General features: G+C 43.4%; 8 protein-coding genes across 13 annotated transcripts in view; 6 read left to right on the top strand and 2 right to left on the bottom strand.

Annotated features, from left to right (window-relative positions):
• The window catches only part of LOC146552864 (immunoglobulin lambda-1 light chain-like), a 2907-nt gene extending 25 nt beyond the window's left edge, over positions 1-2882 (top strand). Inside the window, exons 1-4 of the mRNA XM_085254409.1 lie at positions 1-280; positions 1594-1905; positions 2038-2112; positions 2466-2882. The exon at positions 1-280 is cut by the window's left edge and continues 25 nt beyond it. Of these exons, the coding sequence (XP_085110535.1) occupies positions 142-280; positions 1594-1905; positions 2038-2112; positions 2466-2614 (675 nt within the window). The 5' untranslated portion in view covers positions 1-141 and the 3' untranslated portion in view covers positions 2615-2882. The remainder of the gene's footprint in view (positions 281-1593; positions 1906-2037; positions 2113-2465) is intronic.
• Positions 2883-11835: 8953 nt separating this feature from the next.
• Positions 11836-14450, top strand: LOC146552863 (immunoglobulin lambda-like polypeptide 1). Its single transcript, XM_085254428.1, has 3 exons — positions 11836-12203; positions 13574-13885; positions 14025-14450. Exons 1-3 carry the CDS (start codon positions 12077-12079, stop codon positions 14180-14182), a joined length of 597 nt encoding a protein of 198 aa, XP_085110554.1. The 5' UTR covers positions 11836-12076; the 3' UTR covers positions 14183-14450.
• A 3318-nt stretch (positions 14451-17768) lies between these two features.
• LOC146552862 (uncharacterized) lies at positions 17769-21399 on the top strand. Of its 2 annotated transcripts, none has more exons than XM_085254430.1 (2): positions 17769-17948; positions 20881-21399. In XM_085254430.1, the coding sequence occupies exons 1-2, from the start codon at positions 17856-17858 to the stop codon at positions 21397-21399; spliced, it is 612 nt and encodes a 203-aa protein (XP_085110556.1). In that variant the 5' UTR covers positions 17769-17855. The 2 variants fall into 2 exon arrangements, with proteins under 2 accessions (XP_085110556.1, XP_085110557.1); XM_085254431.1 differs by lacking the exon at positions 17769-17948 and having other exon boundaries at positions 20914-21158; positions 21240-21399.
• A 1129-nt stretch (positions 21400-22528) lies between these two features.
• LOC146552861 (immunoglobulin kappa light chain-like) lies at positions 22529-30591 on the bottom strand. The gene is made up of 5 exons (XM_085254381.1): positions 30461-30591; positions 30045-30368; positions 25546-25593; positions 23731-24042; positions 22529-23622 (listed from the first exon to the last, which is right to left on the bottom strand). Exons 1-5 carry the CDS (start codon positions 30501-30503, stop codon positions 23405-23407), a joined length of 945 nt encoding a protein of 314 aa, XP_085110507.1. The 5' UTR covers positions 30504-30591; the 3' UTR covers positions 22529-23404.
• Positions 30592-55665: 25074 nt separating this feature from the next.
• On the top strand, positions 55666-61022 carry LOC146552860 (transcriptional regulator Myc-2-like). Of its 2 annotated transcripts, none has more exons than XM_085254346.1 (3): positions 55666-55787; positions 58449-59061; positions 60086-61022. In XM_085254346.1, exons 1-3 carry the CDS (start codon positions 55746-55748, stop codon positions 60586-60588), a joined length of 1158 nt encoding a protein of 385 aa, XP_085110472.1. In that variant the 5' UTR covers positions 55666-55745; the 3' UTR covers positions 60589-61022. The 2 variants fall into 2 exon arrangements, with proteins under 2 accessions (XP_085110472.1, XP_085110473.1); XM_085254347.1 differs by lacking the exon at positions 55666-55787 and adding an exon at positions 57631-57844.
• A 16477-nt stretch (positions 61023-77499) lies between these two features.
• LOC146552859 (uncharacterized) lies at positions 77500-85244 on the top strand. Of its 3 annotated transcripts, XR_014889464.1 has the most exons (4): positions 77501-77967; positions 78983-79279; positions 81593-84359; positions 84875-85244. XR_014889464.1 is itself a non-coding variant. In XM_085254219.1 (3 exons), exons 1-3 carry the CDS (start codon positions 77841-77843, stop codon positions 82894-82896), a joined length of 1728 nt encoding a protein of 575 aa, XP_085110345.1. In that variant the 5' UTR covers positions 77501-77840; the 3' UTR covers positions 82897-85244. The 3 variants fall into 3 exon arrangements, 2 of the variants coding, with proteins under 2 accessions (XP_085110346.1, XP_085110345.1); XM_085254219.1 differs by having other exon boundaries at positions 81593-85244; XM_085254220.1 differs by lacking the exon at positions 78983-79279 and having other exon boundaries at positions 77500-77967; positions 81593-85244.
• Positions 85245-87035: 1791 nt separating this feature from the next.
• On the bottom strand, positions 87036-100796 carry LOC146552858 (CYFIP-related Rac1 interactor B-like). Its single transcript, XM_085254376.1, has 11 exons — positions 100565-100796; positions 93334-93407; positions 92643-92764; positions 91157-91262; positions 90668-90804; positions 90495-90572; positions 90137-90253; positions 89536-89615; positions 89323-89449; positions 89074-89144; positions 87036-88989 (listed from the first exon to the last, which is right to left on the bottom strand). The coding sequence occupies exons 2-11, from the start codon at positions 93404-93406 to the stop codon at positions 88920-88922; spliced, it is 981 nt and encodes a 326-aa protein (XP_085110502.1). The 5' UTR covers position 93407; positions 100565-100796; the 3' UTR covers positions 87036-88919.
• A 5068-nt stretch (positions 100797-105864) lies between these two features.
• Positions 105865-117986, top strand: LOC146552857 (prohibitin-2-like). 2 transcript variants are annotated; one of them, XM_085254387.1, is made up of 10 exons: positions 105865-105947; positions 106780-106909; positions 108698-108782; positions 109301-109380; positions 109930-110114; positions 111693-111822; positions 112093-112196; positions 113509-113586; positions 116347-116423; positions 117110-117986. In XM_085254387.1, the coding sequence occupies exons 1-10, from the start codon at positions 105927-105929 to the stop codon at positions 117129-117131; spliced, it is 912 nt and encodes a 303-aa protein (XP_085110513.1). In that variant the 5' UTR covers positions 105865-105926; the 3' UTR covers positions 117132-117986. The 2 variants fall into 2 exon arrangements, with proteins under 2 accessions (XP_085110513.1, XP_085110514.1); XM_085254388.1 differs by lacking the exon at positions 105865-105947 and adding an exon at positions 106144-106165.
• The last annotated feature ends 24008 nt before the right edge of the window (positions 117987-141994 follow it).

Raw genomic sequence — 141994 nt, 5'->3', positions numbered from 1 at the left:
TTCATGTGGACTAAAGTAGTGGACTGACCAACAGACTGACATTAACATCAGAGCCGTGCTGCTAGTGTGGCTAAAAGAAAAGAGAAGAAGAGACAGTCATGTTGATATGAACATTAGAGAAACACATCATGGAGCTGAAATATGATCCTGCTTCCTCATTTGGACTCATTCACCTCAGCTGACACGTTCAACAGCAGACAGGTTTTTGTAGCAGTCTGTCTCACTGTGGGAGGATATGACTACCTATTCTTTGGCTCTGGAACTAAACTGTCTGTAACAGGTAAGAACAAACATTTATTTTCCTTCAGTTGTTTTATTGTAGAAGCTGAAAATGTGTTTAAAGTCAGTTTGTGCTGCTTCAGGCTTTACATGTTAGTTTTTCATCATTAGTAGAGAATTCATCTGCAGCCATTGTTACATAAGAAAAGCTCAATAATCTCTGAAAACATGTTGAAATCTCACTGAACAACTAAACTTATTCTTTATTTCTGCAAATATTAGTGATGTTACAAATATTTAGGATTTGATCCTCTCAGTGATTCTGCTGGTTTTTAACACGAGATCATATTTGATGTTAAAATTAATACAGTAACAGATTTGTAAATATGAATTTTGCTAAGAAGAAAATGTAGATATGTTTTTAATAGTGAACGATATAGCATGTTGGTCCAAAGAGTCTTTTTTGGAAAAACATTATTTTATTAATTGTCATAGATACTGATCATGAAATATTAAACGTCTAAAATGTGATGAAAAATACTGGATAAAATATGAAATTGTTAGTCAGGTTTTATGAGTCAAAATGACAAATAATAATGAAAGTTCAAAAATGTTATCTGTAAATACTACTTTGAAAAATATGTGAAAGTAAATAAACAATCATTCACAAAATGTAATTTTTTAATTAAAAATAATAATAAATTAAATCAAATGGCCGAAAAAAAGGATTTAATTATCTCTCAAATTTCAGCTAAGTTGCATTTAATTTTATTTAATAATTCATTTACATATGGAAGAAAATAACAATCAAACCAAATAATAAAATTAAAGCTGATCCAATTATTGCAGTAAAAGATTTAAGAATTTTAAAGTCTCTGAAAGAAGATTGTTATTTATTGTAACAAATATAAAACATGTCTTTAAAGACTATTTAAAATTTACATAATTTCAGTGCAGAATAAAGTTAAAAAAGGTTAATGGGTTTTATGGAAGAAGATCAACTCTGTTGAAATGTGTTTGGGATTGGAAATATATTTAAAAAGTTAAAGACAAATCTCTATATATACATTTAGAGTTGTGATAAATTACATTGTGAAGTAAAGCCAAGAAAATAAAAGAGAAGAAATGCATTTTATTTCATGATGTAAAATCATGCTGAGTGTTCCTCATGTGAGCCATGATGACATGAGGTGATGACTGTGTTTGATATGAAGCTGAATCCAGTGTATGTAGTGAACTTTGTGCTGATGAGTAGTTTAGTGATCAGAGTCCATGTAGTTTCCAGGATCAGACTGAATGCAGTGCAGTGCTGGAAGCTGCTGCTGACTGTGTGAATGTGTGTCTGTGCTGCTTGTTGCTGCTGTCAAACTTCAGATGAGCAGGTAGTGAAGCCCGTGGTGAGCGTGTACCCAGCAGCATCCAGAGCCCACCTGGAGGGGAACAGCTCCCTGCTGTGTGTGGCCTCAGCCATGTTTCCTCCTCTGGTCCAGTTCTCCTGGAAAAGACAGAAGAAGAACGGCGGAGAAGCGGAGGAGCTGCCCCCTGCTGAGGGAGAGCAGCTGGAGCTCAGAGAGGCGGGACGCACCATTGCCATCAGGATGCTTGATGGGAGCCATTCTGACACATATAAATACAGCTGCTGGGTGAAGCACGAGGGGGGCACAGTGGAGGCCCGAACACAACAAGGTAATGAAGGCTTGGTGACTGTGTTCAGCAGTGATTCAGCTTCATGTGGAGATGCTGTCAAAGAGAGCAGAGCAGCAGAGGACTGACATTTCTCACTGCAGCTCCAAACATTTGACTCCTTTTCTGTTTCAGAGCTTCCAGCTCCAGCAGCCTCCTGTCCTCCAGAGAGAGAGCCAGCAGACCTGCCAGCTCTGCAGCCAGCTGACTGTAAGATCACCTGCTGCCTCTCTGCATGGACAGCTCCAATGTCCAATGAGGCAGCTGGAACAAGTTTAGGCTCTTAAAGTTGCACTAATTGATCAAATCTTCATCCAACAAGCTCTGATAAAGCCACTGTACACTAGCTGCTCAGCACCAAACAGCAGACAGACCATAATATGTCAGAGATCAGTTTGTTAGCTGCTTGTGGAGTTCTTCTGCCCCCAAGTGGACACAAACACTACATCAATTCATCCACTTGAAGAAGAAGCTGTGACTGTTTCTATTTGGACTTTTTCTCCTTGATCTGAGAGGAATAACCCGACTGTCTGTCTGTCTCTTTGTGTCTGTCTGTCCTTCAGTGTCCTTCCAGTCTCAGTGCAGGGTGAAGCTGCTCTGCCTGCTGTACACAGTGCTGATAGTGAAGAGTCTGGTGTACTGCTGTGGACTCTCTCTGCTGATGATGCTCACAAACAAGGGAGCGTCCACCAACTGCACACATGCTGACTGACTGTTTCCTGCTCGCCTTTTCTCACCATCAGATTTCCTCCAGTCAGCAGTCAGAAATGTAAATTAACTTCTGGTTGCTTCAATGTTTCATTACTGAGCATTTGACCTTTTCTCATTTAATCATCTTAAACTGTGTAACATAAATTTACAGATAAACATGTTTGATGTGTTTGTAAAAGTGTAGATTCTTTATGTGAAGATTTCTTTTGTACATCTCTGCAGAAAAACTGATGCATTCAGATCCCACCATAACAAAATAACAGTGTAGTTATTTGTCTGAAGTAAAAATAAAGATTGTGATTTTAAGAATGCATTTCTCATTTCTTCTGTGATACATAACCTGTGTGACTGCAGCATTCACAGATCATAAACTTGCTCTCCTGCAGCAGACGGGCTGTGTGGGTTTCTGCTCTGCAGCCTCCACACCGTTAGCTGTGGCTTTCACTTTAATAACACAACGACAGTTACAAGCATGAACTCTGCTTCAAGTTGTTCAGGAAGCATCTGTGTTCATGTGTGTGAGAGAAACAAAGTGTGAACTCAGAGCTGTTACACAGTTGATGTTTAGTACGATCACAAAAGACAAATACAAGATGAAGTCTGAACATTAAATCCCACAGAACTCAAGTTGAACCGTTATGATTTAAATACACTGAAAAAGGGAATAAATTAAGACAAGATTTGTAAAAACAATTTCACAAAACACCATCAGTTCAGATGGATGTTGAGCATCTTTCCATCTTTTTCTAATAATCATAAATATGTAAAATGTTTAATCAAAATGTGTCATTGATTAATCAGCTTAATTATTCAGACTAGTACAATTTATACAAATAATATAATTGAAATAAAACATAATTATTATAATTAAGAGCAGCACAGAGAGACAAACTCAAACAAAGAACATTCATCAATTTGATGATTGAACCAGTGCTGAATATTTATTAAGTTCACCCAGGCTGTGCTGTAAATTCTGTTGATATGAATATTAAGATTTAACCCTCATAATGTCCCGATTTCCACACACCTGTGGTCCTCAGGGTCACAAATGTCCCCACTTCATTTCAGTGTTTTTAAAGTATAAATTGTCGATCAATTCAGTGTAAAAAATACATGAAATGATCAGTTATTGTGATCATTGTTTCACAACCAGAGTCGGTCGCTTTAACAGATGATCACAGACGGCTTTATGTCAAAGTTAATGTAGGAAGCTGTTTTTAAACGACTTCAAGTTTTTTACTGGCAGCAAATAATCAGGTTTTCCTTTGGGCTCAAAAATGACCCCGTCTGCTTTGACTGTTTATAAATGAAAGGTATAAAATATCATCCATCTCTGTGTTTCAAGGTTTGATTCAACTTTATTCCAACTCATTGCCTGACATGTTTCTGTATGTTGGCATGGTAGGAACAGCAGGGCATGGGTCTGAGTGAAGGCAAACCTTCATGAGGACAAAGGCGTGTCCATATTTGACACAAGTGCAGGAGGACAAATTAGAAATTCGCTGAACTTTAGTGATGCTTTTAAAGAATCTGTCATTTTAAAATCTTAAATGCAAATATAAAATCTGATGAGATTTATTCCACAGATTTGTGTTTTATGTCAGGGTAAATAATCTATAACAAGTTAAGTGATTTACTATGAAGTGAAAAAGAGCAAATATGAAACAGATGTTGTCATGGAGGAGTGGACTCAGGCGCAGACAGAACTCAGACGCTCGATGGCGAAGAATTAAGTGAAGTTTGTTACAGGAGGTTCGGTGTGACGACAACGAGTGATGAAAACAAACATGAACTAAAGGCGAGAGCCTAAAAATCGGCTCTGAGGTAAATGACTCATTTACAAGGTGTCACGTATCACAGCACGCTGTGAGACGCTGTCAGCAGCACTGAAGGAAACACTGTGAACAGTGTTGAGACCACACCAGCCTCTCCCATCCTTTTGTCTTATAGAGATCACAGAGATGTTTCCAAATATTCCTGCTTTTGTACTGTTGTGTAAATGTGTGTGTAAAGGTGGATGACTGCCTGCTGCAGATGAAATCTAACCATGGGTACAAATAAATGAAGCTGACGTGAAACACAGCCCTGTTTTTATTACTGTTTATAGATATTAGAATTGATGATCATCATTTTAATGATTCTTAAAACCGTCGTCGATAAAACAGGACAATTAAAAATGAGATGCTGTGAATATTATTTATTCATTTTGATTCACAAAGATAAACATATTTTAAACACACAACCGAACCACATGTAAGTAAGTAAGTAAAACTTTATTTATAGAGCACCTTTCAAGATAAAAATCTCAAAGTGCTTCACAGAAGCTAAAACCTTAAAAACAAAAAAAACAAAAAAGAATTTGACTATAAATTATGTTTCATGAGATTTTATTCTTTTAAAGTCCTTTGTTTATAATTTATGAACTTTTAAATGATTTTTACAGAATATTATTTTTTATGTTTGTATTTTTCTTTATAGTTTCGTTATATTTAGTTTGTACGTTCAGAGTTTTCATCACAGCTGTTAAACCACAGATAACAGTGTGTGTTACTAAATTCACAGCAACATGAATGTTTCTGAGTGTTTGTGCATCATGTGACCCAGATTTTTGGATCTGCTGTCAGATTGAAATGAAGACGATGAAACCACAGCAGCTTCAGCTGAGCTGTCAATCAGCAGCAGCAGTCTTATCTGTGGGCCGCAGGGGCTGATGGGAGCTTTGAGGACCTGTTAGAAACCACGTGGCCCTCGTCTGATCTCACAGCTCGTCCTTGTTTGGCCTCAGCTGCATCAGAGCGCCACTTCTCCCCAGGTTCACCAGAGGAAACACCACTGCACAAGATGCTTTTCCTCCCAGCTGCTGCTCTGTGCTGTCTGTGTTCAGGTGAGTGTTTCCAGCCAATCAGGAGCCAACAAAGTCAACCTGTAACAAACACTGTCACACTAACCTTCATCTATCTGTCTGTGTCTCTACAGCACTGGTTACCATGGCAGCAGAACAGCTGATTCAGGACGATTTAACATTGACCAGGAGAGTTGGACAAAGTGTCTCCTTCAGCTGTGGAGGAAATGAACAGTGTAGCAGCAGCTATGTGCTCTGGTACCAGAAGAAAGAAAATGAAACATTCCAATTTATTTTTATTTTTGACAAAGATAACGGCCAAGTCCTATCAGGCTATGATAAAGATGATTTCTCATCTTTGAACAAAGGGAAAGGCTGGGAGTTAGAGATTAAGAAAGTTAAACCTGATCATTCAGCCACCTACTACTGCTCCTGTTGGAAGTCTGATCCCCACAGTGAGAAATGATCCCTGCAGCCTGAACAAAAACCAACAGATGAACAGATGTCAAACAGTGTCTGTGACAGGAAGAGAGCAGTAAACCACAGCCCAGCTTCACATGTTTCACCTCCATCTCAGAGTCACAAACATACTGAGCTCCATGTTGGTTTACTGCTCTAATAATTAAGATTATTTAATTTTAGCAATTATGTTAGCATGCTTAAATGAGTATTGTTTGTTAACTTTGGCCAATAAGCTTGAAAACAAAACACAGCTTCATGTGACAGTTTTGTTTTTTAGTGTTCAAGTCCAAGTCCCATTTAATCTTTCTTGCTTCCTTAAAGTGTTTACAGTTCAACTTTAGAATTCAAAAGAGCCCTCAGCATATTTTAATATTATATTTATTATATTACTATTAATATATTTCTCCAAAGAATCATGACTGTATATGAGTCTTGTAAAACATTTGTCTTAATGTTGTCTTATGTCAGATTTCAGTCAAGTCAGTTTTTAATTCAATGAATTCAATATCACACTCTGTGTGATCAAGTCTGTGTAACTGGGAAGAAAATAGTCCGTTTAGTGACACAGGATACAAACATGGAAGCAAGATGCATAATTAGGATTATTTATAATAAATATGAATAAATTAGTGCAACTTCTTTAACCATAAAGAATAACAATCCTTCAGGACAGTGTCTCATCAATGCACTGAACTCACTATGTTATCCCTCTAACAGCCTCCACATGTTCTCACTGTAATTTCCCCTCATGAATGAATTTATGCTGCACTAATCTGAATGTTTGCAGGGAAATCAAACACATTTCACTCGCAGTACTCGAGCTGACTTACCTTTGTTTGAATGACGACTTGTACGCGCTGATTCCACAGACAAGGCACGAAAATATGTCAGGCTACGGTCTTCAGGGTTTCCACTCCACGGCTGTATTTCATACGGGTCCACATTTCCAATGCACGCTATTTTCTGCAAGTACCGCTGCTTTGCCTCTGGACGCAATCGGTCTCTATACAGTCCGTTCTCTTTTGAGCTGCTTTTAAGCATCTTTCTTGGAGTCTCCAACACTGTCATGGTCTGCGGCCCGGCGTCCGAGGTGCTGATGGGATGCCCACTCCCGTGGGCGTAGCTGCTAACTCCACACCTGCATCCCATCCCAGGCGATCATCAGGTGGACCATTTAATCCTGCCCAGCCTGCTGCTCCACGCCAGTCTGTAGTCGTCCTTCAGCGGTAACGTACACCTGCGGGAAAGCCCTTATGCAAACCTATCCGTGTGAACTAACACTAACTCTGCCCTGTGTACTCAGATCACTGCTCGGCGTGTTTTGAGGCACCAGCCTGTCCACCTGCCCGTCCGGAATTTGGATCACGATCAGCCCCAGCCGCCTCGACCTTTCTGGAGCTTCTGCCCACGGACCCTCACCCCTCCCTCCGGTTCCCTCGGCCCCGCTATCATCGTAAGACGCGTACTCTACCTCCCCTCGTATGCTGCCGTTTTCCCCGCACCCCAATAATCCTTTTTCCTTTTTCTGTTTCAGCCTCCCACAGTCCCGCTCTCGGCGTTCCAGTGCGACTCGCCTCCTGGTCCCTCGGTTTCTCTGGTTCCGTGCGTTTTTTGCCTTCTACCCTCCCGGGACACCCTCAGTTATAATAAAGTTTATTTTTGTTCTCTCGTACCGCTGTGTGTGTGTTCTGCTCCTGGGTCCAGCTTGTGCGTGGAACTTCGGTTCATGACAAACACAGTGTGTTTGTTTTGATTCGTAGACCCCGAAAATGGCGCTGCGCTCCCACAATGCATTGCGGCGTGACGTCAACTCCAAAGCCCTTATGCTCTGATGCATTGTGGGAGATGGAGTTATTCAGGAGATGCTGTTTCCTGAATAACTGAATAATCAGATCAGTAATTTCGTGACACTAATCAGTCATTTTGATTTAAAACACAGTTTAACTGAAGTGGTCAAACTGTTGTGATGATGTGGGGACTTTGCTGTGACTTATAAAGTGTCTGCTTACTTTTATTTGTTCTGTAAATATTGTAGTAGTGGCTAGTTTTAACCTTCTGATCCACACATCTGCTGCTGGTTACCAGTGAAGGAACTGATGTACTTTATTATAGTTTGTTAAAGATTTCTCTTCTGTTCTGGTCAATTTGAGCTTTAGTGTTTGTTTACAGCACAGCTGCATACAAGTGACAGCAAGTCAAAGTGAAGTTACCTGTCTGTCAGTAGCAGCCTGTATTCTGATTTATGTCTGTATTCAGTGTAAAGTTTAACTTTGGCACAAAGACTTAGAGAGGAGGACAGAGAGGGCGAGAGCAGGATGAAGACAGCAAAGAGAGCAAAAAGAAAAAGTAAGAGAGGACATGTGGTTAAATTCACCAAAAAGGCTAAAGTTTATGAAGAGTTCACATAACTAAAGAGTGTTTTGTACTGCTATCAGTTGTGGATCCCCGACCTGCTGCTCTAATAATTACTATGAGATTATATATTTGTTATTTTCTGGTTTGTAGTTGAGTGAGGAGGATGGAGAAAGAGAGGACAGAGAGGTTGTACAAAAACAGGAATAATGATAATCATTTTTATAAAGTTTTTCATGTTTTTATTGATGAATTGCTTTCCAGTAGCACATTTCTAAAAATGCCAGTGAACATTGTGAACAGAGAATATTGATATGAATGATATCAGGAATCACTCCAACCACGGCTGAACAGGATGCCTGCCACTACAAATCTATTCTCCACTCATGGAATTGTAATGTTTGTCTAATTCAGCTGAGATGTGCAAACATGAAAAGGGTTGATTGCATTCACAATCAGCATATTCCATTAATAATAATTACAAGGCACTGCATGCATGACATTATGATTGGGAGGTGAGTCGCCTAAAAGTTGGAACCAAGAGTCTCACCTGAGCAAACATGAGACAGAATTCATGCTGAGGTTTTCAGACATGAAGCATAATTTAGGTCTTATTTTTCTGCTGGTTCAGTGAATTTCTGTCAGAGGATGAAGAAGCTCTCAGTGTTGGAATCTGTGAGATGTCAGCCTTCAACAAAGGCCTTGTTTGTCTGTTTACATGCCGTCGGGTGAACAGGGGATTCTGTGCTTTGTGTTTACATCGTTTGTGGGATTTACTGACCTGCTCTTTTAATTTGTTGTTCTTACTTTTTAATTTTAGCTTTTTGGTGGTTAAAAATAGTTTCTATGAGTTGTAAGATTTATTCAGAAGTTTTTGTGGATACCACACATTTCTATATTTACGTTCAGTCTCAGTCTACATACAAACCTCATATCAGGTCAGCGAGTAGAGTGCAGCATAAGTATCATGTTTAAGAATCAGATATTAATGCTTGTAGAAAATAAATTTGGGGTAAAATTGTTTGCTGCCAACAGAAAAAAATAGAAAATCAAGAAACAAAGTTGGATGTATAAATCTATGTTATTTATTATTTATTACTGACGCTCGTTAGGGAAACACAGACCAGGCTATTAAACATCCAAAAAACAAACAAACTTTGGACCCTCCGGTTGTTTGCACACAGAGGTTCAATTATTGTTCTTTATTAGAGATGGGACTTTAATGCGTTGATTGACATTCGTTAATTGGAAAAAATAACACGTTTAAAAAAACACGCATTTAATCGCACTTTCCAAGCAAAGGGGAACTTTTGTCAATGCACACTTTTCTGGTACTGTAAACCAATTACACTGATGCACAAACTACAAAAATGGAAGATGCAAATTTCATTTCAAAAGAAATTTGATAAAAGTGCAGTTTTGTGCAAACTGGACTTTGGATGCCACCAAAGCACCTCAACCATACGGTACCATCTAAATGCAAAACACGTTGCAGCGAGCACAGAAACTGTGGGAGCTGTTAGTGGTAGCAGTCCCAGTCAGAGTACCAACAAAAAGGTGTCGGCAGCCCAAACTTGATGAAATGACTGGCTTCAGGACCAAAATTAGTAAGTCAGCATCGGACAAACTTACAAATTCTCTCACAAAATGTATTGCTCTGGACTGTAGACCACTATCAGTGGTAGGAGGTCGGGGGGTTAGAAAATGTGCTACAGATTCAGATGAGGAAGCCCTGTGTAAGTTTGTACAGAGCAGAATCCACCATCAGCGAGACAGACTGCACACCGCAGTTTGACCCGTCGAGCAGCGACACAGCTGTGTGTCCTGGCCCACAAGTATTTGATTTGTCCTGCCACTTCTGCCCCATGTGAGAGACTGTTCTCACTTACAGGTCACATAGGATCAAAACAGAGCTGCTCTGAAAATGTGAACATGTTAGTAGAGAGAGAGTAAATAAGCATGGAGGTCTTGTGAGTCCAATGTGTTTGTTAGTTGTTGCACTAAAATGCTCAATGATCACACTGTTTTAGCCTAATGTACAAAATAATGTTGGCAAAGGTTACTCAGAGTTTAAAGGTGAAGCTGGTCAAGTAACCGTTTATGTTTCTGCCTTTTTGCTTTTATACAGAAAACTGCACTTTATGCTGAAATTTGTATTATTATTACTTAAAGACAATACCATTTGAAAATGTACATAAAGTACTTAAAATAACACTTGAATTTTAAGTCTGTCCAACTTTGGCCAGGGATTTTTTTAATGCAGTTTATGTCAGGGCTCTGTGTGCGGGCAGGCAGAGATGAGGATCCAAATGCAGGACTCGAACACAGAATTGAAACTCAAAAAAAACCTCAGCTTTATTGCTGGCAGAAAAACAAACATGGAGTGAGGATGAAACACTGAGACCAAGGACACACAGGCATAATTCTGAGGGTACGACGCGACATTGAGCATGGGAAAACACAGGGCTTATATACACAGGGTAGTAACGGGGGAATCGGCAACAGGAGGGAGACACAGCTGGGAGAGATCAGGGTTAACGAGACGGGGGAGCTAAGCTGCACACACTAACATAAGACAAAGACTTTCACAATAAAACAGGAAACATGAATTACTAAACAAGCATGCAGACTTTACACTGAGAGACAGACAGAATGACACATGGAATCTGAACTAAACTAAACGTGAGATATAACTGAGAACAAATCCTTAAGCACGGATAAACAGAAACAAGAAATAATAATCATCATCATCACTACGAGAAGAAAACAATCCATGAAGCAGAAATAAACCAAAACATAATAAACTCAAAATACTGGGTCCAACGGACCCAGAACCGTGACAGTTTAAATGCTTTTTTCCCCATAAATTGAAAGAGCTTGAGTTATAATATTCATGTGCATGACTATTATTTCATTCTGTCGCCCACTAAAACCCTTATAAATAAAAAAAAAAGTGCTTTGGGGCAAATTTTCATTTGCGATTAAATGTGATTAATCAAGATTAATTAATTACAAAGCCTCTAATTAAGTTGATTCTTTTTAATTGAGTCCCACCCCTATTATTTATATAACGCCAAACCCCAACAACAGTCTGCTCAATGAAGTTTTATACCGTAAGTTAAAAACCCTACAATAATACAGAGAAAACCGTAATAAGCACACAAAACCCTACAAGCAAACACTTTGTGGGAAATGGGAAAGAAAAACTCTCTTTCAGCAGGAAGAATCGTCCAGCAAAACCAGGCTCAGGGAGGATTCATCATCTGTCACAGCTGGCTGGAGTGAAGGGAGGTAAACAAGGCTAAAGAAACGCTGTGGAAGAGAGCAAGAGATCAATAAGGATTTATTATAAAATGCAGAGTGCTGTATAAAACATAGTGAGTGAAGAAGAGATGAGAGAAGGAGAAACGTCCAGTGCATCATGGGAATCCCTCAGCAGCCTAAGCCTACTGCAGCATAACTAAGGGAGGAGTCGGGGTCACCTGATCCAGTCATAACTATATGGTTTAGCAAAAAGGATGATGTCATCCTGTATTGAGTGTAGACACAGCCAAATATTTAATGCTGACACAAAGCTGACTGACTGCCATGAGTAACTACATTTTAAGCAGACTAAACAGAAGCCTGTAAATTACAGTTGCATTATTCATGTCAGGTGTTTCAGTCCAGACCTCAAATGCTGACCTGGATCAAAAATTCAGAATCAACTGAATCAGTTAATGAAGAATCCATGTGCATTAACGAAAAGAGAAGAAGAGACAGTCATGTTGATATGAACATTAGAGAAACACATCATGGAGCTGAAATATGATCCTGCTTCCTCATTTGGACTCATTCACCTCAGCTGACACGTTCAACAGCAGACAGGTTTTTGTACCAGTCTGTCTCACTGTGGGAGACATCTTTGGCTCTGGAACTAAACTGTCTGTAACAGGTAAGAACAAACATTTCTTTTCCTTCAGTTGTTTTATTGTAGAAGCTGAAAATGTGTTTAAAGTCAGTTTGTGCTGCTTCAGGCTTTACATGTTAGTTTTTCATCATTAGTAGAGAATTCATCTGCAGCCATTGTTACATAAGAAAAGCTCAATAATCTCTGAAAACATGTTGAAATCTCACTGAACAACTAAACTTATTCTTTATTTCTGCAAATATTAGTGATGTTACAAATATTTAGGATTTGATCCTCTCAGTGATTCTGCTGGTTTTTAACACAAGATCATATTTGATGTTGTAATAAGTTGCAGCAAACTTGTAAATTAAAAATTATGCTGAAGAGAAAATTTAGATTTAGTTTTCAAAGATGTATCTTCTTCATGAAAAGAGGATTTCTTGCAATTACATTCATGTATAAATTGACATAGATATTGATCAGGGACGTGTAAAACATTTGTAATATGAAATTAAAAAAAATGAGGCTAAAATATGACATTGTTCTTACTGAGTCAGGTTTGTTTGATGTGTGAGTCTAAATTTCAAATGAAAAGAAAATCTTGAAAAACGTTACCAGTAAACGATTCTTTAAAAAGAATGAAGAAATAAATAGACATTTTCACATACTTTAAAGTTATAACATAAAGTATGACAATTATTTTATATTATGTTAAAAAAAGGTACAAAATCCTCATTCAAGTTTCTGCTTCATTGGATTTAAATGTAATTATTTATTCACACATATGAAAAGCGCATAATAAACCAAACAGTAGATGTATTGCTGTTCCAGTTACTGCAGAATAAAACCAAAGAATTATGAAATCTGAAAAAGAAGTATGGTATTAATTCAAACATTTAAAAATCACCTGTTTAAAAACTGATACAAAAATTTAAATTTCATTGTTGGAATTAAATCATGGTGAAAAATGTTGTGTTATGTTTAGTGCAGAATAATGTCAAAAATGATTAATGTATTTTTGAACAACAGTATCGAGAAAAAACACTACACACACACACACACACACACACACACACACACATATATTTATTTATATATATATGTAGTAAATATATATAAATTTTATAAATATACCAAATTACAAAAAAAAATACAAAAAATTTGAAATGCATTTTATTTCATGATGTAAAATCATGCTGAGTGTTCTTCATGTGAGCCATGATGACATGAGGTGATGACTGTGTTTGATATGAAGCTGAATCCAGTGTATGTAGTGAACTTTGTGCTGATGAGTAGTTTAGTGATCAGAGTCCATGTAGTTTCCAGGATCAGACTGAATGCAGTGCAGTGCTGGAAGCTGCTGCTGACTGTGTGAATGTGTGTCTGTGCTGCTTGTTGCTGCTGTCAAACTTCAGATGAGCAGGTAGTGAAGCCCGTGGTGAGCGTGTACCCAGCAGCATCCAGAGCCCACCTGGAGGGGAACAGCTCCCTGCTGTGTGTGGCCTCAGCCATGTTTCCTCCTCTGGTCCAGTTCTCCTGGAAAAGACAGAAGAAGAACGGCGGAGAAGCGGAGGAGCTGCCCCCTGCTGAGGGAGAGCAGCTGGAGCTCAGAGAGGCGGGACGCACCATTGCCATCAGGATGGTTGATGGGAGCCATTCTGACACATATAAATACAGCTGCTGGGTGAAGCACGAGGGGGGCACAGTGGAGGCCCGAACACAACAAGGTAATGAAGGCTTGGTGACTGTGTTCAGCAGTGATTCAGCTTCATGTGGAGATGCTGTCAAAGAGAGCAGAGCAGCAGAGGACTGACATTTCTCACTGCAGCTCCAAACATTTGACTCCTTTTCTTTATCCACCCACAGATTATCTTCCTTCTCTTCCTTCTACACACGAGGTGAAGCTGCTCTGCCTGCTGTACACAGTGCTGATAGTGAAGAGTCTGGTGTACTGCTGTGGACTCTCTCTGCTGATGATGCTCACAAACAAGGGAGCGTCCACCAACTGCACACATGCTGACTGACTGTTTCCTGCTCGCCTTTTCTCACCATCAGATTTCCTCCAGTCAGCAGTCAGAAATGTAAATTAACTTCTGGTTGCTTCAATGTTTCATTACTGAGCATTTGACCTTTTCTCATTTAATCATCTTAAACTGTGTAACATAAATTTACAGATAAACATGTTTGATGTGTTTGTAAAAGTGTAGATTCTTTATGTGAAGATTTCTTTTGTACATCTCTGCAGAAAAACTGATGCATTCAGATCCCACCATAACAAAATAACAGTGTAGTTATTTGTCTGAAGTAAAAATAAAGATTGTGATTTTAAGAATGCATTTCTCATTTCTTCTGTGATACATAACCTGTGTGACTGCAGCATTCACAGATCATAAACTTGCTCTCCTGCAGCAGACGGGCTGTGTGGGTTTCTGCTCTGCAGCCTCCACACCGTTAGCTGTGGCTTTCACTTTAATAACACAACGACAGTTACAAGCATGAACTCTGCTTCAAGTTGTTCAGGAAGCATCTGTGTTCATGTGTGTGAGAGAAACAAAGTGTGAACTCAGAGCTGTTACACAGTTGATGTTTAGTACGATCACAAAAGACAAATACAAGATGAAGTCTGAACATTAAATCCCACAGAACTCAAGTTGAACCGTTATGATTTAAAAACACTGAAAAAGGGAATAAATTAAGACAAGATTTGTAAAAACAATTTCACAAAACACCATCAGTTCAGATGGATGTTGAGCATCTTTCCATCTTTTTCTAATAATCATAAATATGTAAAATGTTTAATCAAAATGTGTCATTGATTAATCAGCTTAATTATTCAGACTAGTGCAATTTATACAAATAATATAATTGAAATAAAACATAATTATTATAATTAAGAGCAGCACAGAGAGACAAACTCAAACAAAGAACATTCATCAATTTGATGATTGAACCAGTGCTGAATATTTATTAAGTTCACCCAGGCTGTGCTGTAAATTCTGTTGATATGAATATTAAGATTTAACCCTCATAATGTCCCGATTTCCACACACCTGTGGTCCTCAGGGTCACAAATGTCCCCACTTCATTTCAGTGTTTTTAAAGTATAAATTGTCGATCAATTCAGTGTAAAAAATACATGAAATGATCAGTTATTGTGATCATTGTTTCACAACCAGAGTCGGTCGCTTTAACAGATGATCACAGACGGCTTTATGTCAAAGTTAATGTAGGAAGCTGTTTTTAAACGACTTCAAGTTTTTTACTGGCAGCAAATAATCAGGTTTTCCTTTGGGCTCAAAAATGACCCCGTCTGCTTTGACTGTTTATAAATGAAAGGTATAAAATATCATCCATCTCTGTGTTTCAAGGTTTGATTCAACTTTATTCCAACTCATTGCCTGACATGTTTCTGTATGTTGGCATGGTAGGAACAGCAGGGCATGGGTCTGAGTGAAGGCAAACCTTCATGAGGACAAAGGCGTGTCCATATTTGACACAAGTGCAGGAGGACAAATTAGAAATTCGCTGAACTTTAGTGATGCTTTTAAAGAATTAATATTTTTAAAATCTTAGATGCAAATATAAAATCTGATGAGATTTATTCCACAGATTTGTGTTTTATGTCAGGGTAAATAATCTATAACAAGTTAAGTGATTTACTATGAAGTGAAAAAGACCAAATATGAAACAGATGTTGTCATGGAGGAGTGGACTCAGGCGCAGACAGAACTCAGACGCTCGATGGCGAAGAATTAAGTGAAGTTTGTTACAGGAGGTTCGGTGTGACGACAACGAGTGATGAAAACAAACATGAACTAAAGGCGAGAGCCTAAAAATCGGCTCTGAGGTAAATGACTCATTTACAAGGTATCAGGTATCACAGCACGCTGTGAGACGCTGTCAGCAGCACTGAAGGAAACACTGTGAACAGTGTTGAGACCACACCAGCCTCTCCCATCCTTTTGTCTTATAGAGATCACAGAGATGTTTCCAAATATTCCTACTTTTGGTAATTTGCAAATTTGACAACTATTGCTGCTAAAGGTAGCAATACCACAGATTTATTCCACCAGCGGAAGAGTCATCTACTGCTAATGAAGACAATTGTAAACATTAACGTGTTCAACGTCTCCCCGCACACCAAAGGAAACATTAAATAAACGAGCTGTGATACCTGTAACTGTTCTACGTCAGTCGGTTTTATAGTCACTGTCTAGACTTCTATTTCTGTAATTTGAGGTCAGAAGAGGTTTTTTCTTTTCTTTTTTTTACAATTTTACATGTTATAAGCACAAACGAGCACCTTTGTAATTTCAGTTGTTTTCGTTTGTGTCGTCTACCTTGAGGTCCACTTTTGTTGCTATAGTTTGTGTTTGTTAGTGTCGACCACAGAGAGAGTTTACTGTCAGGTGTTGACATTGGTGAAAAACCTCAGTGAGCAACTGATGGTTAAAAGTGGTTATAATAAAAATGTTCAATTCATTCAGATATTTCTGTATTCAAAGCAAAAAATGGTTGATGTGAATGAGTGTACCAATTTTAGACACGATATGGTTGAAACTAAAACTTGTTATTGGAGCTTATTTAAACATACCGTGATATATATCGTGTATTGTGATATAGCCAAAAAATATTGTGATATTAGATTTTCCTCATATCGCCCGGCCGTACACAGGAGCCCTCAAGCTCCCAGATTAAAGACCGCCCCGGGGCAAGTGGGGAGTGCAGACTGAAGGCCTTATTTTATTCTCTAAACTATATTTACATCTCTGTGGTGAAAACATGACACAAACACACACTACAAACTTCAGTAACAACTCAAAAAACAGATATAACAAAGAGCAAAGCACTCCTCCAGGTTTTGGGGTGTTTTTTCCATATCTTTTACCGCAGGCACGCAGTAAAAGATCAAGTGCTCGGGGCCTTCAGCGGCTCTCACTTTTATTCATTTAAATTTCTAAAATGTTCCATCTTGGAAAAACAGACTTTTCAGTCTTTGTTTATCAGCATCAGTGGGTCCGACTCACTTGTATTAACACATTATCTCGTGCTACTGTCTGAATGTCATAACCTATTAAAAACCCACACAAAGCCAAAACATGTGGGCATGAAAAAAATCACTTTGTTGTCCCACACAAAATATCACAAACAATGTTCGACTCATGATGTTGATGACTTGAAATATCCACAAGATGTTTTATTTAAAGGGCAATAATGTGTCATACAGTGCAGGTCAACATCATATTCTAGTGTCTATCATTTTCCCCTGAGCTCATATTTCTATTTCAATTCAAAACACCTTAATTCCAGCTGTTTTTCAGCTAGAAGTATGTCCACAAAACACCAAACAGTATCTATAGTTTGTTTATCCCTAAAGTGCTCTGAGGAAAAAGAGAAAAAAATGAATTCAAATTAAAACTTTCATCCAAACAAAATCATTGAATCGCTGAAAATCGTCTCTTTTATTAGTGATTACAGGATATTTATGTTCTTAAATAGAATCTGTATCAAGAAAAACACTAAAAATGATTTTGTAAAACCTACTGATTACATTTTCATTTGCATGATGCAGATAACAAATGAACTATGACTGTAGTGAACTTTGTGCTGATGAGTAGTTTAGTGATCAGAGTCCATGTAGTTTCCAGGATCAGACTGAATGCAGTGCAGTGCTGGAAGCTGCTGCTGACTGTGTGAATGTGTGTCTGTGCTGCTTGTTGCTGCTGTCAAACTTCAGATGAGCAGGTAGTGAAGCCCGTGGTGAGCGTGTACCCAGCAGCATCCAGAGCCGTGTCACAAACCTGTTTTCAGCCTTTACATGTTTGTTATAGGAATCTGAAGTAAAACTGTTAAGGTACAAAATCCAGAATCAACAGTCAAACATAATCCAAGCAAAGTTGTTTGTATTTAATGAGTTGCCCATATGAATGACTACATAGTCGAGCATTATTTTACACATTTATGTAACTGAATGTATTTGATAATTGTAATAAATTGTAATTGTAAAGCAAACGTAACCCAACAACATCTGGAGTTTTGTAAATCACAGTCAGAGTGCAGAAAATGTATTTTGATGAGTCTTAAACTACACAGCGAAACCAGAGTGGCTGTAATTTAAGACTTAAGGTGAAGAATTTGTTTCTTGTTTCCTTCAGTGACACACGCTGACCTGTGTGAATCAAACTTCCTCTCTTACAGCAGACGGGCTGTGTGGGTTTCTGTTCAGCAGCCTCCACAGTCAGCTGTGGCTTTGCATTTCAACACAACAACAGCTGCAACCACCAATTCTAGATAAGAATGATTCCAGTAACGACCTGATATGTGAGAGAAACAGCTCAAGTCCTGGACTCAGAGCTGAGAAATGAACTTTAGTGGAATCAGAGGAGAGACGATGCTCAGGCTCAACACTCGACCTTCGTTCTTACCCATAATTTTCCACTGAGAAGAGCATTTACAGAAGATATTATAAAGTGTGAACGTACAGTGTGTTTGTTGTCTTCCCTAAAATAACAAAACAAAAACTGTGAACATTTGTGCATAACAACGTACAGTAGAGTCAAAATATTTATATTATATTTGTATTTATATTGGTTCCTGAAATAATAACAAACAAGTGTATATTTATTGTAAAGGTCTGTAAAAAATGTATCAACTGATATGTCTCCATGCGTGCTCAATCATCCAGGTCAGTATGAGTTGATATTAAAAAGAAAAAATGATCAGAGAAAAAATGTTTTTATTGCTAATTTCATTCAGCTGTGTGAGACACTGAAAACATAACTGTGTTTTGACATGTGGTTACTAAAATGTTTCCAGTTATTTACTGTGACGTTAAACTTAAATCAGTCAAATAGACGCTTGTTTTCTCCAAATTCATCATGTTACTAAAGACTTAACACATTTATTTTAATGCATTTTAAGCACATAAGCACCACCAGTCTTGTCTTTTGTCCAATAGGAAGTCTGAAGACTCGTTACATTTCAGCTCGTCCTTGTTTGGCCTCAGCTGCATCAGAGCGCCACTTCTCCCCAGGTTCACCAGAGGAAACACCACTGCACAAAATGCTTTTCCTCCCAGCTGCTGCTCTGTGCTGTCTGTGTTCAGGTGAGTGTTTCCAGCCAATCAGGAGACATCCAATTTTAACAAAGACCATGAAAACAACCGTGTGTGTGTGTGTGTGTGTGTGTGTGTGTGTGTGTGTGTGTCCACAGTGCTGGTTACTGTGGCAGCAGAGCTGACTCAGGGTGATTTAACATTGACCAGGAATGTTGGAGAAAATTCCTCCTTCAGCTGAGGAGGGACTGAACAGCGTGATGGAAGATTAGTATTCTGGTACCAGAAACCGGACAAATAAGTTTTTACAGCGATTCTTAACATAGATAAACTCGACAGTCAAGTTGAATCAAGTTGTAATCTTCCTCAGAAAGATGATTTCTCAATAAACAGAATGGATGTGAGCTTCAGAGAGACAAAGTTAAACCTGTTCAAGCAGCCACACACTACAGCTCCTGTTTCAAAACTGATCATCACAATAACAAATGATCCCTGCAGCCTGAACAAAAACCAACAGATGAACAGATGTCAGACAGTGTCTGTGACAGGAAGAGAGCAGTAAACCACAGCCCAGCTTCACATGTTTCACCTCCATCTCAGAGTCACAAACATACTGAGCTCACAGACTTAATTACCACAATCAGAAGTTGCTGCAGAAATGAAACTTTTTCAGATTAATATTTCAGCAGCTGTCAGCAAGAAATCACAGACACAACAAAAGAAATCATTTATTAACTTCTGCAATAAGTAACTCTTGTAAAATGATGCAATAATAAAAATGTCTTTTGATGACAAGTTTGGAAACACTTCCTGTGGCTCAATCGCAGGACAATAAAAACTGTTTTGACTGAATATAGTTGAGGTTCGGTTTTAGTAAATGTTAGTATATTAATAAATTAAGGTGTCTCTTTATAATACCAAACATCTGGATTGCAATAAACTTTGAAGCTAATGCAGCACTACTGTTATTGATCTTGGTTGGATCACATGTCTTATTTGGAGAGGAATCTCTACAGAAGTGTTTCAATATTGGAATAGAACATTGTTTAACCTGTAATGATTGTAAAGTAGAAATAAACAGCTCTGGGATGTGGTCAAACAGCAAATTCACATCGTGTGTGCAGCTAACATGTCAAACTGTGTGACGCTGTCATCATCAATGTGGACATGAACCTCTGAGGAAGGTTTGCAACGCTGTGTTCAATCTATGCCCCAAAGAATGAAAGTAAAACGAGGTTCAACCTGGTGAAAGCAAAATGAACCTTAGAAAGCAAATGAGTGAAAGTTAGTTTTTTTCTTTTGCCTATAGCAGCACGACGAACGGGGTTTAGTAACTGCTCAGATTAACTATCATTTAAATATTGATTACATATTAAACTCACATGTGCTGATTCAGTGCAGCAGCACATGTGATGTGACAGTAAAAGTGATTTGATTAAACACAACGATGAGCATTTAGACTGATTTCAGCCTCAGACATAAATGTTTGCAAAAGCTTCACGTGAAATATTTCATCTGTAAAATTATTATTGTTGTTATTGTTGTTATATTGTAACTATTGCTGTAACGAATTAACACGGATCGCCTCGTGCGTGGGGCTGCACGGTGCTAACGCGTTAATGAGCTAACCGTGCTAACGCGTTGACGCCGTGCAGCCCCACGCACGAGGCGATCCGCGTTAACTCGTTACAGCAGATTTGCCGTCTTAATGCGGTTATGGTGGCCTCAGCCATGTTTCCTCCTCTGGTCCAGTTCTCCTGGAAAAGACAGAAGAAGAACGGCGGAGAAGCGGAGGAGCTGCCCCCTGCTGAGGGAGAGCAGCTGGAGCTCAGAGAGGCGGGACGGACAACTTCTATTTTAGTAGATTATACAGATGATCTCTACACGTACAGATACAGCTGCTATGTCAAGCATGAGGGGGAACGTGGAGGGTCAACCAGAAAAAGGCCCTTAAGCCTTGGTGCCTGTTCCACTGTGAATCCCCTTAAAGACACGGACAACACACGTCTTTTGTGTTTCACTTCCAGGCTCCACAGGCCTCTCTTCCAGTCTCAGTGCAGGGTGAAGCTGCTCTGCCTGCTGTACACAGTGCTGATAGTGAAGAGTCTGGTGTACTGCTGTGGACTCTCTCTGCTGATGATGCTCACAAACAAGGGAGCGTCCACCAACTGCACACATGCTGACTGACTGTTTCCTCACACTCTCAGTAGGTGAAAATAAAAGCGATGTGTTGTGGCTCAATGTGGGGGGTTTATGGGGAGGGGGGCAAGTTTGTTTTTGGTTTTTTGTACTTACCCTGACATTCATGTTCATTTAATTCTTTACTTGGACTCAACAGTTTTCTAGTAGATGGACTCCTTTTCATTTAATATTCTAAAAGTTTGAGAATATAAATAATAAAAATCAGCATCTGCTTCATGTTTTGTCAGTTTTAATTCACTGCAGTTCATCAGAAAATCAATAAGAGTTTTAATCAAAATTTTATTCTGCATATTTTGTCTTAGAGCTTCGGTCTCTCACATGAACGTACAAGAAGAAACAGAAGTTTCTCAAATGTAACATTTACCAGGGTCAGACTAAATAATTTAATAGTTTTTACAATTAGCAGAGTCAGGCGCAGAAATGTTTAAATGTGATAACTGATTATATGTTCAGAGTTGCATTTAATACTGATCCTCAACTACAACAGACTTTATTTTTTCAGTTACTATTTAATTTTTAAATTAATAAAAAGTCTGAATAATTAACCAGATCAAAGACACAATGTACTACTGACTGTTGGCTTCTGTAACTGTTTTTACAAGTGTCATTGTCTTGATTTATCCACTTCTTCAGTTAAAACTCCAGCAATGATTCTGTGAGATAATATTTAGACATTTTGTATTTTTCTTTTGTGATGAAACCAAATTAAAAGTGCATTTCATCACCCTGTATTTACACATGTATAATGATAAAGTTCAAATAAGTTCATTTGTCAGCTGTGAGTTGAGGATTTGAGCTGTTTCTCTCACAGGTGAAGAACACAGATCCTTCCTGGAATCATTCTTGAAGCAGAGTTCCTGCTTGTAACTGTCATTGTGTTATTAAAGTGAAAGCCACAGCTAACGGTGTGGAGGCTGCAGAGCAGAAACCCACACAGCCCGTCTGCTGCAGGAGAGCAAGTTTGATATGTGAATGCCACATTCATATACGTCGTTATGCATCAAAGACTGAAACGAGAAACACGTTCATCGGAATCAAGTCTTTATTTTTACATAAAATAACTACACTGTTACACTAGGTTTCAAGCATCAACCCACATGAATGGCACAGCTGCATGATCCTGGAGTGAAGCCAAGAGGCACCATTACTTTTTCTGTAACGTTTAAAGAGGAAAAGATTTTGAATGTTTGAAGCCCGAAACTGAATAACTGGTTCAAACACAGATGTGCTGGACTGCTCTGCTCACTGAAAATGTCATTATTTTCTCCAAGCGCTAGATGATGTTTTTTTAAACCTGTGCTGAATCTGTACAGAACGAGTTTGTGATTGTAAGAATAAAACTCACATATTCACTATACAAGGACCCAGAACTGAGAAAGAATATATCTTTGCATTTGGATTGGTGGAAAAGGGAACAAGCCACCTTCTTCTTATATACAAAGTGCAACAAATGTCATGTAAAGAAAAAAAACCTTTCCTCTTGTGTTATCAGTCAAGAAGAAAAATATACATTCCTTAAAAAAAAACCAAGCAGCTCTTTACTATAATGATCATAGCACACGTATGTTCCCCGTCTTTGTGCAGGGTTTTGATAGTTTGCATACCTGACTGAGAAAAAAAACAAAACCTTATACAAAAGAAAGAAGACTCCATATGAAACATTTACACTTTAAAACAACGACTGTTTTAATATTTGCATATCTATTTTATAGTTTCAGGTGGTTATATTTGAGAAGGGTATAAATGATAAACATTTCTCCAAACCACCAGGCATGTCCCAGCGGGAGGTGGTCCCGGGGCAGACCCAGGATACGTTGGAGAGATTATCTCTTTCGGCTGGCCTGGGAACGCCTTGGTGTTCCTCCGGACAAGCTGGAGGAGGTGACTGGAGAGAGGGAGGTCTGGGCTTCTCTGCTTAAGCTGCTGCCCCTGCGACTCGGCCCCGAATAGGAGGAAGAAGATGGATGGATTTTACCAGCCACAACTTAATTTATATGTCTGCCTGCTCATGTGGGGAAATCTGAGTGTGAAAGATGCCAATCAGAAAGCAGTCAGCATGTGTGCAGTTGGTGGACGCTCCCTTGTTTGTGAGCATCATCAGCAGAGAGAGTCCACAGCAGTACACCAGACTCTTCACTATCAGCACTGTGTACAGCAGGCAGAGCAGCTTCACCCTGCACTGAGACTGGAGAACATAAGAGAGGAGCTCTGAAACAGAAAAGCAATAAAATGCTTTAAGAAATATCAGCCCTCAGATTTGAAAATGTCAAATTTACAAAGCTACATCAATGACGTCCTGTCGCCAAATCTTTTTACCTTGTTGTGTTTGGGCCTCCACTGTGCCCCCCTGATGTCTCACATGACAGCTGTATATGTATGTGAAGGGATCATCCCGATTAACCACTAAAATGGAGGTACTGCGTCCCGCCTCTCTGAGCTCCAGCTGCTCTCCCTCAGCAGGGGGCAGCTCCTCCGCTTCTCCGCCGTTCTTCTTCTGTCTTTTCCAGGAGAACTGGACCAGAGGAGGAAACATGGCTGAGGCCACACACAGCAGGGAGCTGTTCCCCTCCAGGTGGGCTCTGGATGCTGCTGGGTACACGCTCACCACGGGCTTCACTACCTGCTCATCTGAAGTTTGACAGCAGCAACAAGCAGCACAGACACACATTCACACAGTCAGCAGCAGCTTCCAGCACTGCACTGCATTCAGTCTGATCCTGGAAACTACATGGACTCTGATCACTAAACTACTCATCAGCACAAAGTTCACTACATACACTGGATTCAGTCTGATCTGGAAACTACATGGAAAAACATCACATGGAAACTGAAAAACACTTTTAAAAACAGAAATACAGTTAAATGGCAACTGTGTTTGCTCGCTTATTTTTTATTTATTTTTTTGAGATTTCTATAAAGTACCAGTTTGCGGAAAAACATAATTACAATTAAATTGAATGAATTCAATAAGATTTTTACATATTTAAATAACATATTTATCTTCACATAAAATTACAGGATTATGCTCAGCACTGTACTTATCTAACGATATAAAGACAAGAATGTCTTGTAATGCTTCAGCCTTCATTCAAGTTTCATTTTGCCTCTTACCTGTATTTATTTTATTTAATTTTAATAACTGTACACTCTGTTTTTGGTAACTATTGTCCATGATGTAAATAAGTTTAAAAAAAAAAGTGCTGTTTGTTTGTATTTGTGTTTTTCTGGCTGCTGTTACAACCAAATTTCCCCTTGTGGGACAAATAAAGGATTATTCTATTCTATTGACATTATACTATGTTAGTATATAGCCTTAACTTTATCCCCCGTTTATGTTTTGCTTTCAGAGGAAAAATAAACACAAAGAAAACATTTTCATAAAAGAACACAGCACACGTGCATCTGTATTATCTGCATCACGGGTTATATAAATGTTCTTTACAGCAATGTATCCTACTAGAAAATGTTTATTATAGTTTACAACAGACATTTTGATCAATATATATTTTAGTCTCATTCCAAGAAAAAAGTGTAAATAACTATTTTAAACATTTTGTTTCAACTTTAAAAGTTAAACACTTTATTCCATGTTTGGGAAATTCTTTGTTATAGCAGCCGACATGAAATAATCCACTATGGTCACATGATTAACAATAAACAATCTGAAGAGGAAGTTTTAAATTGTGCGCTATGTCACTCTCATTAAACCCGTTTGCGTATTCTACAAAAGCTTTTCATTATTAGATTAACTTTTCTCATGTACTTTTCATTTACTATACATCCAACATGCGTGCCAATATGAATTACTTTGTGCCAATCCAATTTTCTATCAAATGTATAAAATTATAGTAATTAGCATATGCAAATTACTTTTAACATTCTTTAAAATTTTGAGACTATATATGCACAATTATATTTAACCTTTAAAAAATGCTCTTAAGAACAAAGACGCTGTGGAGATTCTGAGTAAATAAGCTGAATTTTATAGATCAGGATATTCACTGTGTAGCTAAGATTGGACTTTTAGGACTCAATTTCCTGCAACACTGAATTAATTTTATTTTCTTCTTAATTCTCGATTACTTACGGAAGAACAGAAAGTATTTGAGGAAAATAAATGTTTGATCTTACCTGTTACATACAGTTTAGTTCCAGAGCCGAAGATGTCGTAATCATAGCCTCCTTCCACAGTGAGAAACACTCATACAAAAACCTGCCTGCTGTTCAATGATCAGCTGAGATGGAAGAGTTCAGATGATGCCAGAATGCCATTTTTCCATCCATCCACTTTCTTGTTTTTCATGACAGCTAGGATAGGTAAATTTTTTCAATCTAATATTTATATCAACACGTCTCTTCTCCTGTTTTTAGCCATAACCAGGGATGCACTGGTTGTAAGTAAGTCCTCCTACTAGGATTAAAAACCTGGCACTATTGATCATGTGCCTTATCACATGAGCCAAGGTTTCATGTGAAACTACCTTGCCATGCGATCAAGTGATGCAAGATTTGAGTGGATGTTAAGGTGCCTGGGACAGGATCTCAAAACTGTACTGTAGGTGGCAGACTGTTGATGTTGTTGGCCACCGCCTGTGTTCAAGGATGGTCATTCACAATGGACATAGATGGTTTATTTCACTCTTTCTGCCTTCTGTGTCCAAAATGTGAACATTGGTATCCTTGAAATGCGACCTTTGTCCTTTAGATGCAGATGGACTGCTGAGTCTTGTCCTGTAGGGGTGGCTCTTCTATCGTCGTCAAAGTAAACTTTATTGTCTCTCTGCTATATACAGTACAGTATATAGAGAGACAAGACGATGAGGCTCCAGTTACAGCAGTGCAAAAGAACAACAATAAATATAGGAAGAGTAAGAATAAATATACACTTTACACTGAACACCGGTAGAGAGTTCAGGAGTCTGATGGCTGGCGGGAAAAAGCTGTCTCACAGACTGGAGGATCTGGCCCCGATGCTGGGGTAGCATCTGCCGGACGGGAGGAGGGAGAAAAGCCCATGTGAGGGGTGTGAGGGGTCAAGCACGATGCTGAAGGCCTTGCTGATGCAGCGCTTATGGAAGGTGTAGTCGAGAGAGAGATGTTCTGATGATCATAGCAGCTGATGTGACGATCTGATGTAGCTGGCTGAGGTTGCCAACTTTTCAGTTTCTAAACCACACGGGGATCCAGGTGGTCAGAACACTCTCTATGGTGCCCCTGTAGAACATGGTGAGCGTGGGACAAGGATGGTTGGCCCGCCTTAGGCATCTCAGGAAGGGGAGGCACTACTGGGCCTTTTTGGTGATGGAGGCGGTGTTGATGGTCCAGGTAAGGTCGTCTGAGATGTGAACTCACAGGAACTTGGTGCTATTAACAGTCTCTACCGTGGAACCGTGGATGCTGAGTGGTGTATGGGTGGAGCCAGTCTTCCTGAAGTCGACAGTCATCTCCTTGGTTTTGTCCACATTCAGTGACAGGTTGCTCTCACTGCACCAGAACTCCAGCTGCTGAACCTCATCTCTGTACGCTGACTCGTCGTTGCTGCTGATGAGTCCAACCATGTTTGTGTCGTCAGCGAACTTGATGATGTGGTTAGAGCTGTGCAGGGCAGGGAAGTCGTGTTTCAGGAGGGTGAACAACAGTGGGCTGAGAACACGGCCCTGAGGAGCTCCTGGGCTCAGCCTGATGATGCGGGAGATGTTGCAAACAATTCGGACGGACTGAGGCCTCTCTGACATGAAATCCATGTGCCATCCGTTCATGAAGTGGCTGTTTGGTTTCTCCAATGTAGAGGTCTGAGCATTCCTCGCTACACTGTACAGCAAACACCACGTTGTTAAGTTTGTGTTTGGGAGTTTTGTCTTTGGGATGAACCAGTTTCTGTCTGAGTGTATGGCTGGGTCGGCAGTAAACTGGGATGTCATGCTGGGAGAAGACTCTCCTGAGTTTCGCTGATAAACCGTTTCCATAAGGACTGAAAAACTCAGGAGTCTTCTACGAGTACGACGTCCCAGTGCACTTCAAACTTAAAGAAGTCCAGTCACTTTTCTTCCCAAGCTCCCTAGATAAATTACTATAAAGGCCCCCAAATAATGAATATTTCTGAAAATGTGATTTTTCAGCTTTGGCTAAAACAACATGTTCAGTACTATATTAAGGTTTGCATTATATTTATTTGGGCGATCGTGGCTCAAAAGTTGGGAGTTCGCCTTGTAATCGGAAGGATGCCGATTTGAGCCCCGGCTCGGACAGTCTCGGTCGTTGTGTCCTTGGGCAAGACACTTCACCCGTTGCCTACTGGTGGTGGTCAGAGGGTGACGCCAGCGTTCAGCAGCCTCGCCTCTGTCAGTGCGCCCCAGGGCTCCCCACAATGTAGCTTGTTCCATCACACCAGTGTGTGAATGGGTGGATGACTCAATGTGTAAAGCGCTTTGGGGTCCTTAGGGACTAGTAAAGCGCTATACAAATACAGGCCATTTACTGTTTATTATATTGAGTTACTGTATGACTTCAGAGGCACAACTTAGAAAATAAGAATGTTAATTTAAGAGAAATCCAAGAATTTACTTACGAATCAAAAATGTGAACAAATCTACTTTAGGCGATAACACTTAACACTTCGTGTCAGACACGCTGGGAGGGAGTGAACGCTGGTGCGTTTTAGCTGCCGCTGCTCTCTTTCTATACTTATTGCTTAGTATAGTTGCACAAGTTTGTTTTACTCTATGAACCTGTATTGTCTGCCAGGTAAAGTGTTTCTCTGCGTTACCTGTTCGGCCATATTTACTGTCAGCTATTAGCTTCAGCTGTTAGCCGCTGGGCTGTTTTTGGACAGCTGGCTTTCAGACATTATAACATCATGACTGTTAAGGTCCTCCAGATCTCCAGACTTCAAACTCTTGCTCTACTTTTAAATCATGTCTTAAAACCCATCTATTCAGAATTGCATATTCTTCATCATGACTGTCTTAGTCTATTTTTACCTTTTTTAGCCTTTATGCTTTTTTTTTTAATTTTTTGTTTACCTTATGTTTTTATTTTGTTGCACTGATGTAAGGTGACCTTGAGGACCTTTAAAGATGCCGATAAATAAAGTGTAAGCAATGAGCTCAATTCTGTCAGATCCACAGAACATCTACCATCACTTCAATATGACAAGCAATCATGGGGAAGCAAAAGCTTCATTACCAAGTGCTGCCTGTGATGTGTTTTTAAACTTGTCTTTGATCTCCCCTGAGTATCTCTTTTTATCCTACTTCAGACAATCTCACTTTTAGTACTGCCGGACAGTAGCACAGTTCTATTCTCAGTCTTTTTTCTAGATCCTTCTCCACAGCTCACACATTCTCCATTTCTTGTCTACATCCTTGTTCTTTTCTTGCAGTTTATCCACAGACTGCATTGCAGTCAAGGAACCTAGTAGAAGAAAACAGAAGACCTGAAATTATTCATCGTATCAGCTTTGCTCATTAAAAGCAGAAGTCCCTACATGGGCCACTACTACTATCTCTAAACATTTCTGCCCTATCAGTAATCTCTACATCAGTTTTCAGGCTGAATTTAATCAAATTTAGTTAAATCTTTATGGTTCGTGTTTGTCTTAGGTAAAAAGTGCATAATGGTGTATGATAACCCATGTTTTTGCTCCAAAAACGTGTGGTGTAAAACCTAAAAGTACAAAAAGAAGTTCTCCCAGCTCCACGGCCCATTGGTTGCCGCTTTGTAATATTCTAGGAGTTCAGTATTTGTTGAAGACATCTGAGAGGGAATCTTGGGCCTCAGTCAATACAGGCCCCCACCATACTAAGAAAATTGAATATGAAAAGTACCTAAGGGTTAAGATGCAAACACACATTCATCCATCCGTTTATTTTCCTCTGCTTTAACCGGGGCCGGGTTGTGGGGGCAGCAGCCCAAGCAGAGAAGCCCAGACCTTCCTCTCCCCAGCCACCTCCTCCAGCTTATCCAGGGGAACACCCAGGCGTTCCCAGTCCAGCTGAGAGATATAATCTTTCCAACATGTCCTGGGTCTGCCCCAGGACCTCCTCCCGGTGGGACAGGCCCAGAACACCTCACCCAAGAGGAGCCCAGGAGGCATCCTTGTCAGATGCCCGAAACACCTCAGCTGGCTCCTTTCGATGTGGAAGAGCAGCGGCTTTACTCTGAGCCCCACCCAAATGGCTGAACCTCTCGCCCTATCTCTAAGGGAGATGCCATTCAACCTTCGGAGGAAGCTAATTTCCACCGCTTGTATCCGCGATCTCCTTCTTTTAGCCACTACCCACAGCTCGTAACCATAGGTGAGGGCAGGGATGTAGATCGGCCAGTAAATTGAGAGCTTTGCTCTCAATCAATCAGTTTTGCCAACACACATTCCTTTCCCTATTTAGTAACACAACCAACTTGTAGCTCTAATTGAAAAAGATACGTAAGATTGTAATAGCTGCTTGAAACAACAGCAACAACAAAGAAACGGCTTTCCATTTCTGGAGCAGGACAGCCTCAGTATGGTTGTGATTGTGAAGAAATACATACACCTGGGCTGTGGTTTACTGCTCTCTTCCTGTCACAAACTCTGATTGACATCTCTGTATGCTTTGGTTTTTGCTCAGGCTGCAGGCATCATTTCTCACTGTGGGGTGCGTCCTTCCAACAGGCACAGTAATAAGTGGCCGAATGCTCAAGTTTAACTTTCTCTATCTTCAACTGGTATCTGTTCTGTTTAATCTCAACTGAAAAATCATCTTTCTGGGAATGATTAGAACTTGACTCAACTCTACCATCATCAGTATCCACGACAAGAACTAGCCTAAATGGTTCAGTATCTTTCTTCTGGTACCAGATCAAACCAGTATAGTCACATTCATCATCTCCACAGCTGAAGGAGACACTTTCTCCAACTCTCCTGGTCAATGTTAAATCCTCCTGAATCATCTGTGCTGCCATGGTAACCAGTGCTGTAGAGACACAGACAGATAGATGAAGGTTAGTGTGACAGTGTTTGTTACAGGTTGACTTTGTTGGCTCCTGATTGGCTGGAAACACTCACCTGAACACAGACAGCACAGAGCAGCAGCTGGGAGGAAAAGCATTTTGTGCAGTGGTGTTTCCTCTGGTGAACCTGGGGAGAAGTGGCGCTCTGATGCAGCTGAGGCCAAACAAGGACGAGCTGTGAGATCAGACGGGTCTTCCCCCTCCGCTGATATGCAGCAGTTCTTCAAAGCTCCCATCAGCCCCTGCAGTCCACAGAGGAACGTACCGCTCCTGACTGACAGCTCAGCCAAAGCTGCTGTGGTTTGATCATCTTGTGTTGAATACCACAGCATGTAAACACCATCTGGGTGGCATAATTTACAAACATTTAGGTATTTACTAAAACACGAACTTGATTTTTTTTTTAATTATTACAGACCTAAAATGCTCTACTGCATCTTTTTTAATTGCGCTCAAAACTCTGTAACCAAATAAAATTCTGCTCCTCTCCACATTCCTGATTAAGCTCGATTTTTGTCTAACAACTCTCTGTAATTCCCGTGTTATACCACAGGATGATATTTCTTTGTGTTTGCTAATTTATTTAAACCACGCTTCAATTACTTGTATAACTCTACACTCATGACACCCAAAAAAGAAATAAAATCTGAATAAAGACACGATTTATCATCAAGAACTTCACATTTATGTTTATATCCACATTTACATGTTCACACATACATGCCTCACTCCTCTGACTTTAAAATCTTATTAGAAAAAGACTTCCATCCTCTGCACACTCTGTATCAACGAAGTGTTGCAGTTCAGTGAAGGCGAACAGCTGATTAAAGTCAGGAATAAGAATCCTTTTTATTGTGCTGTGGTGCATCATCAGCCTTTAACGGACACACAGCGTATAGTTGGGGATTTTAACATTCACATAGCCGATGACTCTGACCACTTTGGTTTTATCAACATCATAGATTGTTTTCATTTAACCAGCCATGTGTCACATACCAAAGGAGACACTGGCACCTGATTTTACATTGGGTTTAAGTGCAGTTAATGCCACTTGGCAACACATGTGTTACAGAATTGTGAATTAATATGATTGTCATTGTGCAAGATGATTAGATCTTTAACAAGACCTAACAACAAGAACCCACAAACATAGAATTAAAAAATTAAAAATAAATAAATAAAAAGCTCACTTACCGTTTGTAGATATAGAGCCCAAAACGGTGGTAGCTGTAGCTGTTGGTAGACCGAGAAATATACCAATCGGAAGGTTCATGGTTCAATCACTGGCTGTTCCAGGATATTTGTCATGCCCAATATCCTCGATATCTGAGCTCTCCAATGCGTATATCTGAATATAATTATGTGTGATTTTAGATAGAAAGCTCTTAAGTAGAAAAAAGTGCTTGGGTGAATGAAGCATGTTGTATAAAGAGCTTTGAGTGCTCAGGTCGAGTAGAACCGGGCTATAAGGGAACCAGTCAATTTACCAAAAATCATATTTGAATGAAAGGTGGACAAACAAAAACAAATATGAACAGTAATGCTGAATAAAATAATCAAACTTTACACGGCAGCTACATTTTCAAAAAAAACAGCAGTTGGCATGGCAACAAAATGAAGGCAGACTCACAGCTTGGCTCAGAAAGCTCAACATTAAACAAATTAAACAAGCACTTTTTAAAGCTTAAATTACACCAAACAATTGACGGACAACACACATCTGCATTAATCATTTCCGAAACCCTGGAGAACAGCAAGAAGAATTTATATGCTCTCCAGGAATACAGTGACTGGTGTTTCAACACTAGTCATTAAGAAGGCCTGAGTTCCTCTTCCCCAGCCAAGAACAAGATGCTGTCTTCTAGGAGAAGTCACCCAGCATCTCCCCCAGAACAACACCACCGACTAAGGAATTTGCCAACATCCAGAGGCTCACTCACTAAGGGACTTTGTCAAGTCTCTAACTGAGAATGTGACCCAGCTCACTGAAGGGAGCCGAAAGAAACAGACTTTAGTGTACACGACTGTTATGGCCCGTCTAGGCGCGGCCAGACCACAACATAAAGGGTGATCCATCCCCGTCCAACCCCAAGCAGCACGTCACACACTTACTATTTTGTGACAGTGATTTATTTACAATAGGTGCGGTTAAACAAAGGAAGGGAGCATATCATAGCTTCAGGGTGAACCCAAGGCCAAAACAACAAACAAAAGCAGCCTATCTCAGGAATAAACGAAACTTACCTACTCAAAGGAACTAAACAAAACGACAATCACTTTCCTCCCTACCTAACAAAAACAGGAGAAAACTGATCAACCAAAAAGGCGGTCCACCCCTACATGCTCTTACATTACATAATACGTCGATACAGTGACCGGTCTGCCGGCTGGGTTGGGCCGAGGATGAATGACTGGGCAGTCCCTGGCGGGCTCTTCTTATCCGCTGTCTCCCAGTCCTCAGCCAATCGGTGTGAGCCATCCACCCTGGATGCACCAATCCCGGAGGAGCACCTAGACACTCAAATCCACACACAATTACGGTCACAGTCGTAACACCCCCTTACCCAAGAATTAACATTAACCCCAAAATGTTTAATTCAAGGAGACAGTGCTCTAGACAGGGTGTCAGCCAATACGTTATCCTTCCCGTTCTTGTAACTGATCTCCAAGTTATAATCTTGCAACAACAAGGACCAGCGCATAAGTCTTTGATTGGAGTTGCACATTTGGGAAAGGAACACCAGTGGGTTGTGATCGGTAAACACCTGCACAGGCAGCACACTTGACCCAGCATAGACCTCAAAATGCTGTAACGCAAGGAGTAAAGCAAGGGCCTCTTTTTCAATGGTGCTATAATGGGTCTGGTGTCTGTTAAACTTTCTTGAAAAGTAGCAGACGGGATGATCTACGCCGTGATCATCTTCCTGTAACAGAACAGCGCCTGCGCCACACGAGCTGGCGTCAACGTCTAGTTTAAAAGGGCGCTCAAAATTCGGCGCAGCTAGCACTGGTGCACTGCACAACAATGCTTTGGCAGATTCGAATGCCACCTGACATGCTGGAGACCAAATAAAAGGTTTTAAGGGGCTAACAAGATCAGTTAGGGGACTAACCACATCAGAAAAATTTCTGCAAAACCCTCGCTTCTTTTCTTTTTAATACTGGACACGCAGCAATCAGATGCCCTGAATCGTGACAATAAAAACATTCCCGACCGTTTGATTTAGCACTAAACTGTGGTACGTTTTTACGCACTGCACTTGGTGACCATTTTCGTTCAGATAAATTTTCCTGAAACGAATTCTGTGCACGGAACACACTTTTGTGTGTTAAAACAAACTCGTCAGCCAGGAGAGCCGCGTTAGTGAGAGACGACACCTTCTGTTCATTTAAATAAGTCACGATGCGTTCCGGCAGACACTTTTTAAACTCCTCCAGCAAAATAAGAGTTTTCAACTCTTCCACGGTTTTAACTTTACATGAACAACACCATTTCTCAAACAACACATTCTTTTCTCGCGCAAACTCAACAAAAGTCTGGTTAGCAGCTTTATTAAGAATCCTAAATTTCTGGCGATATGCTTCAGGGACAAGTTCATACGCCTGCAGCACAGTTTTCTTAAGAGTTTCATAGTCTAAACTCTGCTCCATAGACAGGCTCGAACACACCCTCCCTACCTAACAAAAACAGGAGAAAACTGATCAACCAAAAAGGCGGTCCACCCCTACATGCTCTTACATTACATAATACGTCGATACAGTGACCGGTCTGCCGGCTGGGTTGGGCCGAGGATGAATGACTGGGCAGTCCCTGGCGGGCTCTTCTTATCCGCTGTCTCCCAGTCCTCAGCCAATCGGTGTGAGCCATCCACCCTGGATGCACCAATCCCGGAGGAGCACCTAGACACTCAAATCCACACACAATTACGGTCACAGTCGTAACACGACCAGTTCCCCAAAGAGGTCCTGGAGCGATGCAAGCTCCTGTTCCCAGTCCAACACAGCTTCGTGCTGTTAACCCCATAGACCAGCTCTACAGACAAATTACAGTAGATAACATGGACGACGCGACAGCTCCCCAAAAATGAAGCCAAAACGTCTCTATCGCCCCCTGGTGTCTGGCTGCAGTATAGGTCATAAACCCCGCCTCCTCCATGTTAGCGGATGGGACTGGGGTCAGACTAAAATTAATTAATTCTCCTCAGATAAATTTTTCCAAAGTTTCTTTCTTTTGTTTTCAATAGTTCTCATCACGCTGATTGATGTCCGAGGGGTCTCCTCTCCCATGAGTTTGATTCTACTTCCTACTGCCATTGTGTTAAATTGGGGTGAAACGTCATCATGACAGCTTTGACTGGCAGCTGCAGTCACGGAGAAACTTGCGTATCTCTGTTCGGGAATAGCAGATAGAGCGTAGGCTCTGCGAGGAGGGCCAGCGTTTACGCTACGAAAACACGACCGAGTGTTTTAACCTGACAGCCTGAGGTGTTCTTCAGTAAACTGGACAGAAGGACCCGAGGCCCCGGTAGTGATGTGCGATACGACTGATTTTCTTTCCGATCCGATACCAAGTAATATTCAGGGTGGTATCGACGATACTGATCCGATACTGATACTTTGTACAAAAACTTATTTTATTTATTGTATCTCAAATTATAGCGTCATTATGATTACAGGACATCAGACTACTTGTTCTTATCACTTAGTAATGCAGAGTTCATCATATAGAAAAAAAAACTGAAGTTGTGCCTATTTGAACACCTTGCCCGCCTGCAGCACTAAAGGACTCTGTGAGAGCACCTGTCCCTGTCCTCCTCTTCAGTTCGTCTCAACATAGGCTCATCATATTCTGTGATATGATTTACTCTGAGGTGTTTGACATGGTTAGTGATGTTGCCACAACCATACATGTCAACCCTCCTGATTTTTCCAGGAGAATACCGAATTTCAGTGCCCCTCCTGAAAATCTCCCGGAGCCACCATTCTCCCGAATTTCTCCCGATTGTCCACCCGGACAACAAAATAGAAAAACCATATCGCAGAATTCATAGCGCGGCCAGGCCAATTCTGGTTTCCAACAACGGCGGCAGCGACTTAGTTTTAATATTACTCTTATTTCTCTTTCTGGGTCGCAAAAAACCTTTTAACATATTTTCAGGTGAGAATGTAGCTGTGTAAACTTCAAACATCTGAGCCGACACATCGTCTTCAAACCCCCGCGGGCTTTCACTACTCAGGTTAAACATGATATATAAGTCACTCTGATAACTTAAGAATGTTATTGTTTGGCTTTTTCAGTGTTTTATTTGTTGTGAGAATCGATTCTAGAACATAAATTTATTTATGAGTGACTCATGTATGTATATATATGTATATATTGTACTATTCTTAGTTAGCGTATTGTCTGTCTTGTCTTAATGTTGGTTTATAATGGAGCACTGTGACAAAAAATAACAAAAAATAATTCCCCCAGGGATCAATAAAGTATTCTGATTCTGATTAAATGATTGGTATCAGAGGAATCGATATTTCAGGATCGAGCCGCACATTACTATTTTTCGGTAAGTTAAATGTGTTTGTAAACTAATTCGTAACTACCTAAGCTAAGTCCTGAGACCTAGCTAGCTAAGATGAGCACTCGGCTGTCGGGGAAACTTGTTTTGTAAAGTTAGTTTAGCTAATCTGTGCAGGCGAATGGATTTACCCTGACAAAAGTGCTCAGTCACTAATTATCATTACTGTACTTTTATCACAAGTATTATACTGTAAATGCAACAGGCTGCATCCTGCTTCAGCTCATGTGCAGAGCTGAATATTAAACATGTGCAAACAACAGCATGTTTTCAGTCTCCACATGATTTAAGAGATAAACTTTATATTTGAGTTTGTGATGGTTCTGTTCTCTTTGTGATTACAGGAGCTGCCCTCAGATTCAGACCTCAGCACCACCCAGTGACAGCAGACAGATCATCTAACATGTTCACATGTTAACTGCAAAATGAACTGATGGAAACAGTACAAAGGTTAAAGTACCACACGTGCTGTAGTGAAAGCTGCAGCTGTTTTATTGATAAAGTTAAAGACAAAAAAACAAAAGGATTACTCACCCCTGTAACTGTGTCACTGTATATCAGCATTAACAGGACCTCAGTTTGGTGTTTCAGAGAGCTGCTGATCTCAGACCTGCACAGCTTCTGTTTTAAACACTTGATGTACTCAGCTGCATGAAGAGCACGTTTGAGTTTCTCTGACACAATTAAATAAAACCTGGTGAAGGTCAAAGGTCGTCACTTGTATGGTGAACTACAAACTTGTCATCTGGAATTCTTTCAGTGTTTTGCAGATAGTGTTATTTACCATGAAGTGATTCAGAGTTATTCATACCAGAGTAACCAGAGAGGTTTTTAAATATATAACTTTCTTATAACAGCTTATTCTGCTGTTGACTTTGTCGTTTATTGGACTGGATGAAGTCTGACAAGACAAAACACGTTTGCCTTTGGCAAATAAACAGCATTTTTGGCAAGTCAGCCAACAACTACATTGGCTACCATCCCATGGCAGGTTTGACCAAGCTGGTGACCAGAATGATTACCCTGTGTTGATCTGTAACGAGCAATAACCACAGTATTGTCCCAAAGTGTTTGTTTTTTTTAAGTTTTGCTCATGAGCTCACAGCTTACAGCTCAGACACTGAATCACAGTTAAATTCTTACTTAAACTGGTGCATAAAAAGATTAACTTTCCACGACGTCACTGTTGTCAGGAAATCTAATATTTATCTTACTAATAAACAAAAATCCTCACATAATCACAAAAAGTTGTTCTAAGAATAACACTCACTATATATTGAACATCACTGTTAAATGGGAACTCCATGTGTGTTCCACCATTTCATAATTAGTGAGTGATTCTGGACTCAGCCTTCATCGGCCTGCTTTGTCAGCAAATATGTTACTGTTTACTCTGCTGCCACCTGCTGCTCACAACCGCACACTGCCTCAATCTGAATTTGAATTGAAACTTCAGTACAACTCCTCTGGTCCCTGTTTATTAATTAATCTGTCATGATTGATTGTGTCGAATGCTTTCTTGAGATCCAGAAATAGTGCAGCTGCATACCGTTTCTGATCTGTAGCATTTGTAATCTCCTCGATTGATTCGATTGATGCCAGTGATGTTGATCTTTTTGATCAGAGACTAATTTATATTTATCTAAGAATTTGTCTAGTCGTTTATTAAACAGTTTTTCTAGGATTTTGGAGAATTTTGGTAGTAAAGAAACAGGCCTGTAATTTGTGAAGTGGTGTCTATCCTCAGTTTTATACAGCGGCACAACTTTAGCCATTTTAATTTTGTTTGAAACTTTTCCAGTCGGAAATGATAAGTTGCAGATGCATGTTAGTGGTTCCTTCTATGACCTTCTTGATGATTTTCATGTCAATATCATTACAATCAGTTGATGTTTTATATTTACACACATTTACATTGTCAGTTATTTCTTTTTCCTCCACTGCTGTGACGAACATCGAGTTAGGGTTCGTATCACTCAGGCTACAGATGGCAGAATTTGTTCTGCCAGATTTGGTCCAATATTTACAAATTAATGATTAAAGCTGTTGATCACATCAGCAGTGTTTTTCATTATATTGCCACTGTCAATAAAATAATGAGGATAACTTTGTTATCAGAATTATTTTTAATGATACTGTTTAAAACATCCTATATTCCCTTCATATTATGTTTATTATTTATCAGTGTTTTACTATAATACTCCTTTCTACATATGCGTATAATATTGGTCAACTTAGTTTTGTATTTTTTATATTTATTTTCATATCGTTTATTATCGTTCTTGGGTGCATTCAGTTTCTTCTGTCCTTACACGTCTGTATCTCAGTTGTTCTTCATGCTGATTTCTCTTGTAATTAGTGTCATAAACTGCAAAAACTGGTAGGTGATCATTGATATCATTAGCTAATAATCCGCTGACAATGTTGTTTTCTATATTATTAGTGAAAATATTGTCATTTTAAAGTGACACAATGAGGTGTAAGTCTGCTAGGCCTGGTCATTTTAGGACGTAAACTCAAATTGTACGTAGAGTTTAGAAATTCTGCAGTCATTTTATGCTTTTTTTGGATTCAACAAGTCAATGTTAGAATCACCACAGACAAACATAAGTTTTTGATTTGTTTTAGAGAATACATCTTCTATGAAGTCATTAAATACTTAAATACTAGATCCAGGTGTTTTTTTCTCTTTTTCCTTAGAAATTTCAATTGCTATACATTCTAAGTTCACATCATATCCCTCCAGTGCAAAGTCCAGTCCTTTCTCAGCATTTTCAAACAATAATTCCAAATGGATTTGTCAACCGATTTAAGTATTCTTTTATATTGTTGAAGCTGGCATACAGACTTGTACGGGGCGACCGTGGTTCAGGAGGTTGGGAAGCGCATCTGTAACCGGAAGGTCGCCGGTTCGATCCCTGGGCTCTCTGTCCTGGTCGTTGTGTCCTTGGGCAAGACACTTTACCCTACTTGCCTGCTGGTGTTGGCCAGAGGGGCCGATGGCGCGATATGGCAGCCTCGCTTCTGTCAGTCTGCCCCAGGGCAGCTGTGGCTACAACTGTAGCTGCCTCCACCAGTGTGTGAATGAATAGTGGAATTGTAAAGCACTTTGGGTGCCTTGAAAAGCGCTATATAAATCCACTCCATTATTATTATGCTATTAAAATGGATTATTGATCATTTGTTTTCCGTGTTGATGGTGTGTTTAAACTGTTCATCATTGAAGTAGCAGCAGTTATTGCTGATGTTGTAGAAGAAATTATTTTCTGGGTTTAAATCTTTTTCTAAGTCGTGAACATTATTGAAATGTTGTCCGTTCCAGATGATCAGAAACAGAATTCCAAGGAGTTATATTGATATTGTTGCTGGATGCAGATGAAGTTCTTTTAGACTGAGCCATGTGTTGTGTTGTGTGTCACATCACATGAATACTCATACCTCCAGTGTCAGTTGAACCTCAGTATTTGTCCAGCTCCTCCATGTTTCTGAAGTAACGTGCTTTCCTGGCCTCATTTCATTTTGTCAGATGTTCACTCATGAAGACATCATATCCGTTCAGTTTCTTTCCTTGTTTCATCAGTGCTGTTTTGTGTTTTCTGTTAGCAGATCTCATAATGACAGCCGATTTGTCACTGTCATTTGTTCAGGGTAGAGGGTGGCAAGCCTCAATGTTGTTGTGGTCCACTTCCACACCTATGGACCGAAGAAAGGTTCTGAAGGTTATTTTTTTTAACTTTGTACTTGACATTTTTCCAGTTTTTAACATTTTCTTCATTCTTCTTTATATGATTCTACCTGTTTTAGGTAACACGTGGCTGATGGATGTAGGTGAATACAGTAAATCATGTGATTTGTGTGAAAACTAGTGAGGGAGCCCATCAAGGCCAAGCTGGGTTTCTTGGATCCAGAGAGTTGGAGAAACTTCCTTTCTCTCTTTTATCACAGCTGCCCTGTGGCAGTTGTTCTATTGACCCAGTGAGAGAGACATTGTTTGGATCGCTCATCTTAGGGTTTCTGTCTTTCGCTGTTATTGTAGATGAAAAAGAAAAAAACACGAGTTTTTTGCATGCGGCACACAAAGAGTCGCCACTGCTAACCCTAACGTTTCCATTTGTTCAGAGAAATTGCAAGTATCCACTGTCGCTGGGACACTGGACCACTCACTTCAGATATAAATGTATCAATTGCATGCAGTGTTGTAACTGCAGTCAAGCATGTGATAGCACTAGTGTGTACATGGAAACAGAAGGATGTTGATAAAGTATATGTAGAGGGGTTACTCACTTCTATAGCTAAGACAGGACAGTGACAGTAAACAGAAGTTGTCTAAGCTGACTGAACAGCACACTGTTAGGGTAAAACTGGAAAGCAGAGATAGGCCAACCAGTTTACAGATTTTGGGCTATTGGATGATGACGCTGTGTTGGACGAAAAGCTGCAGGAACATATGTTGAGGGATGGATTGTGTTTGTTGGATCGTGATGCATCTGAGCTTGTGACCTCAAAAGCATCATTGCAGTAAAGTAAAATTTGTCATGGTCAAAGATTTGCAAAAAAAAAAGATTGCTGCAAAATATAGTAAGATTTTGAGAATAGAGTATTTGTGAGTGGCAGAGCACATTTAGAAAACTAGAATGCGAAATGAAACTTCTGAGCTACAGAAGTTCAAATCCAAGCAACTGCAAATTATTTGGGAGTTAATTAATTTACATTTTATGTTGGCAGCTGGCTAATGTTCAGCTGTAGGGATGAGCTTTTTTTCCTGAAGAAAGGATCCATTTAGAAAATTGCCATGAAACAGCTGTTATGAAACAGTGGTTTCACTTCATGAGCCTGAACTGCAGACATGTTATGGCTACAGCAAAACCAGAGCACCTGCTATTAAAGGGTAGAATACTAGGCCTGAGAGGAGGGACAATACAAAAGTAGAAAACAGACAAGATCACACGTTGGCAGATGCATAGCATTAGATACAAAAGCTTATGAGCTGGTTTTGAATGATACCGTGAAGTTAAACTTGGAGCATAAAGTTTGTTATTGTGTCTCTCAAAATAAGCCTTGAACACAGTGCACATGATGTATGGGTGTCAAGATTGTCAAGGCCCAGAGAATCAGCAGGGCGCTGATCAGTAGTTTTTGCCTTTCGCTCTCTCTTTCTTTCTCTCTTGGCCCGCGCTCTGAAGAACAAACACCTGGGCCTCATTAGTGCAGCCAGCATTTAAGCCAGGGAGTGACTGCTATTCATCGCTGGATCGTTGTGTGTGTGACTCACGTTAGCGAAGTCAAGTTCTCAGCAAAGTTACTCTCGTGTCTCACATTTTTGTACTAATGTGCACTTGCTCTGTTTATTGATTCCCTGGACCAATTCCCGTGTTTCCCGAGTGGTGAGTGTTGGAAAGACAGACCGGTCACGAGGGTGGATTAAAAGAACAGGAGCAAGTGTTTTTTTTCCCAGCTGGATTCCCTGGAGCCCCGTCCCCCATCACAACTTGTATGTAGCACTACCCCAGCACTCTTTGTATATACACCTGGTGAAGATTGTAAATAAATTCCCCTGTGTCCATCTGAGTTTTGGAGTCCTGTGCGTCAGTCTTCAAAAGTGAACTGTAACAGTAACAATCCAGCCATACCATGGACTCAGCAGACTCCGCCCAGCAGCCTGTCTTTTCTCCGGAAGTAATATTGGAACGCCGCTAGCCACGTTTACCCAAGCCCTCGCTCAGGACGTGGCAAGCCCACCCACATCACCTCCGTCTAGCTATCCAAAATTACCGGTTCCAGAACCTCCGGCATGAGAGAGGTTATATGTGGAAAACTCTGACATTAAACTGACCTGTTCCTTTTTTTTTTTTTTTTTTTTTTTTGCCTGTCCCGTTTGGCTCTTTTGCCATCAGAATTGTTGTCTAAAGGCAAAGAAAGATGCCCAACGGATTTACTTTACCAAACTGACCATCCCAGCCTTGCCGTAATGGTCCATTTGATTCACCTTTTATGGGGACAGGAAGAGACTGAACAGGGTGATCCGAAGGGCCAGCTCTGTTCTAGGATGCCCTCTGGACCCAGTGGAGGTGGTGAGTGACAGGAGAACGGCGGCTAAGCTGTCATCCCTGTTGGACAACATCTCCCACCCCATGCAGCAGACTGTGACAGCACTGAGCAGCTCCTTCAGTGGGAGACTGCGGCACCCACGGTGTGGGACGGAGAGATTTCGCAGGTCTTTCCTCCCCACTGCTGTCAGACTCCACAATAAAGACTTTAACTGATCAAGCACACACATCCATACATATGCAATAATACTAAGTGCAATAATCCTTTCTGTCATCGTTGTATTTTTACTCAGTTGTATATAGTATTTGTATTCTATTTTTATCTTATTGTATATTTATTTTATTCTACTGTATATAGTATTTTATTTTATTCTATTCTGTACAGCTGTGTAATGTATTTATTCTTATTGTATTCAAATTTTTGCCTCATAACTTTTGCACTGTCCACTTCCTGCTGTGACAAAACAAATTTCCCACGTGTGGGACTAATAAAGGTTATCTTATCTTATCTTATCTTATCTTATTGTTTATTTTATTTACACTTACTGAATACGGGACAGACTTGACTGGGGGAAAGAAGGGGAGAAAGAAAGAGGGAAAGAGAAACAGCTGAGAAGAGGGACGGGGGAGAAGGGCAAAAGACAAAAACCAACAGAACGGGCAGAAAAAAAAAAAGAAAAAAAAATGCATATATCGATCACCTGGATCACCTGCTGAGAAAGAAAAAAGAAAGCAAGCAGAAGAGAACAAGAGTAATAGAATAAACAACATCACAATGATATATGGGAATATGACAGTAAATACTAAATATTAAACATTATTGTGCAGCACATAAGATCAACAGAACACAGTGTGCTTTGAGGTAGGAGCCAAAAAGGGTGTAGTTTGTGGGTGTGATCACCCGTGTGTACACCTGTGAGCATGGACGCGCTTGTTTTTAAAAGGTTCCTTCATGTAATGATCTGCTAGAGGGTGTGGGGGGGCCACAGCCCCGTCCTCCAGGGCATGAAGCAGGTATGGAGGAGATCAAAACTCCAGACATCCAGAGGCCCCCAGAACACAAGAGACCGAGGAAGACCAACCCCCTCGTTCCTTCCACACCTGCTTCCTCGGAGCAACAATCTCTGCCTGCACCGGAAACTTTTTCGGGTGAGTTCCATAAACGTGCAGAGTTTCTGACTCAAATAACGTCACGGTTTAGACAGTTGCGGAGGACTTATGAGAGTAATGGGGCTACGATTGCCTTTTTTGGGGGGGGGGGGTTGACATAAAAAAAAAAAAACAACAACAACATCACACTAAGCAATCTGAGCCAAGTAAAAGAAAAATAGCAACAGTACAGTAAATAATTGTGTCTACCACCCGTTTACACATTTGACTTGACAAACCTAACCTGCCATTCGAGTAGGCTTGCCCTTCTCACTGTAGTTTGCCTCAGATCATCAGGTAAGTATTCCATTAGAGAGGGCGCCGTATATCATGGCACTTTTCATTCCAGGTGTAAAGTGCCGATTATTTATAAAAGCTGTTACTTAACTCATTATAGGGTTACTTTCAGTGTATTTGTTAACATCACGCCATGATTTTATATAAGTATCAATCATTACGTTATGTTTTTTTTCATATATTTGCTCACTAGTAGAGCAGCAATATGACCAAAAATATTTATCACAATATACATTTGAAAATTTGCAATAACGATATAACTGACGATATAATTGACACGAGACAAAATACTTTACAACTCCTCAACTTTATTAGTGCAAAGAAAAACCATCAATGTATTTTCACTTAAAGAAGCAGCTGTTTTTTATGTGCATTAAAGTTATATAAAAATGTAACAGTGCAAATGCAAATTCCTCGCTGACAGTTTAACGAAAAGGCATTTTCAGTGGAAATTACACGACATATCCTCAGCATAACCATGTATAATATCCACAAAACTTAAAAGAGGTCATACACACACAATACGGTAACATTATGTTGAAGCGCAGTACGTATCACTCCGCGAGGCTCCTGCCTGCACTTGCCTTCATAGAGCAAAAGGAAGAAAACGTTCCCACTTTCAAATTCAAACAAATGCACAGATTTAAGTAGGAACTAAAGGCCGGCAGTGGTGGACATTAAACTGGTTTAGATAAAGCACACATAGCAGAGCAGCAACACAAAAATATACCTCAAAAAAAAGAAAAACACATATCTTTTATAGATGCCAAAATGCTCCAAAATGAAATTCAACAGACAGAAGATAAGATAAAACTTTATTAATCCCTCGGGTGGGTTCCTCTGGGAAACGCAGCCATGTTTGAAGCACAGGTATGCAAATATATGCGTCAGTGTCAGAAACACTATCTTAAAAAATAAATAAATGGATGCTGTGCAGCATATAAACATTTCTTTTTTCTTTTTCTTTTAATACGTCAATTGTAGATTTCATACAAGAACAAAAGTTTGCACAGTGTTCCTGTAGCTGTTTGTGGCACAGAAGCCGTGATGAACACAGTGATCAGTGCAGCTGCCAAGAAGAAAGTGGAAATACAATTGTACAAAATGTACACAATAAAAACGTGTACATTAAATGCGTCTGCACCAAAACAGACAGGGACGGTCATGACACAGCGGTGGTCGATCAGACAAAGAGTGAGGGAAAGCACACTTGGCACAACAGACAAAGAAAGGTATACTTATGTCTCAGCAGTCATGTAAATGAATGCAAAATAATAATTCTTAAAAATGCACTTACCATTCGTAGCTCTACCTGAAAAAAATAAATGCACCAAAACAACAGAAATGTACTTGTTTTGGGCGGTGGCTGAGCAACACTCGCTCGTGCTTCGAATTTGGCATTTTGGTGCCACACATGGTCCACGGGTGAAAATAACCCTCAGAACAGCATTCATTCAATGGTGATAACAGCTAAATACCTAAAGCTCTCACTGTGGGTTGAAAGCCAAACACTAAAAGTGAGTTTTAAGGCAAACTTTAAAAATGTGCATGTGCAATAGCAGCAATTCATTAAGTGATTTAAAAACATACAATAAAATCTTTAAAATCATTCCTGAAACACACAGGAAGCCAGTTTTTATTTATGTTTATTCAAGTTTATTTCCTGAAATCTGTTTGAGGTACAGTGGAACCCCGACTTACCAATACCCCTTTTAACGAAAAATTCAAGTTACGAAGGCGCTTAACAGCAATATTCATTCTGTCCTTAACACGGATCAGTCGTCCTGTCCCCTTGGCAGAAAAACAGCCCCATAGCATGATGTTTCCACCCCCATGCTTCACAGTAGGTATGGTGTTCTTGGGATGCAACTCCGTATTCTTCGTCCTCCAAACACGACGAGTTGAGTTTATACCAAAAAGTTCTACTTTGGTTTCATCTGACCACATGACATTCTCCCAATCCTCTGCTGTATCATCCATGTGCTCTCTGGCAAACTTCAGACGGGCCTGGACATGCACTGGCTTCAGCAGCGGAACACGTCTGGCACTGCGGGATTTGATTCCCTGCCGTTGTAGTGTGTTACTGATGGTGACCTTTGTTACTTTGGTCCCAGCTCTCTGCAGGTCATTCACCAGGTCCCCCCGTGTGGTTCTGGGATCTTTGCTCACCGTTCTCATCATCATTTTGACCCCACGGGATGAGATCTTGCGTGGAGCCCCAGATCGAGGGAGATTATCAGTGGTCTTGTATGTCTTCCATTTTCTGATGATTGCTCCCACAGTTGATTTTTTCACACCAAGCTGCTTGCCTATTGTAGATTCACTCTTCCCAGTCTGGTGCAGGTCTACAATACTTTTCCTGGTGTCCTTCGAAAGCTCTTTGGTCTTGGCCATGGCGGAGTTTGGAGTCTGACTGTTTGAGGCTGTGGACAGGTGTCTTTTATACAGATGATGAGTTCAAACAGGTGCCATTCATACAGGTAACGAGTGGGGGACAGAAAAGCTTCTTACAGAAGACGTTACAGGTCTGTGAGAGCCAGAGATTTTCCTTGTTTGAGGTGACCAAATACTTATTTTCCACCCTGATTTACGAATAAATTCTTTACAAATCCTACCATGTGGATTCATGGATTTTTTTTTCACATTCTGTCTCTCACAGTTGAAGTGTACCTCTGGTGCAAATTACTGACCTCTGTCATCATTTTAGGTGGGGGAACTTGCACAATCGGTGGCTGACTAAATACTTTTTTGCCCCACTGTACAAATGTATGCATGCGTGCGTATGCTTCCTTGAGCCTCCGCCACCTCCTCCTCCACCAAGAACTTCGTCTCCAGCCAGCATCGCCTCACTCAAGAGGCGCGATGGGTGCTTCGATTTACGAAAATTTTTGTCTTACAAAAGACCCTCGGGAACGAATTCATTTCGTAATAAATTAAAATATTTCACTTAAATCACTTAATTAGTACCGGTAAGCTTAGCTACTCAAAATAGAAGTAATTCATTAAAATGGGCCCAAAATGTAGACCAATAGCACATTAAAGCTTTAAATTACAGGCAGCTAGCAAGCTCGCCCAGCCTTACTGAGGGTTTATAACAGGAAGTCTCCAACATTCTCCAAAATACCTCTTTTTAGAATTTCCACTACATCGGTACAGTGCAAACAAAGTCTCTTTGACAGTCACGTTGGTGGATGTTAGCAGCTACTTAAGCTAGTCATGGTTAGCCACCATGTTAACGAGCCAAGCTAGCCAAAAACACGTGCTAGCCCTCTGATGCTAACTCTGAGCTTAGAAAGCTAATTTAGCTCTGCTGGTTAATGACTCACCTTTCTGTTCTCGCCGGACACGCAACTAACACACCTGAGGTACACTACTGATGCATTCAACAACAGCAGGGAATTTCCAAACACGTCACTTTTCCTCCAGTGTTTTTTGTTTTTTTTTAATTGTCATCAGTTCTTTTTTCTTTGAAGACATTTTTGAAAACACATTTGCTGCATTGGTACCTGTGCCTCTCTGGTTTGAAGCAAGTTCCACATATATAGTTTTATATATTTCCATAACACTCCAACGTAGCTGGACTGGGACAAAAAAATCGGCCCGGGCATTTGGACTAGAGACCGGCCCACCAGGTATTGTCGGAAAAGCCATAAAGCTTTTGAATGAAAACAAATGCTGTTGTGACAGTGATGTACGCTGAATTGTTGGTATATATGTATCAATCTAAAGAACTTAAACCTACAGCATCCTGCCTATTCTGGTGTTCTAAACAGTACTTAGCAGAAAAGAAAAGACCGCTTGGTCAAGTTAACTTACCGAACTATCTACAACACATGTTGGAAATTAAGACAGAGACGTCTAGAGGTGAGACATGGTCATTATTGAATATTAAAATCAATAAATGACAGATTTAGTTATATTTTCATAAAGTCTTTTTTTACCACATCAATAAACAACATAGCAGCACAATTTTTTTTAATACCAACCTTTAAAAAGTGAAAGGAGACAGAAAGAAAGGTGAGGAGAAAAATAACATTTAATTGACTTTTTGATGGCAGTGTACACACAGTACAGGTAAAAGAAAGTGAAAGGACAGAGAAGGGTGACAAAGAATGGCACTTTATGGACTTGCTCGAGTGATCACAGTACTGTTATCTTTATTCCACAAAAATAGCTGAATCACATACAGCAGTATTTACGTTAGGGTGACCATATTTTCATTTCCAAAAATGAGGACACTGGGCCCAGTCACGAAAAACTTTAATACTGCTTGCTTAAAGAAAACGTTAACATATTTAAATGATGCCTTCTCTGTGGGGTTAATGAATGGCAAAAAAAATTGTCATACAGGCTTTTACAAGTCAACACGTGAAAAAATAAAATAAAATACTATAGGATGGTTGGTCAACCAAACTTATGTTGAGGAACTTAAAAAGTTGTTTGGTCTAAAGAACCTCTTAAACAAACAAACAATGTATGATTAGACCCTGAAAACAGGACAAAGGAACAAAGATTAGATGAATATTAAAATCTATTAAGGACAGATTGTGATTGAATTGTATCAGAAACTATTAACTCACTGCATCAATAAAAAGTCACCTACAGCACTTCCACAGCAGCAACACTGAACATATGTTATCACATGGAAACTTTTAAGAAGTGAAAGGACAGCAAAGGGTGACAAAGAATGGCACGTGACGATGACAGGACGCTTATGTTTACTGTAGAAAAATGGTTGAGTCATTTTGTATGTAGTACTTAGTTAAAATGAACAGACTTCCAAAAATCACTGACAGCATCTGAAACGAAACAATGACAGATTAAGGCTGTAAGAAAACATCTTTATAAATGCCTAATACTCCGATCCCATATTTATTCTATCTGCTGTCTTATGCATTAAAAACAGGTTCAGATGGAAACATTGTGAGCATTTTCTGAATACTTGACTTGTTTGAAGTAAAGGTAGATACAAACCTATTCATTTGACTGTACTTTAGGTAATAAAGTTGAATTTAATCTTAACTGATACATAATTAGGAATGTTTTGATCTTTTTTATTTCACCTAACCAGGTTACAAAAGCAGCTTTCTCAGCAGGTCACTCTTCTCAGCTACCCTGTCAACGACCATGTCGGGAGTCCAACGACCATGTCCAATGTCCTTTTGCCATCAGCATAAAGATCTCCAGCCTGTTTGCAGACAGACCCCTTCTGAATCTGCTTTTAATGAACTTGAGTGCAGAGAAAGTTCTTTCACAGGCAGCCTGAGTGAGGGAGAGGGTCAACAGGTACTTGTGTGCCAGCCCACGGAGACGACAGGCATCAGACAGCATGTTGAGTATTTGATAGCATCACAGTGGGCAGTTTTTGCAAAAATCACATCTTTTGGTCACCATTTCACCTTCTTCGTCCCGTTCTTCAGATCTTTCCTGCTCCGGTCCTGTACATGTGATGTCTTAAGCCTTTCCCACTGTCCAGCAAAACTTTTCAGTTCTCACTGAAAGTTATTTACTGAAGCCCTGCTGTCAAATTTGAGGAGACATGTGCTCAGGTTTTGAAGAGCATTACTAGGAAGAGAAACTGTTCTGCCCTGGCTAAACTTCCTGGGGTCCAACCATGCCAAATCTGCGAGAAGAGCTGTGACAAATCGTTTGTGCATTGTTTCTATAACTGTGTCCAGGATGGTGTCGTGCACTTTCACCATATGATTTCTCAGCATTGATTTGCTTCAGTCATCTCTCCGGCCTTTTCTCTTCTTGGCCCTCTTTTCAGGTAGTTCAGCCTCCACTTCCATGTCTGCGTTGTCCTCACTCTCCTCGAGTTTCCGATTTGTCTGTTTCACAAATGTGTCTGCAGCTGACTTCACAGTTGGGAAGTCCCGGGCGATGCTTTTGAGGCTATCTTGTGTGGCAGTGTGGGGTAGCATAACGTAAGCAGCAAGAAAGGTGATAAGTAAACAGCATCAGCAGACTATAAAGGTTCTTTTAAGTATACTTCTACAAAAAAATCAACCTGGTAGGCAAAAAAAATCCCACCTGCTTTATACAGGACTTTACCCACACCTGACCTCGTTAGTCAGACCAAACAATACAATTCCAAACAAAGAACAGGAACAAGATTATGCATGAAATTGACAAACTCACTTACTCAGCTAAATGGTTTGAGAAGTAAAACACTGCATACAATACAACTCAATGACCTCATGACCCTATATAAACAGGAAGTACTGGGGCTTCCCATATACAGTGGGGCAAAAAAGTATTTAGTCAGCCACCGATTGTGCAAGTTCCCCCACCTAAAATGATGACAGAGGTCAGTAATTTGCACCAGAGGTACACTTCAACTGTGAGAGACAGAATGTGAAAAAAAAATCCATGAATCCACATGGTAGGATTTGTAAAGAATTTATTGGTAAATTAGGGTGGAAAATAAGTATTTGGTCACCTCAAACAAGGAAAATCTCTGGCTCTCACAGACCTGTAACGTCTCCTGTAAGATGCTTTTCTGTCCCCCACTCGTTACCTGTATGAATGGCACCTGTTTGAACTCATCATCTGTATAAAAGACACCTGTCCACAGCCTCAAACAGTCAGACTCCAAACTCCGCCATGGCCAAGACCAAAGAGCTTTCGAAGGACACCAGGAAAAGTATTGTAGACCTGCACCAGACTGGGAAGAGTGAATCTACAATAGGCAAGCAGCTTGGTGTGAAAAAATCAACTGTGGGAGCAACCATCAGAAAATGGAAGACATACAAGACCACTGATAATCTCCCTCGATCTGGGGCTCCACGCAAGATCTCATCCCGTGGGGTCAAAATGATGATGAGAACGGTGAGCAAAGATCCCAGAACCACACGGGGGGACCTGGTGAATGACCTGCAGAGAGCTGGGACCAAAGTAACAAAGGTCACCATCAGTAACACACTACAACGGCAGGGAATCAAATCCCGCAGTGCCAGACGTGTTCCGCTGCTGAAGCCAGTGCATGTCCAGGCCCGTCTGAAGTTTGCCAGAGAGCACATGGATGATACAGCAGAGGATTGGGAGAATGTCATGTGGTCAGATGAAACCAAAGTAGAACTTTTTGGTATAAACTCAACTCGTCGTGTTTGGAGGAAGAAGAATACTGAGTTGCATCCCAAGAACACCATACCTACTGTGAAGCATGGGGGTGGAAACATCATGCTATGGGGCTGTTTTTCTGCCAAGGGGACAGGACGACTGATCCGTGTTAAGGACAGAATGAATGGGGCCATGTATCGTGAGATTTTGAGCCAAAACCACCTTCCATCAGTGAGAACTTTGAAGATGAAACGAGGCTGGGTCTTCCAACATGACAATGATCCAAAACACACCGCCCGGGCAACAAAGGAGTGGCTCCGTAAGAAGCATTTGAAAGTCCTGGAGTGGCCTAGCCAGTCTCCAGACCTCAACCCCATAGAAAATCTGTGGCGGGAGTTGAAAGTCCGTGTTGCTCGGCGACAGCCCCAAAACATCACTGCTCTCGAGAAGATCTGCATGGAGGAATGGGCCAAAATACCAGCTACTGTGTGTGCAAACCTGGTAAAGACCTATAGTAAACGTTTGACCTCTGTTATTGCCAACAAAGGTTATGTTACAAAGTATTGAGTTGTATTTTTGTTATTGACCAAATACTTATTTTCCACCCTGATTTACGAATAAATTCTTTACAAATCCTACCATGTGGATTCATGGATTTTCTTTCACATTCTGTCTCTCACAGTTGAAGTGTACCTCTGGTGCAAATTACTGACCTCTGTCATCATTTTAGGTGGGGGAACTTGCACAATCGGTGGCTGACTAAATACTTTTTTGCCCCACTGTACCTGTCTTAAATATATGACCTGAATAAATGGACAAACATGGTAAGCATAACCAAAGCAACATAAAGAAACATAATTTACCAGACATTTGCCTGTAAACAGAAGAAAATTCAAATGACCTGATGGTCAGTAGTGTTTTCTTTAAAAAACATGCATGGATGTGATGAATGTAACTACTGCTACCACAAACAAACCCGGGAGAGTGTGTTAAGCAAAGTTACACCAGCAATGTCTAAATTAAAGTATTATGGCTGACTGTAAGTGGTAAATGAGTTCATGCCAAACCACTTTGTCACAGGCAGTCACCATGTGATGGGCAGAGAATGTCCTTCGCTCAAACACTAAGAAATGTCTGTGTGTTAACACAGTTTCGTGCTTCTTTAAAACCCCGTGCTCTGGCACAAACAGCTAGGTTTTCTTTTTCAATCTTTTCAGCGTGAGCACTGCATCAGTGAAGAGGCATCACCTGGTTTTCCAAAGTGTCCAAAGATATTTTGCAGGACATCATACTGGATGTCCATCATAATGGACCGAGGCGTCTGTGTCTCGTCTCTTCTTGGGTTTGTTTCTCCCACAGATTAACCCTGTGATAAGACTCCTTCATGAACACAGCTATGTCATTAAGTAAATTAAAGAGTGATCCACTTTCAACAACACTTTGTGTTGTGTCAGCAAGCACAAGATTAAGTTTGTCTGCATAGCACAACAGAGGTGTGGCGTGTACTGGCCTCTGGTGGTGGTGAGGCCGGTCTGGTGAGCACGGCGATCTCAAGCGTGGCGCACGCCTCGCTCGCCAGTTCCACTCGAGCAGGCTCCCCTGGCACGGGGACCTCCAGCTCCTTGCGCGGCCCATCCGTCACCGCCGTCGCTCCCCGCTGGAGCAGCCCATCGCGCGACTCCTCCCTCGCTACTACTTCCTCCGTCGCTACTACTCCCTCTGTTGCTACTACTCCCTCCGCCGCCACTCCCGGCTCGAGCAGCCCCTCACACAGCTCCTCCTCCTCCTCCAGCCGGCGCAGACCCTCGCGCGCCTCGTCTGCTGCCTCCTCCACCGCTTCACTGTCCTCGGGACACACCTGTGGGGGTGGCGCCCAGGCCCAGAGCAGCGCCGCCAGCTCCCCAATCCTTTCCAGGTGGCGCTCGGACTGGTCCTGCAGCTCTTCCTGCTGGCGATGCACCTCCGCCGCCTGCTCCCGCTGGGCGGCCGCCATTTCGACCACCATTTGGGCCAGCTCCTCCATTCCCTGGCTCCGATACGGACCCGCCGTGCTGTCTCCTGGGTTTCGGCACCAATGTGGCGAGAATAAGGCACGGTGGGACCACGGAGTATCATTCGGAGCCATCTTTATTTACATCTCACCACAACAATCACCAAACCCCTGAGTCCCCGTGTTTTTAACTAGGCGGGCGTGATTAAGGACGCCGTGCAGGTGCGTCCGCCCTCCCTGCATGGCACCGCAGACCACGCCCCACCACAGCAAGTTTACAAAGTGCTGCCTGTGGATGCATCGCACCTCGCTATGGAGACAAGCCTCTCCTGCACGGCCTCAGTAACATACCTGATGATTACTGAACACGGATCATAACCTGTGATGTTTTGGGTTGTGTCTGGCTGAGCAGAGAACCTGCCAGCTTTCTGGACGTCACTGTTGATGCTCTCTTGAATGAGATGGCCGAGTGCATCAGTCACTGAGTTGACAGTCATTGTGGAAAGTAGGGTGATGAGACACCTTCTACCTCTTCATCCACTGGACTCATGCAACTTCTTGCTTTTCTCATTGCAGTCATTCAAATGTTCTCCAAGGCACTTATCATACTTGCCTAATAACACAATCAGAACGTTACCATGATCGATGGTGTTCTCACCCCACGTGTGCAGCCTCGTTCTCCACATGCCCATAGCTGAGTCCCCTCTTCCCAAGTACTTGGACCACATCCACTATACGCTCCAAAACTCGCCGTCTCGAGTCACTCGTGCTCTGTGAGCTGACAACTGACTGCCAGCAAACAAGCTGCTGATGTTACACTTTGAGCACCTTAAGAAAGAAGCTTCAGCGCAGGTCTGGTGTGTAGTGCTCTTTTCATGTCAGTCCGCCCTGCAAATCCCCGACGCACAAAGCAGAAGAATAAACGTCAATAAAAAGTCAGCACAATGAAAATAAACTTGGTTTATAACTGACCCGGATAGACTGCAGGTCATAACTTCTGACCTGAAGTTCCTCCGCCCCTGGAACCGCCCCGGGTCTCTCCTCCTCCTGCCTCCCCTTTCTCTCATCCACCTGCTGGCCTCCACCACTTGCTAATGTTACTGAATCTGTGGAAGCTCCACCACAGACACCACCAAACAGTTGAGTTATCTTTACATATTTGGCAGCGTCTGCCTGAAGGGCTTGTTTCCTTTTGGCACTCGTTTTTTTCTGCACCTTCTTTCTGTTTTTTCTTCTCCGTTTTCTTTGGTTTGTCTCTGATGAGATTGCTTTCAGAGCCGTTGCCCAAACGAGAGGGGGGGGTGCATCCGACCTCCTCGGCTGTAATTGGTCCAGCTCAGAGTCGATCATGAACAACTGGCCAATCCACCACCTTTCATCGTTTATGCCGTTACAAAAACGCGGCCTGTCCAGCTGTGCACTCCAACACACTCTTACTGCCTCTGCAAGTTCAGTTATCAGTTACCACAATAATTAAAAACAGTTCAAGTTGGACTGTTTGTTAAAAGTAACTATAATGTTTTAATACATTAATGTTATCGGTTCAGTTTTTCCATCTGCATCCAGGTCGCTGAATGAAAGATTTTAACCTCCTGAGTAAGTCAGTGAATCATTAAGACAGTTTTTGAGATTCTTCACTCAGTGTGTTTAAAATCTTTCTTGGTCTCACATTATAATTTCTTTATTTTGACTTTTTTTATTTTCTTTCTAAATTATCAGCTTTTTTCCAAACGTGTTAAATTGTTTTGTTAATTTAAACATGTTGCTAACACCACTGCAGCTTTTTGTTACTTCCACACGCAGCTTCCTCCTGTCTTCCACAATTCTCTTTTTGTACTTCCAGTGATTCACCACAGGATGGCGCTCCATCTCTTTGCTTCTCTCTTTCAAACCGAGGCAGACGTTTTTATTTGTGTGAGAAGTTGTCAGATTTATAGTAAACAGGAAATACTTTGTTGCCATGGATTCAGTGAGTCAAACTGGTGCAGCGGTGTGACGTATACCTTGGAGTGTGATACAGCCTGACACTGTATCACTGTCTGAAAAAGTATCTTAATCCTTGATTAAGGTTGTTATTTATGAAAACAGGCTCATCTTTTAAAATGTAAGGCTCGCCTATCATCGGCTCTTCTATTCAGGTCTTTAAGTTAGAAATTCCAGTTAGTCGGATGTTTTTGAAGCTGTCCTTGGTTATATGTGGACAACTCTGACATTAACTGGCCTGTTCCTCCAGCTGGAGTCTTTCCTGGGTTCATGTTGTGTTTTGTCTAATGCCATATTCATGCAGCCTTGCTGGAAGTCAGTTATGTACGTCAGAAAGCCCAGATTACATCTGATTACAAACACTGGGAACACAAATCTTAAACACTTGTTTGGTTTAAATAAATGTGTAGTTTGAATATTTCAGCTAAATCTTCTGCTTTGTTATGTTATGAAATTAAATTTAGGAAAAATTAATATAACTTCTATTAAATGTCTTGTCTTAATGTTGGTTTAAAATGGAGCACTGTAACAAAAAATAATTTCCCCCAGGGATCAATAAAGTATTCTGATTCTGATTCTGATTAAAATGGCACATACTCTATCCACTTACCTCCATCCCTCCATCCACAGACAACAATAAGAATTTATGGTTATGGTTGGTAATGCAGTGTGTTGTTACAGCCACAAGAGGGCAGCAACCTTACGGTTTTATCTTTAGCAGCAACATTTATATAGATGATATTTTATTAAAGGTAAATGTTATTCATGTTATATTGACGGTATTGTAAAAAGCAGGCAGAATTATAAAGAATAATAAATTAAATCTAACAAAAAACTAGACGTGGAAAATGCAAAGATAAACAAGAATCCTGCAGTTTGAGGCAGTGTGAGGTTTTGACCAGCAGGGGGCAGCAGAGTAAAAGGCAGGAGGAGCTGCTGTTAAACAAAGGTTGGCTCAAATCATGAAATAGTGTTGCATGCGGTGGGTTGTGTATTTTATAGTGATATCCGGTGCACAGTGAGTGTTTCTGTAGCACTTTGAAGTCCTCAGCGTATCCCAGAGTATCTGCACCTGTGTGTTTTCCTCACCTGTGTCCACTTGCCTTAATTAGACCCGTGCTTATTTATGGTGCTGCCTCCACTTTGTTTCTTGGCGTGTCTGTGAGCCTCTTCTGTGGTCTTTGTGTGTCATGGATTTAGTAAACAGGTTTGCGGTTTTTATTCTGGGTCTTCTCTAAGATGCTGTTAAAAAGCTCACCACCCTCCAAAACACCTTCACAGGTAGGTCTTCTGGGCCAGTGGCTTTTCCCCACCTCTCACTCGATCCTCTGCGCTTCCTGATTTTCTAACTGTCATCCTCTCATTTCTACATTCATCACATCCCCAGAGTACTCCTTCCATCTTCACACTCCTTTCACTTGTTAGCACATTATCATCTCCATCCTTAATCACTTCTGTCCTTTCCTGCTTAGTCGATCATTACAAGTCATTTTCTCCTCCTTTGGTATCAGCCTGAAATACAGCTTACTGGGCTTTTTGCTTTGTCACCTCTTTGTCGTACACTTAAGCTCCCAGTACTTCCACTTTCTTCAGCTTCCTGAATATCCCACTTTTTTTGCTGACCCAAATACCTTCCTGCACTGCCTCATTCCACCACCAAGTCTCCTTGTATTTCCCGATACACCAAACACTTTCTTGTCCGTTTCCTCAGCACTTCCAGTCATCTGCTAAGTCCTTCCTACCACCCAGAGCCTGTCTCAGCTCCTCCCAAACTGTGTGCGGCATTCTTGGCTCTGCATTCACTCACTTCCTCCCACAGACTTCCATCTGATGCCCCCTAGCTGCATTCTCGTTAAATCTAACACTCTTGGCCATCATCCAGTGTTCCTCCCTCCTCTTGAAGTACAGGTTCACCAACAACCTTTTCACCTGCTCATCACCTGTGTCCCCTTCCCTGACACGTCCACTGAAGTCTGCTTCAAAAAGCTGGTTTAAATGTACCTCTGAGGACATCAAATACAGCAACAGGCTGTAATGAAGCAATAAACAGCCGATGCAGCTGTTCCTCGTGACATCTTTAACAGCTAAACATCTGGCGCGCCTGTTGCCTCAGTTTCTGTGTTTCTGCTTCTTTCACCTCATTTTTGATGGGAGGGTCTAAGATATGAGGAGAGAAATAAAGGATGTACACCCGGGAAATGAGACCTGGAGATGGTTGAAGCACATTCTTTCATTTTGTGAATTTAAAAAGAAATAAATAAATAGTTTCTTCATAGGTCTTGACCATGGAGCCCATAATCTGTTCTTTATATTTCAGTTTCATAGATGTTATTTTGATGTTGTCTTTCCCAGAATTAATTTAGATGACATCAAAACAGAGAAAATAAAAAATCACATCAAAGTAAAATGAATAAATATAATAACAGTATATTTGCTGTGCTAAATTCTTGTTTCTCATTTTAGTGGCTTTGTTTATAATTTTTCAAAATAGTTGTTTAAATATGTTTTGTTTTTGTTTAAAATTCCTTCTCTTAGGTTAGTTTTCCTTTAAAATTTTATTTAATTCTTTAATGATATTGTAATTGTTTTTATTTTATCAAACTTGATTCATTTAATACATTTTCTATTAGCAGATTACTTTTTTTTTTTTTTTTTTTAGTCTTTTAATCTAGTTTTAAATCTTTCTATTACATGTCGTGTTTTTCTTTTGCATTCGGAGCTCGTGATCGTTTTCTTCGTTCTGTTGTTTGTTTGTTTATTCAATCCAGGTTTTCTTTCGATAAACATTGTTTTTCTTGTTTGTTTTCATGACTTCATCACGGGATAAGAGCGGGTTTCCCGGAACTTTGTTCCTTTACATCACTTACAGTCACGACCACCCTCTTACCATTCACAAAAAGTACACGTCCGCTGAGTAAAATAGTTCCCATATTTTGCACATCTTCTTGCTGAATTTAAAGTAAAACTAATACTACAATCAAGCTTTTATGGCAGAAATGCACTAAAGGTTATTTTCTAAAGGGTCAGCAGCACATCGATAGGTCCCGTTTGTTTACTACGTAGTTCGCATTTGGCGGGAAGATTGTAGTGCCGGCGGATGAAGATATAAAAGCCGGAGTATTTAATGTGTGTGAAGCAGCTGATGGCTGAGTTTCACGCTGAGACGGCAGAGCAGCTGGGCGACACTGAGGGACCGTTATAGCGTCTGTTCTCGAGAAACTGAGGATTATTTAAGACTGACAGGCTCTGCTGGACAAAGCCCGCTATAAGTTTACGCGTTACTCGCTTGAACATTTGGACCTTTTTCACGTTTTCACCTTAACTGTTGGAGAAAAACGGTAAGTTTATGTCTGAAGCTTTCTGGATGCTTTTCTTTGCTGTCGTTTAACTTTTCGCTTAGTCAGTTTAAAATGTGTGCCGAATTTATCGCTGATGTTCGTTCTTCGCATTTTGACCGTTTTTCCTTTGATGCGTGACTCTGAATAAATGATTCAATGTTATTAAACTAGCGTCGCGCATTTTGACAGCTGAGTTTCGCATATCTGCAGAAGTTCTCGCCTGTCTGGAGACTTTACTCATACTGAAGCTCTGTGTTTAACTCTGCTCTGCAACCTTTACTTATGTCTTTTAACCGCATATTCTGTTCTTATTTTTTGATAAAATTACTACTTTTAAAACTGTTACGCATGTTAAATCCCGAGTTTTAATACATTTGAGTGAGTGTATCTGCACTGCAGATGTGTGTAGTGCTGTTTACTGATGAAGGATCTTTGCTTTCTATTATGTAAACTCGGACTTTAATCCAAAGAAAGCTAAACTAGCTGTTTTTTGAATGGAGTCTGGCATGCTTAACTGATTCTCCTGCACTGTTGTAATATCAGATGGTTTTTGATGTTGTGGTCATGTGCTTGGCTCAGGCTGACCTCCTGTTGTGTTTCTCAGGCCGCCGTCATGCCGCCGGTGTTGAACAGCACAAACTACGATTATGACTACGACGTGGTCCAGCCCTACTTCTTCCTGAATGGTGAAGAGGAAGACTTCTACCCTCCTCCACGCAGCCAGCTCCTGCCGGCTCCCAGCGAAGACATCTGGAAGAAGTTCGAGCTGCTGCCTACACCTCCGTTGTCCCCCAGCCGGAGACCCTCCCTGTCTGTCGCCGACCACTTGGAGGCGGTGTCTGACCTCTTGGACGATGACCACAGCTCCTCTGCAGCATTTCTGCAGTCCTTCATCATCCAGGATTGCATGTGGAGCAGCAGCTTCGCCGCCGCCACAGAGCTGGAGAAGGTGGTGTCAGAGAGGCTGGCCTCGCTGCGGGCCCGCCGGGACTCCTGCAACACTAAGACCATCACAGACAGAACAGCTGACGAGCAGGTGGGCGGGTCTCAGGTGAGCGCTGGGTACCTGCAGGACTTCCACACCTCGGTGACAGACTGCATTGACCCCTCTGTGGTGTTCCTGGGTGAGAAGCAGATGGATGATGGTGTGGCGATGGAGGTGGGGTCTGAGCTGAGACTGGACTCGCCACCACCCAGCAGCAGTGACAGCGAATCAGGTGAGTTTTATTTTGAAAAGCCAGCTCTTTAATCCTGAGTATCAGAGTCACTGAACTCTGAATTCTGCTTTTCTCCGACCTTTCCTTCACTTCTCATTTACCCTCTGAGACCAGTGGTTAGAAACAAAGAAGCATCAGGTAGGATCCACTTGCATTTTGGGAAATGTAGTAACCCAGTGATTTTCAGAGCATCTCAAAATACTGCATCTATTGATATCCAACACTACTGTGGTGTGGCCATCCTTTAATTACAGCGTCTGGGAACAGCCTATCACCAAGCAGGCAAATATCCTGCAGGCTGTGTGAGGATTTTCATAACAGAAGTAGAAACGACAGACTTTTCCTAAAGTAGTGAAATTATTTTTAATTTATTAGACTTACAAATATTAGATGCTGCAAACATTGTGACATCCTGCGCGCGCACACACACACACAGGTCAGATCTCTGAGTCAGGGAGCCTAAACAAGGCGGGGCTCAACAGGCTCAGGTGCGTTGGGGTCCAATCAGCTGACATAAGTGAACTCCTTAAAATCAGTAGCTGGTTTTCTTCTTGCGGTCAGTACTTTTACATCACAGGAAGTGCAGAGGACAGTCAAATGATGTGGGGGCTCTCAGTGAAGCCGTGCCTGTCATCCCAGATCAGACCAGCTGTTCAGAAAGCTTCACCACAGGGCTCTTTCTGTTCCTCATACGTCACCATTATTTTGACGCTATAGTTACTGTGGATAGTAGTACACTAAAACGTAACCTTTGTCTGAATTAAGCTGTGGATTAAAATATCCACCAGTACTGTCAGTGTCAGCAGACATCTGAGAAATGTTTTCATTGGCCGGTAAATGTCTGAAAACTATGGAAAATATGGAAGCGAGGAGTTCAAGGAGGGCACGTTTTCTGTCTCGCTCTGCTGCTTTCACTCGTTTTCTGTCCCTGTTCAGTCACTCGTCCATCAGCAGGACGGTGGTTTTGGCTCAGACCGCGATCACTTTTATTTACACCAGAATGTTTTTCCTTGTTTTTTCTCAGAAGAGGAAGATGATGAAGAGGAAGAGGAAGAGATCGATGTGGTGACAGTGGACAGGAGAAAGTCATCTCGACGGTCCCACACCTCCCCTCTGGTCCTGAAACGCTCTCATGTCAACATCCACCAACACAACTACGCTGCCCAGCAACCCCCTGAGAAACGTGTGAAGGCGGAGAGCAGCAGCGCGGCACCGAGGCAGAGCGGCGGGCGCCGGTGCTGGAGCCCGAAATCGGAGGGCGAGGACAACGACAAGCGCAGGACTCACAACGTGCTGGAGAGGCAGCGGAGAAACGAGCTGAAGATGAGCTTCATGGTTCTGAGGGACGAGGTCCCAGCGGTGGCCAACAATGAAAAAGCTGCGAAGGTGGTGATCCTGAAGAAGGCGGCGGAGTTCATCATGGAGGTCAGAGAGCAGGAGAGGAAGCTGTTGGCAAAGAAAGATGAACTGAGGAAGAGGAGCAGAGAGCTGAAGCAGAGGCTGCAGCAGCTCAGGACTTCACATTAACATCTGCTCAGTCGTTCTAGTTTCTTCACTTCAGGTTTTAAAGCTAAAATAATGACCGACGTCACCTGAATGCAGCACGCTGCCCGTGGGGCTCGCTGCTCGTCTGTAATCAGGTTTTCTGTTTTTTATTTATTTTTGTTTTTATTGACTATTTTAATTTAAAGTAGTTTTTCAAACATTCCAGTTTATGAGGCGACAATGTGAATAAATATGTGTCATAACTTTAATTTACAGCTGATGATGAACAATAATTTAATTCACTATTTAATCCGTTCACTCCCTAAAGCATTTGTGATTGTGTATTTTTAATTTCAGAGTTCATTTTTATATATATATATTGTTTTTGTTCAAAAGCTTTTTTGCACTAAAAGTACATCAGAAGTGTTTTCATCCCTTCAGAATAAAAGCCCTTCACATGTTGGAGCTTCTCTTGATCTCAAAGTGTCTGCTTTGTTTCTGCAAACCTCCCTGTTTGTTTGTAAGTCCCAGAATTCATGTGGTGGTGTGAAACATGCCTCAGGCAGCCGCTGGATCCCCCTAGAAGGATCAGCTTAAACCCACAGTGACGTTACCCCACAGTCACTGATAAACTTCCAAGTTTCAGTGGAAGTGTTTTCAGCTTCTTGTAACATCTGAGGGTGGAATCGCCAAGTTGGTTCCTTAGAGACAAATTCAGCCTCTTGAAAATGATCCAGCGCATATTCCTGTGGGTCATTTTCATGGCATTTCCTCTGTATTCTGGCCTGAGCTGTTTCTTTTCAGTCATTACTCAACATTTCGGCTGCGTCATCGGAGAACATCCGGCCCAGCGGAGCAGCGCGCTGAGGCTGTCGTGGTGCTGCGCGATTTCCACACTGAACACGGGGTGAAAGTTCAAACCAAATCAGCTGCTCTGCATTTACCAGCCGCATCACTTTAAGAGGGTCAAAGGTCAACCGGCATGGCTTTGACTGAACAGTATCTATATACACATAACTCCCTACTCTAGTAGTTAAATAATCTTTTGACTGAATAGCTGTCAAAGTTAATTTAACTCAGGACCACAGAACGTAACAATCAAACACACCCGAGTTAGTCACATAATTCAGTGTAAGTTCAGGCCAATCACGTTCACACAAAGCTGTCAAACATACAGCTGATCTCAGAAAGCAGCAGGCTGTACACTTACGTAATCAAATATATCCTGATCATGTGTCATACAGCCTGGACTCAGCAAAAAAACTATTGATTGAACACAGAGGTGGTAAATGTGTCCATATGCTGAGTCACGAATGTTCCCACCTGGAAGTGTTCGTTCTTCACTCCACAGAGAATTTACAGGGAACTGTAGGGAACGCAACACGATATGAAATTCAGTTTGTGACTTATGCTCAGATCAGTCAGGCAGGGTTTGTGTTCGGCTCGCTCGTCAGATCTGGTTTTAAAGGATTGAAGTTGTTACAATGAAACAAGCTGGAGGCGACAAACAAGCTTCACTGAAACAGGCTGGTGTCACAGTCATTTATTTTTACTGTTGAATGTGATATAAATGAGTGATGTAAGTAAAACAACCTAAAATCTGAGGTTTCTGAGGCAGAACAGGATAAAGTGTGTTTTTGAAATATACGCTCAAAATGAATGAGACCAATAAAGCAAATATTTTTTTAATCAATAATCAGAATCAGCATATTTAATCCCTGAGGAAATGATGTGGGTTACAGTTGCTCAGTATAAATAACAGAAACACAGACATTTAAGACATTTAAGTAATAGCACAATATATACAAATCGCTCAACAATAAAATAAAATTAGGATTAACAGGTGATTATAAATAAATATCAAGAAAGCTGACAGGATAATCGCAGAGTAGAAAGAGTGTGTGCAAAAGGGTGTAACTACTGCAGTGTTTGCGCTGTGTTAGAGGGAGATGGCGTCGGGCAGGAATGGTTTCCTGTGTCGTGGTGATATTTGGTCACCTGAGTTTCTCGCTGAACGAGCCAGCGTGTCATGGAGTGGGTGGGAGGTGTTATCCAACATTGTCTTTATGACACCACCTTGAGGGAGTCCAGCTCCATTCCCACAACACTACAGGCCTTACGGATCAGTTTATCGAGTCTGTTGGCATCTGCGACCCTCAGCCTGCTCCCCCAGCATGCAACAGCGTAGAGGATCGCACTGGCCACAACAGACTCATAGAAAATCCTCAGCATTGTCCGGCAGATGTTGAAGGACCTCAGCTGCCTCAGAAAATAGAGACGACTCTGGCCCTTCCTGTAAAGTGCTGTGGTGTTTTTAGCCCAGTCCAGTTTATTGTCTGTGTGTACTCCAAGGTATTTATATTAATCCACAACGTCCACACTGACCCCCTGGATTGAAACGGGTCAAGTGTTTCCTGGTCTTCCTGAAGTCCACGATCAGTTCCTTGGTCTTTGCCACGTTGAGCTGCAGATGATTCTGCTCACACCACGTGACAAAGGAGTCGACCACAGCCCGGTACTCTGTCTCATCATCCCTGCTGATGCATCCAACCACCGCAGAGTCATCAGAAAACTTCTGAAGATGGAGGTCTCTGTGCAGTGGCTGAAGTCTGTGGTGTAGAGGGTGAAGAGGAAGGGGGAGAGGCGGTCCCTTGTGCCTCTGTGTTGCTGATCACCTTGTCAGACACATAACATTGAAGACGCATGTATTGTGGTCTTCCTGTCAGGTAATCAACGATCTAGGACCCCAGAGAAGCATCCACCTGCATCGCTGTTAGCTTATCACCCAGGAGGGTCGGCCTGATGCGGTTGAAAGCACTGGAAAAGTAAAAACCATGACCCTCACAGTGCTCGCTGGTCCAGGTGGGTGTAGACACGATTGAGCAGAGAGATGATGACGTCCTCACTTCCCAGACGGGGCTGGTAATCAAACTGAAGCAGATCCTGATGTGGCAACAGTGCTATATGGAGAGGGAGGGAGCGACAGTGGTGTGGCTCAGGCTGACAGGTGAGGTTGTGGGTGTGTGAGCATTCACTGAAAAACAAATTCAACTCGTCGGCTCTATCCTCACCTGAATCCAGTGGTGGTCTTCATGCCACTCAATAAAGGCACATGAGTCAAATTCAGCCTTCATATGGTTGGACTCATCAGCAGCAACGACGTGGGAGTTCACATCTCAGACAACCTCACCTGGACCACCAACACCGCCTGCATCACCAAAAAGGCCCAGCAGCACCTCCACTTCCTGGGACACCTGAAGCAGCCAACCCTCCTCCCATCCTCACCATGTTCTACAGGAGCACCATGGAGAGCGTTCTGACCAGCTGCATCTCCGTGTGGTTCAGAAACTGCAATGTTGGTGATCTCAGCAAACTACAACGAATTGTTAAAGCAGCTGCCAAGATCACTGGAACATCTCTCCCTCTGCTGCAGGACATCTTCCACAACTGCTGCATCAGTAAGGCCTCCGGCGTCATGCTTGACCCCTCACACCCCTCACATGGACTCTGTTCCCTCTGGCAGACCCTACCGCAGCATCGGGGCTAGATCCTCCAGACTGCGGTTTAGCTTTTTCCCCCAAGCCATCAGACTCCTGAACTCACTGCCGCCCCCTCGCAAACATGGGTTCTCTGAAAAGACGTTCTGAATATGACTTTTGCAGGGAAAATAAAGATATCTTTTGATATTCTTCTGACTTTTATTTCACTCATCTGTTTCTGATATTTAATCACTGATAAAGAGTCTGGGCGCCGGCCGTGAACTTTCCTTGTTGCGTCTAGAGTTCAGGCATGCAAGAAACAAAAGAAAAGAACCACTTTGATAACAGCATCAGGACAGGATCCTCTCTCATTCTTTCCATGAATAAAAAACTAATTTCTGAGTCGCAGTGACTCAGGCTGATTCACGGGAACAGTCCAGACTGCTGAGTCATGCTGAAAACCTGCAGATCGTCCAGGACGGTCAGCAGTGACTGAGGGGTGACGAGTTTCCGGTTTCTGCTGCTCCAGAGCTTTGTTTCCCACTTTTTCCACGTTTCTATTACCTCAGCGCTCATGTTTCTGATTAATTCTCAGTTTGAATTTGAAATCTGCATTAAGAATATTTTAGAAGAAGGCACAAACAAGCAGCCGCTAAGGGACAAGGAGCTTTGAGAGATGGAAAGGACTTTGAAGACGTCTCAGCGACACTAAGACGATTCTTGTTCGTCCACACAGAGAGACATATGAGACTCTTTGTGAACCTCCAGGTGTCCAAACCACCGTGGACAGCTGAGTGTTGCTCTGAGGTTCCAAACAGAGAAGCCTGTGGACCCACAGCCTCTGAGTGACTGACTGTAAGGTGCCAGGAAGAAAATCCACATGAAGATAAAGAATGGGCTCTCGGGTGTCCACTGGGCTTTTAAATGCCTCCCACAGCAACCATAAATGAGTCCAGTGTGTCCTTGAATAAATCATGAGGTGTTTCATGGACTCCTAAATCTCCTCATAAAAACATATAGTGGGCTCTTAGGTCTGTGGTAGTCAAGCGTGCAGTGGGTAATCAGATGTCCCCATGCAGACTTGTTGGGATTGTCATGTTTCCATTTATGTCTTTTAAGGATCTTTCAGGAGGTGACAATAGACCCTCTGCTGTCAAACGAGCCATTTGAAAAGCACATACAGGGAATATCATGTGTCCACCTAAAGACATTAGAGGCTCCGAGGTACCCACACAGGCAAAATGCCAAGAGGAAGTGGGGACGTGTACTCAAGGGAATTTCTGCATATTCTTGTTTGTACAGGGCATCCAGGTGCTCTCATTTTCCTCTTGAGGGGAATTTGGGAACGAATAAACACTATAAAAGCTCCATAAAAGACTGAGACAAATTCCTGTGACCACTGAGGCGATGGCAGGACTCCCACCTGCTGCTCATAAATCAGGAGCTGCACTTTCCTTGCGATAAACACAGTTGGAGGTCTCCCTGAAAAGCAGAGAGACTCCTTTGGCGTATCTTTTCCTCTGAAAACACACAGTGTTGAAATACTCCTGCTGAGCAGCTTCATCCAGACTGTTTGACACCAAATGATGTTTTAATTTCTGCTGAGTTACAGTCGGGACAAAGCTGGAAGCTGTGAATCTCATCAGGCAGGCAGAAGGCACGGATCAGGTGGCAAATCTGCCAGACTGGTGTTTGTTCGCGCTCTCTGACAGGAAGCTCGCAGTCACATGATCTGAGCTCTCAGGGTGACAAACAGCAGATCAAAGAGAATTCACAAACCATCGGGGGTGTGGTACATGTTGCTGTTACTTTGGCCATGTTGTCAGCAGAGTGGGATCTAGTTTGTGGTGATTACATGTTGGTACAAAAAGCCCCTTAAAAACATATTTGTGTGTAACTCTGTTGTTGTGTTAAAGTGCTGCACTGTACCAAAGACAAACACGTGAGCTCAGTGAACCTTCCTGCATGGATGCAGGTTCAGTGACTGCCGGTGCTGTTCCCACTTCCTGCTGCAGAAACTGCAGTTGAACTGCATAATTTGAGATATTCAAATAAAAGCAGAAAACAGTTTCCTGGGACTCCCCTTGGAGAGATTTGCATAGACTTACCAGAAATTTCCATTTTTAATAATTGGTTTAAGTTCCATCCTTTGCATTTTATCCTGATTTTCTGGAGTCCAAAGCTCATAACTCATAACAGGCAGGAGTTTCTACACGTTCAGGGTTTTTGTACATTTAATAACTGAAAACTGTAGAAAAATCTTAGACAGGTGTTTGCTGGATACAGTAACTCGAAGTGTGCACAAAGAGACAGTTTAACTGTCATTGAAAGAGAATAAAACTATGACACACCTGTTACAATCATCCAGCGTCAGTCATTATTTGTCAGAGGTTCCACCGTGTGGACGCGTCTTTGAAACGCTAAGCTGCTGCTGCTGCTTTGGATTCAAACACAAACACTCAAAGAAGGATTAAATAGGGATGCTTGCATGTGATGTAAGGAAAATGTAAGGAATTCATTTTTGAGTTTGATTACTTAAAAACAAACGAACAAAAAAGTATCAAGTAATGTGTGACACAGATGTTTACAGATGCTTGCTTAGAGCTTTGCACTGATATAAGAGTTAAAGTTCTGTTTTAAACATCTTTATTTATGTTTTCCCTTTTTTTTCCTGTTAACTTTGAAATGTATTGTTTGCTACAAGATTTAAATGTAGATTTTAGGATTCGTTGTCATTTGCGCTGAAGCACTGCCGAGTATGAGGCTTTGTTTTTGGAGCAGATGGTAAAAAGAGACGCAGAGAAACGCAGAGTTTTCATTTATTCAGCATTTATTGTTGCAGGCTGTAGAGGATCGTGCAGCTGAGTTTTCTCACTTTTTCCAGGTGAAGCAAACAGCAGCTTCCCCTGAAGCTGTTCAACTGCTCACAACATTAACATGCAAATGAGCTCACGTGTAATTTCCACAGAAAACACAGCAGCTTTACGTCCGGTCAGAGCTGGTTTACCAGCCTGCAGGGCAGAATTAACCAGCAGGTCTTTATTAACATTTCTGTGCAAAACCTGAGAAAGCAGGGGTAAAATCTTCTGTTCTCCAGGGCAAATGAGGCCAAACCTAAGAAACAACACCATCTTACAGATGATGATGATGATGAAAAAAGAGAGGGTTTCCTTTAAACCTCATACCTGTCTTACCCGTCATTAGACATTTAAATGTTTGCTGCAGTATAAACTGTAAAAGCCTTTACAGCCACCTTCTTATTTCACGTCTTCATCCACCATCAGTGTCAGTTCTCCACTAGTTTGGTTTATGAGTGACTCTGATGACTCAAGCAGAACTTGTTCTCATCCTGAAAAAGTCCAAATCTGTTGACTTGTCGTATTATGCACAAATTGTCCTTTGACATTGGAGCATTTATGGATCTGCTTTAGCAACACAGGATGCTCAGAGATAGCTTTCCACTTTGAAAACCAACAAGTTCTGGATTAGACTGGAGGGCTGGCAGTGGAGTGTACTTACCAGTGTTTGCTTTGTGTTGGCAGCTCTGTATTTGATTACTTTGTTACTTTGTAATGCATTACAAAGCAACAAAGTAACGTGTTAATGTAATTACTTTACATTTTTAGCAACACAGTAATGTGATGCGTTACTGTAATAATTGAGTAATTACATTACAGTTACAATCCACTTTCATTACAAAGGTCCACATGGGCTACAATCAGCTGATTTCAGCTCAGGTGCAGGAGGAGGAATATGGTGGAAACAGCTGTTAGTCAGTGGAGAGTTGACTTTTATTTTATTGCATGAAAGGTAAGGAGCACGATGGTAAAATGCAAAATGCACCCAGAAGAGTTGCAAACAGCTGCATCTGCTGCTAACACAACTTCAGCTCTTTGTGTTCACAAACAGCATGCTAATGCTAAGCTAGCCAAGCTCCCAGAGTGATGTTAAAGCTGAGTGCATGCTGAGCCCACCCAGCAGCCAGAGCCTGGACTTCAGCAGGTAACAAACTGATGAGCGGTCAGTTTATAGACAGCGTGGTGATGGCTTTAAAGTCTCTTTGTGCTGGATTTCATGTTTGCTTTGTGTTCATACCTAAATACTAGGGGTGCAACGATACTCGTAACGATATTGAACCGTTCGATACATCTTTTGGTTCGGTACGCATATGTATCGAACAATACAACATTTTTAATTTATTTTATCAACTTTTCTTCTGACGATGCCGTCTGTGTTGAACCGTGTGTATTGTTGCACGTGTGTCCTCACAGGATAGGGATTTGTGTTGGCGTGTGTAGCCTCAGGTTTATATTGTTAAATGGTAATTTTGTTACAATGCATTTCTGGTCATTTTACTGAGCAAAGAGTTATGTAACAAGTAGTGTAATTAATTACTTTCTTTGAGTAATTAAGTAACATACTGCATTACTTTTAAGAAAAGTAACAAGTAATGTATACTACATTACTTTTCTTGAGCAACAACCCAACACTGATGCTTACATATGTGGAGCTCTGTGGTTTGATCTTTGGCTTTCACTTACTGTTTGGTTACGTTTAGTCACTAAAAGTTTTGGTTTAGAAAAGGTCATAGGTCAGGATGATCTTCTCGTTCCCTTCGTAGCAGTAAGCCCGCTCGCTGACTAATGTCGGACTTAGAAGTGACAGTTTTGTCTTTCTGTTATCATAATGCTATGTGTCATAACCTGATGTGTCAGGTTCAGTTTTGACAAATCACATGAGAGCAGGTGGCCAAAGGATGTTTTGTGTGTAAAATGTTTGACAAACTGAACAAAAATGGGCTGAAAGCACACCGAAGCTGAAACACTGACGTGCCCCCTGAGCTCCCCCTCTTTCTGTAGCTCAAAAACCAGTCAGGTGACCTTACAGCACACCTCCACAGGTGTTCATCTCTCTTTGTCAGGACTGTGAGTGACTGACGTCTTCTCCTCAGTAAGTTGTCTTGCACCTGCTGCTTACGGCTATATCATTTTATTTTTGTGCAAACTGTGGTGACCTGATAACTGCACCTTTATTGAGCAGATCTAATCAACCGTATCAGCAGCTCGAGTTTCAGTCTTGTGGTTTAGGCACATCTGAAGCTTTTTTCTGGGTTTTTCTCTATAAATAAACAAAAAGTTCAGCTTTGAAAAGCACCTGTAGTGATGACACTGAGCTTTCACACCCTTCAACCTTCCCACCCATCCTGCTGAGCTCCCATGGGACACCGAGATGGCCTCCCCCCAAACACCCCCCTGCGCCCCCTCTCAGTGCGTCTGCAGCAGGGTTTTCCCTTGCGCAGAGCTGCTCCCCACGCTGAGCGGAAAAACTGTCTGTCTGCAGACCACCACAGAAAAACCTGCCGACCACAGCGCGGCGTGCTCACTGTTGGGTTTCCACAGACGTACAATTGTTTTAATGACACAAAGGATTTTCTGTTGTGGTGGGTTCGTTACTACGGGAAGAAAAGCATCCAGAGTTCAGCTGGTTCAGTCATTAATTTAAAATCAAGTGAAAAATAGAAACTAAGTTCACTTCTTGCAAAGACAATTTAAGACTGTAAGACTGTCTGAGGTTTGAAGGGAAACAAACTGCCGTGTGACGTCTCTGCAGATGATTTATAGTCATTTTTACAACAAGAAATTATTCTTAGCACAAAAATTCAACTCAGCAACTCTAGAAATGTGAGAAAAGCTCCATGCAGACAAAGATGCAAGCATGCAGACTGAAATAAATGCTTGATTTTTGGGGCGATGATGTTTTTGGAATGAAAGTTGTACCGTAAAATTAAGTTAAAATATAAGAAACCATTAGAAAAGGATCATATTTTACACACGTCAACAAAAAGTGACGCCCGTCAGGCTCAACAACACCCCAAGCTCCTAAAACAGAGGGAAACAGCACCACGAGCACCTCCTGACGAGGCCCGATTACTTTTTGTGGCCTCAAAGAAAAAGAAACTGAGGATGATGCAGGAAAAAATAAAACAAGAGAAGAACCAGAAATTATAAATGAAACCATGTGAGTGACACAACCTGCAGTACCTCTAATGACCACCGGTGGCAGGTAAGCAAGACAGTCGCTACCAGCTCGCAGGTTCAAGCTTTTGTACTTAAACTTCATCCATATTTCTATAAACCATTCATATTTATTTATGGTCATTAAATCATGAACATATTTTATATATATATAGTAAGTAGTTAAACATCTCTCATTTATTCAAGTATCTTTGCAACATAAATATATTATATGCATATATGGTTATACTGCTGTGTAGCAGCTGTGCGACATTGTCAGTATTGTGTGTTGTTGTTATTCTGTTGCATGAACTACGGTGGCCCTGAGAGGCCAAACAGACTGCAACAAACACCAGCAATAAGAAAAACACTGCAAAAGCACACAAAACACAACGGAAATAGAAAAAACTGATTTCCAAAAGCACAGGGGAAGTGTTTCTGGGGAGACAATAACCCGACGGACCAGTTGCAGGGACCCAAAACATGGTAGGCGTGTTTTATCATCATTCATATAATACTGATGACGGATTGTTAGGCTAATAGTTAGGCTAACACACTTACCTCTCATCTTTTCTTTCCTCACAAAACCACTTCTGTTCAGCGTCTCCCAGCACAGTTCTTAGCATATTTTGCTTCCTGCAACTGGTCTGCAACTTTTTTCTATTCCCGTTGTGTTTTGTGTGTTTTTGCAGCGTTTTTCTTTTTGCTGGTGTTTTCTTAAGTTGCAGTGCGTTTGGCCTCTCAGGGCCACCGTAATGAACACACTGAAAGCAAAGAAATAACTGCAGCCCAGTTCCTTGTATGTGTGAACATAACTGGTCAATAAAGCTGATTCTGACAAAACTGTCACATTAAATCAAACAAGAAGCACAATCAGAAGAAACAATTTTAACAACAGCACTGGGAGAGTTTCCTGCTTCATGTCCTGCATCACATCATCACACAGCATGGACACGAGAAAAAACAAAGTGTCAAAATTCTTCCAAAACAAAGAAGAAAATATCTGAGGGGAAATTTCCCTTCAAAGCAACAATCATAATGGAAACAAAATCTGGGGCCAAAGAAAGACACGGGTGAGTAAATCTGGAAGGTAAATGTGTCAGAAATCAGCATGTGAGTAAAAGCGTGAGTCATCGGTGTCTCCCCTTCACCTCCCTCAGCTCTTCACGCTTCATCGTTCAGACTGAGCAACTTTCCACAAGAACACTTCTGCAAAATCAGCTGAAGGAGCAGCCCTCTGTGTTTCTGTTAAACTGCCTTTCACCACAGGCCAGCTCGCTTTGAAGGACTCGCGCTGTGTATTTATGAAAGCAAAAACAAGACTTTCACTGCACTCGGAGTGGGAAGATGGTCTCAGAATTGCTTTTGTCTGGAAGTTCCCACTTTCAGAACCATTAGACAAAAAGGCGTAAAAACGAGTGCGGTTAAAAGGTTTGCGCAAATAAACATCAGAGAGGCGTGAGCGCGCAGGCCGGGTTACTCTGACCGACGCCACAACATCTGTTTATGAGCATTTCAAATCTGCGCGTTAAAAATAAACCGAGCGGAATCCCCGAACATTCAAAGAAAGTATTTTCATAAAATTGTGCTGAAGAACTTTTTTACTTAGCGGGAATGTTCGTGCATGCAGCAGAGCAGCAACGCCGCAGTGATGCTGCATGTGAGGCGTGTTCAGCATCCACGCTCCCTGAGCTCTGACTGATCCTGTGGGCTTCACAGCATTTCTGTCGTATTAATAGTGCCCACTGATACAGTGAAGAAGAGTTTCCATTGATGTTCATCATGTTTTGTGTCGTCATATGCAGCTATATGATCAACAGAGATGATTTTGCTGGATTAGCAGAGACGGGAGCTTCATGATCCGGGCTTTCCCTTCTGGAATCATAACAGGAATAATAAACTGATGCCACAGTGAACATGGACAGCTCTGGACTCGCTCGCTCACTACAAACCAGAGCAGTCTGCAGATGTGCTTTAGTAATGCTTCCAGGATCGCTGGGGCTAATGGCCGAATGAAGTTCAAGGACTCACAATGAGGCAGGAGGGAAAGGAGGGAGTCCTAAACTTCTTTGGAGCATCCATACACAGTTTTGTGTCTGTGCCACTCCTGAGTTCAGAGCCGGTCCAGTTCTTGTTTTTCTTTGGGAGGAGCAGCCATAAGCAGCAGGACTGGAGTCTGTCCCAAAGCTCAGTGACCATCATTCACACTCTCCAAGGTCCATCTTCAGAATAATTTATCATCACTTCTGCAGCTGCCTGATGGAGCAGCCAGGCTCTCAGCTGCACATCAGGATGTTTTCAGTCCAGCTGAAGGTCTTTCAGAAAACACTGTGAGAGGGAACTTTTGGACTATGTTACCGAAACCTTAATCTGGAGTTTCAGCTGTATTTCCATGCACTGTGCACAGTAGATGGAATGATCCACTTTACTCTGGTGTGAAAAGTGAAAAAGAAACTGAAAGGCACATTTCAGTAAACAGCAGCAGCTCAGTTATCTGGAAGGCAGTAACCTAAAAATACACCCTTGTTTCCTGAGCTTCAAACACACCACCTTGTGTTTTTCTGAGAAGCTTCACCTGCTGTGGTTTCTTACATCAGCTCAGGTTATTTATTGACTTCTAGTCTCTCTTGAGACGACTGACAGCAGCCATTCGTCTTCAAGCTGACAGAGATGGTGACACTGTGCACGGCCACGTCTCGTACAGCCGTCCCTTCATCCCAGAACCAGAGAAAACACAGATCCCAGAACAATAAATGTTAATGGGCTCCAACAATGCACCTGCTGATATACATGTAAAGAGGACCATTAAACTAATGAGTCAGAACAGTCGGCTTGGAGCTGACGGCCACAATAGGGAAGTCGGAGACGGCCCAGTCTGGCTGCTAAATGTGGAACAGCTTCACTGCTGCACAAAATGCAGTATTTTTACATTAATGTGTCACTGTGACTAAACTACATGTTTATTCTTGGGGCAGGATTTGCTGACCTAGCAAAGTGGGAAAAAAACTCGAGCGATTCAGCCCAAACCAAACTCCGTGATAATGAAGACGGAAAAATAACTAAATATAAGGACACTGACTGAAACTCGGAGTAAAAATAACAGCACCACAGAACATGAGCCCCAGCCTCCAGCTCCAACTTCTGAGGTGGACATTTTTTGTTTTGTGGCTGCAAAGGCAAATAAAGACAAAGAACCTTGAAGCTTCAACGCCACAAAACCAAACAGTTTAACCAACGCAGGCGGCTGTAGCTGCTAACTGCACCCCTGAACTGGACACGCGTTTGTGCTGTTGGAGATTTTAATGAGTCATGTGACCAATAATATGGCTGCTGTGAGTTTAATGGGAATAACAGGCCGGCCAAGACGTCTGAGCTCCAGCTTCTCTGAGTGAAATTCAATTTTTTATTAATTTAATTACCGTCTTTATAGTCAGTGCTAACAATGCTAATGAGCGTTAGCATGCTTTCAGCTCAGTTGGCCAAAATGTTCAGGTTGAGGCCCAAAATCAATGAGTGATGCCGCAGTAATCACGTCCATCTTTTGTATACAGTACGTGCAAAAACGATTTTATTATTGCGATCTTTTCCTGTGAAGCTCATCGGTTTTGTAGACCTCGCTGCTCTGGACCCACAAAAGTACAGGAACAAAGGAGGGATGCAGGTGTTTGGGAGATTTAATGAAAACCACTTCATGCAGCAGAGCTTTGAATCCTGTTCACAGTGTTACTGGTGTGTTTTGCAGGAGGCACTGGTGAACTGTGGGCCAGTAACAGTTAGCTGTAAATTGTGAGTCAGGACGTTAAGATGAAAAGAAAACAGTCGTGTTAGTGTTTGCAGTATCTTATCACACAGCTGCCGTCTGGTTAACCCACAAAACTAAAAGTAACACTCCCCACCTGACAGATCGAACTGCTGAGCTGATAAGCCTTCACGTGTCCCCTGTTTACCCACGATGCCGTGCGGTTTTATCACTCAAACGATGGAGCGGTTTCCTTTTTCACTCCAACATCAATCCCACCGACCTGCAGGAAGGAACTCCTAACACGGGCAGCAGGTGTGCTGTGTCACAGTGAAGTTTAATGAATGCACACGAGCGGTTTCAGGGACAGAGATGGTTGTTGAATAAAATAAGTTCCTCGAGTAGAAAGCTCACGTTCCTCATGTTGTTGGAAATAGATTGTTCGAGTTCTCTTACATGGAAAAACCAGAACATCACTTCCTTATTTCCTCACTTCAGCCCTTCCTTAATAACTAGAAGGATGCACATCGGGATCCAAAAATAATTTGTTCATAGAAATGAATCAAATCAGAATCCAGCGATAGTGACACCTCACAAGAACAACGTCCTGGGTTTGGATCGTTCAGCCTGTTTGCAGGTTCTCTCCAGGTTCTCTCTGGGTTCTCTCTGGGTTCTCCGGCCTCTATAGTCCAAAGATAAGTATGATTGGTTAACAGGTGTTTCCAATCTGGCTGCAGGTGTGAATCATTTTGCCTTTGGTTTTAACCCTGCAACCACCGGTCCAGGTGTACGTTACCTTTTATTAACAGACAAATACAGGTTACATGTTACAAAGGAGCCAAATCAACAGTAAGTGTTTGCATCCTGTTAAAGCAGAGTGCTAGCGTGGCTCCTTCACAGCTCCACGCTGTATAAAATCATTCACACACAGTGTTTTGAAGCAGGTGATCACCATTTGCCTGTTTTGTCCAGTACAACTTCTGGCCCAGGTGTTATGAAGTATCTGACTAGATTTTTCCACTTCACTCATTTAAAACACTAAATTTCCGCCGCTTATCATTTTTATTTTTCACGCCTCCACTGACATTACAAGCGTGCCTTACCTTTTCTGTGTTGCTTTCGTGTGGTTTGGCTCTTCCCACGGTTCGTGCGGATCCTGATATTGATGCTGTTTTGCATGTTTTTTGCAAAAATGGAGATTTTCCAACAAAAGAGCAAAAAACCGAAGCGTGAAGAGTCTGAAGTTGCTTCTTTAATTTTTTATTTTTATTGATTATGCGGATCATGAGAGCTAAAAAGAAAAGGTTGGATATGATTATTGATGATGTATCTGGTTTCTTAGATTCTACACGTTTTTAAAATGCCTAAAATCATCACATTCCTGTAATAAAGATGAAGAGCAGCGCTGATGGAGACTGCAGCGACTCCACAGCAGTGGGAGCTGCTCCACCTGCGTGAGCGTTTTATTATCTGTGAGGCTGATACTACAAACCACTCTCGGGCTTATTTTTAACTGCCACAGCTGAAGGAAATCGTGCCTGATGTGATAATAATAGTTGACCTAAAAGGAGTCAGGAAAGGGAAATATCCCCGAGGTTTGACTTTATCTCAGTGGAAAGTGAGTTACAGCCTCCATCTGCCCCTGCAGGCCGCCGTGAACTGATCAGAGATTTCTTTTTCCATTTTAACTGTCATGAAGTTATTTTACAGGAAGTGACCACGATCTTCTGTCCCTGCACGGGGAACCGGTCTGCAGCGTCGGGTCCAGGTTCTGTCGCCCCTGAATGCACAGATCAGTCATCTGGTTTACTGCAGTACACGTGCTGCATTGTTTCTATAGCTTGATGTTGTCATCTTTAAATTAAGCAGTAGTGGGTGTCTCCCACCTGACTCCCTCAGAGTCAGCTGACTGGTTGACGTGTGTCCCGTGGTTCTGGCGGTTAGAGGCCACACAGAAACATTAACGAGAGTTTGGTTGTTTCATGTGTCAGAGCACTTGTTGATCCCTTCAGCAGGACATGGGCGTGCTCTCTCCTCCTTCTACAAACGCTTCATAAAAAGTGTCTTTGATCTGCGATGAGACACGTCAAACACGCAGGAAGTCTTTCTTTCTGAAACACACACACGCTCACAACCCACGCACTTTATCTAATCTTTACACTCTCACTATAAAGATAAGATTTCATTCAAATATCTCAGTCAAGATAACATGCATTCCTCTCCCGCCCACGTCCCTCTCTGAACACATTAGCAGCAGTCTGAAATCCAGTGAGGCGTGGAAGTGCCCCCTACAGGCTGCACTGCTCATTACTGTAGCTGTAAACGACTCGTGATTAAACAGAATCAGGTCGAGCGGTTTGGAGACAAAGTTAGAGACACACTGAGACGGTTTGACATGTGCAGAGCAGGGACCGAGGATACACCGGACACAGGATGATGAAAATGGAGCTGCCAGCAGATACAGGCGCAAATATCAATAGTAGCAGTCCAGATACTGGTATCAGATCAATACCAGCACAAGAAGTTTCTTTCTTCTCAGTTCAGTATGGAGCCCACTGATTTATGTTAAACCTTTTTTCTTTTTAATGACACAAAAACCTCAAACAAGCACTGTGGAAAACATCTGACCCTTTTTGTGTCGACTGTCACGTCTGTTTTATTTAAAGCCTATGTCACATTCAGACTACAGCAGCTGATCCAAAGTGCTTTACAGACACATTTGCATAAAAAACACATTTCCCAAAAATCCAGCCTCAATATCAGAAATTACAAATTGGTCATGATTCAGCCCAGACATCCCGACACGCTGCTCTCCCACATACGCCGCCTTCATAGGGTCAAAGTATTGGTTTGGTCCCTGTGTTACTTGGTATCAGCAGTCAAACAGCTGGAGAAGACAAAGACCTCAGAGGAGGGTCACAGAGGGGTGGTGCAGCAGAGGAGGAGGAGGAGGAGGAGTGTGTGTGTGTGTGTGTGTGTGTGTGTGTGTGTGTGTGTGTGTGTGTGTGTGTGTGTGTGTGTACAGAATGTTTACAAACCACGTCATCATTTTGTGGTCATTGTGGTTTGATATGACAAAAACATGTGGCTGGTTTGTTTTCTTGTGTGATTAAAATGTGTCAGTGTTGTTATGTTGCTCTACAAAACAGGTGTGTTGTGCTGACGGAGTTCTTCACCTCCTTTTAGCTGATCCTGTGCTCCTGCTCGCTCCCAGTGAAGAGCCTCTGCCATCTCCAGCTCGGCCGCCTCCAAACCGTCAGAGCAGGTCTCACTAACGTCATATAAACCTTCTCTTTTACTCTTGTTGCTGTCCTACTGCCACACGTCCCCCTTACACTCATCTCCACCTGCTCCACCCTGCCTGCACCCTCTTCTTCACCTCTCTGTCCATTGCTTTGAATATTTGACCCCAGGAATTTAAACTCATCCACCTTTACTAGCTCTGATCCTTACAGCTTCACCGTTGCACTCGTCTCCCTCTCATTGACACACATCTTACGTCTGCTGTCTGTAAAAGAAAGGAAGAGAGCTCCTTTTCCATCAGGAGACCAGCTATCAAACAGATGGACAGACACCAGAGGAGGACACAGAGACTGGGGAACCAGCTGAGAAGTTTTAATCTATGAAACCAGCCTGAGAATTCTAAAAAACCAAAGTCATGTAATAACTATACGGCGCCAACTGGCAGTCCACAGTATAACTCCTCCTAACTCCTCCTCAACATCCCACACCAGTTCCATAAACGGAGCTTTTATATTTGGTTTGAAATCATAACATTTGAACACATATATACATACAGATATAACATCTGTGTTTAGTGTAAAGCTGCTGCTGGGATTTTATTTCTAACACCGAGCAGTTGGGACTTCTGCACCCTGCGGGGAAAAGAGCGGAACCAAAGTCCGACAGTATCACCGTCGGAACCTCAGAGTGTGACATCTGCCGGATGTAAACAATGAAAGCGTTAGCATCTAGCGTTAGCTCGAAGACCTGAGAACTAAAAACAGGAAAATGTTTCCGTGTTTGTATCTCTGATGGAATATTTCAGCTGTTGAAGTAGAAATGTCCTCTCCTGAGTGTGCGACAGAGTTTAAGAAGGAGAGGATAACGGAAACCGCAGAGGGAGAGCTGGATGAGCGCAGACTGCTGGACATCACCTGGAAACCCGACATAAAGCCGCACAGCACAGGTGAGTCTCACATGAAGCTGACTCATTCTCATCACAGCTCTGCGTTGGATTAAAGTCCAGGAAAACAGATACAAAAGCCATGAGCTCATCTCACAGAGGTGACGACACTGTCAGGGGAAAGTGATGTCAGCTGGACAAAGACAGCCGTGACAGCATGAATGTTTTTAGCAGTCTGTCTGATGTCATTCATTGTTGTTTGTCTGTGTGACGCGTGTTTATGTTTGCTTCAGTCAGGATCTGTTCAGTCAGAGAAACAGTCCCTGTGAGCCGGAACTTAAATTTCAGCTCTGCGGCTTTATTCGTTTATTATTGTCCACGACTGTCCGCGTACACATGCGCAGTCAGAGGTCGATGGAGCGGAACAGGAACACGTGATGTTTTCATACAGCATGGAAATGTTATTGGAAGGAGGAGGCGGGTTACAAAGCAGCTTGCAGAGAAAGCAGCAAACCTTTACCATTGAAAGGCTTCAGTTCTGGCTCGTTGCAGCTGAAGTCATCACATGTTTAGAACAGTTTCTGCTCAACCATCTCGCTGCCTTAAAAACGTTTGATACGAAGTTTGAACACCGAAAATAATTACTGGAAAATCTTTATTTTTGGTTTTGTTTTGTTTTTCCACCCACTGTCAGGCCCTTTGTCCACACAAACATGAATATTCCGCTCACACTGGTGTGGTTCACAGCCAAGTGTGAAGCCACGTCGCTCAGGTCGCGGCTCTCGGCGTGCAGCGCCCTCTCCTGGTCAGGGAGCCACAGCATTTTCTCAATCGAGACCTGCTCTATTTTATTTTGCTTCTTTGTTTTTTCTGTGTAACTGAAATCTGTTCTTTTGTCTAATTTTGAGACATTTAGCTTTGTCGTATTTTTTCCAGTTATTACTGTTACTCGTTGCCTTCTACAACAAAGACATTTTCCATCGTTTATTCGAAGTGTTAGTACATAAAATAAGAAATTGCTTTTATAATTATTTTAGATTAATTTATTACATTTTTAAAAATATTGTTGTGCCTCCAGACGTCTCACAGCAGCATGTCTGTAAGGAGGAGGAGGAGGTTCTCCCTGAGCAGCAGCTCTGTGACCAGGAGAGGAGCTCCAGTGTGGGCCAGGAGGAACCAGAAGCTCCACAGATTAAAGAGGAACAGGAGGAACTGTGCAGCAGTCAGCAGGGAGAGCAGCTGGGATTGGAGGAGGAGACGGATACCTTCACACTGGTTTTGGAAAAAAATACCATGCAGTGTGAGGGAGACATCAGACATCAGTGCAGACCGTTGGATGTCATCTGGAAACCTGAAATCAAGTTACACAGAATAGGTGTGTGAAGCTGAGGTGGTCCTAATGAAGCGAGTGTGTCTTACATGTGTAGGAGCACAGGGTGAGGAGTACGAACTAAGGCTACGTCCACACTGCAGGTCTTAATGCTCAATTCCGATTTTTAAATCAAATCTGATTTTTCTGTCTGCTTGTTCAAACTACAAATAAAATGCGACAGCAAACGCGCTCTAGTGTGAACGCTCAAAGCAGCCGCATGCGCAAAAGAAGACGTCACACACAACGCGCTCTGTTTACACCCAGAGTAAACAGTATTGTTTGACTGATGGCCTTTAATATTACGTTTCCCAATTTTGCTTTAAGTCATAAAGTTGTTGTGTTATTTACATTTGGCCTAATAATGATCCTTATTGCTGTTTCAGAGGAGCGCTGCTTCAAAGGATAGCTGCAGATTTCTGTCACAATCTGCAGATTATACAGAACAAAGAAAATGTTCACGTTTCTCCAACGTTGTCTTCAACAGTTTCACTGGATGGACAGGAAGTGTTCACGATGTCTTCTCCGGCGCTGATAATCGGCGTCTGTCTTGTGTCAGTGACGTAAAAAAGACGGATTTAATGCGACGTGACCATCAAACAGCAGTCGCTTTCTAAAACATCAGATATGTCTCGGCTTCAGTAGCACATACGAAAGTGACCCAGATCGGATTTGAAAATATCGGATTTGCGCCGTTCACGCTGTCAAAGCGTGATCAGATATGGGTCGCACAGGGTCAGAAAAGTCGGAATTGATGCGCTTTCACCTGCAGTGTGAACGTAGCCTTAGAGTAGACCCTCCTAGCACATATAAGACACACGGCTACAAGCAGAGAGTGGACAAGATTTTAGCTTTTTTAAATCCAATATCAGTTTTGCTTAGTCAATCAAAAAAGTCTTGTTTCAAATCTCTAGAAAACTTTATTCAGGAAAAATTAAAAGTTTAAATATAATATTTTTACTTTAACAATTTCCTTTTGATTTGATTTTGATTTGATTTTGATTTACGTTCATTTGCACAGTAATCTGACTTTAGCACACATCACAGCTCCACATCCTGAAAGCTGCTTCACTTATTTCTCCACAAATGAACATTTTACTGTGAAAGTCTGCCTGCTGACGGGGATCTGATGTTATCAGTTTGTGGTTTGGTCCCTTTGGCTCTGACAGAGCCGCGTTACTGTGAGATGCTTCTTCTGCCTCATAAACAACAGATTCTATCACGACAGTGAAAAAAATGTGTGATGATGATTTTATGACAACATAGAAAATTCATTTCTATCCTTACTGATGATCTGAGTCAAAGCAGGAATCAACTGTCACAAAGTGCCAGCAGCATCATTACAGTGTAATAATGGTGACACAGCTTTATCTGCAGTGATGCAGCACAATATCAGCAGAGGCTGTTTTCAATGGAAATATTTAAGTAAAAGTATAAAATAAGTGCATAAAGCTTCAGTTTCACAGTAACTAAAGTACCTTAACCTTTGTGACTCCACAGAGCTTCACTGTTGTCACACAATCAAACTGAAACTGATTTTCCAAGCAGATGTTGGGTCGAGCGAGCGCTCCAGCGACGCTCGGTGGAGCCGCTTCTTGCTGCTCTCTGCGGCATGTCTGCGCTTGTGGCCGATGTTGGGAAGGGAAGACAGGGAATGTAAATACAGGATGATATGTCTGTGTCACTGATATGGTGACAGTTATCACACCAAAACCTGTACCGATATTATTTAATGGTGCAGGCAAAGCTGCGTCGGCCTGTTCTAATAACAGACCTCAGTGTGAGGAGCTGAAACAGGACAAAGTAACCAGACTGTAAATAACAGGAAACACTTTCACATTAAAAATAAATAAGCCAGTGATGGAAACACGCGTTCTATGTTTTTAGCCTAATGTTTGGGTCTCTGTACACTGAGGTGTCCAGTTTATCAGTACGTGCATCAGCAGACAGCTGAAGCCAGCGTCTCACTGCGCTAACAGCTGGCTCAAGTTAGCGCGTCTCTGATTTTAACGTTTATGAAGAGATAAATGTTTTTATGATGTTACAAAACTCCTCAGGAAGTTGCAAGGAAGAATGATTCAAGGAGGTTAAATTAGGGCAAAACAAAATATTTTTATTAATACCTGGAAAAAAGACCCTAAACTACTCCATGTACAAAAGGGCTCTCCTCACCCTGAGCTGAAGGACTCTGTCAGCCTTCAGCAGCTGTTTCTCAGGTGCATCCAAATAATCTGACATTTCATCTCTAATCACAATTAGATTCTAGAATATTTTTACTTTTCCTGTAATCACACTACAAACCTTTCTGTGTCCCTCCAGACGTCCCACAGCAGCACGTCTGTAAAGAGGAGGAGGAGGAGGTTCTCCCTGAGCAGCAGCTCTGTGACCAGGAGAGGAGCTCCAGTGTGGAGCAGGAGGAACCAGAACCTCCACAGATTAAAGAGGAGCAGGAGGAACTGTGCAGCAGTCAGCAGGGAGAGCAGCTGGGACTGAAGGAGGAGACGGATACCTTCATGGTGACTCTTACTTACGGTGAAAGCGACCACAGTGAATCAGAACCAATCAGTGAGCAGCTCCTCTCTCACAGCTCTCAAGAAACTGAGAGCCGAGATCGGGAAGGGAGCGGGAATGTTGAGTCAGGAAAGAGTATCAAGCTAAGAGGGAAGAAACAGTTCAGAAACAGAGGTCACAGTGATGTGGATAACTGCAACACTGTTGCAGGTAAAAAGCCGGTAAAATGCGCTTTCTGCGGAAAGGTTTTCAAACACAAGTCGCAGATGGAGCGACATCACAGGATCCACACGGGCGAGAGGCCGTACTCCTGCACAACGTGTGGGAAAGGGTTCAGCCAAAGCAGCAATCTGACCGTCCACATGAGAACGCACACCGGCGAGAAGCCGTACTCCTGCGAAACCTGCGGGAAACATTTCACCTGCAGCTACAGTTTGTTGGTCCACATGAGAATCCACACAGGTGAGAAGCCGTATTCCTGCGAGGCGTGCGGGAAGCATTTCAACAGTAGCTTCAACCTCAAAGTCCACACGAACACCCACGCGGGCGAGAGGCCGTATTCCTGCAAACTGTGCGAGAAAACCTTCAGTCAGCCGAGTAACCTGAACGTCCACATGAGAACTCACACAGGTGAGAAGCCGTGCCTTTGCAACACCTGTGGGAAAAGATTCACAGACTTATCGGCGCTGAAAAACCACATGACCGTCCACACAGGGGAGAAACTTTATAGCTGCCAAACCTGTGGGAAAAGTCTCAGCTCTAGGAAAGGCCTGATGGTCCACATAAGAACCCACACAGGTGAGAGGCCGTACGTCTGCAACACCTGCGGGAAAAGGTTTACCGAACTGACGGCGCTGAAGAAGCACGTGATGATCCACACGGGCGAGAAGCCGTACATCTGTAACACCTGTGGAAAAGGTTTCATCCAGAACATCCATTTGCTGTATCACATGCGGACACACACAGGTGAGAAGCCTTACTCCTGCAGCACCTGCGAGAAACGATTTAAAGACCCATCCAAGCTGAAAATTCACACAAGGACTCACAGAGGTCGGAAACAAAGCCCGGAAGCACCTGTGGGGGAGAATTACCCGGCAGACCAGGCCCGATAAACGTCTGGATTTAAACATCTGTTTGTGATGTGTGAGCTCGCCGTCACACAGAGAGCATCGGAAACTGTACAGTAGGCGTGTGTGAGATATCCCACAGTAAGGCTGCTGTGAGCCTCTGTTATTCTTTTACCTGTGTTTATTCCACTGTTTAGGTTATTTTGCTGTGTACTGTAGCTTTGCCTGTTAGGAGTCACCACATTTCAGTCTCCGTCACCTGCATGTTCTTGGCTCCTCCCACCTGACAGGCCCACCTTTAACATTGTTGGGGTCGTTACTCCAAAAATCCAGTATGCTGTCTGCACGTCCTCGCTTATTTAAAAGTCCCTGAAGAAAGTCGCACTTTACATCATTGCTGCATTACTTCGAGACACCTGTGGTGCAAGCAGCGCTGTATCTGTATGTGATACCACACCTCCAGTTTCTCCACAGAGACACATTTCAGCTCCTGTCTCCGTCCATCAGCGCGCTCGGAGCAAACGGCCCACCTGCTGCTGACGTGACACCGCTGCTGCTCACTAATCTTCACTCTTCTTTCCCAGAACTTCTTCTGTGGTCACCTTTATTCCTTGGTGCTTCCTGCGGCTCTGCTCCATGTCATCAATATGCTTTATAAGTTTATTAGATCTCACCACAGCGTGCGGCCTGCAGTGAACGCTCAGCGCTTAGAAGCCATGGCATTCATGCAGGACGTCTTCATGTTTCCTGGGAACGTTTAAAATTTGAAGGTTTTTATAAGAGACTTGTTTCAGTGTTTGAGATCAGTGCATGACTTTAGCTGCGAGGAGTAAATGTCTGAATGTTTAATTCAAATATACAATTTAAACATTTTATTAAACTGTTTGGTGCAAGTGAAGTAATGTTTGTCGCTATAGTTACAGCATTCTCCTCCCTCCACACGGAGCAAAATTAACGAGTTGTGTTTGAGAAAAAAAACTTTTAATCAGGAGCAGGTTCGACCATGACTGTAGAAAACATGGACGACGCGACAGCTCCCCAGAAATGAAGCCAAAACGTCTCTATCGCCCCCTGGTGTCTGGCTGCAGTATAGGTCATAAACCCCGCCTCCTCCATGTTAGCGGATGGGACTGGGGTCAGACTAAAATAGATTAATTCCCCTTAGATAATTTTTTTTCCAAAGATTCTTTCTTTTGTTTTCAATAGTTCTCATCACGCTGATTGATGTCCGAGGGGTCTCCTTTCCCATGAGTTTGATTCTACTTCCTACCGCCATTGTGTTAAATTGGGGTGAAACATCATCATAACAGCTTTGACTGACAGCTGCAGTCACGGAGAAACTTGCGTATCTCTGTTCGCGAATAGCAGATAGAGCGTAGGCTCTGCGAGGAGGGCCAGAGTTTACGCTACGAAAACACGACCCAGTGTTTTAACCTGACAGCCTGAGGTGTTCTTCAGTAAACTGGACTACCCGACAGAAGGACCCGAGGCCCTGCTGCACCTTTTCGGTAAGTTAAACGTGTTTGTAAGCTAATGCGTAACTACTGTCCTTAGCTCGGTCCTGAGACCTAGCTAAGATGAGCACTCGGCTGTCAGGGTTCGTTTAGCTAATCTGTGCAGGTGAATGAATTTACCCTGACTAAAGAAATCAAGCTGCTCAGTCACTAATTATCATTACTATACTTTTATTACAAGTATTATACTGTAAAAGCAACAGGCTGCATCCTGCTACAGCTCCTGTGCAGAGCTGAATATTAAATATGTGCAAACAACAGCATGTTTTCAGTCTCTTGCCACATCTGTAAAGACAGTAACAATTTTTTAAAAGCTTGTACTTCAGTAGCTCCTCATTACTCAGGAACTATGGATTAAAGTACTGTAGTGTACTGTAATACTGAAAAAATGTAAGAGAAGAGCTTCAGATCCTGAGTGTGTGAGGACAGAAGAATCAGCTTTATTTCAATTTTGAGAGATAAACTTTATATTTGAGTTTGTGATGGTTCTGTTGTCTTTGTGATTACAGGAGCTTCCCTCAGATTCAGACCTCAGCACCACCAGTGACAGCAGACAGATCATCCAACATGTTCACGTGTTAACTGCAAAATGAACTGATGGAAACAGTGCAAAGGTTAAAGTACCACACTGTTTTATTGATAAAGTTAAAGACAAAAAAACAAAAGGATTACTCACCCCTGTAACTGTGTCACTGTATATCAGCATTAACAGGACCTCAGTTTGGTGTTTCAGAGAGCTGCTGATCTCAGACCTGCACAGCTTCTGTTTTAAACACTTCATGTACTCAGCTGCATGAAGAGCACGTTTGAATTTCTCTGACACAATTAAATAAAACCTGATGAAGGTCAAAGGTCGTCACTTGTATGTTGAACTACAAACTTGTGATCTGGAATTCTTTCAGTGTTTTGCAGATAGTGTTATTTACCATAAAGTGATTCAGAGAGGATCATGTGTTTTTAAATATACAACTTTCCACAGGACTGAATATAATATCTTTATGTAAAAGTCCGGAGCCTCTGGGGAGTATCTGAGTATTTATAACATTACACAAACCAAAGGTCCCCATCACAGTGTTCATGAATCTATGAATCATGTATCTATGAAGCGCCTTGAGGCGACTTATGTTGTGATTTGGCGCTATATGAATAAAATTGAATTGAATTGAATGAAATGCTGGGTTTATCCATCTCGTGGGGCGGGCCTACGGAGGAGTGCTGAAGATTTCCCTGTGAGGGAGCTGCTGGTGAAGATCAGCAGCAGCCGTTCTTCTCTGCGTGAGTAGCTTAATGTTGTTCGTGTGTAATTTACGTTGAGTAGGCTAACCACGTTATTACATTAATGCATGTAAGGTGAACTAGCAAACACCGTGGTAGTTACATGCAGCTGTCTTCTTGTTTGATGGCAGATACTCCCTTCACCCTGCCCAAAAAGGCTAAAATGACCAAAGAAGAAGAGGGAAACAGCTGAACATGAGAGCTCTCATGTTTAACACACACTTTATCCATAAACAGAGGTTTTTGGATAAAGTGTGTGGTTTTTTTTCCATTGTTTAAGCACTGCTTCCAGCCAAGAGTGATGCCATATATGCCCTATAGCTGCAGAAAAGGCTAACATTGTTATCTTTTTACAAAAAAACCAGCTGAACATGAGAGGTTTTTGGACCAATTTTGTGTTCTCCATTCTTTAAGCACCGGTTTGAGCACCGTTTAAGCACCGGCACCGTTTCAAAAGTACCGGTTTGGTACTGGTATCGGATAAAACCTAAACGATACCCATCCCTAGTAAAAACCAAGGAGGAACCTACCCGGGGGATTAATAAAGTTTTATTTTATCTAATTTACTCTAATAACTTTAATCTCAGCCAAACCGGTTTACTCACGAATAAATAAAACACTGAAAAAAGCCCAACAATAACATTTTTAGGTTGTCTAAGTGACTTATATATTACGTTTAACCTGAGTAGCGAAAGTCCACGGTGATCTGAAAATGATGTGCCGGGAGTTGTGCCGTTCTCGAGCTCTCGGCTTGCTATCGAGCTGGTGGGTAGCAGACGTCTCCGAAAACGTCGAAGCACTTATGCAAATATGCGAAATCTTGATAAACCGAGCAGATATTTCAAGTTTACACGCCCACGTTCTCGCCTGAAAATATGTTAAAAGTTTATTTTGTTACCCAGAAAGATTAGTATGAGTAATTTTAAAACTTAGTAGAGGCCGCCATTGTTGGAAACTGGAGTTTGGCTGGGCCGCGCTATGAATTCTGGGATATGGTGGGCCACGAAGGACACACCCGACCCATCCTTCAAATTTGGGGAAAAGGAGGACGCATTTGTCGGCTGCATTCGGAGGAATGCAGCCTTCGGCACGTCGCTGTGACGTAATCTGTCTACAAATGCGTCCTCAGGAGGACGCAGCCCATGAATTTGGACACGAGCTTTTGGCTTCATTTTTGCACAATGGGAGGAGGCGGTGTCGCGTCGTCCATCTTTTATACAGTCATTGGTCCCGACTTTAGAAGGACGTCGTCATCCAGCGAACACAAAGGTCAAACCTGCTGCTTAGTGCGCCCCCCTGTGGTCTGATGAGTGACGCTGAAACCTTTGATTAGTTAACTGCTGTGTGGACGCTCCCACTCAGGACTTGATGATGACATGAGAGACAGATGCATCATTCTTAAAAATGTAAAAAGTTTATTTTGCCAACACAGACATCATTTCAAACACTTAATGCCATACAGTCCCTGAAACGGCAGCGCTAACATACAAAGCAAAACAAGAAGCTCAAAGTTTCCAGTCAGCCGGCCCAAAGTAAAGTCCTCCTCGGTTTCCCTCGTACCTCATCCTCCTCATCATCATCATCACAGTGGTTCTTTGGTTGGCCGATACCCGCTCTCAGCCCCTCCCCTCCCCCCGACAGTTTTGTGTTAGAGGATTTCAAACCTCAACAATGTTTCAGTCTAAGCTTAACAAATGAAAGATAAATTGAGCTGAGTGTAAAGAACATACATGAAACCACAGAGAACTATTTGAAACGGTGTGTTTGGTTAAACCAGGGGACCAAATGAGGAATTAAAGCTTTTCCACCAAAGAAACTTCAACGTACCATCAAATAATTAGAACAACTCAGCACAGTCATAAAACAAGAAAACGAGAACACCGAAAAGGCCTCAGATTTACCATCAGGCTGAAACATCTCAGCTCGATGAAACTCTTCTGTAATGTTTGAGATGGCTAAACCAGTTTTGGCTGTGACGTTTTGCACCGCTGACCTCACCTCACTGCAGACATCAACAAACTACATTTCATTAAAGTTAAGAAATAAAAGTGTGAGTTGTGCAGAGCAGGACTCCACACACGGCCGTGGTGACGGGTTGGTTTTCCTGCCTGTTGGTTTGGTTTGATAAAGATTTTGGAAACAACAGCAGCAGCGGTTCAAGACCCTAAAAACATACTAATGCTCATTTTATAAATGTGAGGGGGAAAAACATTCTCAGAAGAGGACAATAAAATCTGCCTCTCCAGGAGTTTCAGATGGTTTCCATAATGTTTGGATCTTGTTCCGCTGGTGTGAGAGGACTGGTGGAGAAAATAGATCCTCAAAATAACCACAGAGGGTTTTTTTTTTCCTTGAGGAACGACAGCCGAGGAGTTCGATCAGATAAAAGCTGTCTTGGGTTCTTAAAAAAAATTGTGATGGAAAAGAGGCCAAAGTGGTGATTGAACCACCAAAACACTTAAACAGATGGACGCTGACTGATCTGTGCTGCTTTGAAGGCGACCGACTCGCATTCACGTCACTGAGCGTTACAGACGACCTGCTGAGCGCTCGCTCCGCAGGCTTGGAGATTTTAGTCGTGTGGTCGACTTTTTTAAGCCCTCTGACATCAAACTGCTGCGACCTCATTTTTGATTGTTTCTGTTTTATGAATGAGACCCAATCAGCTGCAGGCAGACCTCCAGGTTTTCCATGCGTCTGAAATTTTACCCACATGGCTGTCCATCATCATCATCATCGCCACTGGTGAACTTTCCTGTTTACTTCTGTTTCCTGCATTTACAACGTGAAGTCTAAAAGGCCAGAGTGACACTCTGTTCACTGGCTTTTCTTACTTTCCTAGCTTCTTTGTAAACTTTGCTAATGACAGAGGTGTGGATGCGACATCATCATCAGGATGCTTTTAGGCTGGAACAAACACCTCCACCAGAGGGCGCCGATATGTTTTCTGCATGTGTGACTTTCTGTAAATTTGCAATAACCAGCAAAAGAGATTTAAGACATTAAGTCAGCTGTACTACTGCTAATGCCCACCAGGTGGCCTGTAAACCACACATGACGTGAATGCGAGTCGAGTTCATATTTAACCAATTGTTCTTGGTTTATGTCCTTTTTTCCCTTTTTTTAAAAAAAATTCTTAACAACAAAAACAGCTTTTTTTCAAAATGACAGTTTAAAACAATAATCACAGAAATATTAGATAAAGGTTTGTTCAGTAGTTCTTTTGAAATTCGGACCAAACACTGTGACCTCCCTGCAGCCTTCCAGTTTCATGTCGGGTTAATTTTGCTGCAGCATGTTTTTGATCTGCTTGGAGGTAGTCTCATCGTTCAGATGTTTGGTCGTGTACCTGCAGGGGTGAAAGGGTGGAGCTCGTTTAAAGCCTGTTTGGCTGTGCTGGTGGTTTTGATGTGTTTGTGCGGCGAGTACACACCTGAGAGCGTTCAGTAAACCCTCCACGCTGCTGGGCGGCTGCTCCTTCAGCACTCGGATGCACCCTTTCATCTGAAAAGCACCAAAAACCAAACGTTGATTGATCCCTGCAGACACAGGCTGAGGTTTCATGCTCAGCAGATTCGTGGGAAACGACAACGGGGGTGATTTTCTTAAACTGTGAGGAGATCATTGCAGAAGTGTGCAGGGTTATTTGTAAAATTTTAAAAAGTTATGTGTGCTAACTTACATCTATATTGGAGGTCTTAACGAAGGCTCCAGCTGGGTGAACGTGGTCGTACAGGATGATGACGCCGACCATCACGCGGAGGCAGAATAACACGGTCTCCTCGCTCGCAAAGCGACTGCGATACTCCCTGCGCACAAACACACACAGTCATGAATCTGCTTCATGACAGAGAAACGGTGATCGTGGTGTGTTCAGGGACACGTCAGGACTTACGGTGTGTCCAGCATCACTTTACACACGCTGGCCATCGTGCTCAGGCAGTCTGTCGTGTTTTCGATCGGCACCTCCGGATGCTGAGCAACAAAAATCAGAATCAGTTTATCAAACTGTGTTTTCACAGTCGGTGCTGAGGCTGCCCTCTGCTGGTGGGTTATAAAAACAAAAACCAGCATACAGTTCTGTGTATTAAAAAAACTGCAAATAAAATAGTCCTGAAGTACACAGACTGAATCTCATACTGAGCCTCTGCAGCTTTATTCTTCTGTTTTAGCTCCTCAGCCTTTAAGCCAGCTTTCACCTGATTGGCCGGCTGTTTGAACTGTTGTAGGTGGGTGGAGGCCTCAGTATGCACTCTCACCATATGACATCATGCAGATGAACTGTGTTGGGAGCAGTTTGCAGCTCGTACACAGACCTCGTTATTAGAGACTGAGATCATGTGTAATGTGAGCATCCAGGAACAGGAGACTCAGACAGGAAGTAAAGAAAAGTTCCCTCAGGTAACATTTCAGGGCGGTACTGAAGGATGTAAAAAACCTCCAGCAGTGAAGACATAGAAACCCTGAATCAGAAGTGAAAGTGTGCAGGAACTTACATCTGAGACAAACTTCGACGTGGCGTCGCTTAGCGTCTTCAGCATCGGCGTGGCGCTGGCGTAAAACAGAGACATCCGATTGGCCAGCTCGTTGTTGACTTCACTGCCTGCTTCAGACTGAAAAAGTGGCAGTTTGTAAGTTTATAAAGTGAATTTAAATCAATGTAGACGTGAGATTTGTAAGTTTGCAGAGACCTGTGAGGTGAAGCTTCTGTTCTCTGAGACATTTACAGCCTGGGCTGCAGCCATCTTTTATATACAGGCCGTCATTTTACAGCATTCATGTGGTTTTTTATTCTCGTTCAATCATTGCGACATATTTTAGATTTTCAGATGCATTTTGGAGCTGTTTGCTTACAGACAGGTTGTTGATTCGCATGCGGCTGATGGTGCGACGGTAGTAGCTGAAGTCATTCTGAATGGCGGGGTTGGTCATCTGGAGCAATCAGAAAAGGAGATGAAGAACATGAAGAGGAGGATGAGCAGTGAATAACAGAGACGAAGAGCAGAGGAGGAGGAGGGGGAGCGGACCTTGAGCTCGTCGAAGCGTAGCGTGAAGTGCAGGATGTGGGCGAACTGCCGGGCCAGAGCCTGCTTCTGCTCCAGGTGCTGAGTGGGAGTGGAGCTGGAGCTGGTGAGGACGTCCAGGAGACACTGCAGGCTGGTCTCTGTGGGACGCGGTAGAAAGCACCTCTTTGATCAGGCCGAACAGTGTGAACGTTAGCTGCTAACATCCCTGAAACGTTTCTGCATCTGTGTGTGTGTGTGTGTGTGTGTGTGTGTGTGTGTGTGTGCGTGTGTGTGTGTGTGTGTGTGTGCGTGAGTGTGTGTGTGCGTGAGTGTGTGTGTGTGTGTGGTTATGAAACCAAATACATACAGAGGAGCAGCACAAACAGAAAAAGGTTATTAAAGAAGGTTATGCTTCTTCCTGCTCCTTTTGAACATTGTTATTTATTTATGTTTGTTTTGTTTCTAATATTCAAACGTGCTGAAGCTGAAGCAGCCGTCTGTGGTTCTTACCGAGCTTCTGGGAGAACTCATAGAAGGTTTTGAGTTTTATAACCAGAGGAACGACAGCAGACCAGGCCTTCTCCTGCACGCCCTCCACACTGGGATTCTGGATCGCCTGCACACACACACACACACACACACACACACACACACACACACTGTTGTTATTGTTCTTTCCTGCACGTTTCTCTGCTTTTTCACGTTGGCTGTGACCCAATCAGCTGCTTCCTGTGTCACTGTTTGACAGGGAGCGGCTGTTTGCTGCAGTGATCGCCCTCTGGTGGACGGCTCTCGCCACTTCCTGCTGACGGCGTTTACATTTACGGCTCAGCGAGTGAAAAGCACGCTCGCACTGAAACATTTGTTCCTGTTTTCTCTCGGATCGCTGACAGCACAGTCTGGCTCATGAACGCAGAAACATTTTTCTTAATCATTACCTGAAATTACTCCGCGGCTTCCTTTGTGTGGTTTTCATTCCTTTTACTTTTTAAACTTTCACTCTCATACTACAGACAGTTTTACAAAGATGTAAACAATAAAAACTGAACCTCCTGAAGCGGCGTCTTCTCATTGCTTTGTTTATGACTGTTTCCTGAATCTGATCAAATTACGTTGATGTTTGTGGTCGCTTTCATCATGTGACCTGTACAGATCAATCTGCTTTATCAGAGGAAAGTCGAACTCAGAGTAGAGACCTCATCTTCCTCATAATCATCATATTTATAACTTGTATTCTCATAATTCAAATATCACAGATTCTCGGGCAGATCTGTGTCTGCCATCATCAAAGTTTGCTTTTATTGATCCTCCTCACACTGAAACATCTTTACACAGATCTGCATTTATCGACCTCTGTGACTCGTCACTGCATCCACCCTGTAAACAGTCGACTATCAAGGATGAAAATACCAAACTAAGACTGTTCACGATCTTTTTCCTGCTGGAAAGTCAAAGAGCTCCAGCAGAGGGTGCGTTTACGTCCCGACGTCAGCAACTTTTATTTTGGAACTTTGTTCATGGAAGACTGGATCTGATAAAAATCTCAAACCCAGACTGCAGCCCGAGTTTGTTTTTCCTCCTCTGTTGAAGCTTCGGTGACGAGAAACAAAAAGCTGGCGTGTCCACGGTGGCGTGAGGAACCGGAGCGCTCAAAGAGCGACCCGTACAGGCCAGCGGCGAAGCCGTAAACGCTTCATGGAGTCTGCACGCAGATTATTTTGGATGCATGTGAGATCACGGCGATATCCACAGGAAGTGGAAATCACACCAAATCTAAAAAGAGGTTTTGATGCCTGTGTGCTCCGAGCTCTCGCTCTTTCACCTGATATGCTTTTGCATCACGTTTCTTCTCACTGCTGGAAGTGAGAAATCTTTTTTCCTGCACGATAACAGGAAGAACACTGACGCCGTTTCCTGTGACATCACTCTCACGCACAGCGCTGTAATCATAACGGCCCGCGCACACGCATGTCTTCGTCTGTGTGCTCAGTCTCACCTGTCGTATCTCCTCTCCTGCCCCTTTGTACGACTGCAGGTCCTCCAGGATGACCTGAGCCTCCGTCAGTACCTGGTTCACCTTCTCCCACACGTCCGTCTCCGACTGTGAGGGCTGAGCGTCTGAAACACAAGATCAGGGTCAAAGGTCGAACTGTCTCAGGTGGACAGCTTATTTGAATGTTTCCTGACGTCACAGATCTGCACATGTGCGTCAGACTGTGGCGTTTAACCCGTTTACTAACCCAACCCGTTAACAAGAACTCGTTAATAAGATTTTTATGTGTAAAAACATGTAATAGGAACATTTTTGTTGAACTTTGGCCTGAAAACAAAAAGCAGCACGTTGTTAATGTTGGTGACCACAAACCCAGACGGGGCAGTGAAACGCTGCATCAGCAACAACGAGCTTTGATTCTGAAACACAGTCACACAAATCACTGAGCTTTTCTACACAGTCTGAATCCTTTCACTGAAGCCCCCCCACACCCACACCCACCCACCCGGTGACATAAAGAAACTCGAAAGCTTCATGTTGACAAAGACTTTCTGTATTTACTGTTTACTAAGTGAAAGGTGAGCTTAAAGAAAAGGTCTGAACAGCCTGACGTGAACACAGGTCTGTGTGTGTGTGTGTGTGTGTGTGTGTGTGTGTGTGTGTGTGTGTGTGTGTGTGTGTGTGTGTGTCTCACTCTCAAAGTCCAGGAAGAAGTTTCCACCGTTGTTGTCGATGTCTCTGGTTAATACCTTGATCAGGTTCCCCATGCTGTAAAAACAATCACGGCGTCAGCGAACAGATTCGGAGCTGCACACGTGCGATTCACAGAGATGCAGCCGTGCTGCAGCATGATGAAACATTCAAACCGACACACTGAAGTATTCAAACACAACGACACAGGTATCGATGCATCACTGAGATTCTTTTCAAACCAGCGCACAGCTCAGTCTGTAACATGCTGGTAAGATCTTTAGCTTCATTTTCCATTTGGTGGCAAAGGAAGAAGAAGAGGTCAAAGCTACTGGATGCTGTGCTTCAAAAGTAAGTTTAAGAGTCCTACACCCTTTAACGTGAAACACTGACGATACCTGATCCAAGCCAGGATATTGGTTCATGTTTCACATTTCCACCTGTGGTTTTTCTGTGTTTGCAGGCCTGCGTTTCCTCAGTGCGTCGAGAGTTTCACGTTCTGTCTCTCAGACTCGGAGAGGAGCCCTCCGAACTCTGTCACACCCAATCTGGGATGAATCAGAGCTTCCATTATGAAACTGCTGGAGTTCTGGTGCAGCGTGTCCCTACCAGCTTGGCTTTATTTCACAGTTTTGTAATTTATGGGGTGTTCCACAATATCTGTCAGAGCTTATGAAACCTCCAGTGTGGGGTAAGTAGAAAACTTAAGCACTGTTCAGCGGCTTTACCTGGAAACATAAACAGAAACCCTCCCGGCGTCTGAGAACTGACCCTTTAAATGGATCAGAGCTGCCTGAGTCACCAGATCAACACCAAACACAGAATGTGAGCACAGATTTAACAGTGTGAGATCAGGATTTCTTCACGTCTCTTAGATGTAGTGAGACTTTTAATTGCTTGGAAGAAACACCGGCAGAGAGCAGTGGGTGCATCTTCACCTGTTATCAGAGCTATCAGCTGGATGCTGCTACAGCCGCAGCCTTTACATGCAGCACTGAATAAGAAGACAGAACAGGATACACGCGTTTCACGGTCAGAATAAAGACACGATGTGTTCGCACAATCGAAACCACTCACTGTGCGCACACTCACTGTAACAGAGGTGAAAACACTGATTTCACAGTGAAAATTCAGCCTCACACATTAAACACTGATGTTCAGCAGACAGAGACGAGTCACAGAGGAAAACATGGCCGAACAAAAAGACGGTTAAATAAAGAAATGCAATTAAACCAGGAAACTGGTGAACCACTTCAGGTTGGGGTTAGCTAGAATTTTAGCCACATGCTAACCCTAAACCAAGAAAATAGAGCTGGTTATTCTTCAGATGAAGAGTCAAACAGACACTTTGGCCTCTGATGTCAGATTCCCACTTGGTAGTATGGAGGGGTGAATGTGAACGTAGCCATAAACCTATACCTGGTGGATGCTAACAGGTCTGTGCTAAAAGGAGCAGCTATGAAGATTAGCATCGATGCAAACATTCAGCAAAAGATCACTCTGGATGTTTGAGTCCACCAGGACTGAAGTCTGAGTCCGGAACAACGATCTTTATCCAGAAGAAGAAGAACACATGGCCCGACCTCAGTTCAATTCAGCTTTATTTATACAAATACCAAATCACAACAACAGTCGCATCAAGGAGAGGAGCTTTATACTGTAAGCTAGACCCTACACTAATAACTACAGAGAAAAACCCAACAGTCATATGACCCCCTATGAGCAGCACTTTGGCGACAGTGGGAAGGAAAAACTCCCTTTTAACAGGAAGAAACCTCCGGCAGAACCAGGCTCAGGGAGGGGCGGGGCCATCTGCTGTGACCAGTTGGGGCAGGGCCGGTGTCCTGCAGGTTTTAGATCTCACCTTGGGTCAACACACCTGAATCACATGATTAGTTCGTTACCAGGCCTCTGGAGAACTTCAGGACATGGTGAGGAGCTAATTTAGCCATTTAAATCAGCTGTGTTGGATCAAGGACATCTAAAACCTGCAGGGACACCGGCCCTCGAGGCCTGGAGTTGCCCACTCCTGGGTTGGGCTGAGAGAAGGAAGACAGGATAAAGACCTCAACATCACGGAGCCAGTCTGGATTACTTAAAGCACAGGTGTCGAACTCCAGGCCTCGAGGGCCGGTGTCCTGCAGGTTTTAGATGTGGCCTTGATCCAACACAGCTGATTTAAATGCCTCCTCAACATGTCTTGAAGTTCTCCAGAGGCCTGGTAATGAACTAATCATTTGATTCAGGTGTGTTGACCCAGGATGAGCTCTAAACCCTGCAGGACACCGGCCCTCGAGGCCTGGAGTTCGACACCCCTGACTTAAAGAGACACAAGGTCAGCCATAAACTGTATATAAAAGATGCCCATGCCCACTGTGATTGACTGATTTCAGAGTCCATGACATTAACAGTAATCAGCAGGTATCTGTGCGATGCACACGTGCAGTCTATGGATGCAGCCTGCTAACCAAGCTAGTTCACCTTAGCTTGACCCTCTCGTCCAAATATGGATACTCGGGGCTTCATTAAAACCACAGCAGCAGACAAAACATCACCGCTAAGGCTTCAAAATGTGAACTCCAACCAACAATGTGTAACGCCGGCCACATCCATCCTTTATTTACAGTCTCTCACTGAGACACAAGCTAACGTGGAGTGAAATCAGTTTTTACTCCACTGCTGCTGTTTAAAAAGAAGGACGTCACTTTGTTTGTTCACTATACATCAGTCAGAGACTCTGGGACACATTTTCTGTAATTTCAGTGTTTTTAACCGTCTCACATGTCTGACAGGCCCAGCTGACAGGCAGCATTCATGCTGAGCATTCAGATTTACTGCTGCTGATGTCACACCACATGTGAAACAAGCTGCAGGTTTTGGTTCTCTGTTCAGATGAACGACATCTGATGTTCTTGTCCAGGAGCGACAGCCTCACTGGCTGCTGGAGTTTTTAGTTTGAGTATCTGCAGAGCTGCTGCACGATTTCACTGCTGTTCCTAATAAAGTGTCTGGTGAGTGCATGTCTCCATTAGGTGGAAGTGGAACCTAAATTCTACCTGAGAGGAAACACAACAAACGGACAGTGAGTGACACAGAGTGGGTTTTACTGGAGAAACGGTGCGTTTGTGTGAAATCTGCTGCAGAGGAAACTGAAGCTTTCTGTCAGACTTTAAGTTTCAGCTGCAAACCAATTCAAACTGAAAGAAAACGTTTGCTTGCGTTGCGTTTGCGGGCTGCAAGCTGAACTGGAAGCAGCGCCTGCTTGTTGAAAACAGTCAAAAGAGGAAGTGATGAAGTCTCTGAAAGTTTGGCCTAAATTTAAAAACAGAGGAAGTAACGCAGACCGAGCAGCTCGGGTCAGGTAAGAAAGACACTGGGTGAAAATAAGAAGTCCAAGCTGCACCGATAACACATACCCAAACCAAAACATCTATTCTGAGTTCGTCTTCTTCTGACAACGACAGAAAACCTCTTAATGTTTCATCAAGCTCACATTTAGCTGCAGAGGAAGTTTCCACAGCGCTCACATGAAACTCTGAGCATTTACGTGAACTGCTCCTCTAATCCTTGGCGATTTCCTCTTTATCTGCGGCACAGCTTCAGTCGCTTAAAGCCTGCCCGTGTGCAAAGTTCAAGTTCATTTCAGCACATTCTTGTAAACTTTCTCTGCAATCACCTCTTATTATAACACCTTTGAAGCCGTCTCCTGATCTACAAGTGTGACGGAGCACAAAGCAGCCGACACAGGAGAAAAACCTCACCTACACTGATGTGCTAAACCTCACATTCTCACTGAAGTCTTTCTGCAGAGTCCCAGCTGGTAAATGTACTGATCTGCTGACAGATAGACCAGAATAATACACGTGATACATTTATAAAAGTCTTTTCTTTATTTATCCTCAATCTGAGTCTGCTGCTCTGTTAATCTCTGAGAATATTCACAAGCTGTAAAGATATCCTCGATCATGTGTCGTGCTGTGCAGAAATAAATGAGATGTCAGAGTGTGAAGCTGCTTCTCTCTGCTTGGTGTCAAACTAAAGTTCCTCTTATGCTGAATGAACTGCGGCGGGTATCAGTGATTAAGTTGAATATAAAAACCAGTCAGACGTCCTGTTTTACTTCTTTAAAGTGCTAATAACGGAGTTTTCTGTTCGGTGTTTGGTCAGTTGGGAGCTAAGTGGGTGTTTAAAGCAGCTGAGCTAAAATTAACAAATCTTCCCCTCCATTAATAACTAACCCGCTGAAATGTGATGTTGTTTTAAGGAACATGTGGTTTGCAGAAAATTCTTTATGAGGAACCGTTCATCCCGACAGTTTGAAGCAGATTCGTTAGAAATGAGTGTGCGCTTCATTTTCCCCGCCAGGTCTTTACTTCAGACTCAGAGCAGGAAACTGAGCCTGTGATGTGGGGGAAACATCACTTTCTTTCAACCAACCACCAGCGCAGACGAGTCGCCGCCCAAACAAGCTGGACAGGGCGTGCCTACTGCAAGTACTGTATATAAAAGATGGAGGGCGGCGTTCTGAGTGTTGCATCCAACCAAATCTGATTAAGATCCTACACTCAGCAACACCGAAGCTCAGACTTGGTATTCTCTCAGTGCATTAACCTCACTGCAGTTACATTAGTGGTCAGATAATCTCACTAAAGCCTCCCACAACACAAACACAGTCCAGCAGTGAAGTTCAGGAACTCGGGTCAGCTGAGGTGAAGCTAAGTTTTGGTATCAGGCGGAAAAGTTTTAACATGAGAGTCTCACTGCTGGAGCCTCCAGTGGGCATTAGAGGAATTGCGGCACGTGGCACAGAAGAACCAGTCAACAAAAACAAAACTTGACATTAAGACGTTCCAAACTGACACGTTTCACAAAATTAGCAGCTTGACCCTGATGTAGACTTTGGTAATCCTGCACAGGTTTCAGGCTCCAAGTCTGTTTGGAGCAGGTGAATAAAGCTAACACGGGGCCAAAACAGCTCAAACTCTGAGAGAAACCTTTTCAGAGCATGTGGATGTGAACCACAAACAGCGAGACTGCTGGATGTTAGAGGATGGAGGAGTTATACAAGGATGGAGGCACAGAGGCTGTTTGTGCTGGTGTGAGGACAGTCTGAGGCTCTGGTTTGGCCTGAGGTACCAAAAACACTCTTTTACAGATTTTACACATTTACCATCAGAGAAAAGCATCAAACCCTTGAATCCTGACATTCAACGAGTTAAACTGAGAAAATGTTTTTCTCCTGAAAGCTTCACGACTAATTTACACTGTGCTGATAGTACCACTGTACTCGAGTATATCACTGCCTGCATTTATCTGTCAGTTACTGTTTGCCAGCACGAAGCTCTGCCACCATCAGTCCGTGCAGCAGCCACACCGAGCTGTGATCACCTGTCGGTGACTCTCAGCTGACATGAAACACAGGAGAGCAGAAATATTCAGGCAGAAGAGAACGAAATGACGACGACTCAAATGTCGAAGCATTTGCAATAAAACGCATCTGAGGTCTCAAAGTTCAGCGTCGCTGTGCACCAACTTATTTTTGCTTGGTGGTGATTCTAATTATACTTAAGTGAAACAGCTCGAACTTCCTCCAAACTCTGCTGATGTGCACATAAACCAGATTGTTCTGGTTAAAAATGTAGTTGTTTGTGTTTGCTGCGTGAGATGTTCCTCCCTGCTGGAGATTTGATCCAACATTCACTGTGAGATGGCTTCATTTAAAACGACTCAGAAAACATCATCTTACCCGCTTAAAGCAGCCGAGTTACACCAGCTGGTTTATTCAGTGTGCAGAACTGAAGTGACGTTAAAAGATATCCCAAAATAAAAGAGCTCGGCTTCAGACTACTCACAGGTCGGCACATTTTGAAATAAAATGTGCCGACCTGTGAGTTACGTCGACTTAATGTAGAGAACAACGGCTAAAGAGCTCTGAGTTAAAGACTTTACACTAAATAAAGGCCGAGTTTGTGTCTCCTCCCAGGATCGAGCGGGACATCAGTCCGTGAGGTGAAGGTGTTAACCGCTGGACCGCAGAGGCACGACAAGTCATACAAATCATGTCTAAATATTAGACACTGGTATCAACTAATGCACTTCACATCACCTAAAACCAAACACTGAGAAGTTGGCTTTACTTAAAACATCAGTAATGTCAGCGTCATTGAGTCATAGTTACTTATATTTACTTAAGTACTTAAGGGTCGAAAGTTACATCTGCTTAATATAGAATCAGTTAATATGACTTTCGTTTTTACAGCTAACGAAGAAACTCAAACACTGAATACAAGTAAACCTCAAACGTTTGTATATTTTAAGTTTAAAGCAGTTTATTAAACTTTATTTCAGGACATTTTCTAATAAAATAAACTCACTGCCTGAAAAACTGACTTAAGCTCACTTTTAGAGGTGCGAGTTAAACTAGCAGGTTAGTAAATTTAGGAGAACATAAGTTGAAGCTCATCAGCTGGGACACTTTACACAGATAAGAGAGTTTATATCGTTTCATAATCTGCAGCTGGTGTTTTGGTGAAGATCAGTGGATTGAACGTGTCTGCTGTTTGATGGTTGTCAGGTTTTACGCCCGTGTTTGATAAATGAAGCTCAAACACAGCTTTAAACAGTAAGAGTTTAACTGGATTCCATCAGGATCCATAAACAGTGATGTGCAGCTGACACGGAGCTGCTGTGCAGTAAACACGGAGTCGGCCATGATGATGCTGACAGTTTCACTCATCAGTGCGCGCTTCTCCTTTCTCCTCCGCACTTTCAGCGGAGACTCTGCTCCTCTTTCAGGGAGTCTCAGAGCTGTGAGCCCGCTTCAGGAGCTTCGTCTGCTGCGTCAAACTGTGATCACAGAGCTCCTCGCGCCGCCCGACAGTCGGGCTGACCGGAAGCAGCGCGTGCCAGCGGCTCCGGCTCTGTCTGCGTAAAAACGCGTAACCGAGCGGCTCGTTCCCCGCGGCACACACACGCCGCTTCGCCCGGAGCGCCACGGAGCTCCAGATTGGCGCTGAGGCGCATTTGAGCCGTGATCCGCGGACAGAGGCGCTGCGGCTGCAGGAAGAGGAACTTTTTACCCTGCGGAGTTTTTCTCGGAGTCTGCAGATTGCAGGACCTGACATGTCTGATCTGAGACCAGGATCCACCCAGAGCACTGGTCGCCCCCCTCCTCCCTGCAAATCCACCACCACCCTCCCTCTCCCCACAACACGGCCCCCCTCTGCCCTCCTCACCTTCACTGATAGCTGATCGATAGCTGCGGATCGATGCCGTGCGTCCGGGCTCCGGTGTGTCCGCGGTGGTCCAGGTGTCTCCCGGCGGTCCGCCTTCTCTACATGCTGCGCGAGTGTGAACCCGGAAAACAACCGCGCGGCACTCCGTTAACTATAAAAGGAGTGATTTCCTCAGGAGGAACTGAGCGAGCAGCCAATCAGCGAGCCGTGACGGCAGCAACTGCAGCTGCAACCTCACGGTCGACCGACGGAGGCAACCCGAGCTCCGGTGCAACTAAAACACAAAAGCAGAGCCTCGAGGCACGAGTCTGCGCACTGCTGCAGTCTCACAAACACCAGGCATCACCAGAAAGTAGCTCCACGGGTTTTATATCACAACCATCGTCACGGAGACGTCACAGCAGAGTTATAACAACTCCAGGCTGTCCGAAGAAATCATAAAAACATCGTTTCCGTCAGTCAGCCGCGTGTTTGTGTCTCTGCTGCGCACACGAAACACTCTGCATCCATCACTCCACAAAACTTATAAAACACACAGTAACTACAGACTCGTTTATGGCATCATGTGTTTTAATCTCTGTGCTCTGATTGGTAAATTCTTGGTCAGTATTTTATTATTTTATTCTATTTTATCTTATTTTATTCTATTGTTTTTCTTCATCTTTGCTGCTCTCAACTTTGAAATGTCCACTTCCCACGCGTGGGACTAATAAAGGTTTATCTTGTCTCAATAAGAAGTCTCATTTACAATATCACAGCTGTCCTGAATATAAGCAGGCAGCAAGACGCTGATGCTGAAATCTGTCCACAAATTTCGACTGACTGTTCGGTGTGTTTGAATCTTTAATGTGTGTTCATAGCCTGACCACGGATCCACCAATCAGAGCATAAACAGATGAAACGTAAGAAAGAACACGTTACAGAAAGTCTAGAGGAACTATATAAGCTATAAGTTCACAGCGTGGAGGTCTTGGTTGGTGGTGTCTGTGTGGCCTGTTCCCCTCCCACACTGCAGAGACGTGCTTGTTAGCTCAGCTGGTGAGCTGTGCAGGGTGTAGCTCGCCTTCTGCCTGTGACAGCTGGGATGGACTGATGGACGCTACATGTCAAAAAGCTCCACAAGAATCTAAGTTCATCTTTAAATAGCACAACAAGGCACCGTGGGCGGTGTGGTGAAGCAACTTTTTCATAATATTCCATAAACTGTATTTGAAAACTATTCACTTGGTATGTTTTTGCAAATCAAAAGTTTGCAATTTTAATCATTTTCAACTGTAACGTCCGTTTTCTTTTCTTAACCACGATTCCAGTTCCAGGGTCACGATTAGCTGGAGCCTCATAGGCTGACAGCTGGGTAACACCTGGATGCTCATTTTCACCTAAATATCATATAACCACATGCTGTGTCACATGATCCACTTTAAATGACTCTCTTTGCTTTGTGTCTCATTTAGTTTTATCCTAATTTAAACCTCATCCTCCTCTCAGTCGTCTGTAGCCTCTGCAGGACTTTACACTCATTCTCCTTAAACAGCAGACATTTTGCACTGTAATGCATAACAGTGACCACAGCTGACGGGCGATAAAGTGTCAGCACAGATGCCTTTTCTTTCAGTTTCACACAGTGACACAGAAATGTTCACACTTGTTGCCTTTTTAAAGTTTGGGGTGAGCTGGTGGACCCAGACTGAGAGGCAGAGGAGGAAGTTGCAAGCAAGAGGTGGCAGACGAGGAGGAAGAAGAGGAGCAGGATGAAGAAAAACACTGTTCAAACATGTTCTTGTTGATTAATGAGACTGAGTAGGGCAAAGAGTTCAACCCACTCAGATCCTCTGTGGTCACGATAATGAAGAAGAAAAATAGCTCATGAAAAGCAGAAAAAGCCGGAAGACTCAAGAGTGTCAATTCAGTTCTGTTCAGTTTAATTCAGCTTGATTGAATTTTATTTGTGTAACACCAAATCACAGCAGCAATTGCTTCAATGCACTTTATATTGTAAGTTAAGACCTTATAATAATAGAGAACAAGCCCCAGAGATCACATGACATCATATGAGCAAGAGTTTGGCAACAGTGGGAAGGAAAAAACCCTTTTAAAAGGAAGTAATCCCCAGCACAACACGGCTCAGGGAGGGGCGGTCATCTGCCATGACAGACATAATTCAGTACTTTGTATGTGAGGAGCAGGATTTTAAATTCTGGATTTAACAGGAAGCCAAAACAGGAGAAATCTGCTCTCTCTTTCTAGTCCCTGTCAGGACTCTTGCTGCAGCATTTTGGATCAGCTGAAGGCTTTTCAGGGAGTTTTTAGGACATCCTGATAATAATGAATTACAGTCGTCCAGCCTGGAAGTAATAAATGCATGAACTAGTTTTTCAGCGTCACTCTGAGACAGGATATTTCTAACTTTAGAGATGTTGCACAAATGGAAGAAAGCAGTCTTACATATTTGTTTAATATGTGCGTTGAAGGACATGTCCTGGTCAAAAATGACTCCAAGGTTCCTCACCGCGTTACTGGAGGCCAAGGTAATGCCATCCAGAGTAAGAATCTGATTAGATACCATATTTCTTTTTCTTTTTTTTTTTCTTTTTTTTTTTTTTTTCTAAATGACATCAGAAACAGCAGTATGCGACATTACGTGATGGCAGAGCTTCAGTTCATCCTTTGTCATTTTTTTTTTTTTTTTTTTTTTTTTTAATAAATAGGACAGGGGGAATGAATGAGAGAAAGAGGGGGAGAGAAAGAAAGAAAACCAAAGGGGAGAAGAGACGGTGAGAAGGGGGGGGGAAGAGAGAGAGGAAAAAAAAAAGAACTCCTGGGTCACCTGTATGGAGAAAAAAAAAAAAAAAAAAAAAAAAACAAACAGAGGAGACAGCAAACAACAAAGAGCAACATAATAATAGAGAAAACAAAGCACCATCACAATAAACTAGCTAGTCATAGATATCAATATTTACTAAATAATAAACGATATTGTGCAGCACGCAAGATAGACAGCGCACAGTGTGCTTTGAGGCAGCAGCCAAGAAAGCTTTAGTCCGCGTCTGTGAATACCCATGTGTGCATACCTGTGTGGATCAGCATGCTTGCATTCCAAAGGTTTCTCCATGTAATGATCTGCTAGGGAGTGTGGGGGGGCCACAGCCCCGTCCTCCAGGGTGTGAAGCGGGTATGGAGGAGATCAAAACTCCAGACATCCAGAGGCCCCCAGAACACAAGAGACCATGGAAGACCAACAGAGGGGCAGCCGCGCCACTCTCCCAGTAAGAGCTGAGGAGAGTCCCAGATGAGGGCTCGCCCAGCAGCCGCGGAGCAGAAGTCAGGGGGAGTTGCAGTGACGCGCCCGTGAGCTCCGCCGGCCCCCAGCTGTGCCTGAGTGACCGAGCCCTAGGCCGAGAGGCCGGGGGCATTTAGAGATGTTGCGCAAATGGAAGAACGCAGTCTTACATATTTGTTTAATATGTGCGTTGAAGGACATGTCCTGGTCAAAAATGACTCCAAGGTTCCTCACAGTGTTACTGGAGGCCAAGGTCCAGAGTAAGAATCTGGTTAGATACCATATTTCTAAGATTTTCAGGGCCGAGTACAATAACCTCAGTTTGATCTGAATTAAGAAGCAGAAAGTTAGCGGCCATCCAGGTCTTTATGTCTTTAAGACATTCCTGCAGTTTAACTCATTGGTGTGTGTTATCTGGCTTCATGGACAGATAGAGCTGGGTGTCATCAGCATAGCAGTGAAAATGTATGCTATGTCTTCTAATGATACTGCCTAAGGGAATCATGTATAATGTAAACAGAATTGGTCCTAGCATTGAACCCTGTGGAACTCCATAATTAACCTCAGTGTGTGAAGAGGACTCTCCATTTACATGCACAAACTGGAGTCTATTAGATAGATATGATACAAACCACTGCAGTGCAGTACCTGTAATACCTACAGCATGCTCTCAGTCTGTTCTCTGCTGAGTGAGTCTTCTCAGCAGTGACCCTCAGAGGCTGAAAAATAAAACACCAACACCAGCGGCTCCAGCAGGGACTTCCATGTTCAAATTTTACAGCAGAAATAAGCGTGTTCACAGCCTGATACTTTTCTTTGTCTTTATAGATCATTTTCTCCTTCATAACATCTACACAAGTGTCATAATTTTTATAACACAACTGTTTAAATTGCATTAAGGCTTAAAGTTTGTGCTTTTAGGGGTGTGTCTGTTTCCTTTTTATGATCTGAATTCTTTGCTTGATTTTAGTTGTTTGAGATTTGAGCTTGTTTCAAAGTCTGAAGAGAGCAGGTGTGAGCTTCCTCCTCACTTTTCAAATAAAAAGCTACGTTTTTCTGTTTCTAAAGATGTAAGAGTTTCAGATTCTTCTTTTATTAACTCCCAATTTTAATTGTTTAATGATTTTTCTAAATATGTCCAGTTTATTTATCCTCTATACGTCGCTTCATTAGCTTGATTTGCGAAGTCATAGTTTTACCTCAGCTCATAATTGTGCCTTCATTTTTGGAAGGAAGTAAAAAATACAGATGCAGGGCAGAGATAAGAAAAGTCAGCAGTGCCATTTTTATTGATGTGTGTTGACCCGTAGTGATAACAGTGTAATAGAATAAAGCTTAAACATGACAGTGTAATATATTAGTGAAGGTCACATTTTTATTTGAGTGTCAGCCTTTATTTTCTGATTGCTTTTTAAATACTTTTATATGATTGTTATTAGTCATTATTCTGACTAGTATTGGTTTAAAATGTGGAACTAACTTTTTCTCATCCTTTAGAGGAAGGTGAGTGAACATGTCCAGTTTGTGTGCACAGCAGCAGGATTTTGATGTTAATTCCTTGAACTCTGTCGCAAAATTTCTTCTTGAAAGCACAACGGAAACATTTCAGTGGCTGACTTCACTGTGTTCAAACCACGGAAACAAAGACTTGAGTGAACTTCAGTGTGAAAATAACCGTTTTATGTGCAGCAGGTGCTCCTGCGGTTTGAGGAGCCGCCGACACCCCGGAGCTCTGCTGCCCTCTGTTGCCCCCTGCTGCTCAGGACCGGCATCACTGCATCCGTGAGATCAGACGCTGTAGTCTGTCTTTACCTCTTATAACTTTGTACTTTATAGCTCACAATCCTTCTTGCTTTTATTTTGTAGATTATGGCAAAAATGAAAAGCGAATCCTTAATTTCCATCCTCAGAACTTTGGGTGGGTTTAAAACATTTTATTATCTTTAAATATATATACATAGAGACTATGCCCCAATACTCTTAAAAACTACATTTCCCAAGTTACCCCCAATCCCGGAAACGCGTCATCACTTGCGACCTTGTCTTCTTCACTTGGTTTTCTAACAGGCGGAGAGGACGAGCATGGCGAATAAAGATCCCGGGGTGAGTGTTTGTGAGTCTCCCGTTTAAACTCGGCTTTAAAGGGAAGTTTTCTGCCTTCAGCTCAGGTTCAACCGCTCCGGGTTTCCCGCGCTTTGCACGCACCTGGGTGACATTTTAAAAGCTTTTAGGTCTGACACGTGAGTCTGATGTAAGCAGGTTTACACTCGAAACCATGTCAGCCAGGTTCCATCCAGCCTGACGGCACTAATGAGGCACAGGTGAGGCCGTGAGAGCCACTCGATGCCGGTTAGCTAGCTTTACACTCAGGTAGAGAGTGGGAGTCGAACATGACGCCGGGGTCCCTTTAAAACTCTCTCAATTATGAAATAATTGACTTAACACATGTATACGCATTAGAAGTAAATTCACTGAAAATATTGCAAGTTTCTAGAAGCAGTTACTTAATTCTGCGCATGCGTAACACACTCAGGTGCATCAGGCGTGCAGGCAGGTGAGTCTGCAGTCCCTGATGTTACACAGGCTAATTAACCCGCAGCTAGCGCATCAAACCAAAGAAGCTGCTTCTCTTTAAGTCGAGTTATGTTTTGTGCTTTTTGCATGAGCCGAGTTTAAACTTAGTCCTTAAAGTTCAGACAGGTGATCAGACGTGTCCAGCCTTGTGTTATTAGCATCCTTGTTGCTTTTTTAAAACAGTTTATTTTTAGAGAGAATCTGAGCGTCCTCTAACGAGGTTTCTGTGGCGGGTACATGCAGGCCTTGTAGATATACAGGGAGGGGGGTTGTCCACTCGGAGTCAAGGTCACTGAGTTTTAACCATGAGTGTCCTGCGTGAGCGAGCACGGGGAGATTTACTGAAATCCTTGTGTTTCAGGGTTTTCTGCAGCAGCTGCGGCAGATCGCAGGCAGGATGTCTTCAGGACCTCGGGGCGCAGGACTCGGCTTGAAGCTGCTGATTGGTGCTGGAGCTCTGGCTTACACAGTGAAGGAAGCCACATACACAGGTAACCCCCAGTCACTGTGAAAGCATGAATATTCAGCACAGCTGGGGCTCTGATCCCTGACACTCTCACTCTCCTGGAGTAATCTGTCATATTTAGTGTGACAGTTCTTTAGAGACCTTTTATCAAAGCGTGTCTGTGGTACAGGCTCGAAGCTCGATTCTGTCCTTCATTGATACAAAACACGGGATTGCCTGCAGCTGCTCTGCAAGTTTCCAGCTTTGATTAAGGAAAAGTGGAGTTGGGCTGCAGTTGTTACCCAGCCAGACACAGACGGAGGATGATGTAAATTCTGCGTCTAAAGGTGGTCGGCTCAGGCTTGTGAAACAAGAAGTGATTAAATACGTACAAAGTATTTACTCACTAAATGGTTTTTAGCAGGCAGCCACACAGTCTGCTCCACCTGCAAGCACTGGTGCTAACAGCCTGTTTTTTATTATATGAAAAACGTTTAATGTTTAAAGCTCAGCAGGATGGAAATGGGCCTTTCCTGTATCTGTGGAACCTTCAGGCTGATGGTGGTAAAAGAGAAAATCCACAGCTTTGTGCTTGTATTAGTTTTCATCTTGTTTCACGAACTACAATCTAAAACATCTTCACTGTTTAATTAAAGTCTTTCATGTTCAGATCCATGTTTTATATTTTTATTAGAGCAGCTTAGCTGGAGTCCCAGTTCGCAGGCCTCGGTGCTCCTCAGCTGTCTGTAAGAAGCTGTTTTACCTTCACTTAAAGCCAACTTCTGTGCGTGAGCTGACCACGTTTACAGTAAGGTCTCTCTATGACATCATCAAGGTCCAAGAGCAGGAAAAAACTGCGTGAAACTGAGTATTTAGAGCAGTCTGAGCTTTAGACTCAGGTAGGGCTGTGCGATATGACCAAAGTCTCATATCCCGATAAAAGACATTTATCGTCCTGACAACGATATAAATCACAAAAATGTAACATTTTCTGTCAATTCTGTGAATCTCGGGCAGCTCGACTTGTGTGAAGTGTTTCCAGCTGGGCGTCGTGTAGCTGGAGTCGAGTGTTTTAACCGGTGCATGAAACATTTTTAGACATAAGTCGTAACGGCCGCCGTTTTCTTTCAAAGTTTGAGTCTAAGGTTTATTCTTTAGCACCTGGCGGCTCTTTGTTGCTTCTCCTCCGTAAACACTCTGCATCTTTCACGTGATTCAGTTTATTCTGAAAAGTCTCAACAGGATCTTGAGCTTTATTGTGAAAGGTTTACGTGGAAAACAAGCAAGCGGACAGCGGAGCCACTTGATGGTGTTACCGTCGTCGTTGCTAACGACAACGCATAAAAACAGGCGCTTGTCCGTCTGTAGTGTGGTTATTTTAAATATAAGAGAAAGAGAGAACTTTAAGAAATGAATGTAGCCACTGCAGTGACGTAGTTTATTTTACGACACCACGAAACAAAAGAGCGTGATAAGAAACGACGTTTTTATATCGTCATCTGATATATATGGTTATATCCAACAGCCCTACTCTCAGGTGTTACTGACCACATGTTAAACTTTGGTCACGTTAACGTGAACGTCCACCTCTGGACCAGGTGAAGGTATCAGAAGTTTGTTTTAATCTCGGTGTAACAGGCTGAAGTGTCAGCAGCGATGTCATTCGCATCGTTGCTGTGACGTTCACACAGCAGAGAGGTCTGTGCTGACAGATCTGTTTGTGGTTCATGTTCCTGAGTGGGAGCTTCAGGCCGGTGGAAACGGCTCCGTCAGTTTAGCAGAAACTGAAGAACAGAGCTCAGGGTTCAGTCTGAGGTTGGTCTCCTGTGTGCAGTGGAAGGAGGTCAGAGGGCCATCGTCTTCAACCGGATCGGAGGGATGCAGATGGACACGGTGCTCGCCGAGGGACTCCACTTCAGGTACGAGTCCACACCCACACTGTTACCATAGCAACCAGCTCGTACTGACTGACAGGTGACTGATGCTGCGTGTTGGCTCATATTAATGGGCATGGCTGTTTGGAGGTGTGGGCGGGACTGTAAAACAGTCAGAAAGTGTTTTAATTCTCTGTTTCACTGCTCCGTGTGCTCTGTTTCTAAATCTTTATCAGCGGCTCCTCGATACATCTCAGGCTCTCTAATCTCATTTTCTAAATTTGACCTTTTCTGAGTTGATTTATGAAAATAGTTTTTTCCTTTTTGAGTTTAACGGATCAGTGTTGGTTAGGCAGCAGGCTTTTCAGGGCCAAACAGTCGTCCGACTTTCTTCCTTTCCATGAAACGGCACTAAAAGAAGTCCTGCAGAGTAGATGGACATGAACATGAAGGTGCAGCCCCCAACACCTGAGGATTCCAGCATTAGTTTAATAAAAACGATTTACGGATGCAGAAAAAACAGATCAGCAAACTAACTGATGTGATTCTGTGTCTGTCTTCAGGATGCCCTGGTTTCAGTATCCCATCATCTATGACATCAGAGCCAGACCCAGAAAGATCTCCTCTCTCACTGGAAGCAAAGGTCAGACGCCTCCGTCGTATAACTGAAGACCGTCTGTGGACGTGTTTGGTTTTAGAGGAAAACGAGTCCAGTTTTGAGTCCTGCAGCCTCGAGGACACATCAGGTTGTCCTCCAAGTCTTAGATTAAGCTTTTAATCATTAAGTGTCAGTAAAGCTGCTTCTCAGCATTGTTGGAAACTCCACAGGTGCAGCTTCATGTTTTCATGTGTTTACAGACACTTCACTGTTTTCATATAACAGCTGGTTGGTTTCAGATAATCAATGAAACAGTAGATCGATATGTTCAGTCAACAGTTTGGAGACTTGGAATAAGCCTATAAACTATAAGAACATACCCACAGATGGCCCCAGTACGTTACTGGGGCCATCTGTGGGTTATTTCACATAAAAACAAAGCTGGTTTAGCTCGCTGACGAATCCGAGGTGTGAATGGAGCCTGTGCAAAATCATGAGCTTCAAACAAGTGCAGTCGTGTGAAGCTCAGCAGAGATACGGCTGGTTAGTCAGCAGCTGTCACAGATGTTCAGCTTCTGACTGGTTCTGTCTCAGACCTGCAGATGGTCAACGTCTCCCTGCGAGTTCTGTCCCGGCCGCTGGCGTCCAACCTGCCCGTCCTCTACCAGCACCTGGGACAGGACTACGACGAGCGCGTGCTGCCCTCCATCGTCAACGAGGTGCTGAAGAGCGTGGTGGCCAAGTTCAACGCATCGCAGCTCATCACGCAGAGAGCGCAGGTACGAACACGCCCCCAGAGCAGCGCGCTTAGTTTGAATCTGTTTAGCCCTTTAAGACCTGCCATAGAACCAAGTCAGTCATCTTTATATTCTTACATGCTGTGGAGCCATTTGTGGGAGCATTTCAAGTTGCTTTACATCAATACAACCGTTACAGCCCAAATTTTAATAATATGTCTGCATTAAGTCCACAGTAACTACAAAAAGTGCAAAAAAGTGCAATAAACTACAAAAAACTTGAAAATCATTTGTTCTTTTAACATATATTTCTAGTTAGAGAAATTTAAGAGGCTTATCCCTCAAAACTGTAAATACAAAAAAGTTTCCAACCACAGAAAGTTTATTTTGAGTGTCTGCATAGTTTTATTTTTGAAATACACCAAGTTTTACATACTGCAGGAAAAACAAATAATTATTATAATTATAAACCAGCACGTGCATCAAAAGAAACTATTTCCAGCTCTGCGTCACAGAAACGACACAGAAAAGCATGAAGTCAAACACCAGTTTTAAAAACACCAGTTTTAAAAACACCAGTTTAGGCTCAGAAGACCCGGAAGGTAAAAAACTACATTTTCCGCGAAATGACGTCACTTCGGGTTTCGGGCAGGTCATGGCGGACGTGCGATCGTTCCAACGTAGGAAGTGTTTTGAACAGCTGATCGGCAAAGTGTGTTTCTGGAATATTCTGTTTTTGTTGCTGCAAGTGCTTTTTATGCTGTTTTTGCAAAGCTTTATGTGGAAGGAAACTGTGACCGAGCACAAGCTGATGGCGTAAGATGTAAGTACAACTCGTCCAGTTTCATGTGCAAAAACAATTATTGCGCTAGCTCACGTGGTTCCGGTTCTACAGGGATTTAAAAATAGTTACGCAAAACGGAGCGTGCTGCTCTGCCCGGCTTTAAAGGGTTAATCACGTGTGGTGATGTGGGGTCACACACAGACGCACCTGAGGAGGATCTCAGTCCAAAAAACAAAATTATATTATGGAAGCTGTTACATCACATTATTTCTCTGCGGGTCGCCTGTGCCTCTTCGTCTGATAACCCAAAGCTGGGCTGCAGTTCAGTGCGGTGGTTGTTCCAGAGGTCCTTAGACCTCCGAGGTGAGGCACCCCGACTGTTCCCCGATCAGATACCTGAACCAGCTCAGCTCGTGGAGGTGCAGCTCCACTCTGAGCTCCCCTGGGTGTAAGCTCCTTAGAGTGTCTGAGAGCTCAGCTCAGACGCCCTGTGGAGGAAGCTTATTTTGGCTGTTTGTGTCTGCGACCTCGGCCTTTCAGCCGGGGTCATGACCTCAGGGGAGGCTTGGATCCTGGTGCCACTGGTAACCTGAAAGCTTCACTGTCTGGTTCAAGCTCTGTGCACCATTACGCTCTGGTGCTACACTGTGACACTGACCATGAGCAACACTGTGGGAACGACTCACCCTATCCACAGCTGTGGAGTGTTCCTGCAGGGGACCAGTCAGAAGTCCTGACTGGTCCCTGCAGCTCGACATAAATTGAATATTTCAGAGTTCTTGATGATCACTGTTAGTGATCTGACACTGAGGTCTGTCTGACTCCGTCTCCTGCAGGTTTCCATGCTGATCCGCAGGGAGCTGTTTGAGCGGGCCAAAGACTTCAACATCATCCTGGACGACGTGGCCATCACCGAGCTCAGCTTCAGCCGCGAGTACACGGCCGCCGTGGAGGCCAAACAAGTCGGTGAGTGAAGAGTTGCTCAGTCTTTGTCCTGCAGCCACATCGGGCTGAATTTCTGACCCCGGGGACTCGATGATTACTGCGTCCACCTGACGGCTGGTTTATCATCAGCGTGTGGAGAATGAAATGATTTCAGTTTATTGGAGACTCACTGTGACCTAAAGCTAAATATGTACATTACCCAGATTAAACCAGAGTGGTGAGCTTATAAAAACAGTCACGTAAAAGGTCGTTGGCCTGCTGGGTGAACGATTGTTGTTTGTTCCTCTTCAGCCCAGCAGGAGGCGCAGCGAGCTCAGTTCTATGTGGAGAAGGCCAAACAGGACCAGAGGCAGAAGATCATCCAGGCCGAAGGAGAAGCTCAGGCCGCCAAGATGGTGAGCTCCGCTTTGGAGGGACATGTCTTTAAGATGAATCACTTTTTTAGATCAAAAAAACAAATGAAATCCACAGAGTCACAGTGTGTGCCACAGCAGCCCCTCCAGACCGCCATCTGAGACTCAAACGTTTGGTTCGTTATAACATTCAGAGCTGAAAAACCTTTCAGATAAAATTATTGAGCCTAATGCTGTCGTTATAATTACCGGATGAAAATAAACACGTTTCTAGCAGAGAGGAGCTGCAGGAGTCGCTTTTTCAAGAAGCTCGTTCATTAAACGTCAGCAGGTGACGTGTTCGTAGAGGAGGCCTCCGGCTGTGGCAGGTTCAACAAAACCTCAAACCCAAGTCAGAGATTACAGCTTCTCCCTGGTAACTCAGACTGACAGATCTGACCAATCAGCGGGCAATTAGAGATATCTGAGGAATATTAACAGGACACGAGAGCAGCAATCAGCACCTCTGAGCTCAGAAGTTCACGTTAATCACTCGTTTGTAGGTTTATCACAGAGAAACTTCAGTACATGTAACGTCTGTCACGTCACTGAAAGCAGCATAAAACACATCAGGGACTGAGCATGCTCACTGTAACCTCATTTATGACAACGCATCACACTTATTAGCTCATCAGGTAATGTGGCTCTTCCAGCCCGGGCTGTGGGTCCGGCAGCGTCACCCACACGTTCGTGTTTCCTCGTTTCAGCCTCTGATCAGAGACGTGAATCTTTGTGCTGGTGGTGCTTTCAGCTGCTTCTTATCCCAGTCAGGTCCCCACAGTGGGCAGCTCCTCCGGAGTTTGCCTTCCTGACACAGCCCCAGTGGGGTGCGTCTCCTCCTGGGATCAAACCAGGAATCTTAGACTTGCAGATCTCAGGCGTGAGGAAGCTGAGACTGAGTCCACGTAAAGCCTCAGACGACCTCTGAGCAGCAGTTTGGATGGCAGTGTGAGAGCAGCTGTTTCCAGCTGTTGTTTTTGTTAAACATCTGCAGTCATTCAGCGCTTTCAAGGATTTTTACGAGTTGGTATCCAAAAACAAAGCGAGTGTGCTTCAGTAAAATCCAGCGCTTGTTGCTGTGTGAACTCGCTCACCTCAGCCTGTGAGAACCAGAAACACCTCAAACAAACACTTCATCCAAAAATGTGCTAATTGTTTTCTCTGCACGTCAACGTGCGTGCGAAGCCGAGCGGCGACACGCCCGCAGCGTCGATCCCGCTCGTCGTTGGAGCGCTGGGAGTGGCTCGCTCGGCCCGCCGCTCGCTCTCCTGCAGGTGCGTAGCGCTCACTAACAGCCTGTTTCTGTCTGCCGCAGCTGGGCGAGGCCGTGACCAAGAATCCAGGTTACCTGAAACTCAGGAAGATCCGGGCGGCGCAGAACATCGCCAAGACGGTAGGAAACACGACCCGCACCATGTTCGTCTGTTTGACACGTCTTAACCCTCAAAGCCTGAAACAGAATCCCACAAATAAACACAGTCGCAGTTCTCCTCTGCGTACTGTCCCTTTAAAAACGCACAAACAAGCACAAACCCCTGTCCCAGACTCCACCCTGCTGACACTGAAGCAGGGGAGAGGAGCACCAATGCTTTTTGTTTGAGTCGAACGAAACCTCAGCAGAGCCGAGAGTCGTGCGCCGCCGATGAACTCGTCACATCACGATTCTCTTTAAACCAACAGGTTTAAATGTAAACTCGTCAGGTTTCTCAGTCGGACCCTCCTGTGACTCCTCGTGGTGGAGAATAAACAAAGTGAGCGGAGGTGAAAGGCGAGAGGAAATGTTTGACGCAGTGATGCTGCTGTGCTGCATCGTGCATTTACCATCAGCTGTAAAAGAGGGGAGGTGTTGTCACCCGCTGGGGGGTGGGAGCAGGTGGGTTGGCGTGGAAACATAAGTTTCTCGAGCACGAGGTGACGTAGGATTTTGAAATTCACACCAAAGGTGGAGCTGACATCAAGGTCAAAGGTCAAGTCAAACCTTGTGTGTGTCTCCTAGGAGACTGCAGGGTCGCTGATAGGATGATTAAAACGATTGTTTCAAGACATTTCCTGTGACACTCGAGCGTCACTTCTACTGTGGACACCACAGAGGAAGAGCTGGCCTCCTCTAAAGGGTGGATGCACGGGTGGTGTCTCTCACAAACCGAACACACCTGTTTCCTTTCTTTTTCTCGGTTGTTTGTTTTGTGAATCTTTTGTGTGTTCGGTCCTTTCAGGGTCACTTTGTGCTCGTCTTTCAGTCTTCGATAGTTTGAAACGCTCAGCAGTCATTGGTTGTCAGCTGTGGAGCTCGTCGTGCTCGGCGAGAACAGTCACAGATATTTGTTCTATTCATTAACCACCGGACGTTTGGTTTGAGTTCGACCGTGTTGAGCTGCCATGTGTGATCCAGACCACCAGGTGGCGCCAAGAGAGCAGGAATGTAACAGAAAGCAGGACTGAAACAAAAGGCTCAGACTGTAAACTGTCCTTTTTGTCCTCAGCTCTGACCTTTGACCTCCACTCACGCATCAGCCCACAGCAGGAAATGTCGAGCATTAATTCTGGATTTAAATTAAATGTTTGAACGTTTTAAAAGAACGCAGATGAGGTGGAAGAGGCCGAAACGATGATGAGCAGCAACAGAAGAGAAACGTGGCTTCATCGAGGCTTTAAAGTTGACTTTGCATCAAAATCACGGGGAAAACGTCGGGTACTTAAAGTGACGAGCAGGAAAAACAAACCCTCGTGAAGCAGAGTGATGCACTCACACAAAATACAGTCAAATCGTTGATGAAGCAAACATGTTAAACAGGTCGCTCAGAGGAATGAAAGCACAAAGATGTTTCAAAGAGTTTGAGACATAAAATCCTGAGAACCTGACGAGGGAGGAAGCCGTGAACAGACCTCATCGCGAGCTGTGACTCATACATGGAAACTGTGGAAGGCAAGCAGAGAGGAGATGGAGCCGCTCCGCCCCCCTTCAGACACAGGTGAACCTCAGCAGCCAATCAGAGCAGAGAGCAGGTTGATGAGGATGATGAAAACACAGATATGTTTGAGTTTTTATTCCGATGTCAGCCGCAAACGTCTACCCAGCGTCCCACCTGCACCGGCCTCATCCATCAGCTCTCTGCTCAGCAGATGCTGCTGCTTGTCTCACAGTGCAGCTAAAAATGGAGCCGTACACTGCAGCAGCCACTTGAAACCTTTTTCTTCCTGTTTTACTTTCACACATTTTGACCAAGATCTGCAAGTTTTACTTACATGTATAAATGTTAAGGAGCTTTACAATTTGGAAAAGCTAAACAAACTGAACAGCAGTTGGTGACGGTGGGATGGAAGAACCTTTTAACAGGAAGAGACTCGCAGCAGAGTCAGGTGATGTGTACAGACCCACAGCAGCATAACTAAGGGAGGATTCAGGGTCACCTGGTCCAGCCCTAACTATATGCTTTAGCAAAGAGGAAAGTTTGAAGCCTAATCTTGAAAGTAGAGATAGTGTCTGTCTCCTGAATCCAAACTGGAAGCTGGTTCCACAGAAGAGGGGCCTGAAAACTGAAGGCTCTGCCTCCCATTCTACTTTTAAATACTCTAGGAACAACAAGTAGGCCTGCAGAGCGAGAGCGAAGTGCTCTAATAGGGTGATATGGTACTACAAGGTCATTAAGATAAGATGGGGCCTGATTATTTGAGATTTTGTGACGAGGAGGATTTAAAATTGCGGTGAAGAGAAGTTGATGTGGGTGAAATCTCTCTGGCTCTGCTCCGTGTCGGTGCGCTCGCCGTCGCTGTGGCGTTTGCAGCTTCATTCAGACTGACTGCCCAAATCTATCAGAGCTAATGTGATGGTGATAATTAGCAGTGACTGAGACACCGTGCGAGTGTTTGTCTCCACCAGAGGATCACTGATGACGCTCATTCATCAGCAGCTCTGAGCGCCTTTTCCATGGCGGCGTGATCGCTCTCACGCGGCAGGAACGTCATCGGGCCCGGGCGTTCGGCTGGCGTCATGCGCCTCCTACATGGATGGCGAGCGTGCTCGGCAGCTCTCGCTCTGCTGTGAATCAGCTCAGTGTTGAGACTCGGACAGTGCTCCCATTGTGCTCGGTCAGGCCCGCAGGCTGCCTCCCACCTGTGTTTTCTCTCTGCTCACTCTGTGTTTGACCTGCAGGTGGCGCAGTCCCAAAACAAAGTGTACCTGAACGCCGACAGCCTGGTGCTCAACCTGCAGGACAGCAAAAGCTTCAAGTAAGTTCACCTTTTTCACTGGACCAATGAGGTCAAAGCTCTCGGTTACTCAGTGCCGTCTGAACACAGACGGTCCGATGAAGCATGACCCAGTCACAGAGACGCCAGCTGAGTGTGGCCACGTTTGAAACCTTTAAGTTTAACTTGTAGTCCTGCGTCGAAGCCCCGACGCAGTCTGCGCTGTTTTCTGCGGTCGCATGTTGACCTGACAGGAGTCGATGCTGGAAGAGTCTAAACTCTGGAGTTGCTACAATAATGAGGAAGCTGCATAAACAACTGCACATTAATATTTACAGCATCAGTAAAGAGTGTCTGACTCGCACGTGTATATACTTTTTTTTGTACTTGATTTAGTTTTAGTGTTTGATGTCTCAGCCTGTGGTGTTTTAATGAGTAATTGTGAGGTCAACATTGTGAGCTTTTTATGTAAACCTGCTGACAGTCTGGCACCAGTGCCCAGCCCCTAGTTTACACAGATGGGATCTCAAAGTCCGATTAAAACCCACAAACGTGACATTGTTTTTGTTTCGTGCACGTTGTGGGGTCTGCCGCGCTTCAGGCCTGGATTTACGGGTCTTTACGAGGTCAATCGGAGGTGTTTTTGGAGTGCACACCTGCACAATAACCACGATGTTGGCGTGCTGTCCACGGAGTGTTTGTAACGTTTGACTCTTTGTGTCTTCCAGTTTGTCGGTCTTGAAGAAGTAAGAAGCTGCTTCTCATCATTCCTTCAGTTCTGCTTCTGCAGAAAGAAAACCCCTCCGGTCTTCTCCCGTCTTCTCCCCGCCGGCCCTGTTTACCTCCCACAGCAGGTTTATCGGTGATCCGCTTCATTTCCACGACACCGAGCCTGACTTTCATATCTGATCATGTAACATTTACAGACGTTTTTCTCCTTTTTGTAGAATCAGGAAAAGCTTTTTATTTGTGTGAAGTAGTTCCTCTCTGATGCAGCCTTCTGCTTTTCGGAGTTTTCGAACTTCCTCTCATGAACACTTTTCATTAGCACAGCTTAATTTATGCGTGACCTGTCGCACAGCGCAGTGCTCAAAGTAACAGTTTGACGTGTCGCTCTGAACTTTTCAAACACTATCAGAACGTTTTTCTGTTACTTTGTCAGAAAACTCAAACAAACAAACTCTGGTCTCCGGCGTTAAAGCCGCCCTTTGCGTCTGACGTGTGATCGTAAATGCAGGCGTGTTGCCGTCAGACTGCAGGAGGACGATAGAAAGAGTCCACCTGTCCGTGCTGACGCAGTCCGACAGGGAGCAGGTGAGCGCTTCGGCCTGGCGCCGCCTCGCGTGAAGACTCGGAGTCCAGAGGCTTCCTGGACGCCGTCGGCAGGTCAGCTGCGGTGAGTCGGCGCTCGCAGCAGCTTTTGTTTTGTAACACTTCAATAAGCGTCTCATTCAACATAAAACCTCAAACCCTGCTGAGTCACCGTCGTTAATGCCAGCCAGTATTTGTCAGTGCGCCTCTAACACACCGCAGTTTGTTTGTATGAACGGATCCATGTTTGAGCACTTACACAATTTATACTGAATAAATATGAAGTTCTTTGGAGACTTGCTGCATTCACATGTTTTTATTCACTCTCCTTCTGCTCCACTGGTGGATGTTACACACAGTGAGGTGACCACAGGCCCAGTGTGACAGGAACACTGGTTATTTTGAACTGTGACTCATGCAGAGCTAAAAGACGGAGCTCTTGATGCTCCTTAGTGCTGACGGTCTTATTCAAAGGACTTTGCCCCACTTAGCACAGCGAGCCATGAACGTCTGTGTAATCTGTAATCTTAGAGAAATTCCTTCTCAGGTGTTTAAGATTTGGAGAATCGAGGACCAATGAGAGCAAAGCTGCAGCAACACAGTTGATTTCACAGGTTTGATTAAAGTACTTGGAGGCGTTTACAGTGATGTGACCAAACTAAGCACTGCTTCCTCACCCTCCTCCTGAGAGGGTGAGGAAGCAGCCGAAAGTCAAACATGTTAACTGAACATCAGAAAGTGTGAACGCCTATAAAAGCAAAGGTTTGGGCAGGTTGCAGATGTGGAACGTTGGGCTGTTTGGTAACACAGTGACACAATACATCAGGAGTGGATTTCCCAACGAGTTCACCCCAGGGTCAGACCCACAGTCCTCAGAGAAACCACTACAAACCCAAGAGCGCCAGACTCACAGGCCTCTGTCAGCATGTCAAAGGTTAAAGTTCATGGAAAAGACTGAAAGCACAGCTTAGGTTTGAAAGCTGCATCTGAGCCAACCACAAGACTTCTGGAACGATGTCCTTTAGACAGACGAGACCAAAGTGGACGATGCACAAACACCTCAGTGAGCACGGTGGAGGAGGGTTTGGGCTTGTTTTGCAGTCCCTGAGTGGACAAATGAGATCGTGAGGCCGTCTGTCCCTCAGCTGAAGCTGGGACCACAACAGGACGATGATCCGAGCACAGCAGCAGATCTCCACCAGCGAAAGAAAAGAAGCTGCTGCTGCAATAGTTCAGAGTTCACCGTGCACAAACACACACCTGCAAACCTCAATGAGCTGAATCAGAGCGGGAAAACCATCACTGCTGCACAGCGTGAAAAACATGACTGTACATGTTATCATGTCAACATGAAGTCTGAGAAAATATGAAAGATATGCAAAGAGACGAGAACGAGGAACCGCAGGGCCGAGACGCATGCAAGTGAAAATGACCTCGTGACGCAGATCGAAGTGTTTCCGTATCAGTCGGCTCGTGAAAACGTGGCACCATCGATTGATACGACATCAAACTGATGTGAGACGTTTGGAGGGGAGCTGAATCGGACCTGCTGACGGCTCAAAGACGACCCAGACGTGATGCTTGGGGTCGGGAGCTGCTGGGTAAAATCCCATTTTGATAACTGAATTGTGTAAAATATGATAAACCTGCTGTGTGTCACTGCAGATTGCGAGGTCACCTTGAGTCTGATTTCTTGCATGTAAATGCGACTTTAAAGCCAGTTTCCTGCGTCTGAATCAACACGTTTGACAGCTCGTTAATATTCATGCAGACACGCCGTCGTCTGACTTACAAACAGCTACGCCTTCAATATCTGATGCTAGTTTCTCTAAAAGTACTCCGTCTAGTTTCATTTGAACAGTTTAATGTCAGAGGCTGCGTGGAGGGCGTTCCAACACTTTCATTTAAAATGGCATTAGAGACAAACGTAGGGTTCATCGATAAAACAGAAAACTGAAGCAGTTAAGCTCAGCAGGCACCGTACAGCTGATCTTTCACTGGGCACAAACAGGAGCCTATAAAACGATGCTAATAGACTCGTCAGTGTGACAGCTGTGCCATGATTACAGCTGTGACTTGAGTTAAATTAATGAAAGCGAGCTGATGTTGCTGATGCTCGTGTGGCTGCAGCCCTGCAGGGTTCAACCTGCACAGCAGTCAGCAGGCTTACCTGTGACCAGGTGCCCCGATCACGGATCGTATGACAGCTCATGGAGCATAAATATCACATCAGGAGGGCAAAATAAAGAAGTTGTTCCTGAAGACAAAGACCTCAAACACAAGCCCGGGGGCACAGGAGGCCGGGGGGGCTCATGTTTAGGACTGTACTGCCTGCACTTGGATCAGTTTTACAGTCTTACTGTCACACAGCACCAGAGCAGCTCCAACCTTTGAAGGAAGTTTATGAATAAAGGAGGTGTTGGTTTGTTTTTTATTGTTCATATTCATTTAAAAACAGAACATTTCCTGTTTTTTGTTGTTTTTCTTTTCATTTTCTTGTAAATTTTTTTTATTTTTGATGAATTAACAGAGAAAGTGTTTCAGAGCCCAGAGAGCCACACTCCCGGCTTTATTATTTACTAAAGCAGAATTTCTTTATGATGAAGGAAAACGATGCGTCAGATTGTTGGGTTGTTCAATGTAGGAAACAAAGAGACGACAGCAGTGTGGCTCAGCTCTGCTGCTCTGGCTCGCTGCAGATAGAACTGGGTTTTGTGTGATGCTCTACAGTCTTTACAGTCCACAGCGCCACAGTGATCCACTCGATCCTCCAGAGATTTGATTGGTCAGTATGTAACCACCTTTGCAACCTTTAAGCTGTAACCTGAAGTTAGCTCGCTAAGCCCCCAATCCTGCTGGGGAGCAGACAGAAGGTCACCATTAGGAGAGAGGTGGGCTTTTCCAGAGGAGCTGGGAGAGCGACAGCTGCTGTTCATTGTGAACGAGCCCACTGAGCTCCAAGGACTAAATAAGAGACCATCTGCACCGCGGGGGGGGGGCGTCTCAGAAAGACTCAAAGTGATGCAAATGTCCTCTGACACGCCGCGAGTGACGGGACCTCTTCCAGCACAGACACGGGCTCCAAACAACAGCCTGGAGGTTAATTATTTACCCACAAACAGGAGAACACCTCCAACCACCAACTGCTCCTCCCGCCTCACAGCAGCGCTGCTGCGAGAGGCAAAGTCTTCCTGACCTTTTGACCTTTAAATGTTAACAGACTGCAAAACGAGCAGAAATGCGGCTGCAGCTCAGTAATCAACACTTATTCTCTTTAGCAGCTCATAATGCTGACGCTTCGAGGCCTTCGGCTAATTTCGTCATCACATTTGTCCCTGGAGCCCCCCCTCCCCTTCCTCTGTTCCACGGGGGCCACAGCACAAAAAACAAAGCAGAGGAGCAGAGATAAGATGGCTGCCGAGTTATTTATAGCTGCGAGCGAAGAGAGGCTGCAGCGCAGGCCGAGCTGCTGCAATGCAACCTGAAATCTGCAAGCAGGGAGGACGGGGGAGGGAGGAGAGCCGGGGGAGGGAGGTGGTGGTGGAGTCTATTGTGTGAGTGACACAAAGCGAGCTGCCTCCCTCCATGTTGTGTGAGGCTGCTGTTCTTCTACATGAGGAGGAGGAGGAGGAGGAAGGGGGCAGATTTAAATCTCAGAGGGGATTTTTTTTCCACTCAGGGAGGGAGGAGGGGCGAGGAGGGGGAGGGATTGGGGAGGGTGAATATTCATGGAGGGTTTGGAAGAAGAAAAAAAAGGGGGCCGGGAGATGGAGGGAGCACGTGATTGGCTGCCACTCCCCGCCCCCTCACAACTCACAGCAAGCCTTTCAGCCAGCCAATCAGGAGCTGCTGCTGTGTTTGAAAGATGCCAGAGAGAAGAAGAGGAGGAGGAGGAGTTTAAAAAAAAAAAGATAAATGTGCTGCCGGAGTGGATGTGCAGCGGCTGCAGTTTGTAAAAACAGAAACCTGTTTTCTAAATTTGGTGTTTTTCCACTCAGGAAGCGCGCTGCGAGTTTACCCTGCCGCGGGCTCTTGGCTCATGCGCCTTCACCATATGGTCGCCTCTCTTCCACACATGGGAGGCACTGCTCCAGATTCATCAGAACATCTCCCCGTCCTCTTTGAACTGCTTAATAAAGTTTATTCTGCTGTGAATGTCTGCACAGAGCGTGGAGTGTCGGAACGAGGCGATTTATCCCCCTGTGAGCCGTGGGTTCTCGTTAATCATGTGATCAATTAAAGGTGGTGTCAGGGAAATAAGTCTTTATTAGCCCCTGGTGGCAGCTGTGGGGAACTGCAGCCTCATCTTTTTATACCCGTCTTTGATCTGAAGCACTGATTTAAATCTCACTGCGTGTACTTTAAAGTGTATCAGTGTATACTGTTCACGCGTGAATTCCAAAATAAAAGCATACAAGGATCAAATAAAAGCACGGACTGTTTCGTGCAGAGCCGAGACCTGAGGCTGTGTCAGTGTGTCTGTCCTTCGCCGTCCTTCCCGTCGTGTCCTGTCTGCTCAGCTTCCTGCAGCAGTGAAACGCAGCTCGCTCGCCCTGACCTCGTTTCTTTGCTCCAGATCATCAGCGCGTTTTAATCTTCCGCTCCTGCTTGATCTGCCGTGCATGATTGCAAATTCGCTATTAAGACTGAAGGGAGGAGGAGGGGTGAGGAAAGGACTGGAGGGTGAGGATTTAGGGGAGGGGGGTGAGGGTGCAGCTTTGGTGAGAGAGTGATATCACACACATGCTAACATGCTCACGACTCCACCTCCTCCACCCTTCCTGCGTCTCTGCCTCCACCCACACGTCCTGTTTCCACGGCGCAAAAACAAGGACGGATTACCGTTCATCTGCTCCATTGCCATGGAAACACTGACCTCACACCGTGGTGACCAGCAATCTGGGCTGGTCGCCATGGCGATTTGCCGCCCGGTGCTGTGCCGTTGCCGGAGCGAGTGGACAGGCGGCGTCTGCAGCTCTCTGCAGTGTCCAGATAGATGATTTACTGTGATGTGACCAGCAGAGGGAGCTCAAGATGAAGACAAATAAACTACAGTCAGAGGCAGAAAAGCGATGACATTTCTGACTGGTGTTCATGGACGGTCTCTTTGACTGTTTATTGTCCCTGAAGACGTCAAATATGTAACTGTCATCACTGTGTTAGCCGCGTCCTCCTGGCTGCAAGTTATAAGTTAGCAATGCTTTGCTTCCCTCAGCAAAATGTCCCTGCTGGGACTTAAAAAAGTACGTAATCTTGACAGATTTAGGCAGTTTTTACGAGCTCTGAAGCCACTGCAGAAGTAAAAGGCTAACATCAGGCTTTAAAAACAGAGTCGTACGACCGCGGCTCTCAGGTGAACATTCGGCAGTATACTGATATACACCACTGATGCCTGCTGTAGGACAAAGAGTGAGGAAGAGTTTTGTGCTCTGGGTACTCGTAGTGTACCACATATAGTACACTATATGTGTATATTAACTTTATACACTCAGAATAACAAATCAAGTACAGAAACGACTACATCCTCAGGAAAAACCTGTCCTGAGACACGTGGAGGCTAATCGTGTTAAGCTAACTCTTCGTTCACACAGTGCACGATTCTCTGGAATGACACTTTTTATGCTGCACCTCAGAAATCCTAGTTTGCACTTTGCTACGTCTTATTAGTTTTAAAAATAGTGCAAAATGACATGTTGTATATGCTAATGTTTGATTTGTAATAAAATTGTAATTCAAAGGAAAGTCAGCTAAACTAGCGTAGCTAAACGCTAACTGTGCCAATGTGAAGGGTTCCCCGTCTTTCTGAATTAGCATCACTGATGTCTGTCTGTGGTTCGTGTCCGAGTTTGGATTCTGTTAGTTACCTGTTACTTGTTACATACAACAGGTTAGCTTTAAAATGTTTTTGTAAGAAGCTGTCATACCTCATTGTTCCAAAAACAATAATAAAATGAGTTAACTGAACTAACCCTAGATGGATGATATGAGGTCAAACTTGTAAAGGAGCACAGGTTTATCTTATCCATACCACTGCACTTGTCACTCTGTTTGGTGAGTGTATGAGTGCACATTCATCTGAGTGATCAGATACTTCTTGCAGAAAAAGCTCTGTGGGAGTTGTGCACATTTTTTCTACCTTCAGGTTTTATGAAAGATTTTGTTGCTCAGTGATGATTGAACCAACAGGGTTTGGTGCCAATTAAAGCCACTGAAGAGCTCCAAGCTTGAGTCATAAAACAAATGAATGAAACCTTGACTCAGTAAATCATAACTCTGCTGCAAAAGGCTAAAAATACTTTTTTCAAAGATGTTTTATGAGATTCATTAAAAAATGAATTCTGGCATCACTACCCAAAGCTGTAACTACGAGCAATCTCTTCTCATAACTCTGTTATCAGCTGGAAGTCTTCACCGTTTCCTTTTCTGAGTCGAATGTTCTCTGTCTTTACTCTAAATGGATCACTGAGTCACTTACGTCCTAATCCACCCCAAACTATAAGATTTTATTAGCAATGCCCAATACATTATTTCACCAGAATTCTCTGAAGTTTATGGAGAATAAAAAGCAAAAGTTTGGACCTCCTGGCATCTTCAGTGGACTTAAATAGCTCCCGTTGCTGTGCCATCCTCGGCACTGCAGTCGTGTAGCTGCTGTTATGGAGGAGAGGCGTCTTTATGTGCCACACGACAACAATACGGCAGCGATATCAGAGTGAGCTGCAGGGACGTGTTGCGGCAATGACGACGGTGTTTGCTGAGCATGAAGGAGAGTCAGTTTCCCAGAGGCCTCTGCTGTTGCTACCAACTGATTTTACACACAAACCCTCCTCCAGAGAGACCGCTAACGACTGAGTTATTGTTTTTACACTTCTTATATACGGATGGATAACCTTCTCTGAACTCTGAGTTACTACGGGGAATTATTCCGAAAACACCAGAAATGGAAGAATGGGTAACTTCCTCCAAAACGTCGGAAACCTTTTTGTCCTGGTGTCATCTGATGCCATCACATGGCGTCTGCAGTACTGGCTTTTCAGCGACCTTCCACCAGGACATTGGAGGGACACCATGAGATCATTTTGGAAGATTTAAAGATGGCAGTGAGGCCTGCTGTGATCTTTGGTCTGGAGACGATTACACTGACAGAGAGACAGGAGGCCTGAAAACTATTTGCTTAAGTTTCGTCTATCTGTCTTTTCCAATCCTCAATCTTTGGTTTTCATTCTTCTTCAGACTTCATTATTTTTCAACCCTTTTCGTGAGTCTGAAGCACCAAAAACCAAAACCGGCGTTTTCATTAATCTTTTCCATCTGATTATAAGGAAGCTGAAGGAGGTCAAAGGTCACACACCCTGAGAATACCCTAAGCCTCTCCCCTGCTGAGAGCTGGGCTTCATCGGGATCAGGCCCCGTCAGCCGCCCTTCTGCCGGTGTTAATGTGCCGTCCTCCTGTTGAATCCGAGCTCTGCTGTAATTTGCTGATCTGATTGAGCTAATTAACCTGCTTCTCTTTCCTGCTCCCTGATGCCGGGGAAATCCGCGGGGACGATCAGGAGCCGATGTCCCAGTTCAGAGACGCCGGCTCCCCCGTCACGCATGTCTGCTCCCTTTTTGTTCCGCAGCTCCTGAATTATGTGTGTTTGACACGTAAACGAGCCCTGTGATTGCTTTTACTCACGCAGCGCCTTCCCCGTCACGGCTCGGAGTGTAACTCAAACGCTGGTTTTCTCCTGTCAGACTAATGACTGCAGGCTGCTGCTTTAACTGCTGCTTTGATGCTTCCTCTTTGTGCCTCAGCTTCAGTCTGCACTTCAACTGATCGATGTCTTTTATATGCCTAATACTCTAATGACCATATAATTTGACTTGGTTTGCTGTGGATTGATGACACTCGATCCCTTTCTGCTTTGTCCTGTTTCTGGCTGTGCCTTTATCGTGTTGTTGTTACGCTTTCCTGTCATTATCAAAGTGTTGGTTTCCCTTAAAGTTCTCAGAACTAGAACAGGTCAAGTTGTTCTCTGTAAGAGCAAAAGATTACTGAGCCGACAGGATGAAGAAGCCCTACTGCAGAGCCTCAGAACAATCATCTGAAAATTAGCCAGCAGCTGAAGGAGATGCTCCTCTAACTACAGGACGCCACCACTACTTCTTTATTATATATAAATCATAGAATTTAAACGAGTCCCTAACGGCTTACAAGGTTCATGATGATCGAAGACACAGGAAATGCTGATGAAAACAGACATTCTTGTATAAACGTCCTCTTAAGAGATACTCAAAACGACCAAAAACAGTGAACTGTTTCTGTTAAGAAAGTCGTGTCGTGAGAAAGAAAGTAGACTCCCTCAGCGTGAAAGCAAATCCTCAGGTCCTCACGAGGTTCTAAACTCATTTAAACCCAGCCTGAAAGGAACAATCCACCCAGCTTCAGCTGACCATCGTGGTGTGCATCATCTTTCACCATCCATCGGTTTTCTTCCAGTTATCCAGCTCAGAGTTGTGGTGCAGCTGAACCCTCGCCAGCTTTCATGCAGAAAGAGTTGGGGACGTGTTTCCATGTTGGAGCTGTGACGTTTGTGTTTCACTGGTAGTTGTAAAAAAAAAAAAGTAGGTAGACATGGCCATTCATATACAGGGAGTCACAACACAACAGCTACAGTACAGAGTCCAAGTTTTACTGATCTGCACTGCTGCCATCTTGTTTTATGAAGTCGGAGTTGGTGGTTTTTCTCTGGCTTGAAGCTTCTTCCAGCTGAATATTCAAACCCAACGTTTATCCATCCATCCGTCTTCTTCTGCTTTATCCAAAGCTGGGTCGCGGGGGCAGCAGCCCAAGCAGAGAGGCCCAGACCTCCCTCTCCCCAGCCACCTCCTCCAGCTTATCCGGGGAAGCACCAAGCCGTTCCCAGGCCAGCCGAGAGATATAATCTCTCCAGTGTGTCCTGGGTCTGCCCCGGGCCTCCTCCCGGTGGAAGGTGCCCAGAACACCTCACCCAGGAAGCATCCTTGTCAGATGCCCGAACCACCTCAGCCGGATCCTTTCGATGTGGAGGAGCAGCAGCTCTACTCTGAGCCCCTCCCAGACTTCTCACCCTGTCTCCCTAAGAGACAAAGTACACAAGCACACGCAGTCCAGTCCCAACTTTTATTTTTATTTATTTATTTAACCTTTAAGATTAACGTCTCTTTTTCGAGAGAGACATGGCCACGAGTGTGCGCCGTTACAAAGTTTCAACAAAACACATAAAACAAATATAAGTCCAGCTGAATAATAGTCAGACTCTGCAGTTACAGAAGTTTTCATCAGAGCTCTGACAAAAGCATTCAGCTTTAATTTGCTCTGAAGGTGACGCCGTGAAACAACCTCGCTGTTCTACAAAGCGCTGAAATTTCCTGGGTACTCTAAAGACGACCAGCGAGAGGGCCTCACATCACTGCAGCTGTTTGAAGGTATTAAGAGTTTACAAAGATGAGAAGGAAGTTTACCCAACATGGCTTTGCACAGCCAAGAAACCAGATTATAAAGTACACATTAACACGTACGGGACAACAAGTTTGATATGAAGTGTAAAGAGCAGAGTCCAGACAGCGAGAGGAGGACGCAGCGCAAACAAACAATGAAACAGGAACATTTAAGAACAAATTCTTTCATTAAAAATCACAAAAATCAGTTTTAATTAGTAAAATAAACAAATTAACCTTCAGTGTTTTCACAAAGTGCTGAACAAAATGGAACCAACACAGTCACTCACACTGCAGCTAGTTTACAATCATGTGTTTGGACTGTGGAGGAGCTCACGGAGAGAACCCACACATGCTCGGGAGAACACGGAGAACATGCAGACTACACACCGACAGGCCTCAGCTGGTGGAACTGATCCCTGTCGCTCAGCCTTTACTGTTTCTTTGTATTTATTTTCCAACACTGAAACATAAAATGCCTGAACATCAAATTCCCTCAGTCCTGTCAGAGCAGCGCTTTGTTTACTGCAGCTGTTTTTATCTTGTTTGAAACGCAGAGAGATGCTTTGAGTGGCTTATTTTGCTCATGAAACTCAATCACACGAGACAGGAAACGAGGACATCTGACCGCCGATCAGCAGCGAGCTGCAGCCTGAGTGAAACCGACGAGCCGCAAACTCACTTTTCATTTCTGCTCTTCGGGCTGACGCAGCAGCCTGAAGCCGAGGAGGCAGGAGTGCGACTGCGACCTCTTTGTTTTTGTTGTCACGCGTAGTAATCGCGGTAGTTACTGATCTGCAGCCTGTTCAGACAGCTGTACACACTCTGCTGCAAAGACTCGGAATTTGAGGAGGAAAAACTTCATCATCCAGTCTCAAAAATGTTGTAATTCTCATTTATAAAAATAAAAGTACAAAGACCTTCCTTTGGTCGCAGCTGCAGTCTTTCTAACGGCCAGCAGGGGGCAAACATAAATCTAACTGTAGAAGTCTAACGTAGCCTCCCGCTCCTTTAGCTATGACATCAGTAAACACTCTCTGGATGAGTTTATGATCTCATCACAAGCTGATGATGCCATTTAGAGGCATTCAGAGCTGTGGATGAGTTGGAGTCACCACCACACGAGTGTTTCTGACGAGGCGATGAGAACGATCAGTTTCCAGGCCATCATTCGTTTCCCAGCCTTCTCCTGTGCTGATGATGTGTAATGTGAAGCTGTGCTGAGCCTCAGCATCCTCGCAGCCTATAGGCTGTCCTGTAAACACACCTTTGCAGACTCGCCCACAAATCTGTGTGTTAAATGTTTTGTTTTCATTATGGTGTCATCAACTCATCATCAGATTGTGATTTGTCATTCCTCCGAACCTCCGAGGTTTTCGTCATACACGGCGCCCACAGATGAGCGTGTAATCCTTCTGCTGTTCTGTGATGTGTTCAGCGGCGTGCGGGAAACGTCGCCTCCAGGTTCAGTGCAACCTGAAGCGCTTCTTCTTTCCTTTGTTTTCTTATTTGTGATTGTGTTTTCCTCTGATGTTCTTCTTCATTTTCCCCAACAAGCACAGACGGAGGCTGTTGAGGTGGGAGGCGATGGTTTCAGGTGCATCAGAAACCAGCAGGAACCTGCTGTGGGCACAGGGGTTTTCCGGCTCAACGCTCGCTCTGCATTTCCGCCTCTGAAACTCCACAAACTGCTCTCGAGTCAGACCACCACCTCACGCTCTGAAAGCTTAAAATGGTTCATAAATTGAAGTCTGCAGCTTTGTTTTTCTATGACTGAGTCACATATGTTACCAAATATTAACTGAAACCCACTGTGGCTTTGAGTGAAACTGGCTGCTGTCTGCAGCTGCTTTAAAAGCGTTTTATCTTATGATAAGGATTTTATTCTTACACTTGCTCGTTAGCAGGTACGGTATCTGCGTCTACATGACGCACATGACTAAACAAGTTTGCTGGCATTCGTCTGTCACTTGCATTAAAATGTATGGCTGTAATGCTAATACCGAGGCTGAGTGACATCATGGTGTCCATGCTTCGTGTGCAGGCTTGCAGGGGAACATAAACATTGTTACACACACCGTGAATACTGCGTAGCCCTCTAAAGGCCTCTGATGGTCGTGAAGCCTGTGAGGGGCTTTGCACGCGCTCTAAATGCTTTTTGATGTCTTTTGGTTAGCGTAGCATAGATTGTTTTTAGCTAATCTATGCTAAAAAGCGTACAGGCCCATCTCACTACCACAGTATTTGAGTCCCTGTGTCAGGTACGGCAGCGTCTTTGACTTGAACGTCACTTTCGTCCTCAGTTTTTTAACCATGAACACAAACGTCAGGTGAGTAATAACTAATAACCGTGAGAGGAGCACTAACAGGACAACAAATGTGCTCCTGCATCTCACACTGAGGACACCACCTGTGAGTTTGTAGGTTGGAGGTTGGACTTGTTGGTCTAGAGCAAACCCTCGGCGGGACTTTGGATGTGAGTCTCTGGTGCCAGAGTCCTTGGCTTTACAGAAGCAGAGGATCAGAAGAGTAGCTGACCAGCGTTAACACATTTCCAGGAAATGCTGTGTCCCTGAGCTCACCGCTAATGTTTGCTCTCGGGATTCATTCTGTACAGAACTATGCTGAACCCCTTCCAGCTGGCAGAGAGCAGTAACATTACAGGCAGACCAGAGTTCACAGCGGCCAGATAACCGCCGGCCAATGAGCTCTCTGCCTTTACCGCAGGTGCTGAAAAAGAAATGCAGAATAAAGGTGAGACCTGAACCCTTCCCCCCTTTGTTTGCTGGTGGGCTTTAGGACCCAGCTAAAACAATGGAGGCTCTTCAGTTCGCTGCCTTTGAGACTCAGGAAATGCGTCTCAGATTACCTCCTCCCCCCTTGACCACCCTTCCTGGACTGCATGTGCTTGTTTACTTGCATGTTTGTCATTGTGAACCATTCTGACTGTTAGATTGTGTTTGTGCTCACTCTAAAGGACTGTTTAAGGGTAAAGACTTTAAGTTGTGGTTCAGCATTTAGCTGTGATGGTTGGGAATCAGATAAGGGGTCATTATGTCAGTGAGAGTCCTCGTAAAGACGGTGTCCAGGCGTGCGTGTTTGTGCAGTCGGACACGAGGAGAGGGCTGAATCGATTGATAAGCTCAGTGAGGTCGAGCTGCAGCAGCACTCGGTCCCTTTGCTCTAAATTAAATTCATTTTTTATTGATTTGATGGATTTAGGTCAAACTTAGGAATCAAACCACCTCAAGGTTTAAGCTGACATTAGTGGTTCAGAGTGAAATATGTAAGGCCTACCAGCAAGCACTGGTAACCAGGAAAGATTATTAATCCCAACCAGTTGGAAAGTTTCTACGAGCTGCTAAAACTGCGGCACGTTTGCTCTGGTCACAGAAGACAAGCCATGCAGACCCCTGGTGACCACAGTGATAGGTTCAGTGCCACAGACCCTCTTGTGAACATTTTCACTTACCAGCAGGTTGCAACCACTCACCAACTAGTTGGGGAATGCATATTTTTCCCTAGTAACTGATGGTTACCGGGGGAAACGGACTAAGCAACTAATGGAAGGACTTTTCCTAAAATGCTGCAGAAATTCATGACATCAAAAAGTGTTGGTTCCCCTCAGACGTTTCTCCTCTGGCCTCCTGCAGATTAAATAGTCCAGCTAATTTAAAGAATGAAAATATTTTTTTCAGCAGACTGTAAATCTGTTTGTTTCTTCTTTAGAGCTGAAAATGTTCACATCAGAATTTGTAGAGCCTCAAGTGGACATAAGAGGAACTGCAGCATTGACCTAGTTTTGGATCGATGGGTGATGCTTGAGATTAGCATAGTACCGCCTCCAACAGCTTCTACAACATTAGGTTTGATGGTCCTCAGCAAAATGTAAAAACTCGTCCACTAATGAGGCCGAGGCTCATTGATACAACGTCTGCACTGCTCTGTGCTCTCCTCCTGTTGGTCCACAGTCCTGCTGTGATCGAGTCACTGAAAAGTCGTCTCACTGAGTAAAAACTAAACCTGCACCAACATGCAAAGGTCAGGAGATGACTCCATCCATGTGCAGATAATAAAGTGCTGACAGCTGGACACACATGACACAGAGCTGCTGCATGTTCAGTAAAAACACCACACGCCAAGTCGTAATCTGTCTGCTCATGCTAAGCCGGCCGTTAGAGATTACATTCCTGTGACAGGGAAAGAAAAGGTTTTAAAGTCTTTAGCAGGCGGTTTCTCCCTAAAAGCTCATGAACATGTAGTCACTGCGCTGTTTTTAGAGCCGGCTCAGACGGTGAGTCTGCTGCTGTCACTTTCACTCGTCTGCTTCACCGTCAGGCTTCAGCAGTCACACGCACTGTTTTCATCTTTCTGTTTTAGATTTAATGTGGAGAGAAAAACAGGAAGTGTGCAGACTGAGCTCGGCCGGCCGACATGTTTCAGAGCCTGCTGCTCTCACTCGCTCAGCACAAACGCACCAGCTCTTCCTCATTCTTCACATTTCCGCCCCGAAGCCAGCAAACGACAAATATTTGTTTTTATTCTGAGCTGGAAGACGCTGAACGCAGCCGGGCCGCTGCTGGGACATGTCTGTTTATTCATAGCAAGAAAAAAATTATTCACAGGTTGTTTTGTCTGAAAATGGAGGGAGGAGGGGTGAAGGGTGACTCAGGCTTCCTGGTAATTTTATTTTTAGCTTTTTTTTAAACCGTAAACTGAGACAGTGCACACATGTAGCAGCAGTTCTCTCAGTAAGGTTCCCAACACAAAGGTTACAACAGAGGAGGGTTGGAGACGAGCTGAACAACAATCATGACTTTTTCTTAGATAGTTTTCAAAGACTTCAGAAGGACAAAGAGTGAAATGAGTCTAATATACATAAACCAGGTGACCCTGTAGCTCAAGCTGAGCGTGTTAGTGTTGTGTTTGGATAACTAAATGAGGCTCTCGGGCACCTTTTTCGCACCTCCGAACTTTACAAGCATAATTAGCTGGTCTTTAACCTGCCGGCTCCCAAATACAAAGTATGTTTGATGTCCAAGCAGCAGCATCTCGGGCTGGAAGCTCTGCCTGTACAGAAGTGCCAAAACCTGCAGTTCCTCTAATGTCCACTGGAGGCTGGTTTCCAAACGAGTCAGTCCCCACAGACGCTCATGTTAAAATGTCAAACTTTACAGCAAAAATAAACATGTTTACAGCCTGATGCAGAGAATAGTTACAGCTACTGTTCACCATTATAACGTCTGCACAGGGAGCGAATGTGTTATTAATGTTTTTTTGGATCATTTAAAGGCTCAAAATGACGACAGTCCGCAGGCCGCAGGGGGTGTGGCTGCTTTGCTCAGTATGTTGTAGCTGCTAGCTGTCTGCTAGCTTCACCTCAGCTAACTGGAGTCCCTGAACTGGACCTCTGGACCGTGTTTGTGCTGTTGGACAATTTTTAATGCAATTATCTGACCAATAATATGGTTGCTATGTGGACAGTTGTCTAGGAGACAATTTAAACCAAGTCTAAATGGTCTCTAAGCAGCAATCTGTGTCTGTCTGTTGCATCCACTCCGTCTATGGGTGCACCTTGATAACTAGCTGATTATTTAATACTCCACCTTCCTCCACAACACCACGGTGGCCAAAACGCTGCCGCTGAGTCCAGAAACCATTAAAGATCGCCACGATACACACGTACATCTTTTATATACAGTCTAAGGAGATGTCAGGTTACACTGAAGCTAGAATGGTGCAGCTGAGAGTGATGGAGTCAGTGTTGGTGAGTGGGTGTCAGAGTGTGAACTGGAGTATTTCCTGCTCTGTGCTTCATGTAAGAAATGTGAAAACTGAAATCAGGCTGTGTTTTCCTCCAGATGTGGACTTTTACTCCCTTTGGATGTGGAACATCTTCATTTTGTGTACACAGATGTGTGTTTGTGCAGTCTGATGATAACTCACGTTGATGTTCATGAAAATAAGGAAAGTAACAGATTAAATGTCGCGACTTTTAACAAACTACGACTCAGAGCGCAGACTGCTGCTGAATAATCCCCGCTGACAGTAACCCTGCCAACAGGTCGCCCTGGTCTCTGTTTCCGTTCCTGTAAAGTGTTCTCGTTGCTTTCTGCTTAGTTTCCGACTCTCATTGGTTCCAACTGACAGCGCCAACCTTTAAAAACACCTCGTTAACATCCAGCTGGATACACAGAGTGGGACTGTGTTTGTTTATACATACATATATATTTAAATATACGGGGGCCATGTTGTTTTACCTTAATTAGATAGCAGACAGTCGAGCCCCCCCCCCCCCCCCCCAGCCCCTGCAGCCCCTCAGGGAGAAGCGGGTGTAGTTAATGGTTGGATGGATGGATGGCAGCCAGCAGAGAGCTGAAGGGAAGAGAGCGGACGAGATGAAAGCCTTAAAAACAAAGTCTTTAAAAATCTGCACGTATAGAAAATAATCATTAAGGATGGGCTGCTTTCAGTCCCTTCGAGAAAACGACGTTTGTTTTTAGTTTTTTAAAGTGTTTGTTGTGTTCGTGTTTCTCAGGACTCAGCCCCTTCACTCGCCCTTCATCACCTCCTCCTCCTCCTCCTGTTTCTGCTGCAGTCAGGGCTCCATGTATGGTCTGAGGGGAACTTTTCAAGCCTCCAGCCACCAGAAAACCTCCAGCAGGGAGTGACTCTGTTTCCCTCCAAGTCTCAGAGGGCGAGCCCTGTATTTTTAGAGACGCAGACTTACTGGCTGTTATGAAAGAGGGCGTGTGTGTGTGTGTTTTCCCTGTCTGACTGTGATAGATGGATCATCATGTCTCTTCATGTTTGCTCGAGCCTCTCGGCTGAATCAGCTGCTGAAACTGAGAAAATCTGCACAGAGAGTCTGAAGCTTCTGGTTTTCCAGCAGCACGCTCCCTGAGCCGTCACCGTAAAGTTTTTGTGCTTCACATGAGTGCTTCCTTTCGTTTTCCTTCACCAAACTGCGTGCAGAAATCTCACAGCTGAAGTTACAGGTTGCTTTTGTATTCGGCATGATCATAAATAATCTCTGACTCTCTGTGCATCCCCTGCCTGCTCTCTTTGTTCTTCTCTTGCTTCTGCTTTTGATATTCTGTTTCTTCTTTCACTGATGTGACAGCAGGGAAATTCCCCAAACTGGAGATACGAGATTTTCCCCTGAGAATAACAATACTACAGTGCAGTGCGGAGGATTTTCTCAGAGTAACAATCAGTGTGAAAGTATCGCAGCCGCAGTACTGGAGCTTACTGGTGTGAAGAGCAGTGAATCAATGAAGAACTTTTACTTAAAGAGGAGCCTGTTGTGTTTGAATGGTCGATGTTCATATTAAGCACAGAAGGGCTTCAAATGAGGTCAGTGTTTGAACAGCTGATCCCCGCGAGCCCACAGCTTAGCAGTAGAATACAGACTGTATTTAAAGGATGGCCGTGGCCACTGTGACGCCAGTACTCTGAATGTTGAAGCCTTAACAGCACCTTGGTGGTTTTCTGGAACCACAAGTGGCCATATTTGGACAAGAGATAATGATCAACTAATGCTAACTGTTAGCAGGTGGCTTCCATACAGAGACACAGATACCTGTTATTTAGGGCTCAGTAACATCCAAAAGCCAACAGTGGAGCTCAGACTCGTTGGTCTGTTAGTATAATTAACCACACAGCAGCCACATTACTGCTCCGATCATTTTAACAGGAAGCACAAACGCAGTCCAGAGGTCCAGTTCAAGCACTCCAGTTAGCTTAGGTGAAGCCTAGCGGACAGCTAGCAGCTACAGCCACCTGTCAGTCAAAGAGGCCACACCCCTAATAATGCAAATCAGCTGCTATAGTCATTAAAAATAACAATAAGAGTTTCCTGTGTGCAAGTGTAACAAAGAGGGAAATTAGCTTTAGAGACTGAGCGTTTCTCCGTAGCAGACTGTAAACACAGTTGTTTGGGACTGACTCACTGAGCCTCGTGTGGACATTGGAGGAACTGCAACTTGTAGCCTCCGTTTCTTCCCTGGTGGTGGATGCTTGTTTTGAGCGCTTAGTTTCACATATTTTCTTCTGCTCATATGTTTGTATGATGTCACTGATGCCTGCAGAACAAAGATGCCTTAAAGTGAGGCTGAAACTAATCGAAAAGGACTTCAGTTAGAGGGGATGCACCAAGGCCCAGGACGAGATAAATGAGGTTGACTTTGAACTGCAAAACTACTAGAATGGAACTGGTAGGATGAATAGGTGAACAGGCCCAAGGGCCAAAGAGCTTCTTGCACTTACAGTGGGAACAGAAACAACGTTTCAGTTTAGCTGAAATTTCAAAAAGTCCTCAGAAACACATCACACGTTTGCACACTCATTCAGTCACAGTTAAACTCTGCAAATAATGTGAAACACCTCTGTGTGGACTGGCTGAGAAGTGGATCTGAAATCGTGTTTTTCAGCTGCAGGTTCACAAGAAGCAGCTTTCATTTCCTCAAATTAAACCGGCAGCTGATCAAATCGCTTCATTGCTCGACCCCTCCTGTAATATGCAAATGAAGAGTTTTATTTAGACTATTAGCAGGAAAACAAAAAAACACCTGGAGGATGTTCTGGCTTTGACACTCAAACATCTTCTAGGACAGTTACACCACCAAGCTCATCAGCACCAACACGAATACGTTAAAAATCATCAGCTGAAAACCTCTAACGTCCCTCTGAAGACCGAAGGGTTTCCTGCAGAGTCCGGTCAGCCTGACCTCACAACAGGATAACAGGCAGGTGTTAGAATGACTGCTGCTTATGTACGCGGCTCAGAGTCATGTGACTTTTCCAGAACAATGTCACTGAGTTATAAAAGAAAATGAAAGTGAGGCTTGTTGCAGATGGGAGACGTTTGCCTTACAAGTCGTAGTGTTTGGTGTGTCACACCAGTCTGCAGTACTGGCTTAAACCACCCGACCCATCACATGTAGAACACTGTAAAGGGCCCAGTGGGGTCATATTTAAATCAGTAGTGTGGAAGGATCTATTTTAACCAACGGTTGTTTTTCCTAAACTAACTCACCTTCCAGCAGCTGAAGCAGGGCTCTCAAAGTGCAGTCAGTGGACCAGTGGTGACCATTTGTGGAAAACACCTGACCCAAAGACCAACCGGCCCGGTGACTTCTTTACTGAAGTTCCTGTTGACTCTCTGGCTTCAATATTCCTGGTTTTAGTTGCAACGTGGGAATTTAAATTGGAGGCACCAAGTAATGTAATGCCAGAGTAACTATATTAATAGTTAACTATAAATAGCACACAGTTTAAAATGACCAACTTTAGAGACAATCTTCTCTTTTACCAACACCCGAGGGCGTCCACACAGCAAGTGAGTGATGGTTGGTCACTAGTGGACATTTCATGCTTCACCCTAGAGTAACCCACTTATTTATAAATAATCAGTAGCATTCTCTGCTCTCATTGGTTGTTGCTTCAATCTCTCAAAGTTGAGAAAGTTTATCTGGGGACCGCCCACTTCAGTTATTGCTAATGTTTGTTGCTTGAACTCGGTGATTCTGCGGTCTTTGGTCATTACGTGAATCTCTTCCTTTGCAGACACCTGATTAAAATGTTCAGTGAGTGCATTTTCCCTCCGCGGCTCTTTATCATACCCCAGCTGCAGGACTCACACTGTCCCGCTGCGATGCATATGCCACTGAAAATAGTTCCCTCCTTTTTTCTCCTTTTTTGAAATGTGCATCAGTGACATGTTTTAATGGCTGACTATAAGTGGAAGTTAAAGTCAAAACTGAGTGTGGAGCAAACTAATCAGCATTTAGAATCAAACTGAAACAAAACTCCTACACCAAACAACCTAACCACACTTTCCTGGCAGACAATCTGTAGTTCCACCGACAACCCTCCATCCTCCCACTGCAGCCGTATAAAACTCAACCTTTAAATCTCAGCATCCGATATCGTCGTGAACACTGAAAGCACTGACGCTAAAGATTGTATCTCTGTGTCACCCGTGCAGTTCAAAACACTTGACACCCTGAGATGGTCTGATAATGATTTATTCGGTGCACAGTAATGTTTTCTTCTTGTCTGACACTCTGGGTGCTTTCCATCTCTAACCAGCAGCTGTGCATCGTGTGAAAGCACCATCGGCAGGAATGTGACTGTCTCCATTTGATTCTTCATCACGAGTTTTTCCTGATATTAGCTCATGTTTCTTTTTTGTCTTATGTGAAGCTTTCCTTTGTGACGGTAAAAGGCGGCAGGATTTGATCCTCAGCCTGCCGCTCTGCAGCTTTAAAGCATCATTTTGTCAAATCCTCTTATTCACTTCCTGGCTGAGAGTTCAGATTGATACGGCGCTTAAACATGAAGCTTCAGAACCAGCTGGCTGTAGCTTTATAACTCGGAATAAAACAGAACACAAAACAAGCTATAGCACAAATGACCTTTGACCTTCAGTAAATCAACTGCAAATGTTAACAAAACATCTTATCTATGTTTCTAAAAACATGACTTTGAGCTGCAGCTTGCAGAAGATTCACCGTCTGTTTGTCAGATGAATAATAAAGTTTAACAGGAATTAAACAAGGCAAAAAACCAGAAATGAGTTTGTGTTTTGCACTTCCTGTTCCTCATCTTAAAGTCAGTCAGTTACTGAACAGCTCTTAGTGAGTGTCTAAAATAATGCCTGTGGTTAACACGAGCTCTCAGTATTTTCACTTTTTGTTCTCCATCATTGAAAATGTGAGTAAAAACATCACACGTGAACTAATAAGCAGCTAAATAAGACCCCAGAGCCTGTGAGTGGGATTTGAAGCTTAGGGGCAGTGAAGTCATACGTCGTGTGGCCTAAGTTAGCATTTTACTTCCTCCAGTGCATTTGTGCTTAAACCAAAAATGGTGCCAGTGTCCAGAGACTGTACTTTCTGTGGAAAACCCAGAGCCAGTGGAAAAATCCTGTTTTCTGTTGAAGAAAACGGAGCAGTCTAACTTCAGGATTGGCCTAAAAAAATAAAGGGCTGCAGTCCAGCAGTGCCTGAGGCAGCTAGTTTCTGAGGTATGCTACAATGAAAGGCGAGGATCAAGAAACTTTAAAAAGTAACAATTTTGTTGGAAATATATTTAAACACTCGATGACCATTTCAGGGCGATGAGGGTCTGAAGTCTAACCTGGGAAAGACCAACGTTCACACGAGCAATTAATCTTCATTAACCTCACGACAGAATAATCATGTCCACAGTTACACAGATGATACACGACTATACGTTTCTGCACAAAGACGGCAGACTACAGTATTTACAGGGGGAGGCAGAGCCTTCGGTTTTGAGTGGAACCAGCTCCCAGTTTGGATTCAGGACACAGACACCATCACTAAAATTGGGATTAAAAAAGGTGACTGTTTTTGTGATTTGGTGCAATATAAATAAAACTGAATTCAATTTTATTAAATTGGATCAGCTGACCCTGAATCCTCCCTTAGTTGTGGTGCAACAGGTGTAGGCTGCTGGGGGACTCCCATGATGCACTGGGTGTTTCTTCTTCACTAATATGTGTTAATAACCTCTCTGCATTTAATCATTTGTCGTCTTCCTCCCCTCACCAGTCGCAGCAGATGGCCCGCCCCTCCCTGAGCCTGGCTCTCCAGAAGGTTTCTTCCTGTTAAAAGGGAGTTTTTCCTTCCCACTGTTGCCAAAATGCTGCTCATAGGGGGTCATATGATTGTTGGGGTTATCTCTGTTTTCGTTGTATTACTCTAAATGGTAAATGGCCTGTATTTGTATAGCGGTTTACACTACATTCAGTCACACACCCATTCACACACTGGTGATGGCAGCTACATTGTAGCCACAGCCACCCTGGGGCGCACTGACGGAGGCGAGGCTGCCGGACACTGGCGCCACCGGGCCCTCTGACCACCACCAGTAGGCAACGGGTGAAGTGTCTCGCCCAAGGACACATTTACATTACAATATAAAGTGTCTTGACATGATTTGGAGTTATTTAAATAAAACTGAACTGGATTAAATTGAATTGAACTGACAGCTGAATAGATCAGCACAACCTTTTAAAACTTAACAAAGACAAAAGTTCATGTTCTTGGCTCTAAACACAGACATGAGCTGCTCACTTATAAAACTGGATGAACGAGCTGACCGTTCGCTGGGTTTGAGTATCGAAGCCTGCACTGATTTCAGCTCTGCTGCAAAGTTATCAGCTAAAATAAAAAAAGAAGAACATATCGCTGCAGCTGAGCTACACTGGCTTCCAGCTCCCGACAGATCCGACTGTAAAATAGTCCCAAACTGCCGAGGTTATGATTGACACGCTGCTCGTTACTTAGCCTTCATCCTTCTGCTCCTGTTGTTTCCGGGTGTTTTCTTTCCTTCCAGATTTTTATTTAACTTTCATATTTTCTGTATTAGATGTGTTTGTCTGTTTGCTGTGACTGTGGTTTTCTTGTGCATGTGTGGCTTTGGCGCCCTTTAACAGACTAACTGCTGTTTACTCAGTGTGTTGTCATCATGTGATTCACAGCTGAAATTCTTCAATTTTCTGTTCTGATTTCGGTAAAAACTGCAGTTTGAGACGATGTTCTGTATCATTTCCGTTAAATTGAGCAATCAAACAGAAATTAAACCGTGTATCTGCGTCCCTCTGAGTGATAAATGAGTTCATTTCTGTGGAAAAACCTGAAACCAGATCAGAGTCCGGATCCTTGCTGCTCCACTCCGGGCTTTCGTTCCTCCCGCTCAGCCTGTTTACGGCCTGCGTGCTGCCGCCATTTCAGGAGCTGCAGAGGCCTTTCTGTCATGGAAGAACAAAAGCAGCTCTGTCTTTGTCTGCAGCTTCACCTCCACATGCGGCCTTTACACCTACAGCCTGCGGCCGCTCTCACGGCCGCCCTGCAAACGCTCACGAACACAGGCAGACGCGGAGCTGCAGCTTTTAAACCAAAAAGCGACCATGTGTCTGCACATTCACGAGTGGAAAGGTCAGCTGGAAACACAAACACTCAGCATGTGTCTGCGAGCACGATGCACCCACTCCACAGACTTTTATTCTGAAAAATACAATATTTTCCAGAAGGACAGCTCAGATTACGTCTGCTGTTCATGGAGACACCTCAGATGTGCCAAACCTCATGAAAATATTTAGTTTAACTTCAAATTCACGTTCCCTCTTAAAGATCATGTTTAGGGGTCACAGTTTGCACATCTGTGATGCACCTCAGGTCATTCCCAACATCTTTACTGTCTCGATCAGAAACTGATAAAAAGATTTTCCTTTTAAATCTTTGCTTTGATGTTAGTGGAGATATATTTGTGTTCCAGGACTCGCCGGTAGGAGGTTGATAAGGTTTTTAGTGCTTCTCTGCTACGGTCCTATAATGTAACTCCCACATGGAGTTTGTCCAGAACTCTATTAAAGTAGAAAATTTACTTCCTGTCATGTTTTCAAACCTGAATCCAGATGAAATTACGAGAGGAAAAAAAGGTCTTTACTTGCGTGGTATGGAAATGCCTTCAACTCCCCCACCACACACACACACACACACACACACACACACACACACACACATAAAGGCCGTCCCATATCAAAGGAGTGTTTGATGTTGGTCTGTGTGGGCCTGTTTGGGGGGTTGGGAGGGGACAGACAGACGAAAGCAGATGAGGAGTCGCGGGGCGGGGAGCGGGGAGGGCTGGTTCCTGCATCGTAAACAGCAGGAATACCAAACCTACACTGCTGCCTCACTCTGAATGGGAACAGTGTACATTAACACACACATGCTTTAGAAACAGCACAACAAAATAAGGAAGCGCTTCAGTGCTGTTGGCGACACCTGCAGGCTGCACCTGGTATTACACCTTCCCTCTATAGTCAGTGTGTTTTATTGGCTGTGTCCAGTATTTTCTCTGTTATTGTTTTTAGTTTGCAGACAGTTTTTCCACCAAACAGTAACAGTGCTGGTTGTGGTGCCTCCGACATCCACAACCCTGAGTTCGATAAGCAGCTAAGAAAATGACGATTTAAGCCTCAGAGCTGTGTGCTGCTGAAGGAGGTTTATCTCCCTCCCTAAAGTCAAATTTCTCAGAGTGATGAGACGTCAGTGAAACAGAATTTTATACAGCAGCAAATCACTACAGCGGCCATTCAGGGTGCTTCATACTGTAACGTAGAAGTTCTCTCTATACTTCAACCATATAGAGGGAACAATTAAACAACCCCCTTTGAGAAAGCACTTGGCAACAGTGGGAAGGAAAAACTCTACTTTTCAACAGGAAGAAGCCTCCGACAGAGCCGGGCTCAGGGAGGAGCGTCCATCTGCCACGGCCGGTTGAGAGTGAGAGAAGGTTTATTGAGGTAGTTTCAGGCTGAACTCAGTTTTCAGGGCTTCAAAGGTGCTTCAGTAATCTGGGACTGTGGGAGCTCCTGCACTGATCGTGACACCGACCAGCTTGTGTGATGTCACGCTGCTGTTCACAGTGACCATAAACTGCCAGTAAAACTGTCCAACATGCCACAGCAGTACCTTCATCTCAGCAACATCTTCATTTAATGTCTAAGTCGTCGCCTAGCGGGAAACGCACATGTAATTATAATCAGATCTTCTCGTGTCTTGATGATGGGATGCTAATTAAGCTCGCGCTCCTTCTATTTTTTCCCGGTTTTCCTTCCTTGCGTTAAATTGATTCCACCTACAGAGCTGTTCCCATCTCAATTACCAGCTCTTCCAGTTTTATTGATTTTCCACAGTCTCTTCAAAGTCCTGATATTTATGTACTAAATGTGAAATCACTTCATCCTAAAGCTAATTGTCTACACAACTGCGACAGAAAAGTCAGCTTTATTCTCAACGTGTTGCTGC

The sequence above is a fragment of the Mchenga conophoros genome, linkage group LG18, assembly GCF_057382185.1.
Source record: "Mchenga conophoros isolate Kocher_MC1m ecotype Shallow Benthic linkage group LG18, M_conophoros_male_GT1.1, whole genome shotgun sequence".
Taxonomy (NCBI): domain Eukaryota; kingdom Metazoa; phylum Chordata; class Actinopteri; order Cichliformes; family Cichlidae; genus Mchenga; species Mchenga conophoros.
Note: the sequence above shows the minus strand (reverse complement) of the source record. Positions and strands in the feature narration are given on the sequence as shown.

Bases quoted from the DNA above. Each gene is read 5' to 3' on its own strand.
- LOC146552863 (XM_085254428.1), top strand. From the start codon at position 12,077: ATGATCCTGCTTCCTCATTTGGACTCATTCACCTCAGCTGACACGTTC. The intron at 12,204-13,573 runs GTAAGAACAAAC...GTCAAACTTCAG, and splicing joins AACTAAACTGTCTGTAACAG to ATGAGCAGGTAGTGAAGCCC. The intron at 13,886-14,024 runs GTAATGAAGGCT...ATCCACCCACAG, and splicing joins GGAGGCCCGAACACAACAAG to ATTATCTTCCTTCTCTTCCT.
- LOC146552862 (XM_085254430.1), top strand. From the start codon at position 17,856: ATGTGTGTCTGTGCTGCTTGTTGCTGCTGTCAAACTTCAGATGAGCAG. The intron at 17,949-20,880 runs GTGTCACAAACC...CCCACGCACGAG, and splicing joins ACCCAGCAGCATCCAGAGCC to GCGATCCGCGTTAACTCGTT.
- LOC146552861 (XM_085254381.1), bottom strand. From the start codon at position 30,503: ATGCTTTTCCTCCCAGCTGCTGCTCTGTGCTGTCTGTGTTCAG. The intron at 30,369-30,460 runs GTGAGTGTTTCC...GTGTCTCTACAG, and splicing joins TCTGTGCTGTCTGTGTTCAG to CACTGGTTACCATGGCAGCA. The intron at 25,594-30,044 runs GTGAGAAATGAT...CTGTGGAAGGAG, and splicing joins TTGGAAGGACGCACCCCACA to GCTATGATTACGACATCTTC.
- LOC146552860 (XM_085254346.1), top strand. From the start codon at position 55,746: ATGCTGTTAAAAAGCTCACCACCCTCCAAAACACCTTCACAG. The intron at 55,788-58,448 runs GTAGGTCTTCTG...TGTGTTTCTCAG, and splicing joins CCTCCAAAACACCTTCACAG to GCCGCCGTCATGCCGCCGGT. The intron at 59,062-60,085 runs GTGAGTTTTATT...GTTTTTTCTCAG, and splicing joins CAGCAGTGACAGCGAATCAG to AAGAGGAAGATGATGAAGAG.
- LOC146552859 (XM_085254219.1), top strand. From the start codon at position 77,841: ATGTCCTCTCCTGAGTGTGCGACAGAGTTTAAGAAGGAGAGGATAACG. The intron at 77,968-78,982 runs GTGAGTCTCACA...TTGTGCCTCCAG, and splicing joins CATAAAGCCGCACAGCACAG to ACGTCTCACAGCAGCATGTC. The intron at 79,280-81,592 runs GTGTGTGAAGCT...GTGTCCCTCCAG, and splicing joins AATCAAGTTACACAGAATAG to ACGTCCCACAGCAGCACGTC.
- LOC146552858 (XM_085254376.1), bottom strand. From the start codon at position 93,406: ATGGGGAACCTGATCAAGGTATTAACCAGAGACATCGACAACAACGGT. The intron at 89,450-89,535 runs GTAAGTCCTGAC...GTTTGTGCGCAG, and splicing joins AAAGTGATGCTGGACACACC to GGAGTATCGCAGTCGCTTTG. The intron at 88,990-89,073 runs GTGTGTACTCGC...TCACCCCTGCAG, and splicing joins GGTTTACTGAACGCTCTCAG to GTACACGACCAAACATCTGA.
- LOC146552857 (XM_085254387.1), top strand. From the start codon at position 105,927: ATGGCGAATAAAGATCCCGGG. The intron at 105,948-106,779 runs GTGAGTGTTTGT...CTTGTGTTTCAG, and splicing joins TGGCGAATAAAGATCCCGGG to GGTTTTCTGCAGCAGCTGCG. The intron at 112,197-113,508 runs GTGAGCTCCGCT...TGTCTGCCGCAG, and splicing joins AAGCTCAGGCCGCCAAGATG to CTGGGCGAGGCCGTGACCAA.